Here is a 144,179-nt window from a genome sequence, read left to right as displayed (position 1 = left end):
CAGTACCAAAATAGGAGCTACTATCCCAGGGAAACGAGATACACGAGCTTGTCCCTGTTCTGAAGGGACACTGAGATAAGACTAGGAAGGATAAAGAACTCATAGATTCTGTTAGTGTAGTCTTGAAGTCCTCATGAATTTGTTTCTTCTGTTATCCTCTGTAAAGATACATTAGCCAGAATATTAAAATCCTATTATATTTAAAAATGTTAAACAGCATGTTGCTTGAAAGACTGATGATTCTCCACTTTGCTGTATCACCCTCTCAAGCATGTGCTCCCTTTCTTCTCTGTACAGCAAGGGCTGATTACTGCTATGGTCAACATACAGCTCTGTTTACTCAGTAATGTCTATTACGCTTAACATTTTACTGAACAAGCATGCTAGGTTAGTTCCCATTGACACATACTTTAACATTTACCAACAGCTATTGCTCGGCTATAATCTGTTAGGTAACAGTTTGTGTGTTGGAAGTTCTAGGAGGTAAAGTCAGGTGTACGGTGATCAGGTAAGCAAAGACGCACTCAGCATGGACTATGTATCTCTCATAGGACCTCAGTAAGTCCTTTTTGGAGCAGGTTAATGAGTCCGATGATCATCACTCAGACTTTCTGTCTCAGCACATAATCTTCCTCTATACTCACTCTTGCCACGTGACATTGTACAATCAGGTTGTCCTCTCCAGAATGAGGTTGATGCTGGCACCACCCTACCGAACCTCCAAAGCTCTGAGCTTATCAAGTCCTTTTTCATCATTATCAATCTATAGGTAATTTTAATAATAACAGTAAAGAGACTAATACAATACACATTTTCAAGGGAAGGGTATTGTAATGAAATGAAATTTAACTTCCCCCTGTCATCATCCAGCAATTAGTTGGCTGGAAGCCATTGAGATTAAGTCTGGAGTTTTAACTCAATGATAAAGTGTATAACTGGTAAGCATGAGGCCAGAGTTCAATCCATAGAAACCAAACAAAATACGCCAACAATAAAAATCCTATCTAACTCCAAAGCCTGTTCTTTATCATAGATTCTTGGTTTATAAATCAGTATCACCAGTTCTAGATGGTGGAAGTGAAGAACCCCTTACCCTCCAGGCTCTGAAGGGTTAATTGGCATGCTTACTCCTGCTCCAGGAGAAGGTGCTGGACCTTACCTAAGACAATGATGATGATATTCACTGTACAGCTTTCAACCTGAGCATTTGATCTCCTGCCTGACTCCTTTCCTGAGGAATAAAAGTAGGAAAACAGGAATGACTTAGTCATAGTTATTAAACATTTACACTACCAGTCAGAAAAGACGTTGACCTTAATTTATGAATTAGATCCACACAGTCCATGAAAGAATTCAGTTCAATAACAACAAAACCAGCAGGTATGGAGAGGCTTCTCGTTGCCACAGAAGACAAGAGGCATATGTAGCTGCTAAGTGATGTCTTTCATCTGGCTTTTCAAGTAAGGGGCCATTCCAGAGTGGTATGGTTTTCTCTGTCCTTATGCTTCTCATGATAGACTAGGGCATTTAATCAAGACCCAAGCAACTCTAGACAAGACTGTGTCAGACTTTCTGTACTGTCTTTATGCCATCCTTATCTTGACTATGCCACCCCAGATTTCTTGACTTGCACCGGAGTTCATATCTAGCATATTATCTGTATCCATAATGTGCACTGAACTATTTCTATCCAAGTGGTTGTCACAGTGGCTTCTAGAGATGTTTGCTGAACAATCTCTGCAAGTTACAATTTCTATAATGGGAAATTACTCTCTTTTGAGGGGCTTGATGTAATTATCTTTCTGTGGAGTAAGAAATGGCATTTACTATGACACTGATATCGTATCATCTGTATTTCAGTTAATTGCAACAATAATCTTAGGAGTCTAATCTATTAATATAAGCAAACACGTATGTGTATATATGAATATATTCTAAATCATTAATATTTTCTAATCCTGATACACAAATATATATACTAATACTATAATATAATCCTTAATACTTATAATATAAACTCATCCTTACTACTAATGGATCGATAGGGTAGAATTTGACACTTCCCAGCTGTACTTACCATTTAATTGTGCTGAAATTCAAACCAATATATTTTCAACTGGAGCTGAAATTATTTCTATTATCAACAACATCTACTTCTTGAACTTTAAGACTGACTCTCTGTTTGACTTTCAGCTTTTAGAACTTTTCCAGATTTTGGTCACAGGATCCCTTTGAACTTTTAGCCAGCAATGATGTCTTGAATCCTTTTTTTAAGATCCAGGAAAGACCTTGTTAGCAAAGTGTTCATACAGTAATATTGCACTCATTCAAGCAGGACAATATCTGAGTTATATAAGCTTTATACTGAGTTAAAAAAAAGGCTACATATGCCTCTTGTCTTCTGTGGCAACGAGAAGTCTCTCCATACCTGCTGGTTTTGTTGTTATTGAACTGAGTTCTTTCATGGACTGTGTGGATCTAATTCATAAATTAAGGTCAACGTCTTTTTATGCAAGAAGAGAAGCTCTATAATGTTTGAAACTGGAAAAAGTCTGAAATATATACTGGCAATGTATGCTGTGACTAAACCTGAGGAGATAAAGCCACTTCAATCCAGAAGAATGAATATTGCTTTCCAAAGAATCAATGGGCTTAGCTCTGTCCTGTCCATCATTCACACAACCTAGGAGATACAATTGCCCCAGATTTTGAATAATGTCCCTGTGGGAGACTGCAGAAGACATTTATTGTTATTTGACAAAAGCAGATGGTCATATACTAGTGCAGCATTCAACACCATGCCCTAGCCCAGAACACTAGCCTTCTGACTACCCTACAACTCTCTAATCATTCCTCATGGAAGAAATGAATGGAGAATTTACAGCTGCTGGGTTTCAAAGTGGCTCTCCTCTGCAGCCTTTATTGAGAACCTTAAAACTTAATAAGTAACTTCTTTGCAACTCTGTAAGAATCACTGGCTTTTTTACCTTACTGTGTTTCTTATCTGCTTTATGGTGTATATTTATATGACTCAATATATGATATACCACAATTAATTAATAAAATATTTTGTGAGCACTGGTTGAATTATTTGCTTCGCTTTGTGATTCTTTTCTTGTCATGACATTTTGTTTCTACTCTTTTCTTTAAAGCCAAATTCCCATACTTATGAGCTAACATGTTGAACTGAAGTCTGTATGAGTTAACTAGTGACTTTGCTTCTGCTTATAATCATTTATGAGTTTGAGAAAAGCATCTGGGATGGATTTCAAGGATTTATTGAATTCACCAAAACCACAGGGATCAAAAATAACATTCAAACAGATATTTATGACTGTTCTGCTGCAAAGGAAGGGTCAGCTTCAAAACCAACATCTATACTAGTATGACTCATTCATTGTCTTCTATTACATGAAGCTCAGGGACCATGGTATTACTAACTCCATGTTTTCAATGGAGACATTCTAAGAGAATGACTAAAGTCAAATGGATGCAAATTTAATGATGGAATCTCATGGAAAACTGAGTGAAAGGCCAAGATTTCTCACTGGTAACTAACACTTGCAACAAAAGACTTCAGACTCACTAAAGAAGGATAAAACCAGCTTGAGTAGAAACAATTGTCCTACAACCTCCACATATGCGCACACGCGTGCGCATGCGCACGCGCACGCACACACACACACACACACACACACACAGAGAGAGAGAGAGAGAGAGAGAGAGAGAGAGAGAGAGAGAGAGAGAGAGACAGACAGACTAAGGATGGAGCATTTCTGTAAGTTACTATCCTATGCCACAATTCGTATAGAGGACACAACTGACACTCATCTGTTCTTTCTGTAGTTTGTCCTTTAATACTGAGAATAGCAAAGGTAGTCAGGGGTATCTCAACCCAATGCATGACATAATACCTTTAGTTTGTAAAGATAATTTTCTGAACACCTATGTAATATACCTTCTGGAATGGGAAAACTGCCTTGTTTTCTATACAACTCAATAGTGGATACCTACCTATTTTAAGCCTCGTCCATTCTTTCAGCTAGGCTTGGTTGTTTGGCTGAGATAATTCAGGCAATGATCACTACAATATCTGAATATTTATTGTTTTACCCTTACTCTGTGAGACTTTTGTCATTACTTATAGATGGTCATTACTCAACATGGAAATTTAAAAAAGAAAACCCAGCTATTACATGATTTCTGTAGATTCCCAACTTACTCCTATGGTATACTCATACCTCTTTTCCTCATAACAGAATACAGTGTGGTTCTTTGTCTATTGATCCAATGATTTAGGATTGCCCAAAGCAATTGAGTTGAGTTCAGGACAGATCTTGAAATGATCCCTGGTAAATGGTTTATTTACATTAAAGGGCTTTGTTTTATAAGTAAGGCAGGACCCACGATGAAGAGAATGAAAAACACTGATTTCTGTCTATGTGGCTGAGGGTCAGGGCTAATTCTCATTTTCTCCTTCACTTCCCAGGGCCACACACAGGACTTAAATAAAGCAAAGCGGCACAAATTCAAGGCATATGCCACACCTCAAAGGAAGTGTCCAACTACTGAAAGCATTGTGCTGAGTCTCAAATCAAGCCATTGATTGCTCAGTGGTAGGCTGAATTCTAAGACCACCAAAGTGAGTCTATCGTGATACCTACTTTACTGCAGGAGGAACCCTTTGTTCAAAGTCACTTTTTGTATGAGCGCCACAAAATTACATTAGATTTTCGACAAATTTTCTATTGGCAGAAATAACCAAGGCTCCAGGGGAGGAATTCAAATGCATGTCCAGCAAAGGTGATGAGTGGCTCAGATGAAGATCCATTCCAAAGGGAAAAATCGTTTATGCCATTTTATCTAGCATCAGGTTGTCTGGTCTGAGTAATCATGATTTGTTCAGTGGTGGAAATGGGATTGCCACTGCAGTTACACATCTAATTCCAACATATAACCTATAGACCTGCCTCCGACTACACAGCACTGGATTCAACCAAATGACATTCTAATCACAGGCCAGACTTTTCCTTATACTGAGTATTCTGTCATGCTATTGAATACGAGGTGCATGGTTTTATATTTTCTAATTGCATCTTTCTCTCTTCTCTCTCTCTTCTCTCTCTCTCTCTTGCCCTCTCCGCCCCCCCTCTCTCCCTCCTTTCAGATCTATGTCAGACAAATCCCAAATCTCCTTTTTGAGTGATACTTTTCTTCTTAAAGCCAAGTTTGGGAATGTTAGTCAGACCTTATCTAATACTTGTTAGAATTCAAACTTTCATATTTGGATGCCTAAAGTTAACTGTCACAGAATTCTTGCTTGTCCCTTCCTTATGTGACTTTAGATGGACCCTCCCAGTCTTTTATTTGTTATTGTGTGCCATTGATGTTATCAAATACAGCCAACCCACTCTGGTGCTTTACCAAGTAAACAGTATAACTTTTTGTGGTCCCAATGGCTTATTCTCCAATGGTAATGAGTCAATTATCCACTAAGGCAAAGTTAACTGATTACATTGTCCAATATTTTACTGCCACTCATGGATGCTTCTTGCTTTTAGTCAGAAAACAACATAGTTTTAAAGGCCTGTTTCTTAAAATCACACTTTGACCAAAGGAAATGATGGAACTCCAACAAAAACACAAAAGCCTTAAGGTGAAGATGAAGAAGACAGGTGAGTTGGGGCAAGGAAATCCCAGCAGACACATAGTGCCTGACTCAGACCAGACACCTTCTCTCAGATTCCAGAAAGGCACGGGCTTTTGCTTTCAGAAGCGTTTGCATGTTGTTCAGCACTCTTTAAAAGGCTGCAAAGACCATTTTCTTCTCAGAGGAATCCCCAAAAGGAAAAACTAGATGGGTCCAAGGAATGTAACTTAAACCAAGAAATTAGACGAAATGTTCTCACTTCTATTTACTGCATAGCTTTCTCCTAGGTTTGTTACACTGCACTTAATTAATTCCAGCATCCTCTGAAGCAACACCTGTCCTTGAAAGGACCAAATATGTGGACACATTAACACACAGACATTGTAACAAATATTAAGATATGGTGGCATAAAATAGGCAGGCAAAATAGCTACCTCTTAACTATGATTCTGTAGTTTATGAATGATCCATGGAGAAGACTGGCAGAGAGGGCCAATGGAACTCAGACTCCATGGAGAACTCAGAATTTTTCTTATAGTTAAAATGGAAGTGTGTTTATATTTTCTTAGACGTCAAGAAATAAAAGTCAGAGTATTTTTATAGTTTATTTTAAAAATAACTTTATTCAACAATTGAGTCATAATAGTGTAAAAATAAATACATAACATTTTTAAATGATATATTTATACTTACATACTTTGTTTGATTTGCTGCAGTTTGGATATTTAATTCCCCCTACGTACAGAAGGCTTGTTCTCCAAAGTGGTGCTATCGAGGGGAGGGGACTGATGGTGGAACCTTTTGGACCCCCAGTGCAGGGGGATGTCGGGGGGGGCGGTAAGAGAGTGAATGGGGGAGCACCCGTATAGGGGTGGGGGAGGGGGAGGGGATGTGGGCTTATGGACAGGAAACCGGGACAGGGAATAACATTTGAAATGTAAATAAAGAATTATATCTAATAAAACTAAAATTTCAAAAAAATAATAATAATTAAAAAAAAGACTAGAGTGAGGGGTTGGTCTTGAAGCCATCCAGAGAGTGCTTGAAGTTTATCTTCCTTTTCTTTCTCTTTTTTCACATCCCATGTCTGAAATGAGGAGTTTTGCTCTACCAAGTGCCCCAGCACAGTCTAATGCTCTTACTAGATGTATCTACTTTATCATGAAATGAAGCCTCTAATTTCATGAGCCAAGTGCATTTTTGTCTTACAAATTGACTGCCTTAGATGTTTGTTATTGTAATGGGTGGCATATTTCCCTACTTTTAAACACAAAGCAAAACCAAGTTATGCGACAGAAGCAAAAGTTTAATATAGAGAAGCACAAAGAAAAACCACTCATGCATTTCTGAGCCCATTCTAAAAGAACTATATTTATCCTAAAAGTATAATGAAAAGCAAAGCATTCTGTCACATATATGTGTTACTGTCCTTTTATTACAATACTTTTTTTAATGTGAGGCATACGTTTTTGTGAACGATGCATATAATATAGGAAATCTGACAAGCATTCGGTTAGTAATTTTTGAAATAAACAATCAATCAATTCAAGAAAACCCACAATATTTTTGTGGGTTATTTAATTTCCTTTCCCTTATACCACATGGATTCATGATACCTTCTGAACTCCAAATTATCTTAGCTAAGTGATATTTGCATGAATCTTCACCATCTTTCTCATACCTTTCTCAGTGCCATAGATACAAAACTGAAAGTCATGTGGGCCTGTTGCTAAGGCATGCACCTTCCAAGCTAATGGTTTAACACTTGTATTGGGCATTGCTGACTGTCCTTCACTGTCACTTAGAGGATTCATGGCTATGGGTCATACTGATGTTCACAGGGTTCAAGAAGAATTCTATGAAATTTATTTCCCTTATAAAATTAAGAAAAATAGATTGCCTTTTGGTAGATTTCTTTGGAAAGGCACTCATACTGGAGTGATTTAATTTCCACCATGGACAAAAAAATTCCTATTTATAGCACTTTTCCTTACCATTCTCCTGGTTATTATGTGTTACACCACATAGAAACCCAATAAAAACAGAAGCCCAAGCTTTAATTCTGGTTCAGTCCTCAGTCCAGCACATGTCTCCACCTCATGAACAGAATTAGAAATGAACAAATAGTATCATAATCTTCTATGAGATTCAACATTGTTAATATGCATTTAGTTTTTATACATTAAACTGGCTATAGGTAGCTCCTCTTGGTCTTTGAAGGAGTGGACAGAGAACTCCTTAGATAATTCCACAGAGATGCCAAACAGCTGATAAAGTTAATATATGGGGAGAAACAAAATATTATTTGTCAGGGAATCAGCTGAGTGCTTATCAACCCTGGAAATAATATTTGTACATAAAGTGGTATTTAGACAGGGAATAATACTGGAACTGATGATTGCCCTGTAAGCAGTATCATAGAATTATACCTCAGGCCACTTCAGTGACACCCATACCATTCTAGATACACACAAGTTACATATGATCTCACAGAGACCTTTGGCAGCAAGGATAGGGCCTTGTCTAAGCCAGATGAAGTTGAAGCTTAAAGAGTGGAAGTAGACACAAGCCATGTCCTTAACCCAGAAGCTATCTCCAATTGATAACCCCTCTCAAAGGAAGATTAATCTTCTCATATTTTGTCTCACTGGCTATGTAAACCATACTTAAGGGCAGGCCCCAGGCCCACCAGTCCATGGCCAACACAAAATGAACTTAATGGTATTTAGAAGGTTCCCCCCTCCCTCACAACTCTTCATTTGGGAGTTTGTTCCCCTTATAGATATTTTACTTATATATTATTGAGTGTAATTTTAATAAACCATGATTCCTCTTTCCCGAAAGGTTGGCCTGCACTCTAACCGCTCCAGGTTTAGCTATGAAATTGGCTGCCCCCAGCTTCACTGCTAATTTGCTCGTTCCTTCCGACTAACTTTGCCAAGCCACCAACAACCTCCCTGACTGCTCTCTTTCTTCTCCTGCCCACCTTAGCCCCGCAGATGGAAAACACTAGACAGCTTAATTTTAAATTTTAAAAGTTGTCAGATAACACAATTGCTGGGCAAACCTATTGCTCTAAACTTATCAGTTATCCCATATCAGCAATCCGATGGTGGTGGTGGCCACCATCTGTTCTGGTTGCCCTAAGACCTTACAAGGTTGTTGCATCCCCTCGTTACAAAACCTGGTCTGAACAGCCCTCTTTCTCTGCATCCCTTCTCGTCCTTTCAGGCCCCAGAAAAAATACCTTTCCCTTTTCTCCCAGCAATTGGCTTCCTCCACCTTTATTGGCACAATCAAGAAACAATTAGTGAATCAACACCTCCCTTTACATATTACAGTTTCCAATTTCATGTTTATAGGTTTTCTGGGTATGAGAATGTGTCTCTGTGTGAGGCTTTGGGGTTTCAAAAATGTGCACCAGGCACAGTAGCTTCCCCCCCAACCTCCCCAACGCTCCCACCCTCGCCCAGCTGCCTGAAGATCAGAACATAAATCTACTGATCCAGCACAATGCCTGCCTAGTGCCATCATGTTCCCACCATGATGATAATAGACTAAGCCTCTGAATCTGTAAGCAAACCCCCAAATAAATGCTTCACGCCACTAGAGCTGCCTTGGTTATGATGTCTCTTCACAGTATTAGAACACTAAGACAATTGTGCAGCATTTATCTTTTGATTTTCTTAATATACATCTGAAAAGCATTATTAAGAGTCTCAAGAATGAATACACTTTCTCCCCTCAACTGAGTAACTTTCTGGGAGACTCAGACTACAGCTATGCTTCTCTGTGTTTTGTGAAACCGTGTTCTGTTAGCTACATGGATCAGAATTTCTATTATCTCATCATGTCTACTGACTTGGGAGGTGAGCTTCAAAAATACACTTTCCATTTTTAGGTCATACTATCCTCATCTTCCAAATGATACAGTTCAAGGAAAAGAATTCTAAGCTCAATTTATATCTCAAAGTTCCATTAATTGATTAATCTGAGCTCTAGTTAATATTGATTTTCTTAGTCAACTAATTGCAGGATAGACTTTCTGGCTATTAAATATTGTTTATGCTTGTGTAAAAAGAGAGTGGCTATTAACTTTGTTGAGAGTTTAAACTTCTTGGAGTTTGCTTTGATCATGTTTAAGCAATCTTGGAAGATCTCATTTGGATAGGCAACAGATTGGACTCAGAGATTGTCAACATGTCTCCCATGTGGACAAATAACCTCATTGTCATGGGTGGGACATTCTCTGTTCCTCCGATTTGGAAATAGCCTGTTTGGTCTAGTGTCTCTCACATTCAGCCTTCCAGGTCAAATGTACTTGTAGAACATGTCTATTTTAACAGCAAGCCAAGGGCTTAGTAAGACATTTTGCCACCAAATACTTATTTTAAGTGGTGCTTCCAAGATTTTATGATTCTCATTGTAGCCTGGGAATACAAACTTCTTCCATATAAGGTTAACCAACTTTTAAAAACATGTCCTCATTTGTAAACTAGATGAAGATAGAGAAGAATACCTTGAGAATATTAACATTTTACATGTTGGTAACAATGCCTCAGAGTTGGCCAAAGGCAAATTTTACATACCTTTAGACTAATGTAAACTTCTGGGACATCAAATTCTAGCAACTCCTAGCCTAAGACTACAGCAAAACAGCTTTTTTGCATATGTTCTCTCTTGCTGCTCCTGCTTTTATACAGTATCAGAATGGACAATCTACTTTATGCAGTCTTTTCCCCAGAATACATCCTTGCTGGGATTCTAAGTGTTAAATATGACACAACAATATGTTTGGTGTCTCCATTTCTCTTCCAGAGCCACTGTCCACTACTATGAAAGTCATGGTCCAGGAGGCTGCTCCTGCAATTCCTGTGGTGCTGTGATAATGTATTCTCTAACCACCAATACAGAATGTCATAGAAAGTCTAAGAACAGGAGGGAAGTCAGGTTGAGTGTTTGTTTCCCTGCTCCCTCCACACAGGGTTAGGGATTGGTTATTAGATGTCAACCAAAGACTCAGCTCTCATCCCCTGTCAATCAGTTCTCTTCACATAAATCTCTATTGCCAGATGTTGGGGGTCAAACTCCCAGCAACTGCAGTTACAGACAGTTTTGAGTGGTTATGTCAGTGCTGGAATCTGAACTTGGGTCCTCTGAAAGAGCAGCAAACATCCTTAGCCATTGATCCGTCTTCTCTCCAGCTCATGTCAGGGCTATTTTAAAGAAAGTAACAGCAGATATCTTCCTAAAGCAAGATTGGTAGAAGTAAATATTTCTTTAGACCATTACCTCCACAAGGAAAGCAAGCATTCATTTTGATAGCTTTATTCTAAATACCTAGAATGAATTCTGGCATCTGTTAGGTACTTAAGAAATACTTAATTTCTGAATACATGTGGTTTTTTTCAGCACATGGCAGCTGGACCACGAGTTCAAAGCCATTTTTGGTTAAATAATTAAGTGTCCCATGTCAGCCATGTTTGTTTAACAGGGACTTGATGGAATCATGTCACCTGTAGGAAAATAGGTGCTCATGTTCAACAAACTAAGTCAGGGTCAGAAAGGCAGACACTACACATTTTCTCTCTTATGGATAAGCTGAACTTAAAAGAAGACAAGAGGGAGCTTAGTGGTTAATAGCACTTAAACTTTTTTCCTGAGGACCCAAATTTGATTCTCAGTACCAATGTGAGGAAGCTAATAACCACCTTTGACACAATCCCCAAGGGAATGAATGACTTCTTTATCTGCTTCTGCATCTGCGCCTATATATGTACACATTCACATAAACAATAAATAATGAATCTTGATTAAAAAATAAGACGAGTGCATAGGGAAAACCTTTGGGGAAGAAGAATATGTTCAGTTGTGGAAGAAAGTAGGACAACAGAAAAGGAATAGGTGAGTAAAAGATTCAAGTACATAGTATACGCAGAGGAAAATGTCATGTTGAAATCATTATTTCATGTAATGAACATATGGTAATAAAATAAATATTTATTTGATGAACTATTTCTAAATATAAATTTAGTACAGATTTTAGGAAGCAAAATTGGTCACAATTTTTTAAATTATTAACATATATCAATTATGCAAATTGAAAGGCTTCATTATGATATTTTCATTTTTTTATCTAGTGCACTTTGATTTCATTCATTGTTCATGACCTTTGTTTGTCTTCCCCTTCCCCTACCACTGGTGCCCCTTTTTTCTCAAATAGTTTTCAATTCTAAGGACATTTTTCTTAAGTATTTAGTTTTATTTTATGTGTATGAGTGATTTCTTTGCATGTATATCTGTGCATCACATAAATGCCTAGTGCTTGCAAGGCCAGGGGGGCATTAGACTCCCTAGAAATGGAATTACAGACAATTATGAGTGGCTATGTGGATACTGGAAACCCAAATTGTATCCTCTGGAAGGGCAACAAATGTTCTTAACTTAATTCATCATCTCTCCAGCCCTTCTAAAGATCGTTTTAAGAAAAGAATTGTAAAGGTATCTTCCTCAAGCAGGGTTGGCAGAAATACAAGGGTTTTGTTTCAAAGGCCTCCCTTCTCAGATCTTGAAAGGACCCTATGTAAATGAAGATCCCAAAACTAAAGCTGTTCTAATTTTAACATGTTTCCTCATAAAGCTTAAATCAAAGTATCAAGAAGTCTGTCGGTTGTGTGCTCAGAAATGTAAAGAAAACAGCATCCTACAATATAAAACAACAACTAATAGTTGAGACACATGGTTGAGAATTTCACTTCTTTGTAATAAGCTACGAATTTTGAACTTTGAAAGAAGACCTAGATTTCAAGAGCCCAATCTAAGTCAATTCATAAATGTGGATAATTTATTTCTTCAGTATGCTATTGTCTATGTTCAGGTTTCATTGCTGTGAAAAAACACCATCTAAAAGGCAATTCTTTTAAAGGGAAACATTTCACTGTGGCTGGCTTACAGTTTCAGGGGTTTAGTCCATGACCATCAGGGTGAAGGGCATGGCAGTGTCCATGCAGACATGGTAGTAGAAGGAGGCGAGTGCAAGACAGTTTGATCTGCAGGCAGCAGAAGTTGATTGTGTGCCACACTGGGTGTATTTTGACAATAGGAGACCCAAAAGCCTCCCCTCAGAGTGACATATTTCCTCAAAGTCAAACCTACTCTAAGAAGGCCACATCTAATTGTGCCCCTCCTTATTGGCCAAGTATTCAAACCATGAGTCTATGGGGGCCATACCTATTCAAATCACCATAGCTCTCAGGAAATATTGGCAATAACTAGAGAAAGGGCCTGATTTACAATAGTTATGGTTCATTGTTCCATTTTGAAATGGGGAAGGCATCAATCATGGACATTTCTGTTAGGAAGTCTGAAGAGATGCTGCCTCACAGGATCAGTCTGGAGGGTAGCATTTTCATAGTGATAGCCCTCACCTCTCACACATGTTACCTGAAGAAAACCAACCAGGACCTTTAATAGAGACTCCTCTATGCCATTAGCCATAGCTCATCCAGATCTTTGAGGAAACTTTTCAAGGCTCTAAGAAAGGTTTTTGGTTGCTTTCATAAGAAGACTTCTGCCCACACATCATCTTCTAAGAGATTCTCAGAGGTGTGCCTATGGCTTTTTACACAAACATTTTATTGTACAGTTTTGCAAACAATATTTTAAACTGCAGGCTATCTTTATAAGCTTCTATATATTCTGATATTCATCTTCTCTGTTCCAGTTATTAATATAGAGTTATATCCAAGTCCTTGGCTTAAACAATATAAACTATAGGAAGACAATAATGGTCTGGGGAGATGGCCCAGTGAGTAAAGAACATGAATTTATAATTTCAGTATTCCTATGGTGACATGGGGAAGAAGACTGGGAAAGGCCTGGAAAATGTGAGGCCAGATAAATTGGCATGTGCAGTGGTAAACACGAAGAGACTCTGTCTCCTAGACAGTGGGAAAAAGATAAAGATCATCTATTGTTCTCCAATGCTTACATGCACACAACCAAAATGGCATTCATGCATCCACATTCACATATATACATACATGCACATGAACACACACAAAAGAAGATATTTTTGATAGCATCTTTCTCTCAGAAGAGTATAGTGCCTAATATTTAGTTGACATAGTTCAATACTCTTTTGGATTAACAAATAAATGATTGAGTATGAAACACATAATGGAACTAATAGGAGAATATGTATAATAAGGATAGAGTAATGAATTACATATGAGAAATGCTCATACCTCATATGCACAATAGCTATATAACTTGTAAGGGATCCAGTTCTTCATGCCTATAGTCACTCAAGTAGAAACTCATGAATAATAGTCAGGGATTTTGCAGAGAAATCTCTGGCATTGGAATAAAGATACAATTTGATTTTTCTTAATTTCTACTTCAACCAAAAATAGATATTCCTATGAACCTATCTGGTAGAATGTTAACTAGTCTGTGACAATTGGGCATTGTTGACACAAACCTGGTTCTAGTGTCACTGCCCTTGTTTCCTTATACAAGTTAACTTTTCTGGAATACAGCTTCTTCACCTACAGATTGAAATTTACACAAATATACAGAGCTGTTGTGGATTAATTTAGTAATAACTTTAAAGGACTATTTTAAGTATCCTTTAACAGAGAACAAATGCTAGGTTCCTTCTCCATCCACACTCTTCAAACTCTTGTTCTCATCAATAAATCATGCAGTGTTCAGAAGCTAAGGCATGAAGTGTTAGAAGGAGGTCACTTCTGAGTGTGAAGACATGATCCTCAAAGCTGCCTATGGCTCTCTGACCATGACTTTGAAGAATTCACACAACATTCAGCCTCTGGTGCTGCCATTTAAAAAGAAAGGGCCTGAATTAAGAATTTACTTGATTTCCCTATATCTTAAAAATAGTTATTTGTTTCACCCACATTTTGGAAATCCCTAAATCCTCAGAAAAATATTATCATGAAAAACTTTCACATGCTTGTCAGGTTTTCTGACTATTGTGTGCAGGATCTTAGCATGTGGCTGCCCCTGACTTGGTCTCATCAGAATTTTACTGTGTATTTTAGGCTTTGTGAAATGCAATAAGGCAAATGTAATTCATCTGCCATAATCAACCCACCTCATCAGCTATTCTTTTCAAGGGAGATATCTTCCATAATAACTTCATTTCTTCCTAGAATGAGAACAAAAATGAATACACCCCAGCTATTAGGGTGATATTGCAATTTTTTCAAAAAGGAATATGATCCTAACATGAGTCTGTTTTCTTCCCTGCTGCTACACAGTGGGGTCTTCTGCTTCCTTCTTTGAACTCTCTCTCTAAAGTCCTGAAACTCATTCTTCACTGACCATGAGCTTGAACTATGGGGAAAGACAGCTTATTTTAACCTCCCGCCTTGAAACTCTACAGCACATTGGTGTGTCTTCCTAAAATTTGATTAGCTCTTCCTATAAAAATCCTGATACTTATTGTTGTATCTCCCATCCCCATCCCATTCTGCCCCTGAACAATTTTCAATACTAGTGATGTGAATGATGGAACGCTGCATTAAAATGGGCTGAGCTGCTTGATGAAGGTGAAGAGCAAGGGGCGAATAAAAAGACTCTGTTGCCTCTAACTGGGAAATTAAATGACTTTCTCCATTTGGGTTATAAAAGGAAGAAAAAATTTCACTCAACTGTAAAGGCCCAAGATTTGATTGATGGAGCTCTTATTCTTGGTTAGCTTTATAATGACTTCTTTTGGGTGAGTTGATTTTAAGAAAAATTGATTTCAGAAATCTGCCTGTGCCTCTGACACCTTGGTGAAGTCCATCCCTCCCCCTTGCCACTCCACACACTGCCCTTTCCTCAGCACTGTCAGCATTAATGGCCATCGTTCAGGTTCTGATGAGTATGGGCCTCCAACTGGAGATGTGCTGGTAGATACTGGCTGTTTTAAACTTGAAATGTACACTCAGAGTTTTCAATGAGAAATACATACTCCTGCCACATACTCTAACTCCAGAAACTCACAAGTTTGCTGCTCTCAGGATGTTTCAGAACTGCCTTCCCATAGGGAGCACTGGATCTTGGAACCAGAAGGCAGGAAAATTCAGTGGACTTCATGGAATCATCGGAGAGAGACAGCCATAATGTGGGCATCACCACTACAGAATGTCCTCTGGAGAAAACAAGAAAGCATTAATGGAGTTTCAGAATCCAATACAACCAACACTCCACTTGGAGGAGCATTTGTAAGCAAGAGGTGTTTCATGTTTTTCAAAATTGAGTATGTCAATTGAAGCAGTCATCATTAGTTGTTGTATATCATGAGGTGACCAAAGCTAAAATAGTTTGCATATGTTTCTCAAGGTAACAAAATTCAGAGCTGATATCTGAACTCAGCTAACAATTCCCTTCCTTTCTATAGTGTTTCTCTGGGAGATCACACTACCAAACCTGGTGTTTAGTCAGCTGCCTACAAGTCTCTTTTGTCTAGTGATGAGGAATGTCTCCAGGGTTGCTCCTGTCCAGAAAAAAGGAAGAAAATTCATGGCCTATCAGGCATGAGAGAAATAGTCAACAACGACCTCTCACAACAAAAGAAGCATGATTAAAGAAAGCTGTTCTTACCTATTCAGAGCCTGCCCCACATGTGGCCCATACATATACAGCCACCCAATTAGACAAGATGGATGAAGCAAAGAAGTGCAGACCGACAGGAGGCGGATGTAGATCGCTCCTGAGAGACACAGCCAGAATACAGCAAATACAGAGGCGAATGCCAGCAGCAAACCACTGAACTGAGAACGGGACCCCCGTTGAAGGAATCAGAGAAAGAACTGGAAGAGCTTGAAGGGGCTTGAGACCCCATATGTACAACAATGCCAAGCAACCAGAGCTTCCAGGGACTAAGCCACTACCTAAAGACTATACATGGACTGACCCTGGACTCTGACCTCATAGGTAGCAATGAATATCCTAGTAAGAGCACCAATGGAAGGGGAAGCCCTGGGTCCTGCTAAGACTGAACCCTCAGTGAACTAGACTGTTGGGGGGAGGGCGGCAATGGGGGGAGGGTTGGGAGGGGAACACCCATAAGGAAGGGGAGGGGGGAGGGGATGTTTGCCCGGAAACCGGGAAAGGGAATAACACTCGAAATGTATATAAGAAATACTCAAGTTAATAAAAAAAAAAAAAAAGAAAGCTGTTCTTCAGCTGGGAATGGAAGAGCTGCATAGTGTCACTATGATTACACTTTGCTGTTGGCCGAGATTACACACAGTTTCCAGGATAGAGGTGGTACTTCTTGACCAGTCGCACTGGGACTGTCATTGCTTTATTGCTTGCATTCTGCATTCCTCTCTTGGTGACTTTGTTTTCTACATACCATCTACTTAGCAAGTGATGTCAATACCTCAGTGAGGCTTGAGTTCTGTATCATCCTTGTTCTTTAGTCAACTCAGAAGTTGACTAAACTAATGATGACTGCTTCAATTTAGAGACCTTTGCTCTGTGTACCCTAGAAGCCATGATGTCCTTTCTCAGATCATTACTGTATGGGTGACAGAGTTTGCATGTCTCTCAAAGGTTTAGTGCTCACTAAAGACAGGGCTAAAATGAATTCATTTGTATTCTCTACGTCTATCATTCTAATCAAAGTAAAATGGTTAGTGGACTATTTTGATTAGTAAACGATTAAGAAAAAAAGGGAAATGATGTGTATAATTACATCCTTTGCATATTCGTATTCTTGTATGTTTTATATTTTACTTATGTTCAAACAGTATTTACTACTGAAACATTTATGGCATACATCAACACATTCTATAGACTTGGTATACATCAGTTTACAAAGAGCAATTAAAGCTCCCCTTCCCCTGTAGAACTTATCCAATTTGAAGGTTGTTCAAGTTTGTTCTATTGTTGTGACAAATCACATGACCAATGACTATTTGGGAAGGAAGTGGTTTATATTTAAAGGGTCATAATCCATCATCACAGGAAGCCAAAGAAGAAACTCAAGGCAGGAATATAGAGGCAGGAACTGAAGCAGAGGCTATTGTTCCGTGGCTTGCTCAGCCTGCTTTCTTATAGAAGCCACAACAACTTGCTCAGGAGTGGCAGCACCAACAGTGGGCTGGACCCTTTAACATTAATCATTTAATCAAAAATGCCTCCAACAACTTGCCCTCACAAGTCTGATGGAGGCAATTCCTCAACTGAGGTCCCTTCTTCTCAAGTGACTCTATGTGTTGTCAAGTTGAAAACAACTAACCAGAACAGAGGAATAGCTTTAATTATGCACATGATAAAATCACTTTCAAGTAAGTATAGTACATAGGAACAAAATTGATGCTTATACTAATTTAGGAATTTTTTCTTTAATAATATATTCAGTATAAGTACATCTTCCATCTAAATATAAATGCTGACTTTCTCATATTTGAAACCTATAAGACAAACATAAAATGCTGGTAGAATTAGAATCAAGTCACTTCTGATGTTCTTAAATAATGGTAATATAAAGTTTACAGGCAGCTTCCGTAATCCCTAATCAACGTTCTCTAACACATTAGCAGTTGGTGTCTGGAATCTGACATTTCCTGTGAATGAGTGCCTGACAGTTTTTGTTGTAAGTTTCAACTGCTTCTGCCTAGCACTTTGCTCCCTGCTGCCTTTTGGTAAAGAACTTTACTTTTCACTGTAGCAGGAATCTCTCTAGAATTGGCACTCCAACATCAATGAGACTGGAAGAAAGATGTATTCACATGTGGAAGTAAGTAGCTAAAAACTTCAGTTCCAGTCCAAATTTTCAATCTTATTCTATATACTAAAACTACAAGATGGGGTGAATAAGCAAGCAACCAGAACTTCCAGGTCAGGTAGTTTGTGGACTTTGCTTTCCTTTTTAAAAGGCGTATGCTATAGTTAACAGGTGTTAGCTTTTGTAGTAAAGTTGCTAAGAGAAACAAACACCTTGGAGTTGGGACTTTCTACTTTCTTTGGCCCTGGTCATTTTGTTTCAGGTAGCAAGGAAAATTCATGCATGGCAATAAGCAGTATATGGAGTGCCTTCACTAAATAAATCAATAAACCAATTTCTATTAATTGGTCTTTTCTGCTATATTCTACTTCAAGCTGTCCTTCCCAGTGTTAATGCAAGTTTTTCAAAATACCCCAGAGCATCTCCTTAGGGTTCAAGGATAAGTATGCTGAAGGCTCCTTCACGCTTGTTAACATTCTGTGACTGTGGGATACTTCTTTTCGGATATACCAATCAGTGTTCAAAACCATGTATGGAACCTTTTCTTTTCCTTGGTACCTTAGGAAGACCACTAAAGCATCAGTTGGCTCTCCTATGTGAACTAATGACATATAGCTTGTGGTATGCATAACAATATAATACAACTGCAGTGCCACACAGGGAAACAGGAAATTTATTTTATACATTCCCAAATGGTTGGTGAAAACCTTGAGAGTAATTATGGCTAAGGAAGTAAAGCTACTTGCCTCTCTCCTCTCTTCTGTCAGATGTAAGCTTTCTCATCTTCTGGATCTGCTTCTGGCTCCCCTCCTGGTTTGGTGTGTCTGTTTGTTCAGAATATCTGATCAATGAGACCTGAACTGAAATTACCCTTACTGTAGAGAAAAGCAGAAATTGTGTGCTAAATCTAAGTATACTGACTGTATTTCTGCATATCTACATCAGTCTTACTCTTACTGTATAAAATCCATAAAATGATGAGACAGAGGGATCTCTGAATGTGGCCAGTTAGGGATACATGGCAAGGTCAAGACAAGTTGAGGCTACATAGACAAAAACAGGAATGAGGGTTAAAGGCAATCTAAAGGAACTGCATATTATGTGATCCCATAGAGAAAAAAAATCAATATATCAATGTATTTAAGGCAAAATTTGTGATAACTAGGAAATAAGCATTTATTTCCAATACAGGGATAAAACAAGCCAATGGCCATTAGGGTTCGAAGAAAAGAAAGGAAAACTTGCCAAGAAAGAAAGAAAGACAGAGAGAGAGAGAGAGAGAGAGAGAGAGAGAGAGACAGAAAGAGAGAGAGACAGAGAGAGAGAGAGAGAGAGAGGAAACTATGCATTTCATGTTTTTGTTATTATTGTTGGTGTTTTATTTTTGTTTTTGGAGTGATTGCACAGATCTGTTCAAAACTGACTAAACTGCACAATCAAGAACTGCTTTTATACAAAACAATTAACAAAAGCCCTATGATACGAAGGACTTAACTTAGGTACCTGACAACTTTAAAGTCCTTGCTATGTCTGTGCTGAATTTACATATTTAGTTTCTAGAACTTGGATTTATATACACTTAGAATTTGACCAAGACAAATTTTACTATTTACATACCACAATCATAGAACATGTTAGATAGACACACAGCATGGCCACACACACCTATAATCCTAGCACAAGGAAGATAGAGGCAGGAGAATCAGAAGCTCAAGGTCATAGGCAGCTATACAGGACAGCTTGGGCTACATGAAACCCTGTTTTAAATTAATTAACTAATTAAAATAAAAGTTAATGTATTAGAGCAATTCACTATGTTAATGAAGTAATAGAAAATCTATCATCTCAAAAAATTGTTTCTATAATTTGTAACATTTAACTCAAATTTTGTTTTTATGAGAAGGGGAAGGAATAACCTCAACCAGATGAAAAGTATCTGGAAACCCACCACAGTTGACAACAGTTTATGAATGATAAGAGACTGAATTATTTCTCCTAAGATGAGAACAATATCAAGGACATTGGTATCACCATCTGTGTTGAACTTTCCTCTTGAGGTTGTATCAAGAACACAAGGGAACTGGCATGATGGTAATGATGGTTTTATTACAAATATAATTATATATCAAAATTTACCCAATTATATACATCAAAATGGTGACATGTATTATGTCTAACATTGGTCCGCACAGCACAACTGCTCCACATGTTTATGCAAGGCACTGTATCGTCTGCAGTCTGATAATGCTTTATGCTGAAAGTAAGCAGCAAATTGCTGAGTAGAGACAAGCCTAGTGTTCAGAGGTGTTTGAACATCCTCAACCACTGAATGGGCATCTAGAAAATGAAATGATCCCAGAATGCATTTCACCAGCAGTAGACAAACTTATTTCACCCTGAAGCATAGAGAACAGAACAAAACACAAACCATTTAGAATACCTGGGCTTAAAAGTAAGTTGTGAATTAATTAGGATTTATGTGCCTTGTATACATTTACTACACTTGCTAATTTTCAGTCCTTGTTCTAGCAAATGAAATTACTTTCTACAAAGTGCTATGAGGAATCATGAAAATATCCTAACTTTATAGTATGTACATAGAATATATGACTGACATTCTTTTTCCCTTTTCCTAAGTCTTTTAAGTCTCTGATTTTATATTTTTATTATAAAGAGTTTGAAAATAATTATTTTCCATCTACTCATCAAGAATAAACCCAGTGCCAGGTATGAATATCATAGAAGAGTCCAGCATAGTTTTCTTTTTAGAAATGACTGTCAATAAACAAATGTTTCATAGCCACCCACCAACCAAGGTGACTGTAGGAAGAACAGAACATTGTTTAGATTGTTTAAGCAAAACATTCTAGTAAAGAAGCAGAAAGAAGATCTTGAAAGATGGGTGAAAGTGAACCAAGGCTGGGTGAATTTGATTGCCCAGAGTATCATTTCCAATGACAAAACTGATAAAGCTTTCGTAGTTGAATTAATCTGCTTTTAATGCTATAATCAAACACCTGAGTCAAGGTAACTTTATAAAACAAACCTTATTCAGATTACAGGTCTGGAAGCTGAGATCCTCAGAGCAGACAACAGAAGCAATTTCAGGAAAAAGTGATTATATCTTATAACTGGAAGCCATGTGGGGGCTGTGGAAGGACACCCTGAAGCCTTTGTTAATCTCTCAGTAACTGACACAAGTCTCAAATGTTCAATCAGCAAACCTTAGACCTTTGGAATACTGTGTTTTTTTAAATGAGTATAAAAATTATACATTGAATAGATCAAGGAGTATTCCTCTGAACTCTATAAGTTAATTTGACTTAGAGCCATGGGCAGCAACCTCCATTTTCATTGCTGTCTCATATAGTCCTTTCTTGGAGACTTAAGTACTTTACTGGCTTGATTTCACATGCTTCCCAGATGGAGATGCAGTTATGATATGGTATTTGAATGTATTGCACTCTCATTTTAAGGCATTTCATTTCAGCAGGCTGACCCTCAGAAAAAGAGCATGCTGGTTTCTCCAGGTCAGATATTAACTGTTAAGCGGAGCCCTAGCTTCACAGAGAGAGTATTCTTAGTTTTTGATGAGAAAGTGAGAAAGACTGTGATTAGAAACATGAGACCAGGATCTGCAATGACATAGCTTTCTTCAAAGAACTTAAAAACCAGAAGGAATTGAAAACAAAGGAACATGAACTCATGAGTTTGACACCACACCGACTTTCTCAAAGTCAGTAATAATTATTAATATCTCTACTGCAGAGATAAAGAAACTGAGGATAAGAACAGTGCTTGCTCCAGACTGATGGGCACGCGAGCTGCTGAGAACAAGTGGTGAATGCTTTGCATTAAAAATGAAGCCTGTCGGGGTTGGGGATTTAGCTCAGTGGTAGAGCGCTTGCCTAGGAAGCGCAAGGCCCTGGGTTCGGTCCCCAGCTCCAAAAAAAAGAACCAAAAAAAAAAAATGAAGCCTGTAGCTCCCACAATTTATAGGACATTGCAGTAGGTTGGACTAAAAGAATAAATGACAGGCAGAGGGTGTCAAAGCACAGTGTTTGTTTTTGTTTTGTATTTTGGGTTTATTTATTTATTTATTTATTTATTTATTTATTTATTTATTTATTTTTGGGTGGCGGGCATGACATGGCCTAAGCCATTATGAACTCACATCTGCAATAAACTATGTAGGGCCTACACAGACTGAGCCAATAAACATTCATTCTTAGATTCTGGCTGGGATATGAGGCCCTGCCCTGCTGGTCACATAGGAGTGAATGGCAGTTGGGAACTATCAGCTGCAAGTGAGTATACGCCTTTATTGATGCTACAGCTGAGGAGTCTCTTATACTCTGGCACACAGCTCTTCACCCATGACCATGTAAGAGGCTTTGGTTAAACTCAGCAGGTCTGAGGGCAAAAATCAGAGCAAAAAATCATGACAGTGAGTGGGGACTTGCTGGGATGAAGACAGGTAGAAATCAGGGTGGGAGAAGAATAACAGAGAGTAAAGAAAAGAGAGTAGACAGTACAGATTACAGACATGTACAGAGTTGTCAAAGAATACATTTAGAGAATAAAAGATTGCCCCAAAGCTATAAACCTTCTGTAACTCATAATAATCTTAGCTTGATTTTACATAATAGTGTATTACATGTGGTTCAACTAATTTCTTCCTTTGTTCACTCCACTTTTTTTTTTGGTTCTTTTTTTCGGAGCTGGGGACCGAACCCAGGGCCTTGCGCTTCCTAGGTAAGCGCTCTACCACTGAGCTAAATCCCCAGCCCCTGTTCACTCCACTTTTAACAGTCTAAAGAGGTCAGGATACATATTACTCTATAGGTCAAACCCATCACAAACCCACACAAGAGAAAACATAAGCTTAATTCTTCCAACTGTGATTTTTAACCAGGACTTTGACTCCAAATTTCATTCCCCTAATAGGTTCTCTGAGAAGCCACAAATATTTGTAGGTCTGCAGGACATTAAAGACTGGGAGGAAAAGTGTTAATAGGCAGCAGTAGCAAATCTGAAATTGCAGGCTCAGAGTAGATCACACACTGATGTCCAGTTGTACTGAACTATTATGAAAGGCTGGTCAGCCAGATTCGTATGTGAACTCTCCCAGGTTTCAGTTATTGGTAATGTGTCAAATGTTATTTTTATTAATTCATCCCCTTATATATTATGTCCTGACCACAGTTCCCCCTCCCTCCTTTTCTTCTATCCCTATCACACCCACCTCCCCTCTGCCCATCCACTGCTCCTCCAGTTCTCTTCAGAAAAGGGCAAGCCTCACTGAGATATTAGTCAAATATGTCATATTGCTACAATAAGACTAGGCACCCCCCATATTAAGGCTGGACAAGACAATCCAGTAGAAGCAGAATCCCCAAAGGAGACAAAAGCATCAAAAATAGTTCCCACTCCCTCTGTTAAGAATTCCATAAAAATTTTTTTCCAAGCAAATAGTCTGAAGAAACAAGGTGAAGTATCCATTCTAATATTGAATAAAATTGACTTTCAACCAAAAGTTACCAAAAAAGATAAGGAAGGACGCTTCATATTCATCAAAGGAAAAATCCACCAAGATGAACTCTTAATTCTGAAAATCTATGCTCCAAATGCAAGAGAACCAACATTCATAAAATAAACTTTACTGAAGCTGAAAGCATACATTATAACACACACAATAATAGTGGAAGACTTCAACACAGCATTATCAGCAACGGACAGATCATGGAAACAGAAACTAAATGCAGACACAGAGAAACTAACAAGTTATGAATCAAATAGATTTAACAGATATCTATAGAACATTTCATCCTCAGAGAAAAGAATATACATTCTTCTCAGCACCTCATGGTACCCTTTCCAAAATGGCTATATAGTCAGTCACAGAACAAGGCTTAACAGATACAAGAAGATTGAAATAATCCCGTGCATCCTATCAGATCACTGTGGACTAAGGCTAGTCTTCAATAACAACAAAAACAACAGAAAGCCCACATATACATGGGAGAAGAACAATGCTTTACTCAATGATAACTTGGTCAAGAAAGAAAGACTTTTTAGAATTTAATAAAAATGAAGATACAACATATCTAAACTTATGGGATACAATGAAAGCAGTGTTAAGAGGAAAACTTATAGCTCTGAGTGCCTCTAAAAACAAATTGGAGAGAATATACACTAACAGCTTGACAGCACACCCGAAAGCTCTAGAACAAAATGAAGCAAATAAACCCAAGAGGAGTAGACAGGAATTATTCAAACTTAGAGCTAAAATCAACCAAGTAGAAACAAAAGGAAATATACGAAGAATCAACAAAACCAGGAATTGGTCCTTTGAGAAAAATCAACAAGATAGATAAATAGATAAACCCTTAGCCAAACTAACCAGAGGGCACAGAGTCAATATCAAAATTCACAAAATCAGAAATGAAAAGGAAGACATAACAACAGAAAGTAAGAAATTAAAAAACATTATCAGATCCTACTATTAGAAGCCTATACTCAACAAAACTGGAAAATATGGATAAAATTGACAAGTTTCTAGATAAATACCAGGTACCAAATTAAATCAGGATCAGAAAAACAATCTAGATCATCCCTTAACCCCTAAAGAAATAGAAGCAGTCATTAAAAGTCTCTAAACCGAAAATAAGCCCAGGACCAGATGGATTTAGAGCAGAATTCTATCACACCTTCAAAGAAGACCAAATACCAATACTCTTCTAACTATTTCACAAAATAGAAATGGAAGGAACACTACCCAATTCATTCTTTGAAGCCACAATTACGCTTATACCTAAAATACACAAAGACTCCACAAAGAAATAGAACCAATTTCCCTCCTGAATATCAATGTAAAAATACACAATAAAATTCTTGCAAACTGAATCCAAGAACACCTCAAAACCATCCTTCAACATGATCCAGTAGGCTTCATCTGAGTGATGCAGGGATGGTTTAATATATGGAAATCCATCAGTGTAATCCACTACATAAACAAACTCAAAGGAGAAAACCACATGACCATTTCATTAGATGTTGAGAAAGCATTTGACAAAATTCAATACCGCTTCATATAAAACTTTTGGAAAGGTAAAGAATTTGGGCCCATACCTAAACATAGTAAATGCAATATACAGCAAACCAGTAACCAACATCAAACTAAATGGAGAGAAACTTTAAACAACCCCACTAAATTCAGGGACTAGACAAGGCTGCCCACTCTCTCCCTACTTTCACAATATAGTACTTGAAGTCCTAGCCAGAGCAATAAGAAACAAAAAGGGGTCAAAGGATGCAAATTGCAAAGGAAGAAATCAAAATATCACTATTTGCAGATGATATGATAGTATACTTGAGTCACCCCAAAAATTCCACCACAGAACTCCTACAACTGATAAACAACTTTAGCAAAGTGGCTGGGTATAAAATTAGCTCAAATTAGTAGCCTTCCCTCTACTCAAAGGATAAAAAGGCAGATAAAGAAATCAGGGAAACAACACCAGGACAGTCACAAATAATATGAAATATCTTAGTATTCAAGCAAGTTAAAGATCTGTTTGACAAGAACTTCAAACCCACAAAGAAAGAAAATGAAGAATGTCTCAGAAGTTGGATATATCTCCTATGTTCATGGATTGGCAGGATTAATATAGTAAAAATGGCCATTGTCATGAAAGTAATCTACAGAATCAATGCAGTCCCCAGCAAAATTCCAACTCAAGCCTTCATAGACTTTTAAAAAGAGTAATTTGCAAATGCATTTGGAATAACAAAAAACCCAGGATAGCAAAAACTATTCTTATCAATAAAAGACCTTTTGGGGAAATCAGCATCCCTGATCAAGCTGTCTTTCAGAGCAAGAGTGATAAAAACTGCATGGTATTGGTACAGAAACAGGCAGGTAGATCAATGGAAGAGAATTGAAGATGCAGAAATGGACCCACATACCCATGGTCAATAGATCTTTGACAAAGGAGCTAAAACCACCCAAGGGAAAAAAAGACAGCCATTTCAACAAATGGTGATATTTCAGCTGGTGGTAAGCATGTTGAAGAAAGTAAATCAATCCATTCTTATTTCCTTGAACAAAGCTCAAATGCAAGTGGATCAAAGCCCTTCACATAAAAGTGGATACACTGAAACTAATAGAAGGGAAAGTGGGAAGAGCCTTGAACACATAAGCACAGGGCAAAATTTCCTGAACAAAACAATGGCTTATGCTCTAAGAACAAGAATTGACAAATAGACCTCTTAAAATTGCCACCCATCTGTAAGGCAAAAGACACTGTCAATAAAACAAAATGACATCCAACAAATTGGGAAAAGATCTTTACCACTGTTACATTCAATAGAGGGGTAGTATCCAAAATATATGCAAAGAACTCAAGAAATTAGACACCAGAAAACCAAATAATCTTATTAAAAATGGTGTACAGAGCTAAACAAAGAATTATCAACTGAGGAATATCAAATGGCCAAGAGGCACCTAATGAAATGTTCAATGTCCTATTCATCAGTGAAATGCAAGTGAAAACATCTCTGAGATTCCACCTCACACCAGTCAGAATGGCTAAGATCAAAAATCTCAGGTGACAGCAGATACCTGTGAGGATATGGAGAAAGAGGAACACTCCTACATTGTTGGTGGGATTGCAAACTGGTACAACCACTGTGGAAATTATCTGGCAGTTCCTCAGAAAATTGGACATAGTTTTACCTGAGGACATAGCTATACTACTCCTGAGCATATACCCAAAAGATGCTCCAACATATAACAAGGACACATGCTCCACTATGTTCATAGAAGCCTTATTTATAATAGCCAGAATCTTGAAAGAACCAACATGTCCCTCAATAGAGGAATGGATACAAAAAATGTGGTACATTTACACAATGGAGTACTATTGAGGTATGAAAAACAATGACTACAAGAAATCCTTAGGCAAATGAATGGAACTTGAAAATATCATCCTGAGTGTGGTAACCCAATCACAAAAGAAAACACATGGTATATACTCACTGATAAGTGGATATTAGCCCTGAAGCTTGAATACCCAAGCAATAATTCACAGACCATGAGAAACTGAAGAAGAAAGAAGACCAAAATGTGGATACGTTTGTTCTTAGAAAGTGGAACCAAATGTTACTGGAGGAAGACAGGGACAAAGGGTCGAGCAAGGATTGAAGGATAGGTCATCCAGAGACTGCCCCAACTAAGGTTCAGCCATATGCAGCCACCAAATTCAGACACTACTGTGGATGCCAAGAAGGTCTTGCTGAGAGCCTGATATGGATGTTGCCTGAGAAGCTCTGCCAGAGCCATGCTGATCCTGATGAGGTTGGTTGCAACTAACCCTTGGAGTACTCAAGAGAACCCCAATGGAGGAGTTAGAGGAAGGACTGAAGGAGCTGAAGGGGTTTGCAACCCCATAGGAAGAACAACAATATCAACCAACCACCCCCACAAACCCCCAGAGCTCCTGGGGACTAAATCACCAACTAAAGAGTACACGAGGAAGACCTGTGGCTCCAGCTGCATCTGTAGCAGAGGATGGCCTTGTCTGGCATCAACAGGAGGAGAAGCCCTTGGTTCTGTGAAGTCTCCTTTCTCCAGTGTAGGGGAATGCTGCCAGGGTGTTAAGATGGGAGTGGGTGGGTGGGAGTGGGAACATCTTCATAGAAGCAGCAGGAGAGGGAAGAGGGGATGTGAGAGGGAAAAAAGCAGATAAAATCTGAAATATAAATACATAAAATATCCAATAAAAAAGGAAAAAAACACAATACTTTGTAGAAATTGAAAGAGCAATTCTTAAGTTCATATGGAAAACTAAAACCCCAGAATATTCAAATAATATTGAACAATAAACAACTTCGGAAGGAATTACCATCTCTGACCTCAAGCTACAGAGAAATTGTGATAAAAACTACATGATATTGGTTGATCAATGGAATCAAATCAAAGGTCCAGAAGTAAACCCACAGACTGAGATACTTAATTTTTTTATTAAGGAGTCAAAACCATATGGTAGAAAAAAAGAAACTGTCTTCGACAAATGGTATTTGTCTAACTAGACGTCTACATGTAGAATAATGGACGTAAATCTGTTTTTATCACCCTGCACAAAACCCAAGTCCAAGTGGATAAAGGAAATAAATATAAAACCAGATACAGTAGATCTCATAGAAGAGAAAGTGGAAAATACCCTTGAACACATTGGCACATGAGACAATTTCCTGAATAGAACACCAATGTCTCAAGCTCTAAGATCAACAATTGATAAATGGGACCTCATAAAGCTGCAAAGCTTCATAAGGCAAAGGACACTGTCAATAGCACAAAATGGCAGCCTGCAGATTGGGCAAGGATGTTCACCAGCCCTCTGTCTGACTGAGGGATAATATCCAAAATTTAAAAAGAACTCAAAAAGCTAGACACCAATACCCAAATAACACAATTTAAAAAAAAACTAGAGAATTCTCAACAGGTGAATCTTGAATGGCAGAGAAGTTGCAGAATGTTCAAAGTCCTTAGTCTTCAGGGAAATATAAATCAAAAGAACTCTGGGGTTCTATCTTATACCTAGTACAATGTCTAATGTCAAAAGCTCAAGAGACATCACATGCTGGTGAAGGGAACACTTCCTTATTACTGGTGGTAGTGCAAACATATACAACTACTTTGGAAATCAACTTGGCAGTTTTTCAGAAAACTGGGAACAGTCCCACATCATGATGCAGCTATACCCTTTCTGGGCATCCTTTGGGTAAAAGATGCTCCAATATTCCACAAAGACACTTGCTCAACTATGTCATTGTTTTTAGCAGTCAAGTAATACTCCCTTGTGTAAATATACCACATTTTCTTTCCATTTTTTGACTGAGGAACAAGTGGGCTGTTTCTAGGTTCTGGGTATTATGAAGAAAGCTGCTATGAATATACTTGAAGCTTGCTTTGTGAGTGAGAACAGAAATCACTGGGGGAGGGGCACCTCTGGGACCAGCTGGAGTTGTGGGATGACATAGGCTACGTGGAGGCTATGGGGGATGCCCCTGAGATTCTTATCAGCAGGACGTAAAGAGAATGATGTGGCCATTCCTGTAAGCAGGTGGGGTTTCTGATGGAGGGAGGGGAAAACCAACCCACGCACAAAGCCTTAAATTCAAAATTTGCCCCGCCTACAAGATGCATAGGGATAAAGACAGCACAGCTGAGGAAATATCTGTTCAAATGACTGGCCCAACACGGGACCCATTCCAAGGGAGACAGCAAAGCCCTGACACTATTAATGACACTGTGCTATGCTTGCAGACAGGAACCTAGCATAACTGTCTCCTGAGAGGCTTCAACCAGCAGCAGATGGAAACAGATGGAGAGACCCACAGGCAAACATCAGGCCAAGGGGCTGACAGAACTGAACAAGCTGGAGGGGTCAAGGACACCACAAGAAGACACGTAGAGTCAACTAAACTGGGCCTATAAGGGCTCACAGAGACTGAACCACCAGTCAAAGTGAATGCGGAGGCTGGACATAAGCCTTCCACATATTTGTAGCAGATGTTCAGCTTGGTCTTCATGTGGATCCCCTAATAATTGGAGCAGTGGCTGACTCTGACTCTGTTGCCTTCCTTTGCATCTCCTTTTCCTATCTGAAATGCCTGTTTGGCCTCAGTGGAAGAGAAGGTACTTAGTCCTGCTGGGACTAGATGTTCCAGGGTGGAGTAGTACCCAAGTGGGGCTTCCCTTTCTCTGGGGAGAAAGAAAGAGGGAAATGGGAGGAGGGACATGGAAGGGTCAGACTGGGAGGAGTGGAGAGAGATGGAGCTGTGATTAGGATGAAATGTGAATTTAAAAAAATCATGTGAAAAAAAAGAAAATAGTTGAGGAAGTGTCTTTGTGGTGGTATGATGGAACATTTTGAGCATATGCCCAGGAGTGGAATAGCTGGGTTTTGAGGTAAATACATCCCCAATTTTCTGAGAAACTACTACATGGATTTCTATAGTGGACTTATAGGTTTTCATTCCCACCAGCAGTGGAGGAATGTTTCCCTTGCTTTATATCCTTACCAGCATGAGCTGTTATTAGTATTTTATTGTCCTAGCTATTCCTAGGGGTATAATATTCAATATCAGTGACTTTTTGATTTGTATTTTTCTAATGGTTAAGGATATTGAACATTCTTTTAAGTGTTTTTCAACCATTTGAGATATATCTGCTAAGATCTGTACCACATTTATTAATTGGATTTGTTTTTGTTGGTGTCTAGTTTCTGAGTTCTTTATATATTTTGGAAATGAGCCCTCTGTCATATATAGAGTTGATGAAAATATTTTTCCATTTTTGTAGACTGCCATTAGGTCATATTGACAGGGTCTCTTGTTCAGTTTCATGAGGTATCATTTATTAGCTGCTGATCTTAGTGCCTATACTATTGGTGTTCTGTTCAGGAAGTTGTCTTCTATGGCAATATGCTCGATGCTATTTCCCACTTTCTCTATCATGTTCAGTATTTCTGGTTTTATGTTGAGGCCTTTGATCACCTTGGAGTTGAGTTTGTTTAAGGTGATAAATATGGATCTATTTGCATTCTTATACATGGAAACATCCAGTTAGCACAGCACCATTTGTTGAAGATGCCTTATTATTCCATTGTATAATTCTGGTTTCCTTATCTAAACAAGGTGTCCATACATGTGTAGATTTACATCTGAGTCTGTGATTTGATTTCATTGATCAGTCTGTTTCTATGCCAATATCATGGAGTTCTTACTACTACGACTGTACAGTAGAGATTAAAATTAGGAATGGTGATATCTCTGGAAGTTCTTTTATTATACAGAAATGGTTGATAAACAGTTGTACAGCTTTTTGTTCTTATGGGACTCTTAACAGTGGAATTGACTGTATCTCTGACTCCTTTGTCCACTCTTGGAACCCTTTTCCTCTTACTGGGTTGCCTTGTCCAGCCTTGATATGAGGATTTGTGCCTAGTATTATTGTAACTGGTTATACTGTGTTCAGTCGATATTCCTGGGATGTCTGCTCTTTTCTGAACAGAAATGAAGGAGTAGTGGGTCTGGGCGAGGGGAAAGTGAAGCACTGAGAGGAGTTGGGGAAAGGAAAATTGTGGTTGGAATGTAATGTATGATAGAAGAATTAAAAAAAAACAGATAGTATTTTCTGTAAGCTCAAGTTGAGAGTCATACTCAAATTTTAATACTAATTTTGTCACTGTGCCTGTTGCTAAGTCATGTGAGATCTCTAAAGCTAAGTCATCACCAATAGACTAAGGATTTCTGAGAAGTAACCTGATGAGATAGGACAAACTTGTTCAAAGGATATAAGGAGCCTTAAAAAAATCCATGGAACTTGATAAATATTCAGTCAACTGGGCTTACTGTTGTAGATCAACCAGGTCCATCAAAGTAAAATTTGTAGCAGCAGTACAACCCACACCAGAAAAGGCCTGAGTCCTTCAGTGCTGGGGCAATCAACCAATTATATGAATAGAAGAGCTTCAAAAACTCCTGCCAGCATATAAGGCACAAGTTATTATGGATTATTGGGCATTCTGATTCACTATCAGATGTCAGAACCAGAAAAACAAAGAGCACAGGTTGTCAATTAGGAAGCAGAGTGGCTGAAAGGCAGGGTCCCTTACAAAGCTCTCTGTATCAAGCTGTGAAATGCATAATGAAAAACACATGTAAACAGAGTCATGATCTGTGTCGTGGCTGAAGGACCAGGATAGAGACTACTGACTAGAGCAGGTCATTGTTTAGAGGATCTCAGGAATCCCCTGTGAGGTTTTCTTGAATTTCTCTTGAATAGCAATCCCCTCTTTCACTGTTTGGGAAGAGCAGCTGAACAAATTTGTATAAATAATCTGACAACCCTGACACACACCTTTAAAGAATATGATGCTAAAGCCAAGCAAATCACTGAAGATTCTTCTACAAATTCAGGAATAGGGCAGAATAGAGTGCAGCGCTTTCTTCTGTTCATAAATCCCAGAATTTGCTCCTTAGCACCACTAAACCATTAGAAATGTCAGCATACATCAGATAAAGTTGAGAAGATCAGAATTTCAAGACCTCATCCACACACAGGGCTTGAAATCAGTATGTGACAGGTGAGGCTTTGTCTCAAAGACAAAGCCCCCCCCCACACACACACATACACACACACACACAAGCTAGCACACACACAATGATAAAAACATGGACTAACACCATAAGTTGTAACAACGCTGCTTTATTACTGTCATGTTTTAGTATAGTTATTTGAGATGTAGAAGTCAGAAAGATAAAGACAGACTCTCTACCTATCTCTGGGGAGTGCAGGGGGAGGGGTTTTACTTGACTATGCAAGACTATATACTTGCTTCTAAATGGAAATATTTTTAAAAAAAGAAAATCATGAGAAGCACTGAACATTAATTAGAGAAGATACAAAGTTCAACAAGACACTAGATCAAAAACCAATCTGAAGAGGAGAGTCAAAACACAAGTAGTCAGAAATGCAAGAGGGAACCCATAGACATCCAAAGACAGTGAGATAAATCCCATGCAAAATCAGCCATCACCCCTTACAGCCTAAAAATTTCTTGCTTGGTTTCTACTCTATAGAGAACAAATATAACATAGCCAAGCCAGACCAGTGATTTCAGAAGGAAGCAAGCACATAGGAGCCTGTAACAAGAAAGAGATGGGGCACTATATAATGAATGGGGGAGAAGACAGAATAGCATCCAGAGAAGCCATACCAAACATGGATCAGTCACTGCAATGTGTGTGGTTTTACATTTGTCCTGGGGCTTGCCCTGAGGCAAGCTTGAATAGCATATTTAGCTTTCTTGCAGAGTGGAGATCATTTTCTTATTTATTCAATCTACAGAAAGGTTAATTATGCTTATGACTGTGGTTGGAAAACAATTCTTAGAAAATGCTTTGGTAACAACAGGTTGGCAGTATATGGAAACCATCTGCTTCCCACAAATGTTAAGGTAAACTTTCAAACCTGTGGGGTTAGCAGCTACAGATTGTAGAGTAGTTTAGTGGAGTGCAAATACATGCTGTCTGTGTTGATGTCGACTTTCTGACTCTTGACATCGAGCTTAAAAGATGAACCATGTTATAAGAAGAGTGGTCTCTGAGCATAGCAAAACTTTAAGTCATCTTTGCTTGCACATATTAAGGCTAACAGAACAAGAACATTACACAAGGGAATACAGTATTTATAGTGAATGTCTTCTAAGTAAATTAAGCTGCTCTGGTTTGCTCTTACCCTGACCCCTAATGGGAACAGGATCATAGAGGGAGGATTTGTTTCTTATAAAAATATTCAGTTTATTCTACAAAAGAACATAAAATGGTGCTCCTTTGACCCCATGGCGTGAGCTGCTCTCAAGGGCTGCAATTGCCTTGGTACTAGCTGCTTCGTCATAGATATGTCCTCTCCTCCTCCCTGGACTGCAGGGATTCTTATCTCCCCACCTCCACTCGGAAGGGCAGAGAGAAATGGAAATGGCTAATGTTCTCCAGGCTTAGCAAATGCTGCAAGGGAAGCTAATCAATCACTTTAGGGTGCTTCTGAACGAGACAGATTTCTGTGAAAATCATCTAGCTGAAACTAAGAGGAAGCATTTTAAGTAAAGACAAATTCAGAATTATGAATGACAGTGAGGAGTGGACAGAAATCATATTTGCTAATGGAAGTGAAAAATCTAAGTAGTCCCTTGTGTTTCCTGCTTGCACAGCAACACCTTATTCTGCATAGACTCTGGGTGCTTATGGCCATCACACATTGAAGAATGCCCAATACGATGCCTATGCTACATCCAGCACAAATCCAGGGGCACACTTTATTGGGGCAGTGAGGAATGAAGAAAAGACAGACAGAGGAAACACAAAGACAAAACCTGGAGTTGGGTGCACTGGTCCCTCTGATGGAGAAACCCCAGCACACCAGGAGTTCAGCATGTTTAGTATATAAGGGGTTACTGCAGAGAGCTAAATGAGGAGGCAGGATTTAGGGTATACAGATGAACAAGGAATCAGAGTTTATGATAGATAGCTGGATCAAGGAGAATGATTTAGCTAATCTTAGGAGCAGTGTCTGCAGGAGAGAACTTTTCAGGTTGTAAATATTTTGAGGGAGAAACCTATGGTGTAGATCTTTTTGCACACATTATCAACAGCCACACATGGACCAGAAGGGAAGGCTTTGACACTTCTGTCTGGGCCTCAGGTTAGGATCCTGGACATGAAAAGGGCAATGTTAACAGCATACATCCATTCCCGCTGAGATTTTACAAACGTGAATTACAGTTTTAGGTAATCCTAGATCTGTATGTCATTAACACCTTCTACACAGCATCCTCATCATACCTGAATCGTGTGGATTCTTCTAGTAAAAGATGGATTTATAGGAAAGCAAATATGCTACCTATCTTAGTTTATATAGATAAAGACAATATAGGGAAGGTTATAAATAGTGACACAAAGAGGAAATGATATGCAAATCAGAACATGATAGGTTAAAAGAGCTCAGAGCACACAATCAGAGGTTTATTTAAGTAAAGACTACAGACATGATTCTATATACTTGACCTTGTGCTGGGCATTTAAACTCTTCAAATATTAGTGTTCCTATAATTTAAAACTCAAAAGATCACTGGACTATGCTTTGCAGAGAATTTCTGTAAAGAGAGATAGCTATCAACATAGGAGGCACTTATTTAGTATCCCAGCTTTTTGTCAAGTCAAATTTTGATTATTCATTTTCACTATGACTATGTGATCAGATAGTGGATCCCTTTTCCCAGCCTAAGAGGTTATCTCTGACATGTGTGTGAACCATATTTCTTTGGGCAGAATGAAGTTTGGGCATGGATATGTGACTAATTTCTGGGAAGAGGCTAGTGTATGCTGAAACATTTGGGAAAAAGAGGCCTCTAGAAAAGTGGATTGTTCACTCTTGTATAAAGCTTCATAAAGATAAACCTTGCTTCCATTCCTCGGGATTGTGTCAGCCAAAGGCAATACCTAACATACCACAGGTATGTAAGCATTTCAAAGATGTGATGGACACATTCTGGGGAAGATGACATTACTTAAAAATACCATGTTATCATAAATGGTATCTGACAAATGTTGACAAATGATTTTATTGTTGTCAGATATGAACTCTAAGGAACTGTGGTTTTAATGTTTTAAATAAGCCAACACTAAAATAATAAAGAATGTAATCAGAGTACTAGAACATAAGAATATTAAAAGAAATCTGTACAACCCAATATGCAATAATCTGTATTAAAATTTTGAAATCTGGCATCATGTACCAGTGATCTCAACACTTAGGAAATTGAGGCAGCACTCTTGCTGTCAACTCAAAGTCAAAGTTGACTAATAGTGATCTTTAGGCAAGACTTAGAAACTAAATTTGATATGGGACAGCATTCTGTACCTATAACAATTTCTTTTGACCTATTTCAAAGGTATTCAAACTAAAAAGCAAGAGAAAATACTTACAGCTGCTTCTGGTCCATTGTATTTTTCTAATGCTGTCAAATGGTTTATATTAATAAATGCAGAAAAACTTCCTCTATATTACTAAATATTCACATTAGAAATTATTTATTTATATACTATTGCTTTCTCTCTATTATTTTACTATTTATGTCAAGCAATATAAGACATCCATACTATATTGTACAAAACATTATTTTGCAAAATATTATTCAAATATCTACTTATGATTCAATTTTACTATAATTGCCCCTCTTTTTCCTAGTTGAGGAAAGATGTATTTGGCTCAGTTAAAGGTGGAAGAGGCACTCCATGGGATATTGTTTTCTGCATTTGTCCTGTTCTTGATTCCTCTCTCAATTTGATGCAGAAAGAAGTTTCACCCACTTATCTGTGAATAGATTTACAGTATCAGGCTTGAATACCCTCCTACTGAGTAGAACTTAAGTCCAAGAGGGAGGAATGATTGTAAGAGACAGAGGCCCTGGTCATTTATTTCAAAATAGTGTGTTCTATGTTTGTCAGGGAAGCTGCACTCATGAAATCTTAAAAAGATGATTGCCTAAGTAGAACCTGAATCCTGACATAAATTCTCTTGACGGTCTAGTTTAATGAGTCATTGCCTATAACTAATGCATCATGTGTACTTAGTCCAGCTTCAACTGGACCTCAGGGCAGATGGTAACTGAGGGAACTTCCCCTTCTCCTCAGAGAAGGGAGGAAATAATGAGGGAGGGATTAAGGGTGGTACTAGGAGAAGAGGGAGGGTGCTTCGATTAGGATGTTAAAATGAATACATTAATTAATTTATGAAGAAAAATAATACCTCATGGTGGTTTTCACTTCTTGCTTTCAGTCTTTTATTGACTTCTTCTCTTCTATAAACCATCTTTTTAAAACTTAGCATTCTGGCCAACACTCTTCTAGACACAAAAGTCCCTCCTCTTTGGTTCACATAAATGCCACTGAATTGCATGGTAAGTCTTTCACCCTGCACCAACCCCCAGACTTGACTGGAATGAGAGTATTATTGTTCCTTCTTGAGCCTGGCCACATACCTTCCCATGACACATGAAGGTACATGATCTATCTTTGAAGCTACATCACAAGTGTGACGTGTTCTAGGGAGGGGCAATTCTCAAGAGCAAAGGGTTTAGATAAAAGCATGCTGGAGACCCTGAAATTCGACGATGGAATTTAGTATACTTTGGTTAAGGTTAAGATTCATGGAATTCTATAGACAATTCACCGAATCTAGCGGTCACTCGGTCTAAATACTCCTATATTCTGTTCATTTTCTTCATCTATTAAATAAGGTTCTCGTTTGCCTCTTGTAACCAAATAGATGAGAACATCCAAGACGATTAGAAATGCTCGGTTAATAAATGGTTAATTATAGCTTTGAGAACCTAAGCACATAGAGGTTCTGGCTTGCTTTTGGCCACATAGTTTAACTCACCAACCGAGATGCAGTAATAAGCACAAGAGCCTTGAGCCCCAATAACATCGTATAAACTCTGAGAATTGTGCATATGACTTATCAAGGATGACACTGGGTCCTCAGAGAGGTAAAGTCTCACTTTTATTTGTGCTTAGGGGCAATGGTATGGTAATCAGGATATCTTGGGCTGCATGATGCCTTTGTTTTACAAAGTGTTTCCCATCAATTACATCATTTTACTTTTAAATATCCCTATGAGTCAGGGAAGACATTATCACCATTAGTTGTTGTTCTTATTATTGATTTTTTTTTAAAAAAGTTCGCCTTGTTATGAGGAAATACAGTCATTCTCATTTTTTAAAATGTTTCGAATACATTTCTCAGTAAATTCTGGTGTCTAGATTTCTCTGACAAAAGGGCTTTATCCAAATTGGAAATGACAAACTTCTTTGACAAATGCACAGCAATATGGCTTAGGCAAAAAGCCACTTGAGCAAGAAAGCTGGAAAATATATTTTTTGCATGCAAACAAATGAATTACAAAAAAGACGTTCATTACAAAATCCTCACTTCCTAGTTCTAAACTTTTGGAGTAGTTAAAGTCACAAGGATGCAGGGCTCTGTGAACTAGCTAATGGAACAAGTTAGCATCTGTTCACATAGATCCCAGGCAACAGCCAAATAAATATGTTTGTCAGTGTAAACAGAACCAATGGAGAGCACAGGCCTCATAGAATCTGGAAATCTGTGGCACCACTCTGGCTGAAAAGAAGGTCTTATCCACTCTTCTCCTTATATAGATGGGGATGTGGGACTGAAAGGAGAGAGATGGGTAAAGTATGAAGTCTCAGAGTCTACCACTCAGTCATACCACCATCTCCGTTCAGAAGGTCACGTGCCCATAACTTTGCAGAGTTAAAGGACAACGGATTCTAAGGGGAGCATGGATGATAGTAAACTATATCAAAGTGCACTGTTAATGTTTCTACATAATTAGAACAGCTTGTATTTAAAGATTTTTAAATGTCAAATACATCGAAAGATGTATGTATTGCCTGGTGGGATGTTAATAATGATTATTAATGCAAAATAAGAAATTGTGTGTATATATCTTAAAAATGAAAATACATAGATAATATATATGCATAGATAATTATAATATATGCATTTATATATAAGAGGATAATTATTAAAAATAAGTACAAGTATATAATATATAATATGCCTCAAACATTATATACTGCATGCTAACTTATTAAGTTTATTGTTTAAAACGAGAGGCACTCTGTGAAGAGAAGAGATAGGTTCATTCCTCCTATCACCCAGGTTAATTAAGGGTCATTTGTGTAACACCCAGTGATATAGCAGGCATATTATCTGACCTGAAAATAATGAAAAACGAAGACTGATGCTTCATTGGGAAAGTACCTAGACAAGGCGTTTGGAAACCTGCAGGAGGTTCCACTCCACCTAGACTCAAGAGCTTTTGCCAGGATGAAAAGTCAGAGGATAGAATACATCTGCAGGTCTACTGGAGGTGAAAGGCCAGACTCCAACAATCTAGGGAACAGATTGCTCATATAATGTAAGAACCCCCCATGTGCTGAAGGTATGAATGGAACACAAGTAACTCATATGGTGCAGATAGGGCTTTATCTGAAGTAAACTCTTTTTCAAGGATGACCACTGTGCACAAAATGAGAGCAGAGAAGGCTTGACCACCCAGCAGCTTTGGAGGTAAGGAGTGGTGAATGAGTCCAAATGAATGGACTCCACAGCCTAACACTGTTTTGTGGGAAGTCTGACTTCACCAGCTGGCAACCCACTCAACAGTGCTATTTCTTGTCAGGTCACTGAATCCCCAGGCCTCGGTCTCAGCACTGGTGTGTTGGGGCAGTCATAAACCAACACAGTCTTTTTTTCTTTTCTTCTTAATTTTTAAATGCGTAAAACTTGGGTTTCATCATGCCATGTCCGAAGAAGTTCATTATATCCTTTGTTCATACCCTCCTTGTTACCTCTTCTGTCCCACTAGTCCCCTCCCTTTATTCCAGAGCAGTCTCTTTGGTCTCTCATGTCAATTGTTTTTATAAATTTAGATACTGCATATGAAAGAAAAATTGGTTTGCCTGTCTAAGTAAGGCTTATTTCATTTAACATGATGAACACTAGTTTGATCCATTTCTGTGGAAATAAGGTGATTTCACTCTTTTTTATTGCTGAATAAAACTCCATTGTGTACATATACCACATTTTTCTAGACTTCTTTTCCACCAAGAAAACATGACTAAGGTTTTAAGGGAAAGCTTGCTTTTCTGACACCCTTTGCCATGTGATTTTAAGTGTTTATCATCAAGGCTGATTTTATCATCCGGCAATAACTATTTATGAAAGAAAATCCACTGCATAATGATACCCTGTGGAAATAGAAATTGGAGCTTACTTATGAAAATCAAGTAGGAGAACGATTTAGCTCTTGGTTTACTCCAGCCTGGGCTGTGCTTTGCATGTAAAATGAGCTCAGCTTCGAATGTGGCAGATTTTTCTTGTTTGGGTCGTGTTTCTAATCGAGGCACATATATTTTCCCTCGATTGCAGGAAAACAAATTGGCAGTGGCATATTGCTTTGATATTTCAACCATTTGCTAGATTTCCATCCCTCCAAAATATCTTAAACGGAAGCATGAAGCATGAGTAAGCCAAACCAGAGCTCAGTATTTATGAGCCTATTTGAGCCTTATAAAGATTTGATCAGAAAATATGCCGATTGATACACGATAATGTTTTACAACTGCAGTTGTCTTGGTCTATAAAATGTATTACAGTTCTGAAGGGATTTCTACTTTTTCTGCAGACATTTCTGCTTTACTGCCACCAAGTGGTCTAGATTAGAATTGGCAGCATCGTTGCTGCTGGTTAAGCAGCGAAAAGGAGGATGTTTTTATTTTTAATTGTAAGTTGCAAATAAGAAATATTGAGAGGAAGATCCCTTTCTTGACAGGTCCATCCTGTGAGCCTCATCCAAACATCTTCTCTACACACATAAACACATAGACACATACATGCAAATACATACAGGCAAACACATACCTAAGATATAGTCCCATTTGAATATATCAGTCTGTGCTATGAATGATCCCCTATTACATCAGGTGGACATTTTGTCTCTGAGAAATTCAGTTCCTCTGGCTTTCAGTTTTGGTAAAGAATATTTGGTTTGGGTCTTTGTTCAATTTTTTTTTATTTTGTTTTTTTGAGACAGTCTGGCCCTATTTTAGCCTAAGCTGGCTCCACTGCTCTTGTTTCAGGTACTAATCTGTTAAGAGAGGCTTAATAAGTCCTCTTTGCTTCATTGACTCTAGACTTTCCAATCCTTAAATGACAATTCTGGTATTTTAACATTGCCACATAATAGGAGCAAAACTATATTCACAAAATCTTGCTACGCAGATGAGAATTAAGAAGATAGCTAAGATAATATGAGGACACCAGGTACATTTTTATTCATTATGACTGCTGTTCTTTAAGAAGAGAATATTTGAACTGAGGTAAACCAGGAACATAAGCGCATGATAAAAAGGTATCTATTTGTAGGATGGAGAATGGATAACCAAGTCCATGCCTTGAACGCAGATTTCAAGCTTCCAGAACTGAAACAAAATTTTTTGTTTATGCCACATGCCTTGCAGGACATTGCTACGGCAGCCCTGTTAATATAATATAAACAAATATTAAACGGTACATGGAGTGTGTATTTGGAATTAAGCAACCAAAATCTTATTAAAGAGTCTGTGACATGAAATTGTCTCAATCTCCATTGCAGAGAGGGAAACCTTGAAGGAAATTGAAAATAAGAGCTCCATCTAGGTGTCCATACTCATTCATGGACAGGCAAGGCATATTTATATGTAATATGCCACATATACAGAGTTTTATATATATATATATATATATATATATATATATATATATACATAAGTAAATATACAAAAATACCCATATGCAGTGCAGACATAAGACTGAAGTCAAGTCCAGTTCAAATTCAGGCTCTCTAATGTACAGAGTAGCCAAGGTAAGATTCTTACTTTTCTAAGATCACCTGACTTATGATAAAATAGAAAATAAACAATCCCGATGGTCAATGAAGCAAGATATAATGCATTAAAGGGGTAATTGTTTTTGTCTTTAGCCTATCTTGTTTTCCACATCATGGAGAGAAAGCTCCCCGCCTCTCATATCCTTTTCAACCCCCTGCATAGTCATTGTCTCCCAGGAGGAAGAGCACTTAATGCTTATCAGGGAATGTGGTATGATGATTAATATTGTCTGCCCACATAAAAGAATCTACAACCAGATTACAGATAAACCTATGAGCATTTCTATGGGGGAGTTTCTAGTGTAGGTTTTTTGAGGTGAGAAGACAAATGTTAAACGTGGGCTAGCGTTATTCTAGCAGCAAGTTACAGGTGAAAAACACTGACCTGCATTCACTTCTCTGTTTTAGGACTGCTGACGAAATGAGGCCATCTGTCACAAATCTTGTAGTCATGATATTATGTTTATCATCGCAGATACTATCCTCAAACTGAGAGCCAAAATAAAGCCTTTCTTCCTTCCTTAAATTGTTTCAGTTAGGCATTTTGTCAACGTAACATGAAAAGTAATATCTACATTTGACAAATATACCCTTGGGAGGGAATACGGAGGCAAAGTGTAGAACAGAGGCAGAAGGAACACCCATTCAGAACCTGCCCCACATGTGGCTCATACATATACAGCCACCAAACTAGATAAGATGGATGAAGCAAAGAAGCACAGGCCGACAGGAACAGGATGTAGATCTCTCCTGAGAGACACAGCCAGAATACAGCAAATACATAGGTGAATACCAGCAGCAAACCACTGAAATGAAGGAATTAGAGAAAGGACTGGAAGAGCTTGAAGGGGCTCAAGACCACATATGAACAACAATGCCAAGCAACCAGAGCTTCCAGGGACTAAGCCACTACCCAAAGACTATACATGGACTGACCCTGGGCTCCAACCTCATAGGTAGCAATGAATAGCCTAGTAAGGACACCAGTGGAAGGAGAAGCCCTTGGTCCTGCCAAGACTGAAGCCCCAGTGAACATGATTGTTGTGGGGAGGGTGGTAATGGGGGAGGATGGGGAGGGGAACACCCATACGGAAGGGGAGGGGTTGGGGTTAGGGGAATGTTGGCCCAGAAACCAGGAAAGGGAATAAAGATCGAAATGTAAATAAGAAATACCCAAGTTAATAAAGATGGAGAAAAAAATCCCCCTTTGGTATTTTATTCTGCAGAAGCTTGTATCTCTGAGCCAAGAATCTCTTCGCTAAAACCATAGCTCATAGAAGTCTGTTCTTTAGTCTAGACCATACCCCTGGCATGAACTCACTTTTAGGGAGATCAGAAGGATCTATTTTTTTTATCAGAATTGTAATCTTTAGTATTTATTGAGCAGGGACCAAGTCATTGGTGGTATTGAAGAGCAAAGTCCAATCTCTCAAGAAAATACAGAAATTACTTGGGAAGTCTGATTGTCCCAGCAAGAATGATGGATTGTTAAGTGGGTCTCTTGCCTGGGAGATGCCTAGGGCACTAAGCACCAAAGAAAAAGAAAACCTCAGTCACATGGGCACACAAATAGAAAGGATCTGTTCTGCAGAAACTGCATGGGTCCCCATAGAAACACTGGCCCTCGGCCAACACGGCAATGCTGAGAGTCCTTTGATCAGTAATTGAAGTACTACAACAAATGCTTCACACTTCTGGATGCTAGTTCCTAGGAACTAGGAATTCTAAATGGTCTGCAGTGCTCTGGACAGTCCATTAAAATGAAGAATGCCAGTACTGTCTCAAATGCAATAATAAGGCCTCACCCAGACAACAGAGACAACTATGCATCTTTTATTTCCTTTCTACCAACAGTTTCTGAGGGCCTTCATAGCAAGTCCTCAATTAGAATGGATGCATCTGATAGAACAGACATTTCCTCTTATATAGTCCAAGCTATCCTGCTAGGTATTCTGCTCATTCTCACCAACACTTCATTGTAGATTTTTCTCCTTCTCTATTTAGGATATCAAGAAAACAACTCGAGGATATTACTGTCTTGCCAGTCTCAGATGAGGGGAATATCAAGTAGAATATTACCTGCCAAGAATGTTGCTGTCTAGAGAACTTAAATACATCTCTCTTGGGAGATGACCACAACGCTGCCTTTCTTTGGACCCTCACTATGTGGAGGTCACACTGGGCCTCATGCCAATGTAGAAGATCTCCCATCACTTCTCCGTTGAGTGATGATCACCTGCTGTCTAAACAAATATTGCATGTGTTTCTGTATTTCACAGTCTCCCACATATTTTCCATAATCATTTCTTAGCAATGTGTAGACTGGGGTGCCTGAGACCTAGATTTTAGATAAACAATTTTTTCCTACTTCAGCTTTAGTCCAACTCATATAAAGCTACTCTGTTCTTTTCTCTCTACAACTCTTTCCCACCTATGACAGGAAAAAAAATAAACCCTCTCCTGAACTCACACCATAAGGGTTACATGTCAGTTTAGTTCAGAAGGTTTATGTAAATCCCAGGTTATAATCAGACTGGAATCTCCTCTTCCACTTCTTCCAAACTGAACAAACTATATTTTCCTTTCATGTGCTGAAAACTGGCAGATTATATATGTAATAGGTGAAAAGGGGAAGGAGGAAGGTAGGCGAGCATAAGGCACATTAATGCACATCCCATCTTCTAATCATGCACTTAATGGTCAAACTCCTTTACCTGCCTGCATTCTACACACATATTTCTTTTCTAACACCTCACCGAATAACCTTGGACCCTACCTCCACTGGGCTATAACTACATTCCTCTCTGAAAAACATAATAGAATTTTTTCCCTAACAAAAATCAAACTTTGACAGTTTCTTCTCCAATATATTCCCAATATATCCAAAGCCAACCAACCTGAACTGATTTTGGGTAAGCATAAAGTAAGACAGAACTGAGTCTTCATGTGAACTTTTAAGGAGACCTTGTAGGATGTTGCTTTGATGCTGCTCATATTTAAATGCTAAATTTTGTACCCCAAGATCTGGTTGACCCCAATGAGATCTTCACATATACCAAGTGATTCTAAGTCACATTGCTCCCCGAGGTAACTGGTCAATAAAAGGTTAAACCCTAGGCTTAGACAATAGATAGAGGTAGGCAAGTTTTCAGTTAACTGGCCTGGGTTGCAGGTAAAGGCAGGAAAAAGAAAGGACAGGGAGACATGAGAAAGCTGACGTGCTAGGAGGTGGACAATGAACTCATAACCAGGAGAAACAGCAAGTAACAAGGGACATATGGTTGGGATTAAGTTAGAATAGCTCCAAAATCTGCCTGATCTAGGCTTACAGTTTATAAATAAAATACTTGAAGTGTGTGTCTTTTATGTGGGCTAGCAAGAATTTATAATTCCATTTACATACACCTCCTATTTATCGTCTTATCCCTATGAATAATTGGGTTTGCATATGATTATAATCAGATGCATTATGGGAAGGACATGCACTATAGAAAATGATAATCTTCTATCAGAAAAATCCAACCTCTTGAATCCCATAAAAAGGAGTTAAGAACAACTATCAGGATCTTTGAGGATTTTCATTTATGTGGCCCAACTTTCCGTCATGGCAGCATATTTCTGACCTGTACTATTGCTCTTTTTACATAAAGTTTTCTTGCTACTTTTGTAAGTATGGTTAAGTTCTTATGCCAGTGCTTTGAATTGTGTCAACAACACAGTCCCCTACCACCAGTAAGAGAAAGGGAAAGAGAGAGGAAGGAGAAGAGATAGAGAAAGGCTGAAGTATATAAGCAAGAAAGTCAAATATGTGTAAAACACCGGGCACACACCAGATTCTCAAGTTTAGCTAACATGTTTTACAACAATGCCATTGTTCTCAATGGCAACTTAAGAATAAAGAAACTGAGACTCAAGATCACAGTGCTATTAACTCATAGAATTGGATTCCTAGAACATATTTTCTGACCCCAGAGTCCAGGAACTTTGGTTAAAGCATGTAAACTTCGTTTTATCACATAGATGATGAAAGTACTTTGAGGTAGTATAGCAAACTATCAGACAGCAGAGGCTATGTACATGTGAATGTGGGTTCATGTTGTACACAACTCCTTTATTTTCCAAGCATTGTATCCTCTCCCAGCATGTTGTGACAAGAAAGCTGGTTGGTCATGGCTAAGGATGAAGCTTTCAGCTGAATCCAAAGGAGACGTCAAGCTGTGTGTCAGCAAAGCCCACATCACATGCAATGCACACCAGTTTACACCCCTCTAGATATAATAGCAGTCAGGTTACAGATATAAGTAGGTAACTTTCTTTCAATATGTGCTGTGAGTAGATATAAACAGTAAACAACATTTCCTTCATTTGAAAGTAGTAAAGGCAACAGACGGAAAAGTCCTGTTAAGAGCCTCTTGGAAATCTTACATATCTACATTCTGTTTGCAAACACAAACTTGTTCAGAAGTTCAGAACCATAGTGACTTGTATACAACTGGAGTATGGCAGACAAGGGAACTTTTCATTAGACACTTCTCTCTGTCCAGCTACATGCATCAACTTTCCTCCTTGGTCATTAGGGAGGCAAGATTTTCTCATATTAACCACTTGTGCTGCAAGCAGAAATAATGCATACGGTTTTTATAAAACAAACAATATTTCTTAAGTTAGGTAACACTTCAACATTTTTTCCTCTTTCTACAGATGTCAAGGAAACACGAGAGAAGATGCCACGCAGTCTACTTGGACCAGACATTTGAACCACACATCAAGAATAATTGTCCTAGAGAAATGCCTGCAGTGTGAATGAAAATTTGACTTTCATCCACTTTTACTATTATGTTCACTATGCACGTGTGTGTGTGTGTGTGTGTGTGTGTGTGTGTGTGTGTGTGTGTGTGTGTGTGTGTAATTCAGAGAACAACTTCTGAAAGTCAGTTCCCTTCTTTCACTGTATGGTTCCTAGGGATTGGACTAACATCCTCAGACCTTTATGTGCTGAGCCATCTTGCAGGCTTGACTATCATTTCTATTAAGCACTGAGATGTAATATATATTGGCATATGAGATTTATTTTGTCCTGAGTAACCCGATAGATTATTTTACTCACATGTGCAATATGCATATCTCTCTGCACATTTCAATTCAGACCACTTGGAAGTGCTACCATGAAACATCCCTTTTCTGGACCACAGTGTGTTTCTCCCACAAAAAGTTACGTTTATTGATGAGTGGTAGGGATTTTAGGCATTGAAAAAACTCCTGAATATACACACAGGTCCTTCATTCAGACACTTAAGTAGTCTTAGGAAATAGATACAGCTTTCTTGCTCTCCTCAAGTATTCATGTATCAAGTATGACAGCCAGACTGCAGTCAGAGGTTGTGAGTGACAACAGCAGGGACCATCACAGAGACTGTAAGATACACCCAGACCCATAATGTACAATGCCCACGTGTTACATGTGTATTTGATCTTCCCAAGGATGAAAGACCATGGTCGTACAATGAGAAGTCAGTCCAACCTCCATCTTGTACAAAGTGTTTAATTTCTCCCTGTCACTGTTTCCTTCAGTGGGTAAAACATTTCTTACTCTAAAAATTATTACTGTGTTGGAGAGAATATACAACTTTCTGGAGAGTAGTTTACTTAGTAAATATTGCTGTATAATAACAAATGCCATTCTACAAAATGAAGGAATAATGACTAATATCCACTACTGGCATATTTTAATATTAAGTACAAATGGTCATGGATGTGGCAGAGTGACACTTGAACCCAGAGCTTCTGGCTTCAGAGTCAGAGCTCTGGCTTGTTATAACTTAGTCAATTGGGCATCTAAAGCCGCCAGCTCCTTCTCGAGAGCCTCAGTTCCTAAGACTGTCACCTGGAGGGAAAGCGGGTTGGTCAACGTATGAGGTGGTGGAGGGGTAGGTTCCGTCTAAGTATTGATTCTGTTTAAATATTTTGAAACATATAAGCAAGTAACTTTCCTGACGATCCATAGCAGAGGAAGCTTTCTGCTGTGTAGTAAATTCTGGGGATTTTCTTGTCACTTTCCCTCTGCCTCTACTATCACACTTTGCAGTTTATAAACGTACTCTGAGGAGTAAGTATTAGCTCTCCAGTGCAATGGCGATGACTCTGGTTTGTGATTGTGCCACTTACAGTTAGCAAGACCTTGGGAAGTTATCCAATCTCCTGACAGGTTCATCTAACTCAGACTTCTGAACCCCAGAACCCCAGACTAAGGGTCCAAGCAACAGTTTTATTTGATTCTGCCTTATATATCTTTTTTCCAGTAAAACCGTTGATTGGTCTTGATGGTCTTGGACCTATGATGCCTACATTAATTTTTTCTCTACAGGGACAAACACACACTATATGAAAAAGTCACATGGACACCTAGTATCTTATGTAACCAAACTTAAGAATGTAATATATATATATATATATATATATATATATATATATATATATATATATATAATTAGGTGTAGTTGTGTATGCCTTTGATTGCATACATCTGGGTAGCACAGGTTGGCAAATCGCTGTGAGTTCAAGCCTGGTCTAAATTGTGAGTTCCAAACCAGCCAGGGCTACACAGTGAGGACCTGTCTCTAATGATAATAGTAATCTCTGTTTGAAAATAGTTTAAAGGGAGATAGGCTGAGTAGTTGGACAAAGCCAGGTAGGTAAAACATAACAGAAACTTTTGAATTTGCAAAATCGTTTGGTTGTTGGGGATACGATTGCGATGGGAGGGAGATAAGAAACAGTAGGAAAAGAGAGTGATCACAATGTCATCTTACGCATGGATGAAATTGTTACAGAGAAAGTTTAATATTTTTTAAGAAAAGTAAATTGCTGCTGAGAAGGGGTAAATTAATAAAGCAGTAATTATGATGGGAAAAGCATTTTTATTAAAACTACTGGCTTTACTGAAAAGACTGGTTCAGTTCATGAGACATTGTGGGACGTTTTCACAAACAGAATCAAATATTAGCTAATCTTAGAAGCCAGGAACTGAAGTATGAGGAAGCTTTGCTGGTTCTCAGCAAACAGAGTCCACAAAGGCATGCAGTCATTCTTGGCAACGTGTGACTGCATGTACCAGTAATTGACTATGAAGAGAAATACTATACATAGACATAAGGGCTTAGGAGCCAAACAAAAAGGCCTTAATAAAGAGCATTCAGAAGGGAAGTACAATGACAGCAACCTTGTACATATACCAACATTTTTCTTAGAGTCTTTTAAACATCTTGCCCTCATATTATGTAATTCGTATTATCCAAGAAATCAGATCACAGAAAGCAAAGGTAGTTTGTGTAAAGTAGTAACCAAAGCATGATAAGCACAAATCGGGCATGTAAGCTTCTTCAAGGTTGATTTTTGTGTCCCTGTATCTGTCCATACAAGCACTAACCTAACCTTCAGTTTCTCCCACGGTGATGTTGTTCAGTAACAGAGAAAAGACAAAGTCACACGGTGATGAGAACCTAATCCAGTATCACCTGTGTCCTTGTAAAGAGCAAAAATGTGGACTCACACATGCATAAAAGAACATTTTGTGAACCTCAAATTTTTCTACAAGTCAAGAAGGAAATGCCAGAATGGCCAGCAAGCTGTCAGTAGCTAGTTAGGATGCCCTTGGCACTGACAGAACCAGCCTTGCCAACAGTAGCTAGTTAGGATGCCCTTTGCACTGACAGAACCAGCCTTGCCACCATGGGCTGCCCCAGGAGTTGGGCAATGGTGTGTTCCTGTTACTAAATTTACTCATTTTGTGGCACTTTTGTGCAGCAGTATTCAAAGTGTGCCCATCTAGTCAGCATGCTACAGTCTTCTTTCAGAGTTGAGAGAGAGGAGGAAAGGGGGTGAACTACTCTCTGTTCTCTTCTAAAACAACCCTGCCCTGCTTTGTCCTATTACCCAAAGTCCCCTTAGCAACACATACCATTGTCTCCTGGAGAAAATAATAAGGTGAAAGGTAGGATAAGGGAAAATGAAAGAGAAGGAGGAAAGAAGGGAGGGAAAGAGAAAGAGGAGGGAAGGGTAAAGAAAGGGAGAAAGCGGGGAAGGAAAAAAGAAAGGAATGAAACAGTAAAATCCACTTATTCTTTGGAATACAGCTTGGTATTGATGTCTTCTCTGTTGGTCAGGGACTTCACTTCAAAATGCCTCATTTTTATAGACCTATGATTAAGCTGTTCAAAGAGCAGTTTCTGTTGTTTCCTGTTTATATGCTCGTTCTACTTTGACTTATATGGACCAAAGAAAAGCAGTGGACCCCTTTTTCCTTTCCCTCCTCCGTTTGATGGCAATGGAACGTTCTGACATCTGGGAAGGGGGTACTCTTTGGTTTTCTTATTGCAGCAATTCGTCTTTCTTTGGGGGGGAAAGAGAGAGAGAGCTGACTATCGGATGGAGACGTTTCTGTGGAATCTTTCTCTGGTGACTCGTAATCTAAAGCTGCTGAATCCAGGGAAGGTGGTTTTAACCACAGTATTTAATCTTAGGGAGACATTTACTGCAGAGCCTCTTGTTTTGCCTTGTTTAATACAAACCGCAGGGGAGGTGTTTCTTGGTTATGTCATTTCATAAAGCAGAGTGAGAGATGAAAATCCACAGCCCTGCTTCAGAGTCGTCCTATTCCCTGCAATGCCGGGGGAGATCTAAGCCTCAGAAGACCACCAACAGGGACACCAGTGATTATTATGGCAACAGGAACACTAACATTCAAGATTATGATGACAACAACTAGACCCCACAAAGGAGTTGTGGGGAAAGGCTGACTATGCCCAGCCTCAGGCACACCAGGAATTCCCTTACATTCCTCACTGCCCACCCACATTCCCACAAGCAAGGTGTCTTTGCTAAGCTCAGCTGCCTCTCTAACACAGGGGAGTAAATAGTCCTTGTAAAGTTGTTATGACTGTTACATGGAGTGTTGATGGTAAAACTCTTTAGCAGCTCCTAGCACATAATAAATATCTCCTGTGTTATTTCCATTGTTACAAGTAAGTGAACAGTCTATTGTCAGCCTATTACTTGTTTGAGGGTCTTTCCAAGCGCCTGATGTGCAGTCCTGAAACAACCACTTAGTTATCTCCTCTTTATAGACAGTTCCACTCTAATGGCAGTGCATGTTCATGGGTTCAGAAATGGCAGAGGAGAACTCCCCTTTGCTTTGAAAAACACACCATATTTCATCTGAAAACAATCAAGTTGGTTACAGGGCTGAATAGATCCTGTGAAGGTCATTAGTTGAAGTTGGCCATTGTTAAACCTATAGTCAAGCAAAAGTCAGAGGTCATAATTTCCTGTTCCTTCAAGGTTCACGTGGAATTAGCAGAGTTTGTATCTAGTGAATGAACTGAGCGACACGTCTACATTTTACGAAGAATCTGAACTTTCAGGAAAACCAATGGTGGTTTAGGCGTAAATATTAATGACAGTTCATCTTGAAATATCATCAGCATAAGGGAAATTGTTTACGCCTGTGTTTGAGATCACTAAACCCTACCAGGCACAGCCACAACCAGTCTCTGTGATGTCCTCTGCTTTCAACCTGCAACATTTTCAGCTCTGCCTCCTTCTGCTAACCAGCTTCCCTGAGAGAATCTGCAGATAAAAACATGCACTGGAAATGTCAACACCCATACTCGCTGGTAGCTCCACCAGTGCCGAGCCTCTTTGCTTTCCAAAGCCCATTGATCAATAGTTTGATCAATCAAGATGTAGTGTTGGAAGAGCAATGTAAGTGAGCAACCTCACAAAGATTACTTGGAATGGGAAAAAAGCATCCCAGCAAAAGGGTAGAATGGAAGTGATCCAGAAGGTTGGGAAGTTACAGCGAGTAACTCTAACTCCAGTGCATGCTCTATTCACTCGGGGTTTGTGCAAATCAACATTGCAGAGTCTGGAGAGAGAGGTCAATCCTGAGAACAGAATCTGAAAGCCATGGGACTCTGGGGCTGATGATATCTAAGACATGAGTAGAGGGGAGACCTTTTTAAAGCTGGGTCTTTGGAAGGCACTGTGAAAACAGGGTTGCTCCCATAGCAAGCTGTATCAAACGTGTGCCTGTGTTTCTTGCCCTCTAGAGAGCGAAACTCAGAAGCCAGCCCCACCTCCTCTGCCTATGGCTGGAAGCAGAGGCTGCAGCAAAACTGGAAACACAGCAAAGCCGGGGGCCAAAGATGGTTCCTTAGATTTGGAGCTGAAACAATTATATCATTTTGGAGTCAACTTAAGTGACATTACTCACATTTACAGTCTTTAAACACAATACAGAGTACCTGGAAGTCTGGAAGTCTGGGTTGGATGGAAAACTTATACAGGAGGATGGATATACTGAGTTATACTAGGTAAATCAAACTCCCTTGGGTTCACTAGTCGTTAGAGCAGTTGTTTTCAACCTATGGTTCAAGAGCCCCCTGAGTTCAAATGACCTTTTCACAGGGATCACATATCAGATATCCTGTATATGCAACATTTACATTAGAATTCATAACTGTAGCAAAATTACAGTTATGAAGTAGCAAAGAAATAATTCTATGTTTGGGAGACCACCACAACATGAGGACTATATCACAGCTTGGATGCAGCATCCGGAAGGCTGAGAACCCACCATACTAGGGATTTGTTCACACAGAAACCACACGGTTTAGGCTGGAGTTGAGAGATCTGCATTAAGAATAAAATATGCAAACCATGGTTCTCTAGACCTGAAGAAATGTTTGAGAAACGACTAGAGGAGAGTCCCTGAGATGGTTGAGCTCCTCCATTTGCCTCCTGGGGTCTTGGTAGTTTCTCAATATCTAAACTTTATTTTCTTTCACTTTAAAATAAAAGTAAAACACATAGCTGGCAGTTGTCAATAATACAATATTTCCCAAGTTCAAATAAAGCTTCTGGATTATAGATGGCACAGAAGGTTATTATTAGAGTTATATTACTTTGTTTCTTTGTTTTTATTTATTTTGTAACAGAATCTCATGTAATAAGACCTGGGATAAGCGGTTAAGAAGGACCTTGGATTTTTAAGAAGGACCTTGGATTTCGGGTCCTCCTATCCTCTGAGTGCTTGGCCTACAGGCACTCACCATCACACCTGGTTCACGCAGGTCCTCATACTAGGGACTGAATCCAGATCTTCATGCATTCTAGACAAGCACTATATCAACTGAGTTACGACATCAACAAGTCAGCCTTCTTATTTAATGTCACCAAAATCATCTTTTTGTTTGTCGTCGTTTTCTGTCAATGTAGAGCAGAAAACAGTCCTGGAGCAAAGAAGACGTTTACCTAAAGCCATGTCTCTGGAAGCGTGACTTAGTTTAAAGTATCCAGTTCCAGGTATGTTTTACTAACTAGAAGGAAATCTTAGTGGAAGAGCAGGACAGTCCACAGGGGATTCTGGAAAAGCACAGAACTCAAAACACAACCCTCTCCAGGCAGCAGTCAAAACCTGGGATACCTGGCTTTCCCCTCACCCCTAGGTCTTTCTGCAGTCAGTGGTGAGGGGAAATCTAGTTCCCGCCCAGCAACAGCCTCTGCGTCCTTAGCGACAGGGTTGCAAAACCCCAACCGCGAGCTGGCCCTGTGATTGGCTGGATTCCTGAGCTCCACACCCAACGTTCTTGGGTGGCTTTTTAGACAGAAGCAGTTGAGCTTCTGAATTCCAGGGTAGGAAGCGCCACTTTGGTGGTAAGACTGCTTGCCCCTCTGATCCCTCCTGGGGATGGTCTCAAGGTTGATGCCCCACTGCGGGGGGGGGGGGGGGATAGGACAAGATAGTCTCAAATCTGTGTTTGGTTTTCCACACCTATAGCTTCAAAGAACCTGCGGTGGGCAGGATAAAGTCTCTTCTGGGGTTTTAGTCCACAGTAACTGAACTGAAATCATAGAAAGGTCTCTACTATAGCGGTCAGAAAATCAGAATACTGGAAAGACCTCTACCTTCTCCTTCCCCCTCCAATCTGGAATTCCTTGGTGAGGCAGCATACCCTCTCTGGAGCTTAGTTTCCCATCTGTAAAGCCAGTATTTAAACAAGAGTACGTTGTAGAGGCCCCTTGGACTCTCTGAAAAGAAGAGGTCAGTCAGGTTCACCTAGCACCACTCCGGCTTAGACACCCAGGGCTTACTTTAAGCTGGTTTTCATTTGCAGGGTCAGGCATCTGTGGGTACATATTGGAGAGAATTAATCCCCCTTTTGATATACAATGCTTCTTCAAGCACTGTTTCTTCTGCATTCACAGAAAGTCTTTGAGCATCACAGGAAATACTCTTGAATTCCCAAATGGGGAAAGGGAGTATCAGGGCTGAGTGTCAATTTTTCAAGAGATCTACTAATGCCTGGCTTTCTGCTCTGGCCTCAGGACAGTCCCATCCCAGGCCCTGCAGTCAGAAAGATGGAGTCTCCCAAGGACTCGGTGCACTTGCTTTGCAGTCCTTCTGAGGTTAAAAGATCTAGCTACACATACCACTCCCCTCACTAGTAAAGCAAGAATGGCCAGGGTTATTAAGAGTATCTCCCACCCAGTCTAAGGAGACAGCTTAGCCTTTCAACCTGAGTTCACTTCCTTGAACACACATTGGAGAAGCAGAAAACTGATTGCAGCAGATTCTTCTTTGTATAACACACACACACACACACACACACACACACACACACACACACACACCATGAATGTAATTTTAAGGATGTAATAGGTAATTTTATTGGGAGTGTTAAAGAAGTATAGGGGTGACATTCTTTATACCCAATCTTCCTAGGCCTTGTGATTTATTAGTAGAGAAGCTTATGCATTATGTCATGCAAGTTGTACGTAGCACAGAAGCTTCCATTTCCCCAACCCCTAGTAAGATAGTGAACTGGATAAGGACTAGCTGTAATAAAGCAGCTGGATTATTTGGGAAGAATTGAGGAGAGCTATTTTAACAAGGGTTTTCAGTCTTGTGATCTTGACTTCTCAAAGGATAAGGATGCTACACTCCTTACATAAGAATTTCATCTGCTTTTAGGAAAAAATGTGGAATGTAATAATCATACTGTTCTTGATTTTTTTCCCCCAAATATCTTTAACTTAGTCACGCTACTAAAGTAGTCTATATGATCCCTTCACAAGAATAATGCCAGTAGGTTCTGGTGTTATTGTTGATGAGAAATCTATAGCTACTTGGGGCTTGTTTATTTTCCTTCTCTAAGGATCTGACAAGATTTGGAGAGAGGCCATGTCTTCACCTTGGAAGACCCCACCTAGTTCGGCGCCAAAGCCAGAGATGATAGTGAAAATTATAGGAAGTAAACACTTTCGCTACTTCGTAGAAAAGCCAATGATGTAAGTTTCTTCTCTGAAAAAAATTAACTGTGTTTCTTAGATAATACTGATTTTTTTAAGCTAAGAACTTTTTAAAGTGTCAAACTTTTACTAAATTAAGCCATTAAAATATAAAAGTAGAAATAAAACAGTGTTGATAACTCCATGAACAATTTTTCTGATATTTTCATCTTTATAATTCCCCAATTCTCTTTAATTACTTGGGCTGATTTTGCCAATAGATGGGAAATATGAGCGCTGTGACACTAATAAATATTAATGGAGTATTGCTGCTTCTCGTAGTCAAGTTTGTAATCCACCACATGCAGTAATTTAGTGGTGGGAGGGAGACAGGGAGGCAGACTGTTAGTCAATTTGTTGTGAATTACAGGGGTGGGATTAATAAGAAATCACAGCTTGTAAGGTTTTCCCTTATTCTTTTTACATTTGCTCCTACTCTAAGCAAACTTCTCAGAGCTGGGCCAACATGCCTTTCTTCCCTTCCGTTAATGACATCATGTTTGAGGAGGGTCATTCAGACATCTTTAAAGTTAACTAGGTACTTGGCACAAAAGAACATTATAAGCTCTTTCCTCTAGATTTTCAGCTGTTTTTAAAAGAAAAGAATGCCAATTAGACTTAATTTCTTTGGGAAAATCTATAGCTAGTTGCCTTTCCCTCCTAAGATGATTTCTTTGTTTCTTTCTGCTATTGCTTCATTGAACATAGCTGTGGGAAGTAATGCTTATCAGTCAAGACAATCACCCAAAGCATACTTGAAAATGAGCACCTGTGGTCCACCTAAGACAAACTGATACAGAGTCTCTGAGTGAAGGTCTTATGACCATCGTCTTCCAAATGGATAAGCAACACCAACTGCCTTTGCTGTTTCACTACCAGCATTGTCACCCAGAGCAATTCCAACATGAAGGCTATCATCAGTCATGTTTGCACAGACTAGCAAGTGAGCAAGGCAGGATGGGGTCCATGGTTTTGAGAACATTGCAGAGTAGAGTGATGGGAGTTTTAATCATAGATCTGTTTCTTCCTGGTCAGTTGAAATTGAGAAAAATGTAGTAATATGTCTGGCCTTCTGTTGTAATCTATAAAGTAGGAATTTGATGACACCTGCATAGTAGGTTGAGAGGATTAAAAGTATGTGGGCAATTTGCAGTGCCCAGGATGTCCCATGTACCTCATAAGCGATTCTGCTATTGTGATTGAAGTATATCCTTCCAAGGATACAAAGTGTCTAATGAAAACCATATGCCATCCTATGAAAAGGTTGTCATTTCATTTATATTCTATGACTAAGAAGCAGGATATGTTCTATTCTATAGATGAAGAAACTGTGATAAGGTAAATAACCATTTTAAGATCTTTACCAACCCTCTGCCACTGTAAGAAAGCAAAGAGAACTAGCAATGGAACATACTTTTCTCAGGAATACAATACCGCCACACCCTTGTTTCTCTTCATAAAGCTGATTAGCTCCATTCCATTCAAAACTTCTTGTTTTAAGGATGACAAGTGTAGTTTGTTTCTAAAAGGAAAGTGAGGAGGAACCCTTGCTTAATTTAAAAAGTAAAGGAGTAAATGGCACATTAAGTAAATTGTGAAGGAAAAGCCACAGTTCTTGCTCATGAGACACTATAAAAGTGGAATTATTTTATAGTAAGACAGGTTTTCTGTGAACTTAATGCTGCTGTTTCTCGACTGCCATAAGCAATTAACATGCCTTGTTAGAATACTCTTCTGAAGTTCAAAGTGAACAGTTGTCAACAGCCGACTTGAGGTAAAGGAGATCAACAGCCGTCATGCCCCTTAAGTCCCAAAATACCTCAAACCAGAGCAGCTAAATCTGGAAAGGTTGTGCCTTTGGGTTGAACCAATTCGTAAAAATCTGCACAAGAAGTTTAAGTAATAACAAAGGAGGTGTCATCAACAGGAAAATCTGACTTAAAGACGAAAGCAAAAGAATAATGAAAAGAAGTGGAAACACATTTAGCTGAGATTTTCTATAGGACATTATTGAAGAGGAAATATTATGTCAAACTTGAAGATCTAGAACTGTGCATGATCTTGTTCCTCTGTCAATGTGCCAGAAACCACAGAATTTATTTTTCCACAGTTGTGGCTGCTAGAGATTTATCACTCAGGTAAGCATTCAGCAGAATTCCCTCCAGAGGTTCCAGAAAAAGATGTCCATGTGTCCTGTACACTGTTGCTTATCATTAGGGTTTGGTACTGTGTGACTTTTCCATGTTTGCACCTGTATTGAAGTTGCTCTTTTCACAAACACACTAGTCAACTGGATTATAGGCCCATTATATTGATATAATATATTAATATGCATATATATACATATATATAATGGTATATGATTTGGGACTTGAACATAGTGATTTCGATGGTGATACAATTCACCCCATAACAACCACACATCTGTGCCATACATAAAGTAGCTAAGGGATGCTGTTTACTTAAGATTGGAATAGATGTCACCACTCCTCTTTTCTACATTCATTATTAGATTTAAAAAAATATACTCAAGACCTATTTAATATAAAGAAACTTAATCTATGGGCTTTGAAGACTGAAGCAAATTTCCCATGGTTTGTACCGTCTTTATTTCCCTCTAAGATTCATCCAAGTTTTCCAAGTCAACCCTTTGCTTCTGCCTTTCCTGTCCCTAGTGGACTGTATGAAGCCTGGCTTTTACAGTGCCATGCATGAACGACCAGCATTCATCCCACTTGAGCAGATCCCAAGCTCCCTGTGCAGCTAGACTAAGCCAAATTGCTTTTTAAATGGATTCCCTATTGACTCCTACACATGCTAGAGTGAAAAATCTCCATTCCTCACCACAGCCAGAAGGATCCTTCTAAAACACAAATCTACTGTACCTGATACCTCCCATAACACCCTTGAGTATTTTATTGCATTGAGACTTCCTATATCTCTGTCTCTCCCCTTTAACTGTGAAGTCCTGTGCACAAAACTGTATCCTCTGCACAAAGTACAAAGTCCTCTATATGTTGAAAGCTGAGTAAGTGAATTAGAGTAACGCAGTTGCCAAGAAAAGTAAAGATCTAACAATGTTTCCTTGCTTTAAAGGATTTCAGGCCTGTGATCTCAAGCTTTCAAATAGCATGCAGATGTTACTCAGGATTCCTGAATAGTCTTTGATAGCTCCTTGATAGGAAGATATGCCTTTATCTCATCTCCAAAAAAGAGTAGGTAAAAATGGGGGATGAAATCCAGAGGCTTGTGAACAACCCCTAGACAAATTATAGCCAAACAATTTTAAGCACTAAACATGAAAGCAGTGATTTCCAAGGGTCAGGGCATCTTGACAAAAAGCAGATAAAAGCAGATTCAATTATACAGGCCTTCTCCTTACTGCTGGGACTATGAGGCCCAAATGAAAGGAATGAAAAGATGTGTTACTGTCAATTCTGATGAATCATCTCTCCCACAATGGCATGCTCTTGAGGTAAGGATATCCTGTTGTTTATTTTGCTGTTGCTAACAGCACAGTGCCACAGACCAAATACATCTGACCAAAACAGGTTTATTCATGCCCATGGTTCTGGAGGTCCGGGGTTGAGGTGGGTTGCATCTGACGATGGACTTCCTCGTGGCAGTCTTAGAGTGCTGCATTAATGTACGGCAGATAAAGAAATAGTGTAGGCATGATGTTTATTTTATCTGTTCTTTCCATTCTTCTTTTCAAATCCCACGAGTCTATCATGTGGTTGATTCTACTCTAGACTTTCATTTAGTCCAAAACACTTCATAAAGTCCCCACTTTAAAACTAATAGCTTGGTTGAATGTTTCCCTTTAGTATCTCTCAATGGAAAATAAATTCCAACACGAGTTTTGGAGGGCACAGACCATCTTAAAACTAAAATGCACATCAAAATATTTGTTGTTAAGTGATGAAATGATTGATAATTCGACCTTCTGAAAGTGGGATGGGGGATTTATGTGTGATACTTTCTAACATACCATCAAGGAAAACCACTGAGGCAAAGATGTAATAAAAGAATGATGAGGGCCCCTGGCAATTAAATATGTTAACAACCAAATCAACGTGAAACATAGCAGGTTTCTCCTTGGATAAGTATGTATGATCATGGTTACATGAGTTAAATGCTTAGGTTCCTGTCTGTGTCTGTGCTGGTCATGCACTAAGATACTCAGAGAGATATGCTCCCCCTCTTTACTCAGCACTCAAGGGAGGACTCTGCTTGATTCTAGATCAGTGTACAGGAACCCCATCATACTAAAGACGAAGGCAGCAGGGAGTATTAGAGAAGATCCTCAGGACAGAGCTATAATAAGTGTTGTTAAATTGATAATATATTGATGTTAAATTCATGAACATAAGTGAAATGTGCATATTCTGAGAAATTGCTTTCCAGTAAATAAAGTTGACCTCTACAGTTGCTTCCAATGTCAAAGGTTAGTAACCCATCCTTTCGTTCTTAGGGAGTCAGTTATCAGTAGAGCACTATTAGACACTAGGTAGGCTATCTGCAAAGATTTAAGGGGAAGGTTGTACACACGTACAGCAGCTTACCTTGGTATTATAAGTCCAAGTTTTCTCTGGTGTTTTCTCAAGGAACTCTCTTAGAAAACAAAATATTGTCACTTTTAGTCCTCTGAATTCATTCACAATAATAAATTTTATATGATTTTTAAAAACTGTTTGAAGTTTCATAGATTTAGAAATTAATGTATTACATGGAAAACCATCACTGTCCTCTCCACAGGTATGAAGGAGCACTTTCTAATAACTGAGTCTTGGGGATTCAGTAGGGCACATAGAATATTAGCGGCAGGAGACACAGCAAGCAGTGACCACTCAGATGGAGACAGTATAATCAGAAAAAGTGGAAATGATACAAGATGAATTCTCAAAATGCCTTTCTGGACAGGCAGCGTTTGCCTGTGTCTTTGTGGAAATAGAGCAGGTCCATGCATCAGAATGACCTCAGCACCACAGACAGTAAGAGGACCTGAGCTGACCCGACAAGTGTTCTAGCAGCCATGGTCCTACTAGACGCCACTTTACTGTAAAGATGCCTGCCTCCTCTGTTCTGAAGAAGAGGTTGCAACTTTCCACAGGTCGACGATCAGATATCAGATAACTGGACTTTCTAGCAACTGCAACAAGTAAGAAGGTGACTAAGTAGAATGCACTGAGCAAAACAACAAGAAGAACATAGCTCAACAAATGTGTGAGATCAGAGAGGCCAGCAAGCTCAGACCAGGTGCTGTGTGAGCCATGGTGCGAATTCTGCGTTATGTAGGACAAGACATTGTTGGGAAATTGCGAGCAACAGAGAATACATTCTGTGTATACTTTCCAAAACATGGTTCTGGCTACTGAGTGATAGGTAAACTGGGAGTGACAGAGGAAAGAGAGAGACCAATTAGGGCACTATAAGGGTAATCTAGGAAAAAAGAAATTGTAGCTTCTATGTAAACTCTAAATAAACTTTGTCATGTAAAAATTTGACATCAGAGCATGATGTATAGATGGGTTGGAATATTACAGGACTGAGAATAAAACTTGATGCAATAATTATCTAGAATGTGCTAGACTCAGAGTTTAATTTTGAATACTAAGGAAGAAGGAAATATCAAGGGACAAAGGGAATATAGGGTGAATAAATATTACCTACAATCTTCTAAAAATATACATTTGGGAGCTAATTTAGAGCATTGATGCTTCTGCAGAGGAGTCAGGTACCCATATGGCTGTTTGCAACTCTCTGTAACTCCAGGAGATCTGGCACCCTCTAGGTAAAAACAACTGATCATCAGAGTAAATGTTGCTGTGTCCATTGACACAAGATCCAAATGATGAATGTCCTAATATCATTCTGTCCTAAGTCTTTCATACTGTGTTTAGCAGCTCCTTTTTCACCTACTATGGCCATATTAGATAAATTCCTGTTTGCTCTGATATGGCAAGAAGCAGCACCTGGATGGAAAAGTTTATGTTGGTTCTCAGTCAGGTCTGCAGTAGAAGCATGAGGCAGCTGGTCACGCTGCCTCCACAGTGAGGAGCATAGAGCATGCTGGGACTCAGCTTGCATTCTCCTTACTTACCCCATAACTCCAGCCCAGACAGTTAGGCTGGGTCTTCCCTCTCAATTCATCTAACCTGGAAACTCTCATAAAAACATGCATGGACGTTTGTCTCCTAGTTGATTCTTGATCCTGCCGAGTTAACAGTATTACCTGTTCCCATGGGTTTTGTTGATCCCTTCTGTTTGGTTTTGTGCTTACCTGAAGTATTGTGAGAAGTACAATGACACATAAGACACTGCTGTTCTTAATGCACACACATAGTATAATGCACACGCAGAAACCTTCAGTTTATGACATCCTGTAGAATAACAAGGAAAATGTTTACCCACTGATCCCAGATATTGAGACTATATGGTAAAAGTTGTTGATTTATCACTTAAAATTCTGTTTTTCAAAAGGAAAGGAAAGCTTTAACTCAAATCCCAAGCACTATTTGAGATGCCTGTAACTCACACCCTGGACAAAATAACTCTTAGCATGAACAGAGCTATTGCAAATGAATAAGGTAAGTATGAGGAATTTAAAAAAAAATTTTGACAACAGACCCAGACACTTAATTTACAAAAGAAGAAATGAGTAACTGATAGGAAAGTTAAGCCTGCATTGTATTAGAAGAAATGTATATGGCAATTAGGTATTATTTTTTACAAATCAAGTTAGAAACACTTTTAAAATGAAAATATCCAGAGTTGACAAGGTTTAGAGAATGTGCAGGTCTTGTAAAAGTATGTGCTCATCTAAGACCTTAGCTATGTATATACCTCCATATAATAAAAGCATGAGGTCAGATTCTGTCTCAGTTGGGGTTTTTCTTGCTGGAATAAAACGCCAAATCATAAACACTTGGCAAGGAACAGGTTTATTTCACCACATACTTCTCAGGTCACACACCATCTCTGAAAGAAGTCAGGGCAGGAACCTGAAGGAAGAAGGTGATACATAGGCCATGAAAGAGTGCTGCTTGTTGCTTGCTCCTTGGGGCTTGCTCAGCCTGCTTTCTTATAGAAGCCAGAACCACCAGCCTGGGTGTGGCACTGCTTTTCCCCACCGATCATCCATAAAAATTGAAAATGGACCACAGGCCAATCTAGTGGGGACATTTTCTCATTGTGATCCTTTCTTGCAAATGACCCTAGCCTGTAGCAAGGTAACCAGAAAAATAATTATGGCTATACCCCTTTCTTGGGAAGCTGCTGAAGATTGTAGAGGGACAGCTTCTAGTCCTGGGTAGCCGAATCCATCTTTTGAACAACCTGTTGGCCATTGTGGCAAAGCACCCCTGGGCTGGAAGGTGGTGGTTATGCTCTGCCAGGGCATTAACATTTCTGGGAATTTCTACAGAAGAAAAAGTTAAAGCACTTAGCCTTTCTCTGAAAAGATGGGCACCAACTTTTCACAAGGCCTCTTCCAAGATTGCAGCAGAATTTTTTGGCTCATTCTGAAAGGCTGCCCCATGAGACCAAGTGAGGCCAAGCTGCCCAGGAATACTCAGTGTCTAACCTATGACAACAAATCTATTTTGGCTGGAGCCTACCAGAAAGTTTGCTTACCTGAGGCATCAAACTCATGAGGTTAAGCAGAAGTATGAGGCAGTGATTAGCCACTCTGAGGAATAAGAGGGAAAAGCCAAGATTCACCTTCGGAAGAAGCAGCCGCAGCTCATTAGACTTGAGAAACAGGCACAAAAGAATGTGGAGAAGATGAGCATGCATGGAGGCCCACAAGACCAATGGACTCCTGATGTGGGGCCAATAAAGAGAGTGCCTTAATCAATCAATATCAATCAATCAACCAATAACACTTTGGCCTAAGTGTTATACTTATGCTTCAATCCTGTTGTAAAAGTCATTCTTGAACACAACGGTTAATTTTATAGATTTTCACAAATTGTAAGGCTGGATTCCAGTAGGAAACAGATTTGTACATTTGCCCTCCACAATAAGGAAGTTTTGGTTATGATGGGAGTAGTTACGGAGTTACAGAATCAAAGTAAGAAAACTTCAATGTGCAGCACAGGGTCAGTATCTGCAAAGTGGGTACCAGCAATCGGTCTGAAAAGATCACAAGATTCAAATGTGAATGCTTCACTCCTTCTTTAAATGAGGAAAAAGAATACCCTTGGCAGGGAAGGGAGAGGCAAGGATTAAAACAGAGACTAAAGGAACACCCATTCAGAGCCTGCCCCACATGTGGCCCATACATATACAGCCACCCAATTAGACAAGATGGATGAAGCAAAGAAGTGCAGGCAGACAGGAACTGGATGTAGATCGCTCCTGAGAGACACAGCCAGAATACAGCAAATACAGAGGCGAATGCCAGCAGCAAACCACTGAACTGAGAATAGGTCCCCCGTTGAAGGAATCTGAGAAAGAACTGGAAGAGCTTGAGGGGCTCGAGACCTCATATGAACAACAATGCCAAGCAACCAGAGCTTCCAGGGACTAAGCCACTACCTAAAGACTATACATGGACTGACCCTGGACTCTGACCTCATAGGTAGCAATGAATATCCTAGTAAGAACACCAGTGGAAGGGGAAGTCCTGGGTCCTGCTAAGACTGAACCCCCAGTGAACTAGATTGTTGTGGGGAGGGCGGCAATGGGGGGAGGGTTGGGAGGGGAACACCCATAAGGAAGGGGAGGGGGGAGGGGGATGTTTGCCCGGAAACCGGGAAAGGGAATAACACTTGAAATGTATATAAGAAATACTCAAGTTAATAAAAAAATAAATAAATAAATAAAAAATCACAAGATGAATGCCATGCAACTAAATGGAGCGTTCTGAAGCACAAGCCACCATAATGAAGGGAGTGGCCTTCAGTACAGAGATTACAGCAAGACTGAGGCAACTGGCAGGCAGAAAACCACCTCCACTAAAGCTATCCAGCCAGAGTCAGAGGGAGTTGCTAACAGAGCCTACTTGGACAGCTTGTTAGGAAAGAGAATGGCATGGGTCTCAGTATGGAATATATTTCACAGAACAGGGTGTTCAAATTGATAAAAAAAAGTTTGTGACAAAGTATATCTTAATGGTACAGGATAAACTCTTGTATATTGACACGGTGAGAAACTATTAAATATTTAAAGTATACAGAAATTAAAGTATTGCTATGTAAGTTTACCCATATTTTAATCTCAACCAGAGATTTAAAATATTCAGGATTTGATTTCATCTTTCTTTTTCTTGGTTTAAAAATCTGAAGATAATAAAAAGTATCTGTGCCTGAATATGGCAACTTTGCATGATGATCTCACACATCCAGTTAAAAATTCAAGATAACCCAAGTTTCTATTTGCATAGTGTAGTATTAAATCCATGATTTCTTTATGTATCACTGATTTAGTCTAATTCAACCAGATAAAATAATGGGCAAGGATTATTGTTTCCACTCCATAAAACTGTGTATAGTATCTAGGACAGTGGCTCTCAAACGTTATAATGCTGCGATCCTTTAATACAGTTCCTCATGTTGTAGTGACCCAGAACCACAAAATTATTTCATTGCTACTTCATAACAAATTTTGTTATTTTTATAAAACATAATGTAGATATTTGTTATGCTTGATATCTGATATGCAATCCCTGTGGGGTTCATGACCCTCAGGTTGAGATCCACTGATCTAGGATAGGCTACAAAAGAACCTATATCCTTTCAGTGTTCTGGGGACATGGACTGTGAGCCTGGTCCTCAATTAAGCTAACGGCTTTGAAGCCCTGGAGACCCTGAAAGGGTGGTAGGAGCTTCACCTGCTTCAGGGAACCAGGCTCTTGTCACATATCCATGCACCCACATAGACTTGTAGCTATCAGACATGTAAGGACAAGGCCCCAAGCCCTTTCACATGTAAATGAGGCATTCTTAACATCTCAGACCAAGACAATAGGAAAACATATGTGACCTGTGGTCACATAGACTTCAACATAGAGATCTCTATGCTATGGATGTATCTAGAAGCCCAGAGGGCATTGCCAATAAGATTCCCTTCCGAGACATTCCTCCTTGGAAAAGGTATTTAATCTCGGGCCGCCCTGACAAGTGGGGTATGGTACACAACCACTTTCTACAATGACAATAAATGGTTTGGAACCACAGACTGTCTCTCTTCATCAAGATCCACTGTAGGGAGCCATTGAGGAGGCCTTCACCTACAGAACCACTGCCCGATCTTCTGTAGAAGGCCTCTCTGTGCTCCCAGCCACAATCATCAACAAGCCTGCTGCCTATCAAGCCAAGGATCACCTCTGCTGGGACCAGCCCAAGCTCCCCTTCTCAACCCCCACCTCCATCCTGGACTAGCTCTCCCTTGTCTCAGACTGTGGTTTCCCACCACAAAATGGTGCCTCAGTGCTTCCGTACATCCTGACACCTGCCCGGTGTCTCATGGGATAAGTTCAAACTATCCTCATCCCACTGTGGATACAAGACGTGCAACCCTCCAAGCTTAGTGAGAAGTCCTCACTCAGACACAGTCCCCTAATGTGAAGAGGTACTTGCTGAAGACACTGTGCAGTTATACATTCTGCTTCAATTTGCAATAGCCAAGTAAATAGGAGAGAAAGCAAGTAGAAATGACACAAATCCTTAAGACTCTTAACATCTATTTATTTCCAAAAGGCCAGTTACCCGATGGAAAATAATTCACCCGGGAACACCCTATTGCAATGTTGGTCTTGGATTTTCCATAAAACTAAAGAATTCTATTATTGACGAGCTGATTTTATACTAACCACACTTTGCTTTTTCAAGTCGGCAATTCCTAAAGCTTCTACTTATTATGATTATCAAATAATAAGGTATCCAGATACATTAGGATCAGTGTAGACTTCCCTTGACTGAAATCTGGCACAACCTGTGCACTTGAACTTTAGAATCCTTATTAGTAAAGCAAGCTCTAGAACTCAAGAAAAAAAGGCATCTACTAGAGACCTGGGTAGTGAGGGGGTGCTTGTGATGGTGGAGCACCATAAGAAACAATACTAAATGGCCCTTTGTTAGGGCCTCTGAGCACAAGGCAAAGTCCCATGGTGTCTTCTCATTCTCTACTGAGATTGAATGAACATAGAGCATACTTGGCAAGTGCTCATTAACTGAAAATTTTCTCCAGCCTTCTTTGTTGTCATTCTGGTTGTTGTTAGCCTTTTTAAAATTTTAATAATCCTACTAGTTTGTGATGGCCTTGAACTCATTGGTAAATGAATATGACCCTGGTTCATAGTTTTTTCATAGGTTCCCAAGAGTCAGTTGATCCATTTTTTTCAGAACATTTTTCTTATTTATTTACTTATTTACTTACTTATTGTATTTTCTCTTTTAATAGTGACTTATATATAATTCTTTCATGATGCCACTTGATCTTTAGGTGCAGTTTTAACCTCCTTTAGAATGCATATTTCTTTTTATATAATTTAGAATCTTTCAATTGTCATACTATTGAAAGTTTCTGTTTAAATGATACTTCCCCTTTGATGAGATCTTCAAGCTTAAACAGTGTGGGTACAATGGCTAGCTTAGACAGATGTTTACCACCATAAGAATATGGAGGTAATAATAACAAACAGAATTCAAGGTCTATGGTACAAGATACACAACAGTAATAAATAAATACTTCAGGAGAGCAGAGATACTGAGATACCATTCACAATTTAAAAGGAAATCACAGCAAAGAAAATGGCTGGGTGGATTAATTTCTAATTTTATACCCTTTAAAATCACAATCATTTGAGAAATCTGCTATATTCTCCAAAAAAAAACCCTTAGGATAAATGGGTTGGAAATGTAAACTTACTATTTTCATTAATGCCAGAACACAGCTCAGTGTTATAAGGGGTTGAGCCACTTTGGGACTGTAACATCTCTGTCTTGGGGAAAGTGTAGACATAGGCTGAATGAGAACTTTGACGCTCTACAAAGACACTGGCTTAGAATACAGACTAGCGACCACTCTAGGTTAGTCTTCACTAAAATGTGCATTGATACTTTAAAGATAAGATTTAAACCCCTAGTGTTTAATTACGAATCGCTTTTAAGTTATAGATCTGAAGTTGAGGCACACAGGCTTTGGAGCCATATGAGTCTGGATTAAAGTCATAATCTCTAATATGAGCAGTGAGTAAATTACTTAACTGCTTTGATCAATGATTTTGGGGGGGGGGGAGGAGTATCCGACCGAAGTCAAAAAACCTGCTAGACAAATTCTAAAAGAGTTGTAACACTTAGTGATTTTTATCATGACCATAATACTAACTTTGCAAACTGTGAATCCACCTTGAAGTGTGGCGTATGTATACATTATGACAAACATTTATGTGTGATGATATATATATTTACAATGTCACTAGTGACAGAGCAATGATTCGATTGAGTATAGATGTAGGAGTAGAATTAACATCGTTTTAACATCTTTCTGGAAACTAAATCTTTTCTCATATCCACGCAGTTTACAAAAGGAAAGAACAATGGTAAAACACCTTCATATATTTTCACAATAACATTTTCAGCATACTGTATCGCAGATTTTGTCCTTCAGAAACTATGATATTTCAGTTACAGTGTATTTCAGGTGTATTACCTCTCCAAATGTTATGTCTAACATCTTTCTAAAACCTAAGAGGAGAGGAAAGACCCCGATTGTACTGATATCTCTCTGACTTTCAATAACATTTTACGAAAATGAAAATTAGATCTCCAGTCCCTGTGCTGTCACAGTCCCGGAGGATGCTCTAGAGGATAGTTGGCACATGGTCGAGAATTGGAGGCATTGATTGGCTGCCAAGGCTGGCAGACATTTTGGATGGCATCTGGTGACCTTTAACTGAGATCCCCTGGGTACTCTATTTGAGATTTTATGTAATCCAGATGAAATGCGTGAACCGTTGAGGTGGAGTTGCATGGAAGGGTCATCAGGGACCCTGCATCACTAAGGCAAAGGATGCTGCCACTCACCCTGTACTGTTTCTCTTCAGCCTCATCACTCTGAGCTTCATCAGTGGGGAGCCCTAAAAGCCTAGTTGCAGGAAGTCTCCAGTGTGGGCAAGAGAAGAGTTGGGCAGGTTGCCCTCATTTTTGATCACTCAGCAGCACTGTAATCAACCCTAATTACTCTAGCCAGGGATGCTACTGAATTCTTTATAGTAACCCTAGGATCAGAAACTGGGGCCAGAAGTACATGTGAGGAAGCTAACTGCCAGGTTTCCAACACACTACGAATGCTGTGTTTTCCCCTTTCTTTTAAAATGGCAAATTTCTATTTTCAGTAAAGTAGGTAGCTAGCACACTGCCTAGAAGAAAGAACTGTGAGTTTGTGAACAACACAACAAGAAATGTGTGTTGAAGAGATGTTTGCGCTAAGCAGAGACACATGTCGTTTCTCAGCTGGAGAGTCTATTTCATGCTAATTTTTAAAGTGCTATGTATTTTTTTTTAAAGACAGTTTTTACTTGAAACAGACCTAACAGGTTATTTTTGGTTTCACATCTACCGTGGTTGCTCTAAAAGACAGGCAGATACACTGCAGAATTTCCTGGGCATTGCTGTCTCGAGTCTACCAAGTGAAGGATTTCGTAGGTAAATAAAGCAAAGATGATTACAGGCTCTTTGCCTCCACACAGGAGTGTTATGTCTCCTCCATGGCCTTTAAAGTCTGTACTTCCTGCTTTGGTGATCTGTTCCTTTTTTTTTATCCTCGTTCAATCCCAAGCTTCTGTGCTCACCCTATGACCAGACTGTCTACAAGTTATAAAGCTGAAAACTCTAGTAGAGCTTTTCAGAGTATACCACTGAAAAGCCATATACTGCCCTAAAATCTCTGAATCTCAGTTTCTTTATGTGGAAATGGGGTGTATATACCTTCTTTGGGATGGATTTAGGAACTGAAGAGATGGAAAGGGCTATAGAGTTGACAGCATAAAAGGAGACAATCAGGAATACTTTGTTTTACTACTTATCACAGACCATAGTTATGTCTCTCTCCTCTGAACACCAAATAGTACTAATTCTTAGCACTGATCACTAGACATGGATCTGTTAGGCATGTATATCTGTGAGATTTATGCCAGTTTCTCAAGATGTTTAGAGGACTATATTTGCATTGATATAAAAGCTTGTATCGGGTTGGGGATTTAGCTCAGTGGTAGAGCGCTTGCCTAGCAAGCGCAAGGTCCTGGGTTCAGTCCCCAGCTCTGAAAAAAAAAAGCTTGTATCTTGTGTTTGTTCTCACTGGGTTTTTTCAAACATTATACAGTCATGTAGCAAATGCCCAGTTCAAGAAAGGGGAAGGTCCTAGTACCCCCAAAGCCCCACATTCTCCCTTCTACACTCTATATTAACCCTCATGGGTAACCATTATCCTGACTTCTGGACAAAGATTAGAACAATTCTAAATGTTATAGTTTGTGTTATTTTAAATGAAAGTTTAAGTATGTTGAAAAAGATCAATGTTATATTTGTTAAATATGTACTTTCTTTTTCTAGCCTTTCGCCTTTCTCTATTGTCTTTGGATTTCACCAGTCTGGAGAAGGCATAGTTCTGGGTGACCATCACTGTCTCCTTTCTCTGCATCTCCATGAGGAATACTGAGCACTCCTGGAGGAGAGCATCCATGCTCTCAAACTGGTGTCACATAAGTCTGTGTTCTCCATCGCAACAGACTAGCACACTGTTCTCCTTTCCCATTCAGCCACCAGGTCTCTCACTCTGCCTAGCAGATAATTCAAATCATTTCTCCTTAATTCAGACTTTCCATTGCTTCCTTTCTCAGTGAGACCAATCAAGTAACTGTCTGATTAGCAGAGAAAACATTAAGAGGTTAGAAGTTACTAACCTGTTGTCACCAAACACACAAATGGGACGGCACATATCCCCAATGGCATTTTTCCTGTCTCAGGCCTCACTGACATAACCTCTTGTATCTGGTTCTCTGTGCTTCTTCAATGGTATCTTCTCCCCACCAGTGTTGCAATGTGTGTTGCCATCTCTAAAGACAACCGTAGGAAACAGCTGTCTGAAAACCCAGATTATGCACCTGTTGCCACACCCCTTTACTCAGGCAGCCAGACTTCTTTATGCTGTTTTATCTACCTCCTCTCTATGGTTCCTCCTCTCTCTGGTTCCTCCTCTCTATGGTTCCTCATCTCTGTCTTCCCTTCCCTCATTTTCTTCTAGTTTCCACTTCCAAAGTTCACTGAAACCAGCTCTCTGACCCCTGGCTCAGGATATGGCAGTGTTCGTATGGCTAAACCATTGCAGAACACTCTGGCATTTGAAACTGCTGTCTGAGCTTCTTCCTAGAAACATCTTTTTTGTTTTGCTGTTTACTCAATGCGCCTGGGTTCTCCCCTGACTTCCCTGACATTTCTTTCCACTCAACTTTTAGAAACGATCTCCTTTCTTTTCCATAGATGTTAATCTGACTTCTCTCTAAACTTTCTCTTCCATTCCATGCTGATGTCAACAAAAAGATGACCATAAAACTACACATATGTTCAAAGACCTGCTCATAGCTTAACTTGGATCAGATTAACAAATAGTGGAGCATGTGAGAGAACATTCAGAGGGAAAACAGAAGTCTTGGGGACAAATAACTAAGGAGAGACAGAGCAGGCCTGGGGCCCACAAGACATCCTGCCTTTCTGGGTGCAAAGGCTTATTTGACTTATAAATGATCAATGTAATCATGGTTGGTGTTCAGTTTTGACTGTGTTCACTTCTTCTAGTAAGTGATCTGCAGCAGATACTCGGGTTATTAGGAAGTGAGAAGAGAAAAATAGCCTGAGAAGACAGACAGGGGCATGGTGCTCTCGGGTACATGGTGCTTAGACAGACAGACATGTTTACCACTATATCTCACAGGGCTGCTACTGCTGTTCACACTTCCAGACTCACACCTTCTGCTTCTCGTGCCAGCGCTGTATATGATGACGAGTATTCCTTATGACTGACAAGGTGCAAACTCTCTTCACAGTAGGCAGAACGAGACATTGAAGACAGAACCTCAAACCCCACTCCCGGAACCCGGGACTGATTACTCAAGGCAGGTATGCAGAGACCTGCCAGGACCCACTGACTCTTCCGAGCAACAAATAAGTGCTCACCCAGCTGAGAAGGAAGAAAGCGGCCAGAAACCAGAGAGCAATCAGAAGTTCCTAACCACAGTACTCGGTAACAGATTCCTGGATGACATGGTGAGTAAGAAGAAATGGCCAAGCTTTTCTTGGTAATTCAGTAAAAAAAGTACAGAGGAAAACATAAATTCATACAAACATATAAAGTAGAAACAAGTACTTTTTCATAGAATAGAATTACAAATACTTCCTTTTCAACTAGAAAACAAATAAGTACTTTTTCATAGAATAGAATTACAAATACTTCCTTTTCAACTAGAAAACAAATTTTGAGGGGATTTTGTGTAGTATAACTTTGTCTACAACAAATTGAGTTGGACAGCATAACTGTGGCAGACTCACTGATACTCAGTAATCGATACAGTAAATGGGCGTCACTAGCCATAAAATTAAGTTTATGTTCTTTTGCTGTGATAAACACCATGATCAAAATTAACTTAGGAAGGAAGAAAGGGTTTGTTGTATCTGACAGATTATAGTCCACCATGAAAGTAGATCATAGATATAAAATGGCAAGAACCTTGAGCTGAACCTGAACTGAAGCAATGACCATTGAGGGATGGTACTTATTTGCTTGCTCTCCATGGCTTGCCCAGTCTGATCTCTTATATATCTCAGGACCACCTGACCAAGTGTAGCACCACCCAACATGAGTAGAGCATCCCTATATCGGTCATTAATCAATAAAATGCCTTGCAGACATGCCTAAAAGCCAGTCTGGAGGGGGCATCTTCTAAGTTGAAGTTCCCTCTTCTCAAATGACTCTGCCTTTTGTCTAGTTGACAAGAATCTAACCAGAACACCATGCGAGGTTCCAGCCTCCTGGAGAAGAAAAGTCTGTCTGCTTTCACATCACAAGAAGAAAGATTATTAATTTTCAAAACCCCACACATCCCTGTCTAAATATCAAAAACCATGGGCCCTGAACTCTCTTGATGGAAATACATATCACCAGACTCTACCAGTAACCATCTGAGCCATCCATAAAAACTGTCCTGAGAAGGATAAATCCAAGTGATTAGTAATTTGAAATTAAAAGGCAAGTATAGCACCAATGGAAACCTGGATCCAAATCAAGACCAAACTAATGATTCATTGATAGCAAAGTGCTGTTTCCAAAAATTACTGAAATTTCAATTAAATGGATACATAGACTGGGCGTTTTGCACTGCTGCCAAGCATTAAGTGACAGCCAGATATTTTAGTAGAATACTGATTAAAGTCAGCATAAAACTCAGAGAGAAATATTTTTAGCTTATAATTTTAATAGCCCTTTAAAAATTTACCAAGATGCTAGCTATATTTTATCCATAGGAAGAAAAGAATGCCTATGGATTCTAACCTTCTGTGCATAAGAACCAGGCAAAAGACTGTGTATGTGGAATACTTGACAACCCACCAGTGTATGTCAGGATGCTCTCTGCAGTGCTGAACAGTTATAAAAGTAACTTGACCAGTAAGTTAGTCGGACAACTAAGGCTAAAACTCTGGCCTTCATTTAGTATTTTCTATTGGCTTTCCCATGGTGAGTTCTTGAAGGCATGCTCTGTTTAGAGCAGGAAAGAATAAACGAGCAAGTTTATATATTAAAATAGTATTTTATGAACACCTAAAAGTCTCTGAGTTTTCCTCTAATTTCCTCTAGCATTAATGTATTTCTTCTGTTTTATCATTCTCAAGAAAGACTTTAGTAATAATACTATAGTTAACAAAAGTAAAAAACCCTCTTTATTATGGCCAGGTACTTTCAGATACACATTATTCCCATTCTGTGCATTGCATTACCAGATGCACATGTCATTGTTGTTTCTCTACTGTGATGGATGACATCCTGAGATTCCAAGTTAAAGTGACTCATAGGGCACAGATAGGATACTTGACACACTTTTGACACTGTTGCCACTGCTTTGTGCTGCGTCGTCCTCCTCTTCCTCCTCTTCCTCCTCTTTCTCCTCTTTCTCCTCTTCCTCTTCTTCCTCCTCCTCCTTCTCCTCCCCCTCCTGCTGCATATCCTTCTGCCCCTTCTCCTCTTCTTCCTCCTGATCCTTCTTTTACTCCTCCTCATCCCTCTCTTGTTCTTCCTCCTCTTCTTCTACACAAGATCTAATGCATTGCAAACTGACTTCAAACTCTGTGTAGCTGGGAACCACCTTCACCCTCCTATCCTCCTTTCTCTTTCTCTTGAACACTAGGATTGCAGGCATCAAGCCTGGTTTATATGGTAGTGAGGATGGAACTCCGGGCTTGTGTATGCTAGATAAGCACTGTATGAATTGAGCTACACAGTAAGCCTTCTGTTTCATTTAAATTTTAATTGATTCCCCTAATCATAAAATATTACATAATTACTAGAAAACAGCATAATAAAAATAATTAAAAACTAAAACAAAATAGAAAACTAGTGGCTTTCTACCCTCTAGATGTTGATATGGAGTGAGAATCATTATGTGTATAATTTTCCCTCTCCTCCTCAATTCATTTCAAGGGTTCTTCCATCAGCATGAAAAAAGTTCTCCCTACACTGTAACTTCAGCAATTCTTTATTCTCGTTTAGAGCTAGCAGATATCATTTGCCATGTGTCAAGCACTACTCTAAGCTGTTTATGCATATTAACTAATTTCTACCACAGATCATTCAATGATGCAAGGAACACTTAGGAACAATTACATCTTTAGTTCATGGATAAGGAAACAGACAAAGGCAGTTGCCTTGCCAATATCATAATGCTGAGAAGTCTCAGTCTAATTATTCTAGCGTAGATTCTAGCACTGCTGATTCCAGATTGAATCTGTTCCTTTGCTTTGCTAAAATCAAAGTCTTTGTAGCACAGAAGCTAACTCATACTCGATGTCCACTCACCTATAGTCAGCTCCTCACTGGTGACATGGACCTAGCGATTACCATGACCACCAGAAAGAAGTTTGCTGTGTCAGCAGTGCAGCTCATGGACTTCCTCAATCTGGAGAATTTCCTGGCTATGTTACACCAAAGCGAAATGACTTTCTTCTCCCCACCTAGAATTCATCATGGGCTTTTGAGGCTCAGTGTGGGACCCTAGCTACCAAATACAGGAAGGCCTCCTGGGAGGTGTGGGGACTGACTAATTGGTTCTGTCTGCCAGGCAGGCATGTAATGCTGGCTTGCCAGATGGCAGCCACATTTGCCTGGTACAGAAACCCTCATTACCACCTTGACTAAGTGGTAAATGGAATCCTGCTGTAGTTATAGAAACACACCAATCAAAATGACTTCTAGATCTTTATCACTCACACACAGATAAAAATAAGCCTGGGATGTGGCCCACAATCTGGACAGATTAATTTGCTCCAAAAGAGAAGTTACTGATAAAGGATGGGACTGTACAAAGAAGGGCAAGCAAGCATCAAATAGTAGGTGATATGCAAAGGGCATCTTTAATAGGAGGTAAGGCTTAACATAAGAACACAACATTTTAAATCTTTAAGAATAGTAGTACATCTAAAGATGAGCTGGAAAGCCTTAAGGGAGTTGTGTAAGGTCTCCTAAGATGAGAAATGGGCTATTGTCAATACTCTTTTTCTTCCCTTGGAAAAACCTTTGAAAATGTGTGTGTGTGTGTGTGTGTGTGTGTGTGTGTGTATGTATGTATGTATGTAACACATATACACATATATGTTTTTAATATATATATATTTCTCAGAAACATAAGTTCTGATTTCTTTGATAATTTTTTTAAAGAATGTGTGACTAACATCAAAGACAGTAACACTATTTTAAAATATAAATTAAAGTGTGCTTATAGCATCTGGCAGCATGAAAATAAAAGTGTGAGTGCTTTCATTTTAATAGCTATCACAGCCAATTGGTAACAGTGTTCTTCAAAGACTTTTTGCATAGATGACATCCAGCTATGCATTAGAACCCCATGATTTTTGCCTTCACTGTAGAGATGAATAGGCATATACCAGGGCCTTTCCCACTTGGATGTGTGTTTGCAGCTCAATCCCACATGTTCAAAGTAGATAGAGTCTTTGCTCTTGCTAATCTTCCTATGACCAAGCACTTCTCAGCTCCACTCTTCCAGATGCACGAGGAAGAAACCAAGATAGGCTTTCCTCCTCTCACTCCATAACTCCCATGTCCAGCCAATCACTGAGTTCCTTATATTAGTTCTTTCTTCTGTGCCTGTTTCTTCTGTTTTTAATCTAGTCAGAGTCCTATTCTGTCTTACTGCACAGACTTTAATAATCTTCACACCCCTGGATTTTCCGTTTTTTAAACTCCCCTTTTTGTACTGATGGGCTATTATAAGAAATCTTGTTACATAATATCATGCACTTGATGGTTTGTGGCAATTACCATGTGTACTTACTTCAACAAGTGTGAACCAGGTCAGCCTTTATTGATCCCAGTTTGATTGGCTAGGCTGTCTCTAAACTGTAAATTTGTTTCAGGTATTATTTCTCTTAATTTTGTCTTTATTGTGTTTTTTATTATAATATATATTTCTCCTGTAATACATTATATACTTGTTGTATATATGAAGAATGGTATGTATTCTTAAACACTATGTATTTGTGTATTTATACACACGCATACACACATATGCACACACACATATACATACACACAAATAAAAGTGAAACGATTTTTAAAAGAAAACTTGAATTTAAAAACAGAACAGGAGGAGATATGGAATGGTTTGGAAGGAGGAAGGGAAAAGGTAGATGATGTTTACAATCTCAAAAATAAAAAAGTAGTTAAAATGTTTTAAATTATATATATATATATATAATAATGAAAGGAATGACAATAAAACAGTATTCATACAGTATGCATGTGGTCTCTCTCTCTGTGCGTGTGTGTGTGTGTGTGTGTGTGTGTGTGTGTGTGTGTGTGTGTGTTACATCTTTTAGGACTAACTTCAAAACCTCTCAGCTTTAGGCTCCACTTCAAACATTTAAAATCTATTGCTAATCCCCATTGCCATGATAGAAAATTAAACCTCTTTCATCTAATTCTATCTACTCTGCCTCTTTTCACTAAAATAAAATTCCACCCCATGAATAGAATTCTCTTATTTTTCCATAATTTTTATACTATTTGATTTTAAATAACTAATTTTTGAGAACTTGATACATTATCTACGTCACTCTGACCTATCTCACTCTCCCTCAAGCTGCCCCATGCTCCATCCTCCAAAGTTCATGACCTCTTCCCTAATTAAACACTCTCATTCACAATAGTCTCAAAAATTATATAGGAATAAATCTAAACAAAAGAATGTTATGGAAGACTTCCAAAGAACTTTAATAAACTTTAAATCATTGAAGGAAGAGATTGAGGAAGACACTAGGAAAGGCCTCTCATACTCATGAGCTGTTAGAATTAATCTTGTGAAAGTGATAAGTCTATCAAAAGTAATTTATAGCATCAATGCAATCTCAATCAATATTGCCACAACATTCTTCACAGAAAAAAATCCTGAAATTCCTCCAGAACTACCAAACTCAGGATAGTCAAAGCATTTTAATTTAAAGGAACAATTCTGGAGGTGCCAGAAGTCTAGATTTCAGGATTTATTGACTAGTTCTAGGAATAAAAACGGCAAGGTATTCAGACAGTCAGACAGACAGACAGATATGTGTACACACACACACACACACACACACACACACACACACACACACACACACACACACACCAGACAGGTAGGCAAATTAACAAAATAGAAGACTCGAACATAAGTGCATGTAACTACGGAAATTTTATAGTTGGCACAGAGGCCAAAAAATCATACTAGAGAAGAGGGGGCATCTCCACTAAATAGTGCTGGGAAACTTGAACATCCAGATGCAGAAGAATGAAGTTAGACACATATTGATCAAGAGTTAAGATTTATTTGGCTTCCAACATCTCTAATAGCCCCTGGAAAAATGAACTGTGTGCAGAATTCTTGTGCTTTATTTTTAACAATTCTTACAAGCCAACATCACAAAACTAGTATTGACTAAAGGTACTGCAGATGTTTTTGTCACCCAAAAGCAGGATTTTTGTATTGTTTTCAGATAAAGCACAGACTATAAAAAGTCCTTTCCCAAACACTAGATTCTGATACAATTTCTCTCTCTCTCTCTCTGTCTCTTTCTCTTTCTGTCTCTGTCTCTCACTCGATCAGTGTATACTCTATTGGAATTTTCTATATTCACTTCCCTTTTTCTGTCATCTTTCTTCCCTTCTTCTCCCTACCCTGTTAGCTTGTCAAATCTAACTTCTTTTTCAAGCCTAGACAAAGGTGACGTTGCCTGATGACCTGAACTGCTAAGTCCATGTTAGCTGAATCTATGAACTGTTCTACTCGGGCCTTTTCTACTCTATGTTGTCCTACTGTCATGGTTCCTTACTGTGCCTCTCACTGTTTGCAAGTTATGAGAACAATGGAAGATTCTGCTCTGTTCATTCTAGGGCCTGTTAGAGTGCCTGGCAGAGACTTTTGGAAACTCTATCCATACATACAAACATACATACATAAACACATACATACATACATACATACATACATACATACATACATACATGCAAACCTCTCCTTTCCAGCTATGAAATGGAGCTAAGACAACAGGGTTGCTGTAGGAGGAAAATTGATTATATCTCCATATCGTGCCTTGTTCATAGTGTGTAACATAACAAACTCTTCTTTGCATGCATATTCTATAACTGATATTATTGCCCACTCTGGAGAGCCTCTTGATTTTGCCTTAAAATATTTCATGATTATACAGCACCTGTAGGTTGCTGTCATACTGACAGTTATTGGTGACCACTGTCAGTTGACTGAAAAGAGTAAGCTACCACAGTCCCTATGACAATATCTTTAATTATCTGAGACTAATACTAATCATGGATTTGGATTTTTACTCAAGGTTTACTTGAAATTGGGTATAAACCCAAACTGTAAAGTGATGAATGTAAACATCCTGGGATGAATGGTTGTTTTTAGTTTTTTGTTTTGTTTTGTTTTGTTTTCTCCGAGAGAGAAGATATGTTGTCCCATTCAGGGCATGTGAGAAAATACAAACTTCATCTAAGAACCTGAAATGAATTGGAAGCAAAAGGCACAAATTTTTATGAGCTTCTTAGAGTCACTGGGGAAAGACAGTACAGTTTAACACCGGCTACATTGAAGATTTCCCCTGCAAACTGGGACAGGATTGTTTCTGGGCATCTGAATCCTGGTATTAGTTAGTGGAGAATTGAAAATGTGAATGTTCTATAAAGGTAGGATCTAGTTAATTTATGGAAAGTGTTTTGGAAGCAGGTCGTCTACTGCTGCCCGGACTAGGCAGCCCTGGGCAGAGCAATTTTCCCCAGCTATCAAGGCCCTGCACACTAACATGATAAACCATCATAAAATATAGAAAGAGTTTCAAATATCAATAATTCACCATATTCTGTGGAAATGAGATTAGATTTTAACTTTGACCCTAACTCCTCTAATATTTGGTTATAAACTTTAATAACATTTTTGGAGAGTAAAACTTTGAATTTCATTTCTTCTTGCCAAAGTTCGTAATTGTCTTCACCACCCTTTACTGAACTTGCTAATAAAAACATCCTACAAAGACACCCATTTTTGGTAAGATTCCACATTTGTCTACAAACACCTTGTATTCTACCTATTTTCCTATGTGCATCTGTCAAAAACACCTTCCTCGCACAGACGAAACGGTGTCTAATTGTTGCCATTTTGTTACACATGTGTTAATTGTCTAAGGCTGCAATGCTGTGGAACAAGAGTTCTTCACTGGAAATTTAGTTACTCCATGGTGTCATGGCCTGAGTTTCAGTCAGAATAGGAATTCCCTGAAAGAAGGCAGTTGGCTCACTCATGCTCTGTTTTCTTTTCCCCTCTATATTTCTGATCTTTATTTTCATTTGTCTTTCTTTCTTTAAGATTTCCCATGGGGCAAATGTCCACTGCAGCTCTGTACCAGCAGGAGACCAATCTCTATCCTATATGCATAGTCTCCCCAGAAGAAAGTCTATAGACTGGTGCTTGGAAAATACAAAGGACAACTCTGGTCAAGCTGTGGTATGTATACTAAATTATTGACTTGTTTTCTCTGAATGTGTATATGGTCACTGAATGTACTTTCCTGTGAAATACTGGTTAGAACATCAGAAAATGGACTGGCAGATGCCATACTCCTCGTATTCCCCAAATTCACAGGAATCTTCCTTGGTGACTTTTCAGGCAAGTTTGGAGATCTCAACTTCCTTCACTCCAAATTTCCTAGAAGGCTCCTATCATTCCAGTTTATCCAATCTCAATTCAGCCTTCATCTTTTCTCACACTCTCAGCACTGAACTCCCCAATCTGAAAAGTCTGTAAGATTTATTATTCTAAATGCCTGTTCAAGATGAAATGTTTTCATTTTCCTCGACTGCGAAAGATAGATGATGGGTATTAAAGAGCATATATGTCCTCTAAGAAGAGTTGTTTCCTTCCCTCCTAAGGAAGAGGTCCAAAGTCCCATAAACTAATCAATCTATCCAGAACAGATACTTTTCCTCAGGTGGTACCATCTTGTCTTGCCCTAGGCCAGGCCCAACTTTGAAACCTGTGCCAGTTGTTTTTTGCTTCTGCTTTTACTTGTCTTTGCTCAGAGTTCTACTCACATTTCTATCCCTTATTGTGTTAGGAAGTTGTCCGAAGGCCAAGTGTAATGACAAGAGAAGATTCTTTTCTAATTGCATTGGTCAGGAGAGAACTCAACTCACGCCCATTGAGCTCCAATTTGTTGGACAAACTTCAGAAAGAGCTGAAGACTCTGGACCCCATCTCGTCAGGCTTTCTCCACCAGTCACAGCTGAACCGCCTCTTCCTAAGGCATAAAGTACCTCTGCCATTACCAACACTCAAGCTCCTCTGCCAAAGATTTTCTAGAAGGGATTCTCCAGAAGGGGTATGGATATTATGTGATCTTAAATGTGGGTTCTTTTTAATGTCTCTTCTTTTTAACCCATCAGGGTAATAAAATTAAGAAGTTAGTTTCTTCCTTGACCAAGACCTTTCTTATGGGCCTCTAAGCTTATGCATATTCATAAGTGGAAACGTTTACATGAGAAAATATTGGATGATAAAATAAGGTTTGGGATCTCAGATCTGTTCAATTTTTCTTTAAAGAACTTTCTTGTCTCAACTTTCACTGTCTGTTCTAAACATATGAAGCCTGATACTGATTCAAATCAATGAGCCTTTTTGGGTCCAATGGTGAGCAGGCATGGTCTTTGAGCCTCAAGGTAAGAGTAGAGTAGTAAACTAAGGTAAATTTTTTTCTGACTTAGGCTTCTTAGAAGTTAGAGGTGTCTTTAAAATTTAATTTACGGCTACCATTTTGCAAACTGAGGCCCAGGTTGTCAAGGAAATTGGTTGAAGGAACCAAGGGATTAATGGAAGACATGGAGCTAAGACATGAGCTCACTTATAGTAAAGCCACAGTGGCTTTGCATACAGCCCATGTGACTGATCTCAGTGTCCCTGGTACCTCAATGATCTCATCTAGGAAACCAAGTAAAAACCAACACCACAGGCATCATCTCTTGATTTAGTAATGTAACAAATGGAAATTACTAATGTTGTATCGAACCCTTAGTAGATGCTCAAATAAATGCTCTCTCTCTCCTAAGCTATCATAATTTAACCTGCTCTATCTTATGAGAATTATTTAGAAGTATGTGGCCAATACATGACACAAGCTACATGAAACTTGAGTAAAATTTTATAGCCGAAGACCTACTGTATATGAGACTGCCTAACTTCTTTCCAAGGCTGTCCCTCTGGTTCTCTGGAGGTTTTTATCCAGAACCATTGGATGGCATCTATGTTAGCAGTGGGAATCAGTGACCATCCTTCAATCCCTTACTACACTGGGAAACAATCTTGGCTTATTTCATCTAATCTAATAAATTCTTGTCTTTAGGGTATATGAATTCATCTAAACTTATAAGCATATATTATATGTAATAACCATTTCTGAGATGTGAGAGGGTGGAAATAAGCTAGACGCTACATTTTCCTCCCATTAACAACCCCACATTCTCAGTGGTTTTTAAAAACCTATAACTTATTGATGTTTTGAAATAGGTTCTGATGCAACTGGCATCTGAAGGCACCTATGTAGCTGAAGATGACCTTGAGTTTCTAATCCTCCTGCCTCCCCCCTTCAAGAGCCATGAGAAGAGTCATGTGCTAGCATGTTCTATTTCATGTGGGGAATCAAACCCAAGAATTATGTTGTAGCAGACACTTTACCAACTGAGCTACATTCCCAATTCCTGCTAGCTGTTAGTTTTTAAATTCACACTATATTTGTAGGCACTGATGCTGTTTAAGCTACAGGACTCTCATCCTAATGAAACAGCTGTTCAGGACTTCTTTTACAGGTGATACTGGAGGGTTAAAGGAGAGACTTTCAAGGCCTTTATGCAGGGAGCTTAAGGTGTTCATAGCACCTTATTCAGAACTAGCCACATGGCTCTCCCATGGTTCTGTAAACTTTGTCATTTTCTTGCTAAAGAAATTATATGTGACCTCAGGTATATAGATATATAAAATAGGTAAACAAACAATTACTGATAATGGATCACAAAGAACTGTCAACAATATTCTTCGGTATACATAGAATTTTAATATTTATAAAATATTAAAGCAAGTTTGTACACTAATGAGATAAATATGCTTATTTATTTAATGATTTATTTTTAAATTTATCTTATGTATATGATTGCTTTGCCTTCGTGTATACATGTATGCATGCCATGCCTTGTGCCCGTGAAGGTTAGAAGAAAGCAGAGATGCCAAAGCACTGGAGTTCCAGGTAGTTGTAAACTACCATATGGATGCTGAGGACCAAATTTGAGTCTCCTGTAAGAGCAACAAGTACTATTAACCATTCAGCCATCTTTCCAGCCCCTTATCTGTTCTTAAAATATAATTATATTATAACCCCTTCCTTTTGGCTACCTCAAACCCCTCCCCTTCACCTCCTACTCAAATGGCCTCTTTTTCTTCATTGATGATCATTATTACATATATAAAAATTCATAAGTACAACTGCTGAACCAGTTTTTGTTGCTTATGTGTAGCTTATGTGAATATGATTAATTTTAAGTGTGGTCACTTTGCATTGGATAACCAATTAATCATGACATTGCTAGGAAAAATTAATTTTTAATATGTTTTTACTTTTATTTTTTTATAGTCCAGTCATTACCATTCTTCCGGTCTGCCCACCCATAGTTCCTCATCACATTCCTCTTCCTCCCTGTTTCCAAGAGGCTGTCTATGCCCACTAACCCTCCCCACTCCCTGAGACCTCAAATCTCTAGAGGTTTAGGCATTTCCTCTTCCATTGAGGCTAGACCAGGCAATCCTCTGCTATATATGAGTTGGGGGGCCTCCAACCATCTGCTGCCTTGTTGGTGGTTCAGTATCTGAGAGATCTCAGGGATCCAGGTTAGTTGAGACTGCTGGTCATCTTATAGGGTAACCCTTCTCCTCAGCTTCTTCCAGTATTTCCCTAATTTAACCATAGCAGTCCCTGACTTTAGTCCATTGGTTGGGTGCAAGTATCTGTATCTGTCTGTCTCAGCTGCTGGTTGGGCTTCTCAAGGACAGCCAGGCTAGGCTTTTGTCTGTAAGCACACCATAGCATCAGTGTCATCATCAATAGTGTCAGACCTTGGAGCCTCCTCTTGAGCTGGATCTCAAGTTGGGCCAATAACTGGAACTCCATTCCCTCAGTCTTTTCTCCATTTTCTGTCCCTGCATTTCATTTAGACAGGAACAATTCTTAGTCAGAGTTTTTGGCTGAGGGATAGCAACCACATCCCTACACCTGATGCTCTGTTTTTCTACTGGAGGTGGACTCTACAGGTTCCCTCTCCCCAGTGTTGGGCATTTCATTTAAGGTCCCTCCCTCACCAGGAGGTCTCTCACCCACCAGGTCACCCTCCCTCCACCTCCCAGCCCCTGAGGTTGATTATTTCCATTCAATCTGCTGGCCCTCAGAGCTTCTCTCCTGATCCCCACCTCCCACCTCTAATACCTAATGAGGTTCCCTTTTTCCTCCATGTCCCCTCCCCTCCCATGTCCCTTTTTCCTCTGCTTCCTGTGATTGCTTTGTTTTTTCCTCACAAGTGGGACTGAAGCATTCTCACATGGACCCTTCAGCTTGTTAAACTTTTTGACTTCAGTGGAATATATCCTGAGTATTCTGTACTTTTTGGGGGGTTGGGGAGCTAATATTGACTTATTAGTGAGTACATATCATGCATATACTTTTGGATCTGAGTTACTTCACTCAGGATGATATTTTCTAGTTCCATCTATTTGCCTGCAAAACTCATAATATCTTCATTCTTAATAGTTGAATAATATCCCATTGTGTAAATGAACCACCTTTTCTGTATCTATCTAACCTTCCATTGTGGGACATCTGGGTTTTTTCCAGCTTATGGCTATCACCGATAAGTCTGCTATGAATAGTGGAGCATGTGCCCCTGTGTTATGGTGGTACCTCTTTTGGGTATATGCCCAAGAGTGGTATACTTAGGTCTTCTATTTCCAATTGTCTGAGTAAGTTCCAGATTCATTTCCAGAGACGACGTGCCAGTTTGCAATCCCACCAGCAATAAAAGAGTATGTTCTTTCTCTGCATCCTCTACAACATTTTCTGTCCCCTGAGTTTTTGATCCTAGTTTTTCAGATTATTGTAAGATGGAATCTTACACTTCAGGGTCATTTGATTTGTATTTTCTTAATCACTAAGGACTTTGAATACCTCTTTTCTTTTCTTTTTTCTTTTTTTCGGAGCTGGGGACCGAACCCAGGGCCTTGCACTTGCTAGGCAAGTGCTCTATCACTGAGCTAAATCCCCAACCCCTTGAATACCTCTTTAAGTGCTTCTCAGCCATTCAAAATTCCTCTGTTATGAATTCTGTTTAGCTCTTTATCCCATTTTTTGATTGGATTGTTAACTTTGGAGGTTAGCTTTTTGAGTTCTTTATATATTTTGGATATAAGCCCTCTATCAGACAAAGGGTTATTAAAGACTTTTTCCCAATCTGTAGGCTGCAGATTTGTCCTATTGGCTATATCCTTTGCCTTAGAGACGCTTTCCAGTATCATAAGGTCCCATTTATCAATTCTTGATCTTAGTGCATGAGCCATTGGAGTTCTGCTTAGGAAATTTCCTTCCATGTCAATGTTTTCAAGGTTCTTTCCCACTTTCTCTTCCATTAGATTCAGTGTATCTGGTTTTATGTTGAGGTCCTTGAGCCACTTGGACCTGAACTTTGTGCAAGGTAATAAATATGGGTCTATTTTCATTTTTCTACATACAGACTTCCAGTTAGACTAGCACCACTTATTGAAAATGATTTGTTTCTTCCATTGTATATTTTTGGCTTCCTTGTTAAAGATCAAGTGTCCATAAATGTATGGTTTTGTTCTAGGTCTTCAATTCTATTCCACTGATTATCCTGTTTCTCTCTGTACCAATACCATGCAGTTTGTTTGTTTGTTTTATCATTATTGCTCTGTAGTACAGCTTGAGGTCATTTACTGCCTATAGATTTTTGTCTAGGGGTAGGACCCTGTGAGAGTTCCACCTTCTGTGTTAGTGTGTCTTTGGTATTGCTATTACTCAGGTCTTGTTTAGGCAGCATTATTATTTCAGTATCATGGGTGGAGCTTCCTTGTCATTTCCAGGAGAAAAAAATCTCCAAGACTTCATAATTCTCTGGCTCTTTTAATCTTTCAGCCTCCTCTTCTGTGATGTTTTCTGAGCCTTAGGTATATGACTTACTTTATGTCATGTATCTGTGTGTGTGAGTGTGTGTGTGTGTGTGTGTGTGTGTGTGTGTGTGTGTGTGTCCAGTGTCCATTTATTGCAAAGAGATGTTTCTTTGATGTGGTCTGAGAGCTACACTTTTAAATGGTTATAAATTAAGGTTGAGAATATATTTAGGAATGATGCTAGTGGTAAACTACAAGCTCTCCTCTAAATTCCAAAATCTCATTAGTACTGAAAAGATACATCTCTAATGTAAGGCACGGTTTCTTTTTGTTGGGAAGTTCTTAAGTACAATTAGATAGCTATTAGTTCACATCTAGATAAGAGTGTCACTATTGCACCTTGCAGAATATCTTGCCATTATTGTCATTTGTACATATGCATCTTAGCTGTACAAGACATTGATCTCTTTCCTTTCTGGATGGCTTTCACAGCATGTTCTGATATGATGAAAGCTAGTCTCCAAAGGGAGGTTTTTAGTTTAGATATAGGATCTAAGTAGTGTGTATCATTTAGGTAAATATAAAATACTACCATTCCTTAAGCTTAGTCAAGTATCCTTAGTGTTATTTGTAAAAATACCCTTGCCTGGAGAAATGGCTCAGGAGGCAAATACCTTGCAAATAAAATAAAACAAAAAGAATGAATGCCAATGACCAGCCTTGGCTTAAATAAGGGTTCTGAGGAATGGGGTGTTTTGGACCAGAAAAAAGAATGATTTGAAGCTAATCATGGGAATTGCTAACCTCACACTGTACCAAGTTAGCCTTGAACTCAGGAGTCTACCTGCCTTTGTAAGCACAAAAGATAAATTTAGCTGGGTGGGATCCTGCCCTGCAATCACCATTCCCCAAATCTCTTTATCTCCTTTCTTAATATCTTTCTGACAAGCTGGCTCATAGTGCAACTGCATCTGTTTTGAGGTCTGCAGTACCCCCATATAATTCACATTGTGTCCTCATATTATGTGTAGTTGAAAAATTGTACATTATTGAACTCATGTTTTCACAGTTCTTTCCCACAGCCTTAAGGACTGTCCTGAAGGTCACAGCATTTACCATTCTGCTAAGGACTTTAGAGACAGCTTAGCCTCCCTGACTGCTGTTTCTATTTATGATGGAGTCATTAACCTTGCCAGGGAGACATCTCTTGAAGGAGAAATATAAAGTATATTATGTACATTACTGTTTTTAAAAAGTGTCAACACTCCTGGAGGCTTATGTTCTGCTTGCTCTATTCTAGGGGTGGGAACCAGTCACACTGTCTCTTGTGCAGCCATGCATTACTCAGCACAAGAGTGAGAGTTCAGATTTCTAGCACCCCTATTCATTCCAAAGAGTTGTTGCATTCCATCTGTAATACTTGCCCATGGGAGAGGGTAAAAGAAATCCTAGGACAGACCAGTCAACTAGGCTAGCCAAATTAGCAAGCCCTGGGTTAATCTGAGTGAGTCTATCTCAATACATGAGGTAAAGCATAACCAACATTAACCTCTGCCCTCCACAGAATACACTTATGTGTACATACATGCAAACCACACACACACACACACACACACACACACACACGAAACAAAAGAGTTCAGTCTTAGATGAATATCTGTTATGGCAGGATGTAAAGCATCTCCAACATTTTTTCAGATATTGCTTGATCAAAATTGATCAATACCTTGATTTTGTAATTATCAATGCTAAGAGTACCACTTCACATAAGTATGTAGTTCATATTAGCAAAAGTCTGTTTAACACTTCATATTACCAAAGGTCTGTTTAGCACTATTTCTGAAGTTGAAAATTCTGTCCTAATCCCAATCCAAAATAACTGAATTGATTTTCATGAAAATCAAGTCAGGAGTTCAAACAACAGCTTTTAAAACCAGACATTTTAACTTAATATAATCTAAAGATACAGTAATTTTACCCTAATATGCTGAAGAGTAGTTGTATAGAATATTAAAATCTTCGTTTTCTTAATTAAGCCACTGTGTTTCTGTATGGGTAGAAAACTCCATGAATAGTAAGAACCCTGCAGTTCCCAGTACACAGTTGCCTGGAATCCAAAGCATGGTGTTTCAAGCACAGCTCACTGGTATTGATGCAACTGAATTAGAAGTGTATATGTTGTGTTCTTGCTGAGAATTTAAGTAATTTTGCTTTACCCAACCACAAGGCAAGAATGAGGAGGAAGGACTGTTTTGCCACTTGTCCAGATAAGACCACTTAGCTAAAACCATTAATAATTAACTAATAATTATGGACCTGCATTTTTTTAAATAAGATTTTTTTGAAAATTATCAGTAGTGAACATTTTCCAAATACATTTGACTGCAACGGGCATCTTTCCCTTTGACACAAATTAAATGAAGCTGTTAAATTTTATATTTAACTTTCAGGTGAATTATGGAGAGCTACTTTGTTTTTTGAAAGAAGCAACTAAAGATAATTTACAGCAAAATGGAACAGCTGTATATAGTAACCCAAGGAAAACTCCAAGTCTGAGCCAGGATAAACAAAGGTATGCTCTGCCCCTTTGTAGTCATAAAGTTCCTGCATATCTAAGTCATACTGCTGTGGTGAACTGCAGTGCTGTTGGTAGCTAGATTTGGAAGTTCAAAGTTTAAGATGAAAGTACCAGCCTGCTTGGGTTTGGGTTTTCAGGTGTCACTTCCTTCCTTATCCTTATATGATTAAAAAGAGAGAGGGGAAGGGGGAGGGGGAGGGGGAAGGGGAGAGGGGAGAGATAGAGACACAGACAGAGACAGAGAGACAGACACAGACACAAAGACCCTGCAAGCTCTTCTATAACCCTTTTCACGAGGGCTCCACTCTTATAAACTAAGGCTCCTGAGTGTGAGTTTGGTAAATAAATATTCAGACTATTGCACTGGCCTTCTAGAGCTTTCAAGGCAGTAGAGACATTCCCTAGAGCTACTTGTTCATAAACACTTGCCCCCATCTTTTCTTCCTACCTGCCTTCCTCTCCCTTTCTTGCCCTACCCTGTCCATCTCCTCTCATCTCCTCTCTCTCTCTCTCTCTCTCTCTCTCTCTCTCTCTCTCTCAGCATAGAAAAATATTTTCATTAATTTCATATATTTACTTTTAATTATTTACTTTTACACTCGAGATTTTATACCCCTCCCAGCCCACCCTACCCCCCCATCTGTTCCATATCCCATACCTCCCCTCTCCCTGTCTCCACAACAATGTACTCACCCCACCTATCCCACTAGAATTCTAAACTTCCTGGGGCTTCCATCTTTTGAGGGTTAGATGCATCTTCTCCAACTGAACCCAGACCTGAGAGTACTCTGCCGAATATGTGTTGTGGTCTCATATCAGCTCTGAATGCTGTCTGGTTAGTGATCCAGTCTCTAAGAGATCTCAGGGGTCCAAGTTACTTAAGACTACAGTTCTTACAGGATCACTCTCCTCTTCAGCTTCCTCCAGCTTTTCCCTAATTCATTCAGAGGGGTCAACAGTGTCTGTTCATTGGTTGGGTGCACATATCTGCATCTGACTCTTTGAGCGGCTTATTGGGTCTTTCAGAGGGCAGTCATGATAAGTCCCTTTTCGTGAATGCCCATAGATTCGGTAATGGTGTCAGGTCTTGGGGCCTCCCCTTGAGCTGGATCCCACTTTAGGCTTGTTGCTAGACCTTCTCTTCCCCGGCTCTTCTCCATTTCCATTCCTGCATTTCTTTCAGACAGGAAGAAGTATAGGTCAGAGTTCTGACTGTGAGATAGCAACTCCATCCCTCACTTTTTGCCCTGTCTTTCTGCTGGAGGTGGATTCAATATGTTCCCTCTCCCCATTGTAGGGCATTTCATCTAGGGTCCCCCCATTGAGTCCTGAGGGTCTCTTACTTCACAGGTCTCTGGTACATTATAGAGGGTCCTCCAAACCTCTTTCCTCCTAAGGTTGCCTGTTTCCATTCTTTCTGCTACCTCTCAGGGCTGCTGTCTTTTCCCCCCACTCAATACCAGATCATGCCAAAATATCTGCCTTTTTGTTTTTCTTTGAAAATAAAAAAATCTAATTCTTAAATAAAAAAGAATCACATAGGGTGCAGAAATCAATGTTAAACTATGAGCTCAGAAAGTAGGTTTGGACAGTGAAGTCCTATATTATTGGTATTAACAAATGGTTTTAAAATTTAAAATTAAGCAATAATTTTTTTAGATAATCTTAAGCAAAAGGCACTACAGATTGTTTTTTTAAAGTGTGTGTGAGAGAAATATTAGAGATGGAGAAGAGTATAGTGTGACATTTTCTGTGTTTGCCAAGAACAGGGAGGAAAGGCAGTTGTCAGGAACATGGGTTCCATCACCAAAATCCTGGGTTCTTCTCCTTTGTCACTCTATACTCCATCTACTTCCTTCTTGCTTTCAGTGTCCAGTTGGAAATGGAGACTCAAATAATCTTTCTTACATTGATTTCTAACTGGTAACAAAGCCAAAGATTTTCCTTTTACTGAAGATGTTCAATCTTAGATTTAAAAGTGTGCTCTTGTGTGTGTGTGTGTGTGTGTGTGTGTGTGTGTACACATTATATCTGTGTGATTATCAGTCCAGAAACTAAAAGGTAATCATGGAAGGCCAGAAATAAAGCTGAAGAATAGAAAGCAATCGAATGCACATGTCCCAAAGGTAGAAGGGTTACTCCTGAGGGAGGGAGGGAGGGAGGGAGGGAGGGAGGGAGGGAGGGAGGGAGGGAGGGAGGGAAGCAGTTGAAGGTATGCAGAGGACAATGGGACAGATAGAACAGGATAATTGATAGCAAAGTATAATAAGACATGAGTGTTTAAATGTCAAAATGCAATGGAACAGGATAGCTGTGAGCTCCTTGCCAACCTTTTCTACACAACAAGATAAAGGAAGGCAGAGGTATAGAGTGAAAGTCTGCACTAAAGTAACTAAAATTCAGAGAGGAAAGAAAGAAAGAAAGAAAGAAAGAAAGAAAGAAAGAAAGAAAGAAAGAAAGGAAGGAAGGAAGGAAGACAGACAGACAGACAGACAGACAGACAGACAGACAGAAAGAAAGAAAGAAAGAAAGAAAGAAAGAAAGAAAGAAAGAAAGAAAGAAAGAGAAGCACAATGTTATTTCAAGGAGTGCTTGGTGCATAGTGTTTTTATTATGTCTTTTTTTCAGTTAGAAATAAGGTTACTTCATAGTTAGAAATTATATCACTGCACATAAATGTCCATGAACCGAAGAGTAGAGTTGATTTTATTACTGGAAATTTTGGCTGGTTCAACCAAAGTTGCTGAATGTACCATAAAAATCAGGGTTTACTCTTTGGGTTCTTAATCTTAATAATAAACAAATTTATGAATGATAGGATATTTTAGTATGTAGCAACCAGCTTTCATTTACTAAAGATTATGAAATTGTAGCCCTGGAAATTTACCAACTATTTAGATCTCTTCAGTGCCAAATGGGAGGTCTCTTCTGGCTCCTGTACCTTATTACATTTCTTTGTCTCATGGTTCCGAACTTGTTTCCTTCCTGACAGGCATTGCATTTGGAATTACTTATTTGGCATTTGAGGTTAGGAATGGTGTCTGTCCTAGCCAAATTTGTGTCTCAGTCCTACCATAGTTACTGGCCTATTTGAGGAGCTCGATGAATATCTATTGAAGAAGGCATCTGCAGTTGTCTCAGGATGTTCCATGATAGGACTTGCAGGGACACCTAGGAATCTCTGTTTAACAGAAGCACATAAAGACGTCATTCTGAGTGCATTGGAGAAGACAATTGCTTTGTTCAGACCAGACAGTGTGTTTGTAAAAACATGGGTCTAAGCCTGCCGCTCAGGAGGGAGATCTCTTTATCATCTCCTGAGTGGGGCAGCTCTGTGACTTGAGGGCTAGAGCCCTCATCTCCTCAAATGAGCCAGATGAAATACACTCCTGTAACAGCCTTTCCAGAAATCCTGCCATTCACAGTACATTCCGAATAGTACCAATCACTGAAAGAAGCCTGGTGTATGTGGATGTCAGGTATAGAGATGTTATAGCTTCCTTCTGAGGAAATAAAACTTCCCTTCATAAGTGTAAGTCAGTTTCAACTTCACAAGGAGGGTGTCATTCAAATGGATCAGGGGAATACTTCAATTTGGAGGTAATGGGTTCATGAAACAAATCAGAATAACATTTTAGTGCCCCATTCTCACTCCTCTTATTTAAAGAAGAAAAAGTCAGGGGTTGGGGATTTAGCTCAGTGGTAGAGAGCTTGCCTAGGAAGCACAAGGCCCTGGGTTCGGTCCCCAGCTCTGAAAAAAAGAAAAGAAAAAAAAAAGTCAAACATGACTGTCTCAGTACTTACACATCTGCATGTAAGACTGTAAGTAAACATTATTCCTGAATCACTCAGTTCTCAAGACACAAAAAGGTAGGTTAGAAAGTATGCAATAATTCCTCCGCCCAATAACAGGCAAATCAATTCCCATATAAATCCGCCATCACTATATGGGAGCATCCGCTCAGCTTTGTTGTGACAAAAAAATGATTTGGGAATTTAATTTGCTATTAGTAATGGACTGAATTTAAAAACAGTAAGATTAAGTAGGTCAAGCTTGGTTCACAACTTGTTGCTATTTTTAGTTTCAAATGAGAAAAAGGGCTGGAGGACAGATTAGGTGTTTAGGTCTGTTAAATAGCCCGCTAGGTTTGTGCCTCCTGACAAGAAAGTATAAATATCGTTCTAATGAAAAGGGAGCATGTGAATCTATGAACCCTGCACATGCAGCCCTCATCCAGACAACTAAGATTTGGTAGTGAGATTCAGTAAGTGGCTGGACTGATAAACACAACCTCAAAGCCTGCAGAGCCTTTTAGCTGGTTGTTCTTTCATAGCCTTTATTTACCTGTCTAATCAGCACTCCACCTCAAGACTCCAGCTTACTGTCTGACGTGAACAAGAGCCTGCTGCAGATTTTGAAGACGGCACTAAGAACATACCAAGGCAAGTTCAGTGTAGACTGCCTCAACCTGAACTTTCAAAAAGAAGATCACTCATTCTCTGGCTGCCTGCCTCTGCCCAAGGTAACCAAAATTACATGTCAGATTTGACAAGAGTCAGCAGGCTACTTACTTTAGAATACTGAGTCTATATTAACAATAAGGCACAGCTATGTTCTATGTTCTCACTATAGATTACATTATACTACAACTGCTTGGGGTGTGTGTGTGTGTGTGTGTGTGTGTGTGTGTGTGTGTGTGTGTGTGTGTACTTGAGAAGAGAAAACAAAATAGAGAAGAGATTTATGAAGCATGCAGAATTGGTCCAGCAATTACTTACGTTTGGGATATGTTTAATGTTAATAATAGAAAATATGATAATATCCAAATAACATTTCACAATGCAAGCAAGTACTTTTTCAAGGCCAAATTCATTTCTCACATCCTCTCTGAGCCTCTACTTGGGGTCAGCATGTGGCTTCTCAAGCCTTTGGAACACCATATTTTAGGACTGATGTAATTTATTGCAGATAGAGCCTAGCATGCTGATTTGAGACAGTAATTACCAGTGCAGATGTGTTTCATGGAAGAGGACCCAGAACAATATTAATTCATGAATCTTCTGTAGCCAAATAAACTGATGTCGCAAAGCTATCCAGGGCAGCGGTGGAATGATGATCGTTGCTATGACTGTAACTGCATTGATAATATCACAGTCTCACACTGCTTCACTCTAACGAGGTGCTGAGCACTGAGCTAAATGCTTAACTGACACGATATCCTAGAATTTCAACAAAATTAACTCCTTACACAAAATCATGAAATGTAAGTAGGCATTGGCACTGCCCTTTTATAAGTGAAATAAATTCTGAATTTTGAAAAGAAAAAAAATGAACTGAATTCTGGGACACAAGGTCGGAGTCCACATTTCAAGTATAGAACAGGTTGGAAATTGACACCAGAGGGAATGCAATTAAGAGGGGATATCCAGAAGTTTTTACTGAGCACAATACCAAAAATAAATAAATAAATAAATAAATAAATAAATAAATAAAAATTAGAGAATTAGGGGAGGTTGGGAATTACAGGAGAAAGGTACTTTCAGAAGCATCACAGCATACTCAGGGGTTAAAAGTTAAGAAGTTAGAGTATCTTTTTATTTTTTAATTTTATTTTATTTACTAAGAAAACAAAGATGTAGTGACTTACAAATAGGCTATTATTCTCAAACAAAAGCTGCCTTCCTCTGGTACTACAGAGAAAGTATGTAGTACATTTTTCATGTTGCAGCCACCATGAAAATGCTAATGTCTGTGTGTGTGTGTGTGTGTGTGTGTGTGTGTACCTGTGTACATGTGTACTGTACATACAAATTTGTTTCAGTAAAAAGAGAATACTGCAGGGTAGTCTGAAAGTTATGACTTGTCTTTCCTGTGTTCAGAAAGAAAAGATTAAGAAGCAGCAGACCTTTGTTAGATTGTAAACCACGTAATGCCATTGGTGAAGCTTGTGTTTACAGATGTTATGCATAAACTACAACACAGATAGGTTGAAAATTAAATGACATTCACCTAATCTCTTTTGGTCTTAGATTTTTATCTGGAAAACCAGGGTTCCAAATAGTCACTTCCTTGGACTATTGTGAAGATTAAATGAGATTAAGTTTATGAAATTATTTGTATATAGTCTGGTACATAAGACTTAAATAGGTTAACCTTCACACACACACACACACACACACACACACACACACACACACACCAGTTTTTTGAGATCTCAGTCTTGTGATCACATGATACAACATTAAACACTAGCTATCTGTCATGGAACCCTTAAATGTTCTTGTCTACAGCTGTCCTTGAAAGCTTAACTTTGTGGTTCAGATCCATGGAAATGGGGTGTATTTTCCTTAGAGATGGTATGTCTTTCATGAGCCATCTGGCATCTCTTAAGACAGCTGGAACTCACTATGAGTATAATATAGTTCTGGGAGGCATGTTAAATAGAATTCTGCTTCCTCAGAATGTGAAGCAAATTAAGGCCCAAGGGATATTTGATACAGGAAGCAAAGGGTACAAACCACACCACAACTTCCTTACTGCTGGATCCAAGCTTGAGAGCAGACTTTAAAGGCCAGAACTAGAAGCACTGATATTTTGGACCTATAAGTCTTAACTTTCTTAAAGTGTGAAAGAGAAAGTCATGAACTTTATTGGGTAATCTATGACAGCTCTATCCTGCTCCCTGCCATAAAAACAAAAGTGAGAATGAAGTAGAGATGTGAACACCCAAAGAGCTTTTAATTCAAAGGGTTTTCAGAGCACCTGTGGCTCCTAAGAAAAATAAATATTATCAAAAATAACATACAGATCCTGACACTCAGATCATTTGGAATTTGATCAATCATAAAAAGGTATAGAAACATATTAAATATGTCTTCATTATCTGTGGACTCCTATATCTTGTTATCTTGTGCATCTTCAGTGTAATGATGGTGTGTTAGGACTGTAAATGCAAGGTGGATCCACATTTATTTCTTTATTAATTGTTCCACTGCTGTACTCTTCTTGTTACTGTGACAAAATGCCTTAGCAAAATCAAGGAAGAACTGGCTTATTTTGGCTTACAGAAGTTACTACAATCTTGGCAGGGAAATTATAGCAATAAGGGTTTGAGGCCCCTGGTTACATTGCATCTGAGGTCAAGAAATAGAGAATCACGATTAATGATTGTTCTCACCTCACTTTCTACTTTTTATAGATTCAATAATTATAGCTTAGGGAATGACCATCCCTTATAGATTCAACAATTATATCTTAGAGAAGAGTGTTATATCATGTGACCTACAATCGGCAGGTATTTCCACCTTAATAAATCTATTAAAGGTAATCTCCCACATTTATGCCCAGAGACAACTCAGATTATTATGTATCTCACCAAGTTGATAATTGAGATTAGCCATCACGCCTTCCCATTTCCTGAGCAATCTATATATTTCAGCAGGACTATAGAAACTTAGCTCTTGAGCAAAGCCTGACTTTAACACTTTTACACAAATTCCAAATTTCCCGTTTGAACATTCTTTAGAACATCTGAATCTCCATCCACCTTCTGCAACTTCTCAGACACCCTTTTCATATTTAATTTTTTCTATATCCCTGTCATAAAACACTCCAAATATTTCTACTAATCCATAATTTTTCTCTACATTTAATACAATAGTCGTATTTCTGATCTACATGGTATATTTAATTTCATGTATGATACATTAATTAGTTCTAGGCACTAATGACAACAAATTCAATCCTGTTCACCAGGAGCTTCAGGAAAGGAAATGCCTTTGATATGCTATGACAGCATAAGGCATAGCCATGGCCTTGAATGTAGAACTAACTAGACATCAATATAATTTATCCTAAAAATAAACTAGGGAGATTATATAAATATTGAGCCTTGGTCAGCATATAGGTTTGGCAAAGAACAAATGGGGAAGATGTAAAATGATAGAAAAGGTGATCAGGGTCAAATGAACAGTGTGAACCATCTCCAGAGTCAGGAAGGACTCATGGAAACAACGACCACTTCAAAGAGTGGCTTGTGTTCAACTAATGAAGAGTATCAGCCTATATAAGAAGGGTCTTTCCATGGAGTTTATATTTTATCCTATAAAACCATTGCAACCCCTGAAGCATTTTAAATGTCCAAATGATATGACCATATTTGAACTTCCAGAGGGACTTTTGAATGTAATTTGGAGAGGTTTTTTTTCTTTTTCTTTTTTTTTTTTTTTTTTTTTTTTTTTGGAGCTGGGAACCGATCCCAGGACCTTGCGCTTGCTAGGCAAGCACTCTACCACTGAGCTAAATCCCCAACCCTATTTGGAGAGTTTTTAAGGCAAAGTTTCAAGCAAAACTGAAAGGAAAGAGATCCCTGTAAGAAGCTGCTCCAGGAAAATCGCAAACAATAATGATGCCTCAAGTAACACACTAAACGGAGAGATGGAGACATTAGACAAGATAAGGTCAGCTTTGATATGTCGCTGGATATAGGCCCAAACTAACTCCAAATTCATGAACTTGTTAGAAGACAATGCCATTTACTCAGATAGGAAACAAAACAGGGGTAAAGTGAACTAGTAGAATAAGTTCTTATGGACAACTTTTTGAACATGTTAATCTTGGTAATTAGACTGAAATTACTTATTTTGAGACTCAAGATGTAGCAGACATCATTGGAGCAGTGTAGACCACTACAGAACAGAGGAGTGTGAGGCAGGAAACAGGTTGTAAAAGCCATTCATTATGGAGAATTTAGACAAAAGAAGCCAGTGAAAGAGATTAAAAATTATCACGGGAGATGTGTGAGTACTGAAGAAAACTATGAAAGAAAGTTTGGAGGAACAGGACACGGCCACCCCATGCTGCAAAATAGGACTTCTTTGAATAGGACTAAATCTGGTCATTAGAAATCCATAGAGGTACCTTTAACTGATAGTGATGGTTGAGTCAAGCGATAGTGTAAAACACAACATGAGGAAACTGTACTATTGCTAAATAATATAGTTTATTGACTTTTAACATTTATTTACTCCTTATTGAAAACATTTCCTCATTGAACAAAGGAACTTAAACATTTCCTGCTAAGGATCATTAGTATGGATATTTATGCCTTGGAGGATTTTAATAGTAATCCAGAGTAACCCTGCCTGTAACTTTTCTGGTACATGTCTCTATTGCTCCTCATGACAGTCAGTTACATTTTAGCAGTCATCAATCAGTCTGTGTCTAGATACCGTGATTGTACTCTTTCTAATCTGCTATTCATTTTAGCCTTCAGCAAAACTGAACATTGACAGAGTGATCTATTTTGAGAATAGAATTTCAGTATAGGTGTTCAAAAACATATCAGTACATGCTAATCACTATAAAAGATAATCAGTTTTTACTAACTAGGGGTGGCAGAATGTGGTAGAAATTTCCATATCGTCTTGCTTTTTTTTTTTTTTGCTAACCCCTCCCACACACATTCCATTTTATCCATTCTTTACTTGAACCTTTATTATTCATGACAGCGAAACAATGGTGGTAAGAAAAATAAATGAATCGAGCACCATCCCACCCTGGAAAAGATACTGTCTGTCAAGGAAGCTCAGAAAACAGTAAGATTGCTGCTTTCTCAGAAAAAGGCATAAAACAATTGTCGAATGGGTAGCACCATAACACAGTTCTATACTGCTCTGTACCTTTTTTCACCTGTTATTCATATCTTCTTGTCTTCTTCCCAGCACTCTCCTTAACTCCTTATACTTTTAGTTAACTCTGTTCTTCTTTATGTTTCAGAAAAATCTTTTATTTTTCTCTGCAAGTCTCTCTGACTTAATTTCTTTACATCTAGAAAGTAACAGGCTTGTTTAAAAACCTCATAAAAAAGGAAACATGAGCTTTTGACCTCTGCCTTCTTTCTTACTTACTATGTGCCGAGGAGGAACACGATGCCTTGGCTCAGCCAGGGACATGTTACACAGAGCTAAGCCCTGTTGCTGTTTAAAAGGTAGATTCCGTTATTGTTTAGCTATGATTTCACTAATAGATCTATAGAAAATTGCTATTGAAAAGAAGAGATCACACCACATAAGGCTTCCCAGGTTCAGGACAAAACAGAAAGTGTGGTCAAGAGCCTGTTACTATTTTTCTTGTGGAAAGAATGAGCAAAGCAGGGTAAGAAAGCTCAAGATTGACTAGTTTGAATAATTCCCTTGAACTCTGACAGTTTAGAAACTATCCTGGTCCTATATCCAAGGATGATAGTTCAGAGGAGTAGTAGAATACTGGAGGCACTTATAAAGACATTTCTTTAATTTGTTTGCTCACATTCAACTGAGTGTTCTACTCTCTCTGGTAATTAGCTAACCTAAGAAGGGCAAGACAGAGATTGGAATGGGTAATGTGTTAATTGTGAGTTTGTCGAACCTACAATTGGGGAGGTGGGTTTTCTGCCAGGTCTGTGAGGATTATTTTGTTAATATTAATTGTTGAAGGAAGATCCTCCTTAATTGTAGGTGAGAACTGTCTATGGGCTGGGGATTCTAGACTAGAAAATAGAGAAAACAAGCTAAGGACTACCATGCATTTCTTGATCTTTGCTCATTGAATATGGATGCAATACGACCAGCTGCTGTATGTGCCCACCGGCCTTACTGATGCTATTATTTGATGGACTCAACCTTGAACTATGAGTTAGTTGAAACCCATTGTCCCTTAAATTGCTTTTGTAAGGGTAATTTCCTACACCACCACCAACAACAACAACAAAAAAATGCCATTAACCATGAACGTAACACACTTGTTTTTACAAATCAAAGTAAAGGATATAAAACGTTTTACAATTTAGCAACAGTAAGAAGGGCAGATCAATCCTCCACCTTAACTATACATGAGTTGACAAAAATGTAAGTAATAGAAAGCTTAGTGGCTTCTGAATAATAAACTACACTTGTCTCTCAACTGAAGGTGTCTGTTACCTATAAGCACTGAGCTGGAACTCTGACTCTGAGTGATACTTGAATGGCACAATGTACTTCTGAGCAATGAGTCTTTGTTAGAACTGTGTAGGCTATAATAACGGGAAGAAATTAGAACACTAATTCCATTTTACTGAAGCTTCAAATTCTGCCTTATTTCTAGATCATGTCTATATGTAGCAAGCATGGATTGCATATAACTATGACCCTGCTGGAAACATTGCTCCATCACCAAGATTTGGGTTACCGAGGTGAAATAAAGTAAGTTGATTGAAGGAGTTTCATGTGGGAACCAATCAATTTCAATCCCTTGACAGCTGGGTTAAAGAATTATTGTTTATTAAAGCAAACATGGGCTAGTAAAATAGCTTAGTCAGTAACAAGCCTTTACTGTCAAGTCTGGTGACCTAATTCAGCCCCTGGATCCAACATGGTGAAATGAGAGAGCCAGCTCTCACACGTTATCATCTGACCTCCACATCTATGCATGCACATATACACAAAATAAATAAATATAATCTCTTAAATATTTAAAACAAAACGTTCTCGGTTGTCATAAAAACACAAATCAGGAATTTTCTTTCAGCCCTTAGGAACTATCACTACTTATATGTCCATCATAAATAGCTTCATAACAGACCAAACAGATTAAGCAGTGTTATAGAAGGTTGAGGACCAAGCATCATCATCAAACAATGATTATTAAGAAAGGGAAGCAACGAGATTGCCTTAACTTGATGCAAGAGGAAATCGAACAGGCGAGAATCTTCAATGAGCAAATAAGATAGAGTTGAAGGTTAGGAGGAGCAAGGAGAATATAACACACCCCACCAAGAGTACAGATCCAAGTCCCCACGAGTCTCTCTGGAGATGTTAGAGAGTTACCTTCAAGGCTTCTTATAGGTACTGACTGATGGATAAATTTAGGAAACCGCTCATAGCCCTGGAAAGAAAAAGACAGAAAAACTTCTTAAGGCTTACTCAATCTGTGTGGGGTATATAATTATTTTATTCAGAATTCCAATGCCCCACTCTTTATCCTTTACCTGCTTTCCCTTTTTGGCTATACAAAACTTCCAACTTATTTTTTTTATGTATACTGGTGTTTTGCCTTCATGTATCTCTGTGTAAAGGTGTCAGATCCCCTGTAACAGGAGTTACAGACAGCTGTGAGCTGCCATGTAGGTGCTGGGAATTGAACCCGGGTCCCCTGGAAGAACAGCCATTGCTTTTAACTGTCAAGCCATCTCTCCAGTTTCCCCCCAAGTTATTTTTTAAATGTTTCATATAAATAAATATATGAATGTATTGTCCCCAACTCACCTCAACTTCTAATAAATCGAATACCATTTACTTAGCATGTTTTTTTTGTTGCCATATTGTAGTAAACAGTGAACTGCAGTACTGTAGGACAAGCAGATTCTTTATTTAATTCATTTCTATATCCCAAATATCTAAAGCAGTAGAATTTGTGATGATGAACCGAGTTAGGGGAGAAGTTATCTCAAAATATTTCCAGTCCTCAGCTCATAGTCAAACTGAATGGTGCCTTTCCCAAACATCGCAATGAAATCAGGTTCATTGTATTAAGGACTTAAGCAGCACCTAGTCATTTTATTTTCTAGCACTCTATTGAATATTGGCTTTATTTTTGTGGTTTCATAATTGATGTATATACAGTGATCCCCTGCAGCAACAAGAAACATAGCTGCTTTCGTAAACTAAAGGATCACAGCTTCTAACTTACAATGTGGCACAAAGTAAATATACAGTGCATATTTAATGAAATTGAATGAGCCAATAATATACTGTTTCTCCAGACATTTGGAGTACAGCTATGAGAAAAACAAAGTCCGTTCCTCATATAGGGATATTCTAGTTAGGATGAGAAATGTATGTTAAAATATATGGCATATATCAAGGTTTCAGGAGTAACAAGAGAAAATAAGGTGGGTGAAGGTTTCTTGACAAGAGACGAGTAAATAAGACTGAGAGTCTCACCTCGTACATGAATTTCTAAGGGCCACTTTGGAAATGAGCATCACCTTAGAGATGGTTAAACTTCAAAAGCAGAAAGATGAGTCGGGAGCAAAGTAGAAAACAAATGGGGGATTCCCAAAGAGGCTGTAGTCTAAATGAAGAAAAATCAAGCACCAAATCAAGCTCACATTATATGTAGGACATAGTTAAGAGTCTACTGGTAACATTGATTAATAGCTAACTCAGAACCAATATTGCAGGGATCTGGAATATGAGTGGAAACTGCTATCTTTGACCTTAGAATATTCTAGGACATCAACACCATGGGAATCAAAGAAAAATGTGTTTATAAGAGATAAACCTATTTCATCTGTAAACAGTCATTGGCTAAAGCTTCTTCTATGAATTAAACCCATTCCATTATAGGCTTTGTATGCAAACCTATATCCTTAAGAGATTAAAGATGCAATTTAGACACACATTTTAGGAGCTGAATGCTTGAATCATTATCTTAGTACATATTGTCCATTAATCTGTGTTCAATTGGAAAGCCATTTGGAATGTGGCTGTCTGCTAATTAGCAGGATTCTAGTGCTGAGCTGCTTCCTGATTAAATGTCCTTTAGAATCAATAAAACATCAGGAGGGATTGTGATGTGGGATTAGCCCCATCTAGCCAAAATAAAATGAGTTGTGTTCTCTCCTTAAACTAGCATGTTGCAAGAGCTGACAAGAGGGGCGATTTTGCCAGCCCTGCAAGAAAATTGTTTTGTTTAGTTTCAAATAAATTTTTTAAACTCTGAGATTTGGTTTTTATTTTTCCATTTTCCTAACAATTAGCAGAGACATTAGTGAATGACTGCCAGGGTAAGGCGATTGTGAGGAAGACTTGATTACGATTTCTAATCTCCACTCTGAATCACCCTCATGTAAAATGAGCTCAGGTTGTATTGGATGGAAATTATTATCCCTGTTTTTGGCCAGGGAGATGGAAGTCAGAATTCACATTTAATGTGAATTCTCTGTGACTTTGTAATAAATGGTAATTAAGGAGGACAGAGAAAGAACAGGAGGCAATCTAATACTCTAAAATTATATTGGCAAAATTAAATGCTTCAAACCAGTTTAGAACACACGTGCACACGCCAAATTGTGTTGGGGGAGGAGAGAAATAATAAAGCTGCTATGGAGGCTTCCTGAATAGAGTAGAGCAATTGACACAGCCACAAGTAGGACTTACCATACACATCTGGCCCGTTATTGAAAATGGAGTTAGGTTGGAAAGGACTGTCTTTGTCAATCCTGGGGACAAAGGCAACAGTTTAGGAGACAAAGGAAACATGAGGTGTCTTATTTGGCAATGGCTGTTCAAAGGGAATAGGAAAAGGGTTGAGGAAAGAACTATTAGAGACCTGCTGTTGTCTGCCTTTTGCCTCAGTGTTAGCTAGCCAACCCAGCTTTCCACTCCACATTCTAAGAATGATGAGAATTGTTACTGTTTATAGAGATCATTTGTAAAGCTTAAACAATAACGAGCAATATTTCAAGTGCTGTTAACAATTAGCTCTTTTAATTCCTGCAACAGCTAGGAATTAAAGGTAGTTACTATTCTATTTTTCAAATGAGGAAACTGAAGCAGCACGGAGAGACCAAAACCTATATGCGCCTAATAAATAAGTTTGTCAGTTAGGCTGAGTGACTCTCTCTGAAATATCAAAGGAGGGAGTTGAACTGAGCAAGGTGGGAAGGATGAACTTAGTGTCTATATCTGACAGTGCCACCGCTGAAAGTTAATGTTTTGTCAGTTAGCACAGAAACAGCTGGTAGTTGGATATACTTAGGAAAGTGTGAACTATGATATATGATACCACTGTGAAGGATCTTGTTCCCAAAAGTATGGCGAGCATATCACATGGGCAGCTCAAAGAGAAGAATCTGAAGTGCCAAGGATCCACAGGAATGGCCATCTGTCCCTTGTCTGTAGGCTTAAGGAGATGGTGAGCAGAACCGTGGAAATCAGGAGACTGTATCTGTATGGTTGCACTGTATGTGGACATACTCTCACTTGATGATGAATACAGAGAAAATTCAGCATATAAAGCCTACTTTAAAAGAGTATTATTCATTCACCTACAAGATAAAAATGCTGAAACAAAAAGAACATTGCAGAACATGGGAAAAGAAGTGTAGCCCTTCATGCTCTAAGTCTTAATAACATTTTAAAAGTATTTCTGCTCTAAAAACTAGAAAAGATTAAGAAATTATTGTGGTTCTTTCAAAAAGACAAAAACCATGAATTCTATGGAAATGAATTAGAAAGCAATAAGCGTAGTGAGACAAACTAGTGATAAAAATGTAGCTCGTGCCCCAGAGAAGGGGGATGTGAGAGGAGTGACGTGGGAGTGGGTGGGCAGGTAGGGGAGCATCCTCTTAGAGGCAAAGGGGAAGAGGATGGGGTGCAAGGCTCATGGAGGGTACACTGGAAATGAGGATAACATTTGAAATGTAAATATAATAAAATAATTTTAAAAAGCATTAAAGAATATTTGATAAAACCATAGAGAGCATGTGGAAGAATGGGTGATTTCAAAGAAAGTACACTTCTCAAGGAGAATTAAGAGTAACTAGGAATCAATTTTACAAAGGCACATATAAATGAGAAAAATGTAATAGGCAATGTTAAATATAGGGGGCTTCTGCAGAACCTACCCAAAAGTAACTATGAAAAAAAGACAGGGAATATTAGATATGAGACTAGAACAGAGGCTCAACCTAAAGTGACTTGACATTGTGGGAAACCAGTGACAAAATAAGGAAAACAAAACAAAATCGAACTGAATTAAAACCAAAGTCCTGATTATGATAGCCCATTTTCTGCTGATATAGTGAAAGACTGAATTTCTCTGTTGTGTGTTTTTTTTTTACCTGTATGTAGCTGAAAGCATTAGAGACTGAAAATCCAAAATCAGGTAGCTTGATCAGCCTGGCCTCTGGCAGGGGCCTCTGTGCCGATGTCACAGCATAACATAAGTATGGCAGAAATATGCTCCAGAAGGAGAGATTGCACAGCAGAACAGATAGCCATTGAGTTGGAAGAACAGTGTTGTTATTTTTATAACAATTAATCATCAAGAAATTTGCCAGTATCCCCTGAGAACTATATTAATCTCTTCCAAGGCTAATAGTCCTGATGAGTACTAACTTTCCTTTAAGCTTTGACTCTTATAGATCTGACTGCTTCAACATTGCCATGCCATAGACTGAAGGCCAAGTGCATAAACCTTACGTGACCCACACAAGCCATACTGAAGTGATAGAACCAACTAAGGAAACTTTGCAGTCCAATGTATACAAATAGGAAGAACTCAGTATGACCTAGGACACATTAAGAAAAAAACTGTGCCAGGAGTTTGTGTATTGCAATGAGAACTTGTATTATAAAGAGAATAAAATTTGACAAGATCTTATCAAAACACAAAATGAAAGAGAAAACTAAATATAAATGAATAAAAATCAGACTGACCTCAGACTTCTATAATAGTAAATGTTAGATGACACTGAAACAATGACCATAATTTTAAAGTGGGAAACATGGACAGAAAGTTGTAAAACCTGCCCAACTTGTGGATCTGGAGTAAGAAAACAAGGGTTTGGCTCTTGAATGGATACCATTAACCTGTGTCTTGTGGTAAGTGACTTGCATGTCTTTCATAATGGCAGTCTCTATGAGAGAAAATAATGAATAATAGGTGTAGTGTTGAACCCAATTATCACTTCTCAAATTGACTCAGGCAGCAGGGCTGTGGCACTCCTCAGTGCCCTCCTCAGTATTCTCAATTCCTGAATGAAAACACACACACACACACACACACACACACACACACACACACACACACACACACACAGCCTTTATTTAATGTGCCTTAAAGAGCTCAATGAATGGGCTACTCCTTAACCTCCACATGGCTGATCCAGCCCCCCTCTAATATCCGCAAGTTATTATTTATTTAAATCTATAGTCCAGCTTTGCTGCCTTAGACTCAGACATAGAAACTTCTTGGGTCTTGATCCCAGGCACCTACATGACTTCTATGCTCTCTGCCCTCTGCACCTCCCAGGAGTGATGTCTCCTGTCCTTCCACTGGCATTGTGGCTCTCTCTCCTCCCATTCTTCCTTGATTCCTTTCCCAAAATCCTAAAAGTCCCTCCTCTGTCTCTGTGGCCAGCCATTGACCTCTGGTAACTTTATTTACAAATCAAAACCAACTGGCAGCAGGGTCCCTCAGTCTAACTTGAGGGACACTGCAAACAAGTTTTGGGGAAACTTTAGCATAATACAAGAAGCTACAAAGAGGTACCAAAAACACTCTGGAATCTATGTTAAAAAGATAAACACATTTGAAATTGTAACTTAGAACCTTGTTGTTGTTTTGTTGTTGTTGTTGTTGTTGCTATTGCTGCTGCTGTTGCTGTTGTTTGAGAAGGAGTTTCACCTAACTTAGGCTAGTCTAGGTCTTTCTATGTATCTGCGGATGACCTTGAAGTCTTGATCCTTTGTCTCTACCCTACAAGTGTTGTCATGATAGACACTAATCAATACTCCCCCTAGAGATCAAACTCATGACTGTTAAACACACATTCTACCCACTTAGTTACCCTCTCCCCAACTCTGAAACTGGAATATGAGATAAAGTCCTTCTGAATCTAGAATCAAGAACATAGTATTTGTCCCAAGTCCTAACCTTCCTAGCTGGAAGATGAGAGCTTGGTACAACAATTTTGTTATTACTAGTGCCTATTATTACCATAGAGATCAGAGGAAAGCATTTGGGAATTCTACTGAGGGTTCTTGGGATCAAATTCAGATAATTGAGTTTATATAACAAGGTTTTAATTGACTAAGCCATCGCTCTGGTCCTTCTCTTTTGCTTGGTATCAAAGAGAACATAGTCTGACATTGCCAAAAAAACAAAAACAAACAAACAAACAAAAAAGAAACAAACAAACAAACAAAAAAACAACGGACTATGGTCTGTGACTATGGATAGATAGATCAATGCTCTTCGTTGTTGTGCTTCATTGTCAAAAGATTGGAAGATGATCTAGGTATATGTCGGTACTTCCAAAGTGTCTCAGAAGAAGAAATAAAGAAATTTTAAAATATGAATCCATTGCTGTTTGTTTCCAGAGCTGAGCTGGTGCTTATATGATTATTACCACTCCCCATGAGAGCTTCCTATCCTCCATCTTTTCTTTACTTCCCTAGGTCTTCAGTCACCAGATATTCTGGTTGCAGCATTACATATCATGGTTTATCTCTCCCTCACAGGAAGCTCTGGAGGCCACATGTTCAAAGCATCTATTAGAATACACGAGTTGATCAAAGAAATCTTCTGACATGTGACCCATGTATAGGAAAAGGTTTATGAGGTATAAGCAAAACAAACTGGTCTCATATTTAAAGTATCACTTCTATTGAAAGAGAATAAAAATCATATGACATTAGAACTTCTTGAGAAAACCTGATACATGTTTGCCAACTTCCTCTCCATTTCAGTCTGCCTTCTGCAGGGTGAGATAGCAACAAAACTCCCCAGTGTGCTGGCATCAGAAGCTCTCTTTCATCAACAGGAGAGAATGTAAATTTCTTTTCTTCCTCATTTTACTCATCCTTTGAGAAGTTTATACAATGCATCTTGATCACATTCACTTCATAGCCCAACTCCTCCTGCTTTTATTCCCTCATCCCACCCACACAACTCTGTGCTGTTTTTCCTGAGATTAAGTTTTGTGCTTCGTATATAGTTTTGAATGTATAACCTTAATTGGAGCTTGCACAAACCACCAGAGATCTCTCTCAGAGGCTCTCAAGAGTCACATAGTTAGGAGGTAGGATTTCATGCCTTTTCTCATCTCCAATCTAGGATATTGCCTGCTTAAACGTGTGCAGATCTTGAGCATTCTGTCTCACTTGCTATGAATGTATATGTGAACTGTTTGGTTGTATCTACAGAACAATTTTCTCTTAGTGAACCACTGTCTCTGGCTCGTCCCATCTTTCTAACTCCTCTTCCACCATGATGACTGACCCTTGGGAGAAGGGAATATGATACAGATTGATCATTTAGGGCCGTGCAATTAACAGTTTCTTATTCTATGCACCTTGACCAATTGTGAGTCTCTGTGTTAATAACATGAGACAACTTGTAATATTAGGTGAAAACAAAAATCAAGAAGGATCAGAAACAAATTTAATGACAGAGATGGAAATAGGAACAGAGGGTAAGACAGAAGTGAGAGTAAGGAGTGAAGAAAATCATAGACAGGTGGGTCACAGCCTTGGCTCAGTAGGATATAGATGTATATCTATATCTATATCTATATCTATATCTATATCTATATCTATCTATATAGATATGTATATATACATATATATAACAAATCCAGGCATCTATTACTGACAGAGAAAACCATATTTACCTAGCATATAAATGGCCGCTAGGCAAGCTAATATAGGTGATTTTTCACTGCCAAAGCTCTACTGGTTTAGGTCAAGCTTTAGATAACTGATTTCAGTTATAATATACTAATACCCAATACAATTTCTTCTTGAGCAACTCATTAACTTTATCTAAGTCTACCACATATAACTCTCTCCCTTCTATGTTTGTTATGTTTTATAGTTCTTTCCACACTTAGGACAGAAAAAAGTGGCATTTCTAATAGTCACTTGGCATGAAGATCTCATGACTGATTTAACTTATTACTAAGAGGTAAATGCATAAAATTTTGAGGTGGAAAAGAGGGCCAAATGGTGCTAACACAGACAGGCCATAGACTTATTCATTTCCCTATAGTAGTAACAATGCAAAAACTGGCTAGTTTTTACTGACATCAGAATTGTCACTGATTTCATAGCTAGAGGCACCTGCTGCATTAGTCAGATTTTCCCAGCGTTCCCTTGTATCTGAATGTCCTGACCTTGCCAGCAGACCCCAGTCTCCAGTCTGCTGGCCTTGCAGAATTTGTTTGTTTGTTTGGGGGTATTGGGTTTCTTACCTAGGAACCTCTTGATCCTCCTGCCTCAGTTACCACCCCTCCCCCTGATATTCTGATACTAGTGGCCTAGGCCACCATAAGATTTTGCTGTAACTCTGAGAGCATTTAACTCCCTGCACCAAAGTCCTTTCTAGGAAATATACCTAAAGCACCTGTTTCCTGCACTGATATCAAATCTCCCTTCAGTATCGCTACCAAACAGCAAAACTCGGCTTTGCTGACCATGCTTCCCACACAGTGGGAACTCACTCACTTCTCATGACTCAGATGCTGTCTCCCTTTCTTACACAGGTGGAAGAATTTTGTTAAGTGGCTGAACAGGGCTTCTTCTGATTTGCAATATGATATGCCAGCAGGTGAGTGCTAGGCTTTGTGCCTCAGGAAACTTAGCTAGGTTTTTAACTCATTCTTCCCCAAAATATTCAGTGAAGAAAAGATAGGACTGAATTTTTCCCTTAAAATTTACTCTTCTGTGTTAGGTGGATGAAAAGACACATGAATCTCAAGGCTGCATATTTTCACTTTTTGTAGTAAGTCTTTGACATGAATCTAGAACACTTACGCAGAAAATTGGAATTGACTTAAATTTCAAACATAATCTCTGTAGCATTTTCAGGTTGGTAATATTTGGCTGGTAAATCATCAAATATCATATAAATATGTAGTTATACTATATGTGCATATAGATATAAGTTTAGTGCAGCAGCTTTTATAAATGTTGTAAAGTTGGGAGCAGTGAGAAGAGTCTTCTGGGATCATTCAACATTCAATTAAATTAGAGTACAACCAGTTGATTAAATTGTGGAATTATAAAACAACATGACTGGGCTGCTACAGACTGATTTCCATGACATACTATTAAGTAAGATTATAAAGATGAAGGTGGCAAAATATTTAGCAATTAGCAAATTTAAATATAACAGGTAAAAATGTGCATTTATATTAATCTTTTGCAAGGATTTTTCTACATAAACATCCTCTGACTACTGTGAGTACGTGCAAGGCACTAGGCAGGTGTGGTTGTGTGTGCTGTGTGATGACGATATCTATATCCATGTAGGGAAAAATATCCTACAAGATATTTCAAACATAGAAATGCACACAGGACATTAGGCATATATGAATCAGAGGCTAAAAGTGTTGAGAACAGTGTGAAGAACGTATTCATTTCTTGACCTCTGTAACAAATGTTTGCAATCATATGACATAAATTGTCAGAGAATGCTTCAGTCATAGTTCTGAAACCTGGACTATTAAAGCTGAGTAGCATCGAGAGCCAGAGCCCCTCTGCAGTCTCTAAGCAAGGGTCTTTGTTTGTCTCTTCCAGGCTTTAGTAGCCTTAAGCCTCCTTAGCCCATTCCATATAACTCTATCCTCTGCCCACACCTCCATTTGACCTTATGTCTCCTCTCTATATTTGTATCCAAATACCTTCTCCTTCCCCTTATAACGATCTCTTCTAAACTTGATCACATCTTAAAATTGCTTCCCAAATAAGGAAAACTCACAGGTGCCAGTGGGCAGGAGCTGAACATATCTCTTGGGAGAAACAGACACAATTCAACACTTTACTTTGACAAAACCCACACTTTAGGGACCAAGAAGCATTTTCAATTTTGGGAACTGCAGAAATTGTAGTATATATTGGTGTACTATGTTAAAAATCTAGAAGGCAGTGTTCTTGCATACATGGCCAAGTATCTCTAAGGAAAAATCAAGGAGCTGAAGAAAGCACTCCCCATGACGTGTGGTGAAACTGCCTATTAGAGTGCCACATAGTTGGGACAGTAACTGTTCTTGTGTTTCAAACAGAACACTATGTTATAGTGCTGAGATCATTAAATCGGTGTCATGTGCCTGTAGATTCACACATGACTCCTGTTGAGAATGATGAACAGTGTAAGAGCTCATCCCTTTCTCATCACCAAGTAGATGGTCACTGCATCTTCATTTGGTTCTCCCCTGTTTGCATGCATCCTGACATCTGTCTGATCCCTAGTTCCTTCTCTTTTAAGATCATCACTTAGAATTGTTGGTATGGCTCCAAACAGCCTCAGTTTAACAATCATTTCCTCACACCCTATCTCAGAATGCAGTCACACCCCTAGCCATCTGGCATTAGAGTATCTGTATACAAGTGCTACAGAAACACAATTCATCCTGTAGCACATGTCACAACTGAAGTGTCAGCTCTGTAGTAGACCAATAACCTTATATCGGATTACTTCCTTTACGGTGCTCTGACATATCTTTATCATCTTTAAAATGAGAAAGAGAAAGGGAGAGGAGATAGTGAACATGCTAGAGACATAGGTTCTATTAGGTGCAGAGTGACAAAGAGTTTGACAAACAAAGCAGAGACTATTAGTCACTGTACAGCAAGAGGACTGACAAGGTAGTATTGTTGGTGTTGCATTGTGCTATGGCCTCATGATTGCTGAACATTAATGTGATGGATCTACGAGGATGAACTGTTCTTAAGTGTTGAATGAGAATAACAAAATTGAGAGTGGTAGCAAAAATTTCAATCTAGAGTAAGGACACAATTGGAAGATACAAACTGAAAAGTACACAAAATAAATGGAAAATATAATTGATATGTATAATAGGAGAATATATATACATTAATGTGTGTATACACATATATACACTCAGGATTTGTGATATGAACTAAGTTTAATAGTTCCAGTTCCAACTCTTAGATATTGTTAGATATCTAATATCAATATTGAGGCATCAATAAAATCTAAGAATGGTTTGCTATACTATCCACAACTATGAAATAAATATGTAGGAAGGGCTGGAGAGATTTCTCAATGGTTAGAAAAACCTGCTGCTCTTACAGGGGACAACTATTTGGCTCCTATCACTAATGTAGGGCAACTCCTGCCCTCCTCCCATATCACCAACTGTCAGATCTTACACACACACACACACACACACACACACACACAGAGAGAGAGAGAGAGAGAGAGAGAGAGAGAGAGAGAGAGAGAGAGAGAGACGGGATGTGGGGGAGGAGAGAGAGGGAGATAGACTATATCCTTCCAAGAAGAAGGGAATTAAATAGCAAATATTTTCTCTCTTATCAGAGTCTCATCATCAATTTGATGTCCAGCTTTGGGTCAAGAAAGATGGTGGCTAAGATATTATTAGAGATGTAGATAAACTAGAACAGTCTCAGAGCTGGAACAGAAGATCAATCCTACCAAACCACAGTTCATTAGAATGGTAGCTGAGTTGTCCTATAAGGAAAAATGCTGTTTCTGTGCCCAAAAGTGAAAAGGAAGAGGAGAATCACCAGGGCTGGAAGCTAAAGAGACAGCAGTTAGCATCAGTGATAAGGCTCAGCCAGGAGGTCTTGGAACTCACAGCACTTGTTTCTCCTCCCTTTGCCTTGTGCTACACCAGCTTTCTCCTTGAAGCCATTGTTGAATGCACTAAGTATTGCTGCCAAGGCCTTTGCTTTCCCTGTAACTCCCTGTGCTTCTTCCTTAGGTATTTGCATGGCTTGTACCCATGTTTGCTGTCTACTCAGTATTCTCCTTAACTGAATTCTTTGGATGAACTCCTCAGTGATTCCTGTGTGGTTCTCAGCCCTGAATTTGGGTTTGGTTGTGTTGGAAACCTGATGGTGATGTGTGTCTGTTTCCTGGCTTCAAGAATAGAATGCCCATTACATAAGAAGAAAGAGCTTGTCTTGGTCACTTTCATAGTGTCCTTCCCATAACAGTGCCAGCTTATAGTAGGCACTTGACTAATATGTTTTCCTGGCTTTGTGTCTAGAATGCACAATGCATAGGAAGAAAGAACTTGTCTTATAGTGTCCTTCCAATAACAGTGCCAGCTTGAAGTAAGCACTTGATTAATATGTCCTCCATGAATGAATGAATTGGAAACAAACATGTATTCTCTTGGTATTAAGAAGAGAGCTGAAATTTTTATTTTCTTAGATCATCTACAGTCAAATAGAGGTAATTTCCATCTTGTAGAGTTATTCTTTAGATTATGTGGGAAATGCCTGCATTTGGTAAACATTTGAAGTGTGTTAGCTTGCTGATCACACAAGCTTCATTCATTAGGATCCAAGAGTGCAGAAGATTTTACCTCAGTCAAATGCTTCCAACCTTGTTTCATTTTAAGATCAACTAGAGAATACCCTTAAAAAGTATTATGCTGGGTTCTGCTGAGTAAAAATCAGGATTTAATTGGCCTGATGAGACACTTGAGCACTGATCATTTTTAATGCTCCCCAAGTAGAACTAATGTCCAACCAGCACGAATGAGCACTGACTTCAATAATCAGTGGGAGCAAACAGGAGGAGGGATGGTTGGATCAACATCACAATTCCTTGGTAGCTTTATAAATCTTTGTCCTTCTCACACTTGGAAACTTCTAGAAGTCAGTGGGGCCTATTTCCCCCAGTGCAAGCCTTCCAGCTGCTGACTAGACAGATGGTTCTCATTTACCCTCCCTGCTGTGGTAGGGAGAAGAAGAAGAAAAGGAGATCTCCAGCACGGGTCATTCAAACAGTGTTTACATATGCAAGCAATTACCTCTGTATATGCCATCAGCTCTGACAAAGGAAAATGGTAAACTGAAGAGAAACCAAGTAGATGTTTCATATACTCTCTCAGGGAACACTGACAGCAAGGAACAGCTAGACAGAGACATAGAAACCAAGTAGACTCTTCTTATATTCTCCAAAGAGAAAACTGAGACTTTCACATAGAAAGGAAGAGCTAGACAGAGACAAGTCTAGGTTCTAGGACTTATTCTAAAAAGTCTTACACATTAACTGGCACCCAGAAAAGTGCTGGGCATGTTGTATGGTAAATCCTCTCCTGTCAAAATGATGTTTGTTTGCTTAAAGTTGAATACCTTCCTTTGTTGAATATTTTACATACATGATTTTTACTTCATGATATTATAGCAACTTTCTGGAATTTCACAAATGAACTGATCCAAAACTTCACAGTTGGTAAAGAAAAACACAGGGTTAGTGTTTAGGTCTGTCTGACTGAGACTCAACACCCTTGCCTTTCTGCTATACACAGCTGCTAAAGTCCTTTTAACTGTCCATCTCTGTGATTAAGAGTAATTGAAAGCATTTTCTCATGCAATAAAGAACAAATTCTTTTCTTCACACACTTGGTACCGTGAGCAGATCTCAGTACAATTAGGTGTTCATGGGTTCCCATGACAACTCAAATTTTTAATAGATATATTCAGATTTATCTTGAAGGGATTGCCATTATGATCTTCAGTGTGCATCATTTGAGTTTATTCTATGGCATCTGGGTAGGGATGAGAGATAAAGAAGGGAAGAAACATTCTTCTTCTCAGAGGATTGAGAAAGACATTTGAGAAAGGAAGTATGCAATAAATAGCTGTGTTTTCTAAATGTCACATAAAAGTGCATGGTCATTCATCCAAGAGCAAGCACTGAGGGCCGTTGTCATTCAAAGCTCCAGGTAAACATGAAATTGCATTGTCTTCTCCATCAAAAAGAAAATGAAGGCAAGCTAGGTAGATGGCCCAGTTCATAAATTGATTGTCACATAAACATGAAAAATTTGAGTTTGGTTACTAACACCCATGCTTTAAAAAATAGCCAGGCAAAGCAGGGAACCATATGGATATGGCGGTAACCACAGGGTTAGGAATGCAGAGACAAAGATTCTGGAGCTTGCTAGGCCATCAGTCTAGCAACCAGTAAGCTCTAAATTCTGGGGCAGACCCGGTCTCAAGAATACAAGATGCAGAGTAACTGAGACAGATGCCTCTGGTCTTCACATACAAACATACTCATGTTCATAGTCATTCTTACACACACACACACACACACACACACACACACACACACACACACACACGCCTACACACCTGTACTATGCATATGCAAACACAAACATAGAAAAAGTAATGGAAGAAAATACTTCCTAGTGATCCAGGAAGGCAATGCTAATAGACTATTATAAAGGGGATCTAAGCCTGATGTGGAAATTTGGGAAACACTCTTAACTTTGTAATACTTATTGAATACTTACTGTGTTCTAGGTAATTCCATTTAGTCCTAACAGTCACCTAAGGTGCCCTCCTTCTGTCAGTAGAAAATCCCTGAGGCCCGAAGAAGTAGAGTAGACTGCTCACAGTCCTAGATCTTAGAACAAAAGTAGCCATGATTTAAATCCAAGACTTCTAGGCTCAGACCTGATATTGTTACCGACTGTGTTACAACGACTCCTTCCAACTTTGCTTCAATGTTTTGGTTCATTTCTATTGAAAATAGTGAGACCCAAGTGAGAACTAATGTATTTTCATTAATTATATATTTACATTTCACTTGGCACTACGTGATAATCACATAGAGCCAATAGGGTTCTCCCTAGGCCTTTGATGACTGCATTTAAAGCAAGTCAGTTTTATCCATGAAGGCAGCAGCCTGCAGCCTGGCAATTGTAGGTGCTCACACCCTTAATTTAAAAGGGGGTACAGTGCTTCTATTCTAGGAGACAGAGTTACATGGTCTTCCTCAATAAGCTGCATGGACCTTTCTGGTTCAGAGTCTTCCACAGGTTGTATTTTGGCTGATTCATGCCACTGCTGTATGGGTACCATCACCATGCCTTTGTCCAGATGACCCCTGCTTATCTTTCTATTCATTAATTTGTTTCATTTACTGCAAGAATAGTCACTTTGTACCATGTCCACTGCTGCTAAGTAAACGTAAATGTTTTCCTATATCCATATGTTGCTTTTCTGCAGAATGTATAATAATGGTGTTTAAAAAGCACATCTGAGCAACGATTTATTCCCCCCTCTCTTATTCTAATATCCACAAGGTAAGAACCTGGCCTTTTATCTACCAAGTCTCCCTATTGCCTATAAGTAACTTGGCCAGCAGAGCCAGGGTGTGGTCTTTGCCTTGGGTGTATGTGTATGCCAAATGTGTGCACCAAGTTTAACCCTTCTCTCTGTCCTTTTCTTGTTTAGGAAAGAATAAAAAGGAAGTCCAAGAGAATTTGGTTAACATCCCTGAGGGAACCCAAAGAAACACTGAATATGTGGTATGCAACTGGGCATGCAGAGCACCTGGGAGGGCAGTGGGGACCCCTGATTCTGTCCTCCACATCTTACTGGGCTGGGCCCTCTCCTGTGGGTTCTTTATTTCTATCCTCCACCCTATTGTCTGACTGTCTTAACCTGACTCACACAGAAAAGGGAGACAAATTAACTCCCAAAATATGGGTAAACTCCTAATCTAGTTAGTATGAGGAAGCCTCTTGCCCCTGCTCAGTGATGTGATTGCCCCATGCCCTAAGCAATTGTTCTTGTATACATATACAGTAGAACTTCCAGGCCTTGTGACCACTAACTGTCAACAGACATAAGAGTGACCAGAAGAACATTTCATATCTTAATTCCAGTTTCCAGAACCTGAGGGTGACCTTTTTTTTTTGCTAAGGGGACACCTTTTAAAATGTAGCGAATTCTCTGACTTTTAAAAGGAAGGAAGAGAGAAAGTGATGCTTAAAAATCCATTTTAACAGTCTCAGCATTTAGCCAGGAGTTATTGAAAAATTGAAAGGTAGCATGAATTTTTTTATTGTTGTTTTGAAATGTCTGAATTAGAACATAATTCATCTTAAAATGCTATGAGGTCTCCTCATGCACTTCGCACATGGAAGTATTTTAGAAAACAGTATCCATTCTGGCAAGCATATTGCCATGTGAAAAACAACCGCAAATGCTTTCTCCTTGAGTGTTAAGTCTGTTGTGAATACGACTTTTAAAAATGCATTTTGCTCTTTTATTTTGCTTCTTCTAGAACTTTTTTTTAATCTCTGTAATAATTGACTCTTCTCAGATCCTTGTATAAACAATCTTCATTGCCTCACTTTTTAAAAAAGAGATGAAGCAGAGGTTTGATAAAACAACTGTCTATTATACCAGAGAAAATAATCCATCCATATGTTCACTCACTCACTCACTCACTCATTCATTCATTCAACAAGCATGTGTTTAGCATCTTGTCAGCCACTAACTAGACCTTGAAGATTTTTCAATAACTATCTCCTATGGCCTTGATGATATATCAGTAACTACCTCTAGGGAACACGATACTTAGACAAATAGAGTAGGCAGTGGTAAGTGCCTTGATAGAGAAATAGATGAAAAGGAAGAAGTTCTTGGCCATTCTTGGCTATCCAGAAAGACAGTACAGGGAATGGAATATGAAGTGGGTCTTGAAAGTTGCATAGGAGCCTAATCATTCCAGGCACAAGCATCAAAAGGGTTTATGTAACTGAGAGAGTGACATTACAAAGAGAGAAACAGCATCTGTGGTGGTCAAGCTTTATGTACTTGCAGAGAATGAGATAAGACTGGAAGGAATAAGCTGGAGAAATAAGCAAAAAAGCATCAACATCTCATGAACAGGCAAGGAATGTGGACTTCTCCTGGTACAGAAAAGTGATATAGAGTATATTAGCTACTTGTTCCTTTACTGAGACCAATTTGGGTTCAAAGTCTTCAATTCCCCTTGCCTTTAATTATCAGAGAGCCGGGAAGTATCCAAAAAAAATTTAAAAAGCAATGATTTGTAATAAAAATATCCATGTATGCAAGGGCATCAAGTAAGTAGATTTTTTTAAAGCTTTCACCTTTTCTAACATTGTTCAAAGCTCAAAAAAATCCATAAGAATCATGTTTCTGGTTTTCTATGTGAAAAGTTTCTCTTTGTCCCCAAATTAATTTTATCAAAGAGGAATTATTTCATATTCATCCCGAAAATCTACCAGTTGCTTGTCAACCGTGTCAGAGCAATTTCACAGCGTTCTAGTATTTCAAGCAAAAAATTCTTCACATTCCCGGGAGCAACCTCATCCATGTCTGTTACCCAGTCCATAGACAAGTTTCTTTTTACAGCTGCTCCTCTGTGGGAAGTTGGGGGTGTTCACCACTTGCACAGGGAAAGTTTGACATCCAAAATGACTGCAAAGTTTCAGACACTTGAACGTTGGGGGAAGGGAATGCAAATGGTACAAATCATTTCACAGTGAATGATGAACATTTTAGACTGCAATGAACAGAACTAACTCCACTAGCTTAATTATCTGGAAAATTTGGAAATTTGATTGTGTTGTTTATGGACAGAAATGAAACATGAACTAAACTGAGGAGGGAAACCTGGACAAAGTTTTCCATCTTTACTATGAGTTTCATGTTCCCTGCGCCATCTCTGCTGTTTAAATTACAGCCAGAGAGACTCTTAGGTATACTACTTGATGCCCAGTCCCTAACAATGTAAATAGAAGTTGTTGCTTCTTCCCATAACCATGTAGGCTGGTCAGGCAGAAGGCAGAGTTCCCAAAGGATCAGAGTAGCACTGATCAGGCTGTAGATATTAACCTTGTCTCCACATGAAAGGTGTCAGGATGCCTTATTTTGGCATCTCTTGGTCTATTTCATTGCAAAAGCACCTTTCTGTTCCAGAGTGGTCATGGGATTAGTATACTGAAGTGAGTTAAGCATCACATGTACGCCCTGCTTATACTTTTGGGTCAAGTATGAGATCTGCTCAATCTTCTAAGTGTCTCGTTCTTTCTGAACTTTGATTTCCTTTGTTAAATTATAGCCAGAGAGAGTCTTAGGTATTCTTTAAACTGTGCTCATAGGCCAAAAATGGTATTACTATTGGCCTAGTGATTTTTCTCACCAAAATCCACAAAAGAGTTCACGGCTTTTCCCAGAAGACTACTCCTTACTGATTGCTCTAGCTCTTGTACAATAAGACATCAGAATGTCACCCAGGTCCCAAGTCCTTTACCTGTTACAAATCAGAAAATGAGATAAAAGTGATGTTGTCACCCTTATCAGAGAAGAAATAAACTTGGCATATTTATATTGAGTTAAAACTTGGCAGGTAGAACCCTGGGCTGCCAAATATGTCAGATTCTTCCTTGTTTTCCAAAGCCAGACCTCACAAGACATCTTTCTGGTGTGTGGCTTCGACTTTGGCCAAGAGCATAAAGTGCTTATGTTGTTTTGGTAGAAAACTTCAGAAAAGAATCTGCAGCCAAAAACCTCTACCACTTCAGCCCCAGAAGGCCCTGTGACTGCCTTTAAGTACAGGCCTGCCTCCGAGCCTGGTGAGCATCGGGCCATGATGAAGGATGAACAACCTGAGTTATGGATAGACAGGTTCAGAAAGCTGGAAAATGCCCTTTATCTGTGTGACCTGAGCAACACAGGTAAAGTATGAATTCCAAAGCCCACCAACCCAGTTTTCTTCATGTTCTAAGCACACTTGTTCTATTTGTTTTATTCAAGTCTGGCTAGGTTTTATGTCATGAGTAAACAGTACATTTTATCTATAAAATGGGTGCCTACAAAGATCAGAAAATACAAAGATGAATTAAAGGAGAATTCCCTGAGACGTAGGTGACTGACAATCTCATTGTGTTTCCTATCCCCACCTCTACTCTACCACCAGTTGAACATGTGCTTCATTCTTTTAATTACCCGAACTCCTTTCTGTTCCCCAGATAAACTCCAAGCTACTTAGCAAGTCAAATCTGGTGCCTGCCCACCTGAACTGCCTTTTCTACCATTTCTACTTTTATCATTTTTCACACAGTCATAATGAGTACTGCGTCACTTGCTTTTCCTCAGACATGCGTTACTGTCCCATTTGTTTAAGTCTTCTGTTTTCCTGGTCTCTTTCTCCATAATATCATTTATACCTGTAATCAAATCACTGTTCTCTGGGGCTTGAGACAGATCTAGGTCAGACTTCCTCTGGCCTTGCCAGCTTCTTTAATATCTATCATCATGTTTGATATCATGTATTTTTTTTACTTCAAGGTCCATTGTTATCTCAGTAGTATTAAAGCAAATAAATAATTTCAAGTGTCTGAATAAATTAATACAACATGCAATGTGACAAGTGCTCTTAGATTATGTCATGTGAGCATTTAGAGAAAGAGGAGTCCTTTTGTGGGATCAGCAAATGCTTCATTAATATTAAAATGATCACTAAAGTTTGAGCACCAGCTTGCCCTACAAAGGCACTTGTGTGAGTCTTCACTCCCTTTGTGTTCTTTTTCTCTTTTGCATATTTAATTCAATCTTAGTCCCCATGAAATATAATAGCATTTGGCGCAAGATTTTTAATAATTATGGGAACGGATGGAAAGAAATTTAGAAAGAACTAAAAACTTTAAATGCAAGAGGAAGCTAGTTGAATAATACAATATTTACTAAAACTATGTTAATGACTCCAGAACTGGGATAGAGGCTAGACCAAGAAGAAATTCAGAAAGACTGAGCTGTGGCTTCTGCTCTCAAGAATAGACTTCTGGGTAAACCACAGAATGGCAGCAGTTTAGCAGCATTACAGAGAAGGGGAAAGAAATGATACGTAATAAAGTTCTATGATTGAAGGAAAAATTAAAAATTAAGTAGTCCAAAGGGAAGACGTCAGGAGCTCAGTTAATATTACATGTGAGAAAGGAGTTCTAACGGACAGTGGATTGCAAAATTATCTAGAAAGAGTACATTCTGGGAATGTTTATTAAGAGAAATGATAACTATCTGGGAAGATAAATATGCCTACTCTGGTTAAAATTATACAGAATTTATTTTTAATGGAATATCACAGGGTACTGCATAAAAATGTATCAATTAAAATTCCTAATATAAGAAAGAAAAAAAAACAGATCTGAAGGGAAGCTTAGCATGTGATTTGAACTGAAGCACCGAAGACTGGACTGTGGAGACAGAGCTGGGCCTGAAACATGATGTGAGAAAGGCTTTGGTGGCTTCATCAAGTCATTCTAAGTTGAAGCCATCTTCTCCAAATGCTAGTTGAGCTGACTCGTGACATGGAAAAGGATGAACAGGACAGGCACAGAAGTATGCAGCATTTGGTCATTAGATGCATGGTGAAACTGAGCCTTTACTGTGATCCTGCGAGTTAGGATCAGGCATCTTCCTGTACCAGAATACACACACACACACACACACACACACACACACACACACACACAAGTTCAAGCAAAGAAGGTCATTGTGAAAGCTGAAATAAATTATTTGGGGAAGATTTCTATGGTAAAGAAGAGAAATTAAAAGGTTATTGAAATAACCTTGAGCCTAGCTATATACTAAGTGGAAAGGAAAACTATTCCCAAATAACATGTTAAGTCATGATAATGTATCCTGGATCCTAAACTTAGTTCCTAAGAGACTCTCCAAAGATTTGGACCTTTCTAATGGGAATAAAACAGTCTCAGGAAAAATGTAGTTTTTCTTGACTTTGGGGACAGATTCTGATGGCTTTGAGATGCCTTTTTCATGCCCCCTTAACTGTTTATGCTTGTTTTCTCCGTTTCTATGAAGTTTGCTAGTTGCTCAACAGCCAAAAAAAATCTATCAGCCAGATCTGGGAACATCTACAACTGTCTAATGGGAAAGGGGATTAGCTGAGGTCACGCTGTTGGTTCATTGGCCACAGTATTTCACAGACCATGAAGGCCTTTTCTAGATGTAGAGCTGACAGCACCTGCCCTGCCCACAGATGACTCACTGTTCTTTATTATGTGCAAGGAGCTAAGTAGGCCAGTGCAGTCCCTATCCAGGATCCAGCAGACCATCCATCATCAAATCAGTATTTCTGGGAACCTACTGGGCTTATCCTTTAATGGGGATTGTGAAGAAAATAGCCTCAAAGAGAAGGATCACAGAATGACAACTGTTCTAAAGAAAGAAAGTGTCGGAAACAAATGGCTGAGTAAATGGTCCATTAAGAATTCAGCCAGTGAACCAAAATCTAAATAAAAAATATAAAGTCCAAAGAGGCGGAATGCCTTAAAGGACATGGGCGTAGACATTGTATGCTTTTCCTTTTTACATCCTCACTTTGGCAAGACTGAAGGCTTGGTACTCTTCTTTGCAGAGGAAGAACTCAAGCTCAAAATGATGACATAGTGGCCAGTAGGAATTCGATTCATAATTCAAACCTAGCTCTCCTTGACTTCTCACTATATCTGGTACTCAAAATTACACTAGAACAATGAGGTTTTGCTTATTTTGGGTCAGAAGATATAGATCTAAGTCCAGATTCTTTTCAGTTAACTTCATATACTACTAAAACTCTTCAGAACCACCAGCCTAAGGATGGTGCTTTCCACAATGACTTGTATCTTCCTAAACCAATTAACAGTACAGACAATCTCCAAAGACAGGCTGAAGGGCCAACATGATCTAGATAATTCCTAACTAATACCCTTCCAAGGAGATCCCAGGTTCTGTCAAATTGGAAGTTAACTAACCAGAACACATGGGATGTATCTTACATCTTTTTAAAATGTTGGGTAACTTTTTGGAGCTTTATGACATAGACCTTCATAGTTCAAGGAACAAAATTAGCAGATACTATAACCCACATTTAAGATAATCTTTTAACCTCACTTCATAATGTGATATAGTAGTTACCTTTGCAATTAACTGTTTAATTTAACTACTTAAGCAAGTGATTGAACAACCCTAGAACTCAGTTTCTCAATATGTAAAGTGGATAATGATAACCAAATGAATTAATATTGTACAATGCTTGAGATGGAGCTTGAGACATAGGTCACATTTATAGGTAAATGTCTGTTATTGTAAAGATTGTTCCATTCCTTCTTTCTTCTTACTTACCTTCTCCGTGGGTTGCGGAACTTCTATAAGCAACAGATTGCTTCTCTGTATTCCCAAGTGCAACATCTAATGTGTTGAAGCTCACAGTTCAGACTTATATACCAGTTAGTGGTCATTAGAGTTGCTGCAATCTACACTTATTGTCCTCCCTGCAGCTATTCTAACACCTAACCTCCATGCATAAAGCATGCTGACATTGTCATAGCTGAGACAGATGACATATGGATGACAGAATGCTTACTGTGGATCCACACCTCTATCATACATGTTAGTTGAAGACAGTCACAGAAAATGTGTGTCAAGGAGCAGCAGCTTAACTCTTACATGTCTGGGAAGATTCGTAGGTACGTTCGTAAGAAAACTCCTGAATATTTAGGAACATGCTTAGCAAGCACACCTCTTCTTTGAAAAATTGCCTTTAAATTTAAGTATGTATACAAAGAATAAGCTTAAATTCTTTAGAACAAATCTGTGATGTTATTGGATCTATCTGCTTTGTTCTACCCCAAAGTCATCGTCTTTGGTCTCTAAGCTGTATCTTACTGTAACTATCTTAAGTAAATTTTAAGAATCTTAAAGTCATAGAAATTAGTGTTTAACATGTACCTACAACTCATTCAAGTGAACACATATCTGTTCTTTAGTCTCCCTTCCTCTTTAAAAAATAATAAACCTTATCTACCCATGTCATCACAGGAGTGCTGGAGTGGGAGCGAGCCAAGCGCCTCATTCACAACTACAACCTCATTTACAAATTGTCCCTGAGTCCCCGGAGAATCGACCAGGCCCTTCGAAGATTCCGTTCTGGAGAAAACATAATCTTGGAGCCAGCACTTCAGTACTTAAAGGAGCTGTGAGAACAAGAACACATTGTGAGAGCAGCTGTCTCTCTCATGCCCCCTTTACGGGGACCTGTGCTTCTGCTCAGGTTGAGGGCTGGGCAGAGATTTTGTCATAACTAAGACAGATGTAGCTGTTCTAGCCAGTTTTGAGCAGGATTTGGCTGTGAGGAGGAACAGTTCACAATGATCAGAGATGCAGCTTTCTCTTCCGATATAAGAGTCTAATCATTTGAAGTGCTCTTCTGTTCTTTCAGTACGGTATTATCAATGTGTTAGATTTTTTCTACATTTCTAACAAACTGTTAAACTGTTTTTGAAAAAACCATGAGTTCATGTGTCAAAATGCATTCTTAATATTAATAACTCACCAGAATGTCTGGTACAGAATAGAGCTTAATTGTTCTTTTTGTTGGGTTGGATTTTGAGATAAGGTGTGTGTGTGTGTGTGTGTGTGTGTGTGTGTGTGTGTGTACACATGTAGTCCAGCTGGACCCTCAAGTCATAATCTTACTGCCTCAGATTCCTAAGGGCTTTAATACATAATTTACTATGTAGTTAAATAGGCCACCATGCTGCCTCTATTCTAGGAATGATTTTGACTATATAAATAACAAAAGGTATGGTGGCTCATACCTTTAAATCCCAGCACTCATGAGGCAGAGGCAGTTGGACCTCTGTGTTCAAGGCTAGCCTGTTCTAGTGAGTGAGTTCTTAGGAGAGCCAAAGCTACAACACAGAAACCCTGTCTCAAAGAGAAAAAATGAACAAATAAAAAATAAAAGTATTGACATTGTCTTAACGGTAAGCAGAACAATGATTTAAAGTTCGCGTTTTCTATGTAAGTATAGCACCTTTCCCAAGGCAAAACTAGGCAATGTGAGCAGTGGCTTCAGGGATATTTCTGAGAGTCCCCGAGAGAAGTTTCAGGGAAGGGCACGTGGGATTACACTTTGGAAGTGCTCTCCCAGGGCAGGAAAATCTAGTAGAGTTTTCACCAACCATGTAGTTCTATCTTTAACATGTTCTCCAGCTCTCCACCTCTTCTCTTCCCAAGCAGCCGAGAAATAGCCATAGGTTCATCTGAAGGAGCATTATCTTGAAGCTTCAGAGATAAGATGATCCCAGGACCCATGTTAATGAACCTTAAACTGGATGCTGAACATGGATAGTATAGAAGATAAGATGAATGAATTAGGTCACGTCAGGCAACAATCAAACAAAGTAGCTTCTGAGTGGGCCATATTGTCCGTTTTATAGTGTGGTGTGTTAGGACAGCACCTCACGAACAAACCTTCAAGAACAAAAGCAAAAACACCTAGATTCAGAAAAATAAACATTAATGTTGAACAACTTACCTTCTGGAACCACTAGACCTCCTTGGTAAGTCAACAGAGTAAGAATAGACATGGCTTTCTCCTCCTGACAAGGAAACAAGTAAAGAAAATGAAGGCTTTAGGATTAATAGTTCAATACGACTATTAAGTATCAGAAACTTGGCACTTTATTTCCCCAACTTTCATATCTCAGTAAGATGTCTCATGGGTCCATTTCACAGATAAACAGACAGGCTCAGAAAAATAGAGAGTATAAAAATTGTGGCTGTACTAGTCATTTGCCAGAAAGAGGTAGCTTTCTGGGGAGCCATAGATCAAGGTCTACCCTTTATCTCTGGGCAGACAGACTAGAGAGGCAGCTGGGGTGCAGAGAACTCTAAACCTGATGTGAAATTAATGAACTCAGTCAGAATCTTCAGCAGCAAAGATTTTCCCTCATTCAGGCTTTTCTAGCCAACATCCAATAGAGCTCTTGATCTAGCAGCCTCAGTAACCAGCTGATGTAAATGGACAGGGCTCTATTTACAGACGACGCTGCAATGTAGCAGGTGTTCCCAGAGCTTTGTGACTCTAACCAGTGTTTCCTTTTGTTTGGGCCAAATGGATATTTTTATATGGAGGAACACCATGACCAGATCACAACCCCCTTTCTACTCTCACCATCCAGATTATACCAAGACTATAAAAGGAACAGGCTCAAAACAGCTAAACTCCATTCACTACGCAGTAGATTTGGCAGTGACTTAATCCCCCTGAACTTGTTTCTTTGTCTATAAGAAGGAAGTAATTGGACTGCTTTGTAAGAGTGTGATAAACACTGGAAGCAATGCCATTTTTACAACTCTTTGTATGCATGAGACATAAACTCTCAGGAAATCTCAAAAAGAAAAAGAACTGAACAAATGGCCTGTGTAGATAAACAGGAGAATCGGGCCATTACCATACCAAAACAAATTTTGAAATACATTTTCTTATTCTAGGTACAAGTAGCAATTTCTTTTGAATCATTCACAGCTTTACCCCTAAGATTGTGTGTATGTGTGTATATGTGTGTAAGTGTATGTGTGTGTGTCGTGCGCCCAACGTCTCGCCAGCAAGAACGACTCGTGGCAACAGGATTCTTCTGCGAACAAACCTTTACTGTACAGCTCTCTTGAACAGGGACAGGGAACATCAAACAGCAAGAGTGCTCGCCTTATATACACAACAGTAGGCTAATAATCTCTCAGGGATTGGTGGGGCACGGGTCACCCCACTATCACCCCACTACTTGTCCTCCAGGGATTGGCGGAGAACGAATCACCTCACCAGCATGGTACCACCCCCTCATTAGCATATTACTGGCCAACTGACACCAGGTACAAAACCCGCGCATGTGCAGTACTATTGTTCACCACAGGAGGGCGCCGGATCATACAGCTGCCCTGACGAGGGGACAAGCCTGCGCATGTGTGGAAAGTTGTTTACATTCAGACAGGGCTGGCTGTTGGCGCCATCTTTGTTTTGCCGTGCCGCTCCCTACATGTGTGTATGTGCATATATATATATATGTGTGTGTGTGTGTGTGTGTGTGTGTGTGTGTGTATTGTGTTTGTATATACATATATGTGTGCCTGTGTGTATGAGTGTGTATGTGTGTGTATGCGTGTACGTATGTGCGTATTTGTGTCTGTGTATATGTGTGTGTGTACATGTGTGTATATGCATGTGTGTGGTGTGCATATTTGTGTGTTTGTGTGTTTGTGTGAATGCATGTATATGTGTATATGTGTGTGTAGTATATATGTGTGTGTATACTTGTGTGTATGTGTGTTTGTTTTGAAACAAAGGGAGACAGGAAGTGGGAGATTATGGGGAAAAGATGGATCAGTGAAGAAATGTGGGTAAATCTGATCAAAATTTGTTGTATGAAATTCTCAAAGAATTAATAAAGCATACATTATTTTAAAAAGAACAATAAAACAGACTTTACTTATAACTATGATGGTAGCATAGGGACTACTTTGAGAGATTTATACCCTAGAGGAGAGATACTGGACCAACTTCAATATGGCAAAGGGAAATGGGAACTTGTAGTCAATGTTCAACAAAATTAGGGTCAGGCCACATGAACTCAGACTACATGATCACAGGATGGTTAGAATTTAGCCAAGAAGAAAATCTTGGCCTGGGGGTTGTCTTTATGCTTGTCTGTTTGCATGTGCGTGTATTATGAGAGTAATTACTCATTACTTTTGTCTGAGTAAAAATTAAGGAAATAAAACTTAAATTCATAGAGAAGATTATTTATTAAGGTAACAATATGACAGTAGAGGTTATATGAGGTCTGCTATGAAACAAACATATTGACATCAATAGTAATATGTTATGACGTTATTATGCTTCAGATTGTCATCGTGGCATTTGCTATTCTCTATGATTTTTCAGATAGTGTCTTGTTGAATGTGCGCTGTGTGTCACTGGGGAGTTCTAATAAAGATAGAAGAGTAAAGGCCAGTGTCTCTTGATTGATAAACTTCCTAAAGCAGGACATTCCTAAGTGGGCAACATTATGCAGTAAGCTTCTTAGAGATGATGCTGTGTGTGTGTGTGTGTGTGTGTGTGTGTGTGTGTGTGTGTGTGTGTGTGTTGTATGCCCTAACTTTCCAAGAACCACAAAGTGTAAAGACGGGGAGAGTAAAGGATAGAGGCATTTTCTCAGCAAGAGCAGACTTTCTCACACCATATAGCCTTGAGCAATTACGTTTTACCAGAGCAAAACCCTTCCATTCATATTAAATGAGATACTGCATCAAAGGCTTAGCAGTGTATCTTGCATGCCACAGAGAAGTGCCACAGAGGAAACAAGTATCCTCTATTTTTATACAGTATTTCCCTTCACAACAGGCCTAATTATTGTCTTTTCCTAGGTCTTTTCCAGATACTGAAACTAGCATTTGACTCATTTTCAGAGTGCTTTCCTGATCAGCAGAAACTGCCTTTTACATTACCCTCCTGCCTGTAATTGCTTCTCCCAACTTTACAAAATAGGTTGGCATTATTATATCCATTCTACGGTTGAAAAAACTGAAGCTCGGGATACCGCTGAAATCACATTGGGTCTAACAGGCCTAGTGAGACTGACTGAGCCAGGAGTGGAAAACTTGTGTAAACTCCAAGCCCAACAATGTTATGCAGGCTGCGCTGGCAGCAAACAACTCGTACAGCATTGCCATGTGAATGGTCTGATTCTTCAGCAGGCCTGGCAGCAAATCCAAGCAAAGCCTCTTCAACTTTTTCACCAGCACCAAAGCCCAGATCCTTCATCATGTGGGTCACTGGTGAACACCTACTGAATGGAGCCCACACAGGAACATTAGCAAACCCCAGCTGCTTTCTCTCAGCTCCATACCCCTCTGAGCAAGTAACAAAGCCTTCTCCCGCCACCTGGGTGTGAGATGTTCACAAAAGCGAAAACATAAGAAGAGAGAGAAGAGTCCAGAGTTTGCTAAATGTTTTCTAACTCTTCTGAAGAATTTCCCATGATGATTAAGAGAACAGTAAGGAGGGGGTGATGCTCTAATTGGGATCAGAAACTGGAGAGCTTTGGTGCCATCTAGAGAACTGTGAACTTCTGGAAACAAGTGCGTGCCTTTCTTCTCTCCCTGTCCTCCCTGTCTTTAGGAGCCTTTCAGCTACAGTTCCAATGCTCCTTAGCAACAAAGGCGGGCTTCCCAGAGCTGGGTGCCTCAGGAATGCCAGCCCTTTCCCTCATTAGCATCGAGGGGCCTCATCTGCCTGCACAGTTGGCCAGAAACCATGCAAAAGGCAAAGTGGTTTGGGGAGGGCCCAGCATTTACCACGGCTTGTTGGAAAGTGGGAAGCTGCCACAAAAGTTTCCAAACAAAAGGCATCAATATTATTTGTGGAGCCATCAGGCTGCCTGGGACACAATATGGCTCTGGCTTGGCCACATGCTCCCACCCCAGGTTCTGAGCAAAGACTCCAGGCCTTCCCACATCACATCTTGGCCTCGGATCCTTGCAAAGTACATTGTTTCCATCCTCCCCCTCTTCTGCTTTGTTGCTCTTCAGACTCAGTTTTTCCAAAATGGACAATGGGTAGACTCCAACTGGTAGTGCGGTTGCCCAGAGGAGGACAGTTGACAAAGGGTAAATGGTCAGATGGTAGGACAATCACTAGCAGATGGTGCTTTTGGGGATAGAGTCCAGGAAAACTCATAGGCAGATTGAGCTCTGACAAAGGCCAAGGGAGATTTATCTTGTGAAGAGCAATTGGCACTTGGTACCAAGCCCTAAAGCACACACACACTGCTATCCCACACAGTTTCCTCTTTTTACAAGGGAGATTTAGACTGAGAGTCTGTCTCATCAGAATTCCAAAGTTCTGTAATCCCCAGAAGATTACAACTGAAGCTCATTTTCTGCTTTGAAGGAGCCAGCTCTAAGCAGGGATTCCTCGGGTTTCCTTGTGCTTAGACACCTTCCAAGAGTGACTTCACTATGTGTCCCTTCAGACAAGTCCAATTTTTTTTTTCCAAAAGCCATCTCTCTCCTCCCGGTGGACATAGAGAGTGTAGATTGATGATTCTGTCACCCTGTGCCTGGCCTTATTGGCAGAAGGAAAGAAGGTGTAAGGGTAAGGGAAATGGGAATCTTGTTTCTCTCCTAAAGTATTGACTCATGTTCAGGAAGTTCAAAATGTAAAGGGAGCTAGAGAAACATGTATAAATAAATGCATTAGGTTACTAGGGCTTCTACTATAATTTTAAAACTTTTTGAGACTTTCATATATGAATATTGTTTACATTCTTTCCATCACTCCTTCCCCTACAAGTCTTCTCATGGCCCCTCCCCCATTCTCTTTCTAATTCTTGGCCTTTATTGTTACATAAGCATGCATATAGACTTATATACATACATAATACATATGCATTCATTATCACACAGACAGACACGTACACACACACACACACACACACACACACACACACACATATGTATACACCTACACTGATTCAATTTATTGTTGCTTCTATTACATGTGCTCGGGGCCGAAAATTTGGGATTGGATAACCTGCCTGGTCTGGCCTTAGTGAGAAAAGATGCGCCTAACCTTCAAAAGACTTGAGGCCCCAGGGAGTGGGTAGGCCTGGTAGAGTGGGCTGTGGAGGTGGGGTGGGGACATCTTGGAGACAGGTGGGAAAAGGAATGGGATGAGGAAATGTTGGAGGGCAGCCTTGGAGGGGCATAATGACTGGAGTGTAAAAAAAGATTAATGATAAATATTGAAGAGAGAGAGAGAGAGAGAGAGAGAGAGAGAGAGAGAGAGAGAGAGAGGGAGGGAGGGAGGGAGGAGGGAGAGAGAAACAGCCACTGACTGCTTGTAGCTGTTCATTGACGGTTTGAACCTTGTAAACGGTCATCCATGCTGACTGGTATGGTCATTATGCAGGTTTTATTTAAGCAATTATACTATTTGTTGAGATTATTTTTGGGTACAGCTTCTCCATTATGTCTAGGAGATATTGTTCTTTATTAAAGTAATTTTTGCTATTGGTTGTTCATTTAATTGTCTACATCATCTGTCTATTAAAGGAAATGGGGCAGTAAAATCACCTACAATTAATGGGTTGATATTAATCATGCCCCTGACCATTCTGTTTCAAATTTCTGGCTTCTGTTATTGTTATGTAACTGTTATGTAAATATTGTGTGCATTATGGTTATATAAAACATACATACATACATGCATGCACAAATGCATACATGCACACACAATTTAAATCCAGCAGTCTATTTTTATGAAATTAGGTCCACTAAAATTTGGTGCATATATCTTTAGATAGTAACATTTTGAGGCTAAAGTCCCCTAATTGTTCCCAAATTGATTCTTTATCTGTCAATAAAGAAGCCGTGGGTCAATTGTAGGGCTGGGTCAAGCAGGTGAGAGACAGACAAAGCAGAGCTACAGGCAGTTGGGAATGTTTAGCTGGAACTAGATGTAACTGAGCAACTAAAGTCGAGAGTCTGTGGAGAGGTGCTAAGAGCATACTTCTTGATAAGGGCATACTTCTCCAGGTGGGAGATAGATAGTGCCCAGCAATTGTGCCAAAAAGGCAAGTTGAAATTGAACAACTGTGTGTGTCTGTGTTGTTCATCTGCAGATCCAATATTCTCTGGTAGCATGGTCTGTTCCTGGAGTTTAGGAGTGGTAGCAAAAGGTAGCTCCCCTTTTGATTAACTATTTCCTTGATTAGGATGAAGCAGGCCTTCACCTTCCCTGATTAGTTTTAATTTGAAGTGTATTTTGACAGATATTATGTTGGTGATGCCTGCTTGCATCCTGCTTCCATTTGATTACTCTTGGTCCATGCTATTTTTCTAAGACTCGTATGTCGTTAATGTTAAGATGTATTTCTCACGCAAAGCAGATACATGTAATTTTTCTTCATCCGTTTAGCCAGCCCATGTCTTTTTATTGAAGAACTGAGACCCATTCAACAGGAGGGAAATTATTCCTCCTGCTGGGCACCTAAGCAAATACCCATGAGTAATGAAGTCAAGGATCTTGGAAGAGGACCTATAGCTACCACCTTATGAAGACGGCATAAGCTCTAAGTACATTCTACAGACTTATCCTTAGCCCCGGTGACAAGTATAATTAATCCTTGATCCTCATCAAAGGAATTTCTCTTTACAGCAAACAATGACCATTGAAGAAAATTACAATCAGTCAAAATGCAGAGATATCCGTTTATCTCCAGCGTAACTGCCACACTGAAGGCCCAGGGATCATTAGGGAAGAGTAGGCAGAGTGATTGTAAGAGCTCGAAGATCAGGGAGCTTTCTGTGAGCCTGAGTCTCCTCAGAATGTGTGATCTACAACCATAAGGCTTTACCAACATATCTGCTTAAATATAACAGGGACAACAACAGTAGATATATTTATGTGAATTCCATGAGGCTTCAACCCAATACAAAGAACAGTAACTAAGTAAAGCATAATATAAGGGGGAGAAATAGTCTTCCTCAGGGTAGAGCACATCAGTTGGCTATCCACCACCAATTTGTGAGAAAACATATATATATATATACAATTCATTAAAAAAAAGAAGACCATGAATTTGAAAAAGAGCAAGGAAAGGGGGATATGGGAGGGTATGGCATCAGGATAATGAAGGGGAAATGTAATTATAATCTCACAAAATAAAACAAATTTTAAAAGTTTTTCTTTGATATTTTTATTTGTGTATGTGTGTTTATGCCTGTGTCATTTGTATAAATATGTACTGCATGTACATGTCTTTAGAGATAAAAAGAGACTCAGATCCGCTGAGCTAAAAGTGGTCATGAGCTGTCCAATGTGGGTACTCTGGAGGGGCAATTAGCATTTTTTTCTTTTTCCGTTTTTTCTTTATTAACTTGAGTATTTCTTATTTACATTTCGAATGTTATTCCCTTTCCTGGTTTCCAGGCCAACATCCCCCTAGCCCTTCCCCCTCCCCTTTCTATATTGCTGTTCCCGTCCCCATCCTCCCCCCATTACCGACCTCCCCACAACGATCACGTTCACTGGAGGTTGAGTCTTAGCAGGACCAAGGGCTTCCCTTTCCACTGGTTCTCTTACTAGGCTATTCATTGCTACCTATGAGGTTAGAGTCCAGGGTCAGTCCATGTAGAGTCTTTGGGTAGTGGCTTAGTCCCTGGAAGCTCTAGTTGGTTGGCATTGTTGTTCATATGGGGTCTCGAGCCCCTTCAAGCTCTTCCAGACCTTTCTCTGATTCCTTCAACGGGGGTCCTATTCTCAGTTCAGTGGTTTGCTGCTGGCATTCGCCTCTGTATTTGCTGTATTCTGGCTGTGTCTCTCAGGAGGGATCTACATCCGGTTCCTGTCGGCCTGCACTTCTTTGCTTCATCCATCTTGTCTAGTTGGATGGCTGTATATGTATGGGCCACATGTAGGGCAGGCTCTGAATGGGTGTTCCTTCTGCCTCTGTTTTAATCTTTCCTCTCTATTCCCTGCCAAGGGTGTTCTTGTTCCCCTTTTAAAGAAGGAGTGAAGCATTCACATTTTGATTATCTCTCTTGAGTTTCATGTGTTCTGTGCATCTAGGGTAATTCAAGCATTTGGGCTAATAGCCACTTATCAATGAGTGCATACCATGTGTGTTTTCCTGTGATTGGGTTACCTCACTCAGGATGATATTTTCCAGTTCCCTCCATTTGCCTATGAATTTCATAAAGTCATTGTTTTTGATAGCGGAGTAATATTCCATTGTGTAGATATACCACATTTTCTGTATCCATTCCTCTGTTGAAGGGCATGTGGGTTCTTTCCAGCTTCTGGCTATTATAAATAAGGCTGCTATGAACATAGTGGAGCACATGTCTTTTCTATATGTTGGGGCATCTTTTGGGTATATGCCCAAGAGAAGTATAGCTGGGTCCTCAGGTAGGTCAATGTCCAATTTTCTGAGGAAACTCCAGACTGATTTCCAAAATGGTTGTACCAGTCTGCAATCCCACCAACAATGGAGGAGTGTTCCTCTTTCTCCACATCCTCGCCAGCATTTGCTGTCACCTGAGTTTTTTATCTTAGCCATTCTGACTGGTGTGAGGTGAAATCTCAGGGTTGTTTTGATTTGCATTTCCCTTATGACTAAAGATGTTGAACATTTCTTTAGGTGTTTCTCAGCCATTCAGCATTCCTCAACTGTGAATTCTTTGTTTAGCTCTGAACCCCATTTTTTAATAGGGTTATTTGTCTCCCTGTGGTCTAACTTCTTGAGTTCTTTGTGTATTTTGGATATAAGGCCTCTATCTGTTGTAGGATTGTTAAAGATCTTTTCCCAATCTGTTGGTTGCTGTTTTGTCCTAACCACAGTGTCCTTTGCCTTACAGAAGCTTTGCAGTTTTATGAGATCCCATTTGTCGATTCTTGAATTTTGAGCATAAGCCATTGGTGTTTTGTTCAGGAAATTTTCTCTAGTGCTCATGTGTTCAAGATGCTTCCCCCTTTTTCTTCTATTAGTTTGAGTGTATCTGGTTTGATGTGGAGGTCCTTGATCCACTTGGACTTAAGCTTTGTACAGGGTGATAAGCATGGATAGATCTGCATTCTTCTACATGTTGACCTCCAGTTGAACCAGCACCATTTGCTGAAAATGCTATCTTTTTTCCATTGGATGATTTTGGCTCCTTTGTCAAAAATCAAGTGACCATAGGTGTGTGGGTTCATATCTGGGTCTTCAATTCTATTTTAACCACTGAGTTATCTTCCTAGTCCTTTGCTAGGCCTTCTTTAAATACATACTTCAACTTGGGAGATTTAAGTAGAAGTGTATTACTTCATAGACTAGAAGCTATAATTTCCAAACTGAAACATTGAAACTAGAAGTCCTAGAAAGCTAGAACTGAAGTCTGGCAAGACTAGTTCTGTCTGAAGCTTAGAAGGGGTTTGCTTTATGTCACTCTATAGCTTTGCCTAGTTTGCTGACATTTCTTGGCAGGCCTTGGATTTTAGGTGCATGACCTTAGTCTCTGACTTGATTTTCCCATGAAAATTAAGAACTATATTTTTTTGGTTGCATGTCTATCTCTGTGACCAAGCATCCCCTTTTTGAAGCATTCTGTCACATTGAATAAATGTCTAGAGGTTAGGACTCCAGCAGGTCTTTAATGCTGCACATGACTCAAATTATAACAGGAGCATAATTCATTTTGTAGGTGAGATAAGCTCTTTCTTACAATTCTCCTGGGAAAAACAGGTACAATAGAAGGAAGGGTTGTCTCCAATGGTATGGATCAGTGGGTATTTCCTGAGGGAGAAGGACTTACAACTCAGCTGAAATGTTGAGTTGGATTTTTCCAAGTAAGGGAAGAAAAATGACCTTCCCACCAAAAAGAAAAGCATGTATAAAAAGACCAAATATTATGAGTGAAGTTGTGGTTATCAGAAAAAAAGTGTACAAACTCTACCTTACTAAACCTGCATTATTACAAGTAACAAACTATAAATATTCATCCTTATGGCCACAGGTAAGTGTAGTCATCAAATCTCATCAAGAAAACTTTTCTTTTTGTAACAGGCTGAGACCATTATAACCAAAACCATTCAAAACAAAGTTGAGTTCAGCCTAATGGGATATGTCTATCAAACAATCTCACACCTACATCTCAGGAAACACTGGGCAAGAGGAGGCAGAAAAATAGTAAAAACCAGGGGATCAGAAAGTTTCCTAAGAAATGGTGTCTTCTAGTAATGTCAGAAGCTACACCCATAAAGTCTTACCAATATCCAAATGTGAGCTGAACAAGGAGGACATTGATAGGCAAGCCAGAGTTGATAGGGAAAAGGTCATAAAGCCTCCAGTCCACACAAATAACTATGGGCAGCTGAGGAAGGCTGAGAACAGAACCTCCACAGGGAAGACCATGCTAACTTGTGTTCAGTGACAAATGGTCAGCCATGAAATCCTACGTACAAGTAACATTATGTGCACTGACCAGATTATATTTAGGAATATGTAGTTATACACATATATGCATGGAATAACATTTAGTGAAAAAGAGGCCAAGGGTTTGAAGGAGAACAGAGAAGGTTATATGGGAAAGTTTAGAGGGAGGGAAAATGCTGTAATTAATATCATAAATAAATAAATAAATAAAGCAAGCAAGCATATATGCTCTCCTTTCTGATTTCTGTCAAGTCATACTGTATACTTTCCTTAACACATAAAAACTCTCTATGTAGCATATCTGCCCCTTGCCCCAGAAATGAACCAGAGAATTCATTTTTCATCATGAATACTATGCTCCAGAGACTACTGACACAGGCTTGGGGTTGGATAGTCTTAGACATTTATGAACTTGGAAATAGAAGTTCCCTTTTGTAAAAAGAATGTGACCCTTGCCTGTGTTGTTGAAGAGTCGCACAGGACATTCTAATGCCCTATTCACAAAATATAAAAATTCTGTGTCCCTCTTGGCAATATTGTACTACTTCTCAAAATAAATATTATTCAAAGTTTGTTTCCTTCTCCTGGGGGATAATACTTTCTTCCCTCATTGATCAGATTTGGCCTACGAGTCATGACTTTTTCCTCAGGAAGATAAATATGAACTTCATTCTGCTTAACTCAATCTCCTACTATCACCAGTAAAGTAAGTCTCATGGTATAAGGCATAGCACAATTAAAATAATATCAAGTAAACACAAAAGAAAATTCTCAACATTTTTGTTACTCCAAACATAGTCAATGAAAGTACTTTTTTTTTAAATTTTCAAGTAACACCTAAAGAATTCCTGAGAACTATGCAAGGCATTGTAGGAAATCCTATTCAAGGTGATGTTCCAACAATCTTAGTCTTCCAAGTTTCCTACTACATCCATTGATTCATTTGCAGTAAGATGTCTAGATCCAGGGCTGTGCCCTGTGCGATATTAAATAAACACTGTTGAGAAATGAAAGTAAGTATCATAAACTCAGTTCAATCTAAACAGCTAAAGTTACTAGCAAATGTAACTGCATTCTGCCTGGGTCATCTTTCATAAACCGGCACTGCATCTCTGTTCCTGGCCCTATCTATCAGTGTTAGTCCATATTCACTGCATCTCTGTTCCTGGCCCTATCTATCAGTGTTAGTCCATATTCACTGCATCTCTGTTCCTGCCCCTATCTATCAGTGTTAGTCCATATTCACTCCCAGCCACAGAAGCACACCTGCTTCCTAAAGAGACTTTATCTGTTCGTAGATGCTTTTATTTGTGACATAATCTCGTGCAATGCCTTTTTTCCTCTTTGGCTAAAGAGTTGAACTCCTTTTTATCTTGCAATATCTATACCACTTATCTCTTATTTCTACAAAACTTTCTATAACTCAATCATTAGCCTCCATTTTTAGCCTTCTATGTGTAAAACATGATACAAACCAGCCTAGCATTTTATTCATTTTACTTTCCCAAAAGAGCTGGCCTTGGTGAACAACACCTGTCCTTTACTCAGCATGGCACCACCCACCCTTATTTCAGCATCTAGGAAAAACAATAAAGTAACAGAAAACCAGGTAGGAAAGAGACTCTGGTCTTTAGGTACCAGACATATTGTGGAGTGAGGGGTAGAGGTAGGTTAGAAGTTGTGGCAAAACAAGTTTTGATTGAACATAAAGAAAACCACATTAAGAAACAGAACTATTGCATGAATGAACGTGACTGCAAATACAATTGGTAGATCACTGTTCTTGGTAGCAGTTGTCTGAAGAACTGTTAGACACTATGGATGACAGACAATTTGGTTATGAAGAATCTGAATGACTGTAAAGTTCTGACCACCTTAACACCAAGGCAGAAAAGGGAGAGGAACCTCATTACCTCTGGGCATTGATGCTCTTTTTACAGTCACCTTCATACTGGAAAACACAGCAAAGTCTTCCGAGGTATTTTAAGCTTTAGATAGCATGTAAATAGAGGATGGCTATTTCTCAGTTAAATAAAGCCCAGTAACCAGGGGGAGCTCTCAGAGCCTGAAGTTTCACATTTTCCTCTGAAAGCAAAGATTTAGGTTGGTGGGCTCAGTGCATCCTGAAAGATTAGTTTGTAACCAGTCTGTGTGGTAGTCTATGTATCATCTGCTGTATGTTTGTAAGTGTTCCCATGACCTTGAACAATAAATACAAATGGGTCACATTAGGTAGGACAGAAGAATAATGGTGGCCATTTGCAGTTGAGGACAATGAAGCTCAGTGAAGTTCTGGTGATAATGGCACCAGAAAAAATTAAACAGAGATGATTCTCAGACTCCTTCTCTATAATTTCCTTCTTTTATTTTTTTCACTTCCAAACATTTTTCCTCATTCTCATTAAACTTGATAGTTTTATTATACCCTATTATCTAGCTTCCTATGTCAGGCAAAACCTGGCTGGCAGGGTGCAAGGAATGTTGGTCTCATACAACATTCAGCTTCTGCTATTTCTTCCTGTTACCTCAGGCCAGGGCTCACTGAATCTAAGGGTAAGAGAAGGACACTCAAGATTGAAGACGTGTTGTGGGCCTATAATTTCTATTTTATAAAAGACATCATGAGGCTCTACATAGCAGAGTAGCCATGAATTATGTACAGGGGTCCCCAGCTGTGGAACATGTGGTTCCCTCTAGTTCAAGCTGATCTGAAGAAATCAGTAATGTCTTAAAAGGTTCTTCCTCTACTGTCATCTACCTCTCCTGTCAGGGGATAACACAGGAGCCGGATGTAGATGTCTCCTGGGAGACACAGCCAGAATACAGCAAATACAGAGGCGAATGCCAGCAGCAAACCACTGAACTGAGAATAGGACCCCCGTTGAAGGAATCAGAGAAAGAACTGGAAGAGCTTGAAGGGGCTCGAGACCCCATATGTACAACAATGCCAAGCAACCAGAGCTTCCAGGGACTAAGCCACTACAAAGACTATACATGGACTGACCCTGGACTCTGACCTCATAGGTAGCAATGAATATCCTAGTAAGAGCACCAGTGGAAGGGGTAGCCCTGGGTCCTGCTAAGACTGAACCCCCAGTGAACTAGATTGTTGGGGGGAGGTCGGCAATGGGGGGAGGTTTGGGAGGGGAACACCCATAAGGAAGGGGAGGGGGGAGGGTGATGTTTGTCCGGAAACCGGGAAAGGGAATAACACTTGAAATGTATATAAGAAATACTCAAGTTAATAAAAATAAATAAATAAATAAATAAATAAAAACTTTTAAAATTGAAAAAAAAAGAAAAGAAATGTTAATGACATTCTGACATTGGTCTTTGCTCTGCTTTGTGTGTGTGTGTGTGTGTGTGTGTGTGTGTGTGTGTTGTGTGTGTGTGTGTGTCTAATACAGAGGCCCTGGAGGGATAGTGCTTACTGGCTAGCTCAGCCTGCTTCCCCATAGAACCCAGGACCACCAGCCCAGTGCTACCACCACCCGCCATGGTCAGAGCTGCCATCAAATCGCAAAAAAAAAAAAAAGAAAGAAAGAAAAAAAAAAAGAGCCTCGCCTGTATATTTTACATTTTACTATTTAATAACTATTGGCTGACTGCTTACTGTATAACAAGTATCAGGGAAAATTTGAATGGTTTTCCAAAGCTGTGTTCAGACCTCTTCCAAAATGTTCTTTCCCAAACACCACTGAGTACATTGGACATTTAACTAGTACTGGCTGGGAATTAGCTTGTGGGTAACTTTGCCCTCTGGTACTTAGAGAGTAAAAATTTTTATGTCCACTCCCACCACTCAGCCAAGACCACAATTTCCCTCAACATTTTTCAAATTCCCAACAAGACATTAGTAACTAGCTCCTATCAAAATATAGTAAAATATTGTTTTTAAATCTAAGGCCATCACAACTGCTGCAGACACACCTTATGGGTGATTTAGGAAAAAGCATTTGGCACTGTTGTTCATCTATCTGTTCATTTATTCACTCATCAGTTTAGAAAATACAATTTGGGTCATGCTGGAATCCTACACAGCAGTGAGTAAGACAGAGCTTATAGGCTTCGCTGCAATTGAACATTGACCCTGTTCAGTGCAACGGAATGTCATGTTAACAACATGTTGAAAGAATGCCAGGAAGATCAAGTAGAGCTCAGGGCACAGTAACAGGAGCATGGCTGCTGTCAGAGAAGGTTTCCTAAAGAATGACCACACCAAGGTGAAGTGACGGAAAGCAACTGGCCAAAGTGCATTAGATGAGACCCATGGAAAACGGAGGTGAATATTCTAGGCAGCATAAGTAAGATAAGCAAAATTTCTGAGTGAGGGATCTACTGTCTACTCTGGAAATGGAATTGTTTGCAAACACAAATGACGACCCAGACAAAAGATAAAGTTCCAAAACCAGGGGAGTAGGGTCAGACCCAACCATCTCTGAATATTTTTTAAGATGCCACATGAACATCATGTGGTAGATTAGGGTTTTGATTTCTACTTGGGGTATTAACTCAGAAAACAAAGAGGAGGGAAAGCCTAACTCTTGCTATTTGTATGATGTAGAGAAATCAATGTCATTGAATTTTATATTCTTCATCTAGAAAATCAGCATTAAGGTTCCTGCTTTGGACAACTAACAGATCTAAGACATGGAAAGTAATGTACGTAGCAGTGAACTCTAAGCAGGTCTCCTAATGGTAACTATGTGTTTTGCAATGCTCATGTTCTGTAATAACTCAGTCACAGAGCAGTGTCTTTCATAGGAAGGGCATAAAGGATAATACCATCAGCAGAAATAGCTTCAAGGGAATGGTTGACACACACTGAGTAAATAATTTATGTGTTTGGACCATTTTTAAAAGCCCCATTATTATTCCTTCTCCCTGTCTCACAGGGACACTAGTCGTCACAGTGCATTAGTTAATTCCATGGCCCCGTTGTGAATATAACAATATTTCATCCTCTTAATACAAAATAGTCACTCCAAGTGGTTCCAACTTCACGAATAAATAATTCCTGTCAGAAAATGGAGTTTTTCCATCTGCCCAGCCCATTTTCCATCTGCCCCTATGAGCTCATAGCAGGACAGAGCTGGGTCATGAGGCCCTGTTGATTAGTTCTGATGTAAAGAGAAGAATTCTCCCAGATGGATTTCATATTAGTGATAAAGATTGCCCACTGTTATTACTTTCTATGTGATGAGAGTGCATGGAAAAAAGTTCTTTCTAGTCACAAGGAAGGCTGGAAGAGTGACTTCGACTTGGATTCTGCATGAATTTGATCACACCCTAGGTCCTGTTTCCATAGTGTGTGTGTATCATTGCACAACTGCAGTGAACCAACAAGTACACGAGAGGCCCACATGGCAGCTGAAAAGGCTTAGGATTTGACTAAGATCACACAACTTACACGTGAGATAACCAAGACCATTTTCCAAACACCGGCTCTTTTCAGAACACCAACTCCCTCAACTGTGTTTCAAATGGAGTCACTGACTTAGAGATCGTGACAGTCTGTGTCTTCCAATACCTGTAGCATGTAATGGCAGAAGGTTATCACATGAGAAGGGTATGCCTTCTTGTAAGTCCTGACACTGCCCTGGAGCTAAATAGGGGAAGAGAATCACTGTCAGGTGAGATTATAATATTAGTGGAATCTGATATTAGAAAAAGAAACTTGGAAAAATAGACTTATGTTATAGATTCCCAATAAACTATCATGATGGTAAGGGCAAATTCCTTCACTGTCTGAGATCTACTTCAATGGGAATATGACATTTGGAAGAAGCTATCCCAAGATCTGGAAAGGCTGACCGCTACAAAACAAGCCGGACAAGCAAATTGTATCCACGAGGGCAATAATGGCATGGCTGTTATGAAGATAACAATATATCATCTGACTGGATTTAAGGCTTGCTCCACATCACGTTGCTCATGGCTGGTACTGTTTGGGAGGTCAAGGACATTACAGAGGGGCCTAGTTTTGTCATTTTCTAAGTGGTAATATCATGAATCTACTTTCTAAATATTTATGTTTATACGCACAAATCTGTGTTTTTCTTAGTGTTGGTGAAACTTTTCTTTCAGTAGGAAACAAACAATGCAGAGATGCCTTGTTCTAAGAATCAAAGATTATGAATGCTCATCCACAAATGGGATATCTGTATTAACATTTCCTGTCCCATGCTCAGGAAACATCACAGAGGAAGGAGAGAAAAGAAGTGCCATGAAATAGAACCCTCCAGACACAACAGGTTGTTGTAATGCACAAAATCAACAGCTGTTTTTGTGTTTCTGACTCAGTGACCAAAGCTCAAGAAGAGGTGAGGTTAGAGAGAAGTCTCCAGGCTCTAAATGTCATGACCTCAAATAGCAAAATTTAACATAGAGGACGTACAGTAGGGTACAACAGAATATTTAACAATATTAACCTTAGAAGTAAAACACTGATGTCTGGGGCAAACTTATGACACTCTATGATATTGATCAGTGATGAAGAGCATGGAACCATAAGATATTGCATGCTAGCGATAAAATGTCTGAACACTTCAATACCTGAAGACCTGAAACAAGTTGTTAATCCTCTCAGGCTAATGAGTTCTGTCCTTTCCTTTCCTTTCCTTTCCTTTCCTCTCTAGTCCTTTCCTCTCTACTTCCTCCAACTCGTTTGTGTGTGTGTGTGTGTGTGTGTGTGTGTGTGTGTGTGAAATAATGGTAAGAAAAAGTACTTACCACATATCAACTGTTTGCAACATGAAATGGGATCAAATGTGTATATAATAAACTCATTCATAATTAAGAGCTAAGACTTTGGAGTCAAAAGACTTCCATTCAAATCCCATCTCTGCTAAGTCCTTTGGAACCAGAAAGGCCATAGTCATATTACCTCTTCAATATTACCAGAACTGTAACCCATACCCTTACCCTTGCATGTACTCTAAACCCCAACCCCAACCCCACCCCAACCCCATTCCCAACCTCTTCACACTAACCTTAACACTTACGCGATCCCTAACCTTAATTATAACCCTACACTTACAGTTACCCTTACACTTATCCTTCAAACTGCTGTTGTGAGAATTGAAAACATTAAAATTCATAACTTACATATAAACCAGTGTGTGTGTGTGTCAGTGTGAATCTTACCTGTTGTACCTGCTCTCGTTTTAGCTAACAAAGTGTTGCTTTTCCAGTTCTTCCTAGTGAAATAAACCAAATCCACTTTGCCAAGAAAGCCAAGGGTATTCTTCCAGACACCGTGTTGTTGCCTGCCAAATTTGAATTTAAGGATTAGGAGCTAAGAGCTCCCTCTGCTGCCCAGAACTGAAACTGCATTGTCACCTCCGACAGCTTTATTAATGTTCTGTCCTTCGTGCCCTGCCGTCTTGCCTCCTGAATGTGCTTCCTAGACTAATGAAATTGCTCTGACGTACTAATATCAGCGATGCATTTTCCTAAGCAGCTGACTCATGATTTTCATTTGCAATCAAAAAGAACTATCCTTCTAGACTGAAGTTAGAGTTTAAAAAGCTGCCTTTACTTCACTCAACATCAGGAAGGCTCAGGAGACTCACTAACAGAGAGTCCTCTTCGAATCTGGCAAAAAGCTAGAGTTGAAACACTAGAATAGAGTGTTCCCATCTACAAATCATTTTCCACTCTGTAATGTGTAATGAAGCTTTCCAAGGTGAACGCATTGGTCTTGGAGATTGACGAGAGGGGGGGAAGGGAAAGGAGGAGAAAAGGGGACAGACAGGGAATGAAAGGAGAGCTTCATTTGTGTCTAGGATCCTTTTCGGAAGTGCTTCTCAGATTCAGAGGAGGGAAACAGCCTTTCGAGCGAGTTGGGTCTCATAAATTGAGTAAAGTGGCTCCATTTCCTGAGAAAGGAAGTAGAATTCATTGAATGCCCGCGATGCCAAAGTAGAGGGGTGCAGAGGGATAGGCATAGTTAAGCTCTCGGGTTCTTCAGCAACTATGTCTGAGTTATATGGCCATTGTACATTTGAAGGCATAGAGTTTGAAGGCATTTGAGTGTACCATGCAAAGAAATGATAAATGTTCCAGGTGATGATGGAAATAACAATGTTTTCTGATCCAGTCACTATACAATTATGTAAATGGTTAAAATTGAATGACTCGCGTGCGTGCACGTGCTCAGACACACACACACACACACACACACACACACACACACTACTATTATGTTCACTAAAAAATTCTAAAATCAGTTCTCACTAAGGTGTCAGACACTTTGTAAGAAACTCTTCATTCCAGCCTTACAACATAGTGAGTTAACATAACCATGTCTAGATGCAGAAGGAACCAGTGGAGCCATCATAATTTTATAAATGGTGGCTAAAACTGAACCCTCCTACCACACTATCTCCAAAGACTGACTGAGACTCCATTTGAGGAAACGCTTAACCGGGAGAACATCAGAAGTTTTCTCAAGAATAGGGGACCCCTAAACACATTGTTGCCATGGAGGTTATCCAGGACCACTGATGGCCCATCCTTCCCCTCCTCAGCAGGAAACTTTGGTTATTTAAGAAGGACTCTAGGTCATTTGGGGCTCCCCAGAACACGAAAACCCTTCACAATGATGCAGTCTAATGGAAAATTCTAATGAACATCTAAGGAAAAAAAAAATGGTTCTACACAGATTTTTCTACTATATAGAAAAGGAAGTAGCACAGACCAAACATATCAAAGAATTTCACAAATACCAAAAGCTACACAATACAAAGAAATTTGCATGCTAAACCTCTTATGACTAAACACTCAAAATTCTTCACAAAATATTACCAAATCAAATCCAACAATGTATAATACCAAGTGAGACTGTGCCACGGTTACAAGGCTGGTTCAGCATCAAAGGGGAATCAATAAAAATCCCAGTGCTAATAAACAAATGAAAGGTGTCACCACATAAACTTAAATCGTGGAGTCTAATGCTAGCATTCTTCTATTGAGAGGATGAAGGACTTGATATGATCAGTGTCATAAAGTAAGAGTCTTGAATCCATCTCTTTGGGACATAGAACTGTATGGAATGCTGTTCTTGTGGAAAGCCACAGAAGCTCTCGAGTATGGAGAGGAAATAACACAGGGCCTCTGCTCACAAGGTCTCACGCAATCACACAACCATTTGATACTTACGTCCTTATTCCACCAAAGTGATAACAACTCTTAGTTGTGACTTATGTAAAGTATCATCAAAATCTCTCTCTCTCTCTCTCTCTCTCTCTCTCTCTCTCTCTCTCTCTCTCTCTCTCTCTCTCTCCCCCTTCTCTCTCTTTTTCTTCAGGTAAATTTCCATTGTTTTCATCCCTGGAAAATCTGATACCTTTCACAAAATCTCATACCTCTCACCAAGCACACATGCACACATATACATAAATACACATGGAGGGGGTAGAGAGACAGAGACAGAGAGACTACTCTTCATTTTCTGAGTGCAGAATGCCTTGATGCAATATACTCAAACTCACTTGTATCTATATGACAATAGTCAACTACAAACTATTCTTAGACTCAGAAATCTCAAAGTGAAGCAGAACTTGGTCAAGAGATGTTTCTGTATAACTTCTTATATCGTCACCTTTAAAATTTGCTTAAATTTGTTCCACTTTTTATTATTTTAAAGGCATTAATATTTAATAGTTCATCTCACATATCTAATTAACAGACAAGGCACTAGATCTCAAAGGATAAGGTAAATTTCTGCCACTCATCCAGTTGTATGTAACAGGAGCCACAAACTTAGACTATGCTATGGAGAACCCAGAGGTATTACAACCTTCAATCCCAAAGAGATCAGTGCCATTGGTAACATCAGGCAACTGCATAAACAATCACTTGCTAGCAACAATGTAGCAATGAAATCTCTCTATGTCTATTCTTAGCATTTGTATTAGTTGGTTTTTTGTTGGCATGACAATTAGCTAAGAAAAGCAATTTAATTAAGAAAATATTCATTTTGTTTGTGGTCTCAGATGTTGCAATTCATTATAGCGGAAGAGAGTGACAAAAGCAACCCAAATCACATCAGGACAGCCAGGAAGCAGAGAGGAACAGTGTCTGTACCGTAGGACTTTATCATCTTTCTTTTTTGTACCCTGGGTACTACAGCTTAGGGAATTGTGACACTCAGTCTTGCACTGACCCTTTTGCTCATAGTCTTAGGAGACATGCTCACAGACATGTAGAGGAGTGCTTTGTGAATGATCTAGACATTCCTTGGTCTACTCAACTGGGCAACCAGGATTAACTATCACAATCTCATTTAATCCACTGAGTCTCCTCTTGGAGTGTATTTCATTAAAATATGAAGGGCTAGAGAGATGACTTAGCTATTAAGTGTTCTTGCAGAGGACCTAAGTTCAGTTCCCAGTACCTATGACACCTCACAATCAACTATAACTCCAGTTCCAAAGAATCCAA

General features: G+C 39.1%; 1 protein-coding gene and 1 non-coding gene across 5 annotated transcripts; one reads left to right on the top strand and one right to left on the bottom strand.

Moving 5' to 3' along the window:
* The first annotated feature begins 53,066 nt into the window (after positions 1–53,066).
* On the top strand, positions 53,067–122,331 carry C5h1orf87 (similar to human chromosome 1 open reading frame 87). 4 transcript variants are annotated; one of them, NM_001411863.1, is given in 12 exon segments: positions 53,152–53,194; positions 54,697–54,829; positions 70,878–71,097; positions 78,972–79,109; positions 79,720–79,983; positions 87,269–87,390; positions 91,754–91,919; positions 98,519–98,616; positions 107,685–107,749; positions 114,391–114,464; positions 117,452–117,650; positions 121,795–122,283. In NM_001411863.1, coding segments are annotated over 11 exon segments (1,614 nt in total). In that variant the 5' UTR covers positions 53,152–53,194; positions 54,697–54,722; the 3' UTR covers positions 121,956–122,283.
* LOC120103241 (U7 small nuclear RNA) lies at positions 67,070–67,132 on the bottom strand. Its single transcript, XR_015621532.1, has one exon. It is a non-coding gene; the product is annotated as a U7 small nuclear RNA (small nuclear RNA).
* Positions 122,332–144,179: the final 21,848 nt, after the last annotated feature.

This window comes from Rattus norvegicus, chromosome 5 (genome assembly GCF_021556685.1).
Source record: "Rattus norvegicus strain SHRSP/BbbUtx chromosome 5, alternate assembly SHRSP_T2T, whole genome shotgun sequence".
In the NCBI taxonomy this organism is placed as follows: Eukaryota; Metazoa; Chordata; class Mammalia; order Rodentia; family Muridae; genus Rattus; species Rattus norvegicus.
The sequence above is the reverse complement of the archived record's forward strand: the minus strand, read 5'-3'. Positions and strand labels throughout refer to the sequence as shown.

Coding starts and splice junctions, on each gene's coding strand:
- C5h1orf87 (XM_087550525.1), top strand. CDS start 54,723: ATGTCTTCACCTTGGAAGACCCCACCTAGTTCGGCGCCAAAGCCAGAG. Junction 54,830..70,877: donor TTCGTAGAAAAGCCAATGAT/GTAAGTTTCTTC, acceptor CTCTCTTCACAG/TAGGCAGAACGAGACATTGA. Junction 91,920..98,518: donor GCTGCCTGCCTCTGCCCAAG/GTAACCAAAATT, acceptor CCTTATTTCTAG/ATCATGTCTATATGTAGCAA.